This window comes from Lampris incognitus, chromosome 16, assembly GCF_029633865.1.
Source record: "Lampris incognitus isolate fLamInc1 chromosome 16, fLamInc1.hap2, whole genome shotgun sequence".
Classification (NCBI taxonomy): Eukaryota; Metazoa; Chordata; class Actinopteri; order Lampriformes; family Lampridae; genus Lampris; species Lampris incognitus.
The window spans coordinates 17139616-17283794 of NC_079226.1; the positions used below are offsets into that span (position 1 = coordinate 17139616).

Sequence of the window (144179 nt, forward strand, 5' to 3'; positions counted from 1 at the left end):
AACACCAAAAGGCATTCTCACATACTCATACAGACCAAACGGTGTAGTAAATGCAGTCTTAGTCCGATCTCTCTCATGCATAGCTACCTGGTGGTATCCGCTCGCCAGATCTAGGGTCGAAAATAACTTTGCCCCTCTCAGCGCATCAATTCTCGGGAGCGGGAATGCATCACGTCTTGTCTTTGAGTTGAGTTTCCTGTAATTGACACATAGCCTCAGACTACCATCTGCCTTTCTCACTAGTACTATGGGCGAAGCATAAGCACTGGAGCTTTCTTGAATGACCCCTTTTTTTAGCAGCTTGCCAATATGTTCCCTGACTTCACTGTACTGTGTGGGTGGGATTCGTCTGTATGGCTGTTACAGGTATGTCATCTGTCAGATGGATCTCATGTTGTACTTTGTCAGTGTGGCCTAGATCTTCATCTTCTGTTGCAAACACAAAAGAGTACTTCTCCAGTAACAAAGTCAGCTGTGCTTGCTGTTCTGGGCTACCACAAAAATTGAGCTTGCCGAGAATTTCCTGCACACCTGTCAGTGTTTCAGGGTGTTCACTGATACTCACTTGTTCAGTGTCTGCTGAGATTCTCTGGAACTGTACCTCACAAAGCTCATCACTTTTCACACAGTCTGAGTCAAAACCCCTTGCCTAGTCCGTGGCCCTAGCCAGATATCTTCATCAGACATGTTCATGACTCGGACTGGAAAAATGTGATTGCCCGATGAAACCAAAGTAGGCACAACAACCAAACCTCCAGGAACGGGGACACCCACAGACTCCAGCAACAAAAAAGAACTGTCCTCACTCACGGTCCTGAGTCCCCTAGCCATAACTGTAGCAGCAGATGAAGCAGGTATATGGACTACATCCTTACCAGCTACCCTAGCGAAAGAGAGTCTGTCTGTTGCATGTACTGCATGAAGATGATTAAAAGCCTCTCTCCAGTTTGAGTCAAACCTCTCCTGCAGTGTGGTGTCAAACTCGGTGTGTACTAGCTCTCTGCATTTTTTGACAATGTTCATCCCTATTAGACCTGGAACAGAGGAACAGTGTTCAGAATCTTTAACTATCAGAAAACCTTGCTCTGGGATAGTCAGACCCATGGCTTCTACATCAAGCTCCACATAGCCCATATAGGGTATGTCTAATCCATTAGCTGCAGTGATCTTTAACCACTCAAATGCCGGGTGAATGTCTTCGCCTTTCACTGACAGGTGTTCCCTGAAAAAACTCTCAAATTGTACTGACCTGGCTACCAGTGTCAAGTAAGCAGTACACTGTAACACCTCGTAGTTTCACCTCAACAGTTTTACATTCTCCAACTGCACGCTCTAAGATCCTGCTTCTGTCTGGTGTCTCTTTTGGTGAGCCAGCTTCCTCCCCTCGAGTTGTGTGGCTCATGACAACTGAGGGTGCGAGTTTTCCTGCACTACAGAAGAACTAGGTGTTGCGCCCCCTTGACCCCCTCTGGCCTGTGGGCATTTTCTTGCAATGTGACCTATGCCTCTACACTTGAAACAGATAGGCTGACCATCTGGTGTGAACTTTGGCTGGGGTCTAGGTCGTGGCTTGGGCTCTAGGAATGTCTGTTGAGTGCTGCGCTTACTCGGTTCACCTACAGCAAAGGCTAGATCAGCGAGTGTTTTGCCTAACTCTGCTAGCTGTTTTTCCTGATGGGCTACTGCTCTCCGAACATCATTTAATGCAGTACCTTGGTCAGTTTGTTTTAATAGTAGAGCACTGGGTTTCTGGAACCTCTGATGTAACTTGGTTGCTCTTTATGACCCTGGGACGATGAGACCTGCTCTCCTCCATCTCCCACAGGAGGGCCTCGTTCCTCACATCTAGAAGACTGCTCTCTGGTTTGTCCCTAACCATTTTCCTGAGTTCACCCCTGAGTGCTGCTTCTCTTAAACCCTCAATAAACCGGTCTCTGAGCACAGTTTTCTCATTAGGTATTACATCTGTGGACTGTTTCACTACAGAGCTCAAAATCTGGGATAGTGCATGGGAGTAGTCACGGAGGTCTTCTCCATCAGTTTGGTTACGGTTGTAAAAGGTCTGCAAAAGCTGTGTGGAACTGCGCTTTTCCCCAAATGCATTGCTCAGGTAAGAGTATAAATCACTGGGCCCCACTGACTGATCCCTCATGCATAGTCTCACCTCTTCTAATGCAGGGCCACGCGATAGAGATAGTATATAGTCACATTGTTCTTCTGTTGTTTGCTCTCTGTATCTTAAAACCCTTTCAACCTCTTCAATAAACTCTTCGACAGATCTCCTGTCTGTACCACACTCCCCACTAAATGCTTGGATCTGGCGTTCTCTTGGAACGTAGATGTATGAACGTGTGGGTGCACTGTTATCACTTGCTCTCTGAGCCCTTGCTTCACCATTTAACCTGGTGAGCTCATCTCGCAGTCTGGCGAGCTCTTGCATGGTGGTCTGCATTTCTTCTGTAGCACCTTCACCTATACCCGTTATTCCACCTGAGGTGTGGCCATTATCATTACGTGAACTCCCTTCATCACCAGAATCGCTAGACATAATGATATATTAATCTTTACTCAGTCCAGTATAAATGAGGATATTTAGTTCAAGGATACTACAAGGACAGTCTTTAACTTGGAGCCTCGCTGGATCTTGGTCTTTGTAGCTGAAGTTAGCGCTGGAGTCCTCTGCGCTGGTACGGCTGAGTCGTGTGAAACAGGAAGCACCAGAACCTCGTAGAGCCCCTCACGTCGTCTCTCGCTGGTCACCACCTCCACAGCAGGATGGCTTCAGACTCAACACCAACGGACGTCACCAGCAATCTTCACCACTGCCGTATTTTTTTAAGTAAAAATAAGCCACTCTGTTGCCAATTTAAAAAAAAAATGTTTTAGCTACACCCCACTCCTGGTACCAAAATTATGTAGCCCGTGGAATTAGATACCACACAGGACACAATTACTTCCGGGGTTCTTGTAGCTTTAATTTTATTGTTTGAACCTTCGAATGCAGATCGTTTTACTGAGTGCATAAATTCCTGTGTCTTTCGAGCAAACGGCTCATAAATGTTCACAGATGTGGCAAGTTTAACAGAAAATATTTTAAAAGGAAAATAATAAATACAAAATACAGCGCAAAATACGACAGTGGACTATGTATGTTAAACAGGGTTTAACAAAGACATGTGGAACTTCCTGAAGATTGTGCAACTTCTCACTCTGTCGGTTACCTTTAAACAGAATTAAAATGCATATAAAACATCTACATTTCCTTTACTACCCAAATACAATGGCATGGTGTGGCTTTATGCACGCCAACATTACCTTGTCATGCCTGCAATGGCGAACAGTGGTTGATGGCTCGCGCCCAAAATCACCGAACATCAACTCCAGTAGCGTCTAAATCAAACCATCGTGTCAAATTACCGACATACAATATTGTTTGGAATAATGTTACAGGTATATTTCACAAGATATTTACACCTACTTACTACGGAGTCAGAGCACCGTCACACCGCAATCTTCAGGAGCAGAAAGAATACCCAAGATGTACTTGGATAACTTGCAGAAAGAGTACCCAAGATGCACTTGGATAACTTGCACGGAGTTACAATAAAAGTCCGCAACACTGCCACTTACTGGTCAAAACATGCAATGACAACCAAAACTATAAAAATACACACAATCTGCTTCACAATTTAAATACATCAAATGACATTTTACATGGCTTGACAGTGTAACAATTGCATACATTAACAGTTAAACTATACTAAATTTAAGTGGAAAATCACTTAACAGATTTACCACCCGGCTACATACAGGCCAGTGGTCACTCTTTCTTTCACGGATGAGGATGTGCACATCCTTGATAGGGACTAACGTTTGTTCGAACGGGGAGTCAAAGAGGCCATCTACGTGAAGGACCATCCCTGAACCAAGATTGGGGGGGGGGGGGTGCTAAGAGTACATCTGTACTAAGAGTACATCTGTCATCATCTTACAATGCTGTGATTGCAAACATTCCCAATCCTCTGTGAATAGTACACGTGGCCATTGAAACTCAAGTTAATGGTCACACCAATATTTTCATATGAAACTGGTCATTGGTTTCAGTCGTTATGCAGTTGTGTTTATAAGGGTGGGGATACATGCAGTCTGTTTAGACTGAAGAGCTCACTTAGATGAGTGAGGAAATTTATGTTAATGAACATTGTATCCAGATGAACTGAGTCAGCCTTGTTTTGATTTTAACCTGGATTATTGAGCATGCATCAAGATTTTTAAAATGTCGTTTTTGAGATTATAAAGAGGTAGCCAAAATACTTTTCTTTTTTTTGTGCAAAATATTAAATTGTGGTTTGATTTCAGGCTAGGGCGGCTTCAATAACGCAGATGCCTTAACTATCCCACTCTCCCCTTCAATTACAAATACTGCTCCGGACCATTGCTGTAAATATGATCATGCTCACCCTGCTTAAATGAAGTGTTTTGTTTCCGTAGATGTCATGACAGAACTGCTGAACCTAATGACCCATGTGGCTGACCAGAGACCAGGCGCTCATGGCACACATTGGCAACATCCTTCTGACCTGACGCGCAGGTAAATGTTTGCTAATGATTAAAAAAAAATCGATTTAAATGTGATCTTGATTCAGTTGAAAGGGCTCGTTTTCAAGCAAGTGGAAATCGTTTGCTCAGGATGTCTGCTTCTTTTTCAGAAACTACCAGAGAAGGTCTGGAAACATGACGCCTATGTCCTCTCTTTATGAGTGGCAGAACTACAACGGCAGGAATCACCAGCGCTTTGCCACAGTCCCAAAGGTTTTTGAGAGGAATCTTCTACTTTAGAAATATAGATCAATATCACAAAAGAAATGGTTACATGTCATCTCTTATGCCATCTTGACTACTGTCTTTTTCATTTTAGCACTTGTGCTTTTAACTTGGGACTTTTGGTGTGAATTAAAAGCAAGCTTTAGCCTACTTTCCCATCACCCTTGAGTGTTTGCACTGTTAGTTTGCACTGTCATGGTTGTTGGTTTTGTTTTTTTAATGTGGGTGTCTTTTTCAAGTTGTCTTGATGCATGCTCGATCCTTTTCAAGTTGTTCATTGGGTGTGGAATTTGATGTACGCCTTAAATATCTCCTATCATGGCATTTTGGTCCAGTTGATGGCAAGGTTTAAAACTATAAACTGTACCAGAAAAGCATATGGTAAAATTCACAAGCTGCTAATTGGCTAAAACGACACAGTTCTTTTGTGAAATGTTTATGTAGTCGAGAAGTTTTTGTTTGTGATTGCAAGTTACGTTCACCATTTTCAGTACTTCTTTTTTTATACATTACATATCAATGTTAGGCTGATGCATGAGACCCAAACTAGAATTAAAGTCTGTCTTGTCTGTTCTTTATTCCTTGTTTATACTGCTGGGTCTTGCATAACCTTTCATGGGGTCCATATGTCTGAAACTGCTTGTCCAGGACTGTGGTGTTGCACTTGTCACTACAAAAAACAAGCAGTTATTTTTTGATAGTCATGTGTGACCAACTCGACTTAAAAAACGATTTTTTTCGTGCATTTTTCTTTATTGACAAGAATACAAATGATACAGGAACATTGGTTTGATGATGTACAATCAACTATAAACAACCTTACACCTTTACATTTGATGGTCATAACAAAAGCAAATAAAGAAAATGAGTGAACTGTGTTAACAATGATGTTGAACAAAAACAAAGCACTTTTGGCAGCGGCTAACTTTACACTGTACATGAAGGGAAAATTTTACAATGTAAGCAAGCAATATGTTTCGACCAGGCCCGTAGCCAGAAACATATTTTTGGGGGGGGTCGGGCAACACTGCCGAAAGCTACCGGTAAATAAAATTCCCACACTGTATACTATAGCCTAATACCCAACCGTACGGTAAATGTCCACGTATTAATGGCCCATAGATAATCATCAATGCATTAATAAATAAAAGTTGGTCTTACCTTATAAAAGCAGGTCCAATCGTCTTTTTTGTCTGCAAAAGATGTCCAGTACCTCTTCCGGCGTCACCACAATGTCTCTGTGCTCCGAGAGCAATGTCAGTCCATTAAGCCGTCTTTCCGTCATTGTACTGCGCATTTTGTCCTTGATCCTCCCCAGACGGGAAAAACTTCTCTCGACATGGGCACTGGTGACAGGAAGCGTGGTCAAAACGCGGAGAAGCTTGAAGATGCTTGGAAACAACTCACTGTTACAGGCATTTAATGCCTCAATGGCATTTTATGGAACATAAGTTGCATCTTTCCATTTATCCCACCAGGTGTCAATTTCTGACTTTACAACTTCCAGATGCGTTGACACTTCATCAGGATACAGGTTGGAGAGCGCTTGAGCTGGGCTGTCGTTCAGCATGCTGACCTTAGATGGCAGTAAGGAGCAGAGGTTTACAAAACCAACCGTCGGACCTTGTTGAGTATACTAGCCAGCTAAACTGGTCAATCCAATGACGTTGGAAACGTAGTTTACCTCCTAGTTTTGTAGGGAATGTTTGTCCGATATTGGCCGTCCATTCCAGTGAGTATATTTCTCTTCTCTGTTCGTCTGATATTTTCCCACCAATATAATTCACAAAGTCGTGTGAAAACGTTTCCGAGGTAGAGGACGGCGGGCGGGTCTGCTAACTCTGGCTCCGTTTCCGAGGAGGAGGGCAGTGGGTCTGCTAACACTTGCTCCGGAAAACGTTAGTGACCAGATCATCTGTAATGTTCTTTTTTTTTCTTTTTTGAGTCGGGACACGAAACAAAAAAATAACTGATTTTACGAATATTGACTTTACTGCTCTTGCCTGATTTACAGGTAGCTTTCGGCGGCTCCATTGCTTTTGAAAAGCAAACTTTAGATCGACCATTTAGCTAGCATAACCAGGTGGCAGGTTGCTTAGCTTACTCGTCAGACCCCTGAGCCAATCAAAAGCGTGTGATTTTATTTGTTTTACGAAACAGACCAATAAGATACATCATGTTTGGAAACAAATTAACTGACAGGTTGAACGCCTGTCAGTCACGATAGATGCAGTGTATGAGTAGGCTAGAGGGGCGGTGACAAATAATCAAAACGATAACTAAATAATTATTGGTGCCATTTCAGACGGGCCGTGGGGTTTCGGGGGGGGGGGTTCAGACACGAAAACCACCTACCTGGCTACGTGCCTGGTTTCGACTGCTTTTCAGTTTGTGTTTCTGGCAATGGTAGAGGTCCATCCATCCGTTGTCTTAATCGCTTATCCTGCTCTGTGTCGTGGGGATGCTGGAGCCTATTCCAGCAGTCATTGGGCGGCAGGTGGGGAGACACCCTGGACAGGCGACAGGGCCACCACACGTGCACACATCCCCATTCATTCCTAGGGAAAATTTGGTACCACCAATTCACCTGACCTACATGTCTTTCGACTGTGGGAGGAAACCGGAGAAATGGAAAAGGAGACGGGCAGAACTCTGAGGTCCTGGTGCACAGTCCTCAAGGCAAGGTGCTCTGATCCCTTGAAGTTTTAGCTCCTTAGCAGCGGCCGGAAGGAGCATGGTCCGTTCTGATCCGTTGTCTAGTATTGCGTAAGTCTCCATGGCCTGTTCTCCATTATGTAGCACAACCTTGGCCACCTTCAGGAGCACCTGACTGCAACCGGACTTCCTATCCAGGTAAAGCACGTCATTATCGGTACTTACTAGGCATAAGGTGATCTCTGGGTTTGGCTTAGTGTTTAGGTCATGGAGAGCCTCAAGATGGCTGCTGTCACATCTCTTACAGGGGGCCTTCAGTCGCGCTGTGTGGCCTGGTGAGAGTGGCTATAACACCAGCACCGCCTGTTACTCTTGACCCATGCACTCCGCTGCTCAGTGGTAAGCTGGCTGAAATTGGTACACTGGTTCAGGTAGTGCTGGTCATTGGCGCATTATGGGCATGACAGGACGACTTAGTGGACTGTCCTTGGTGAATGAGGACGCTGGGACGGCAGGGCCGCTTGAAGTCCGTTCAGCCCCATGGAGGACTGTGGTTGGCCTACCAGACTTGAGTCCTTCCGTCTCGCCCTCTTCGCCTCAGTGTTCTCTTTGCCCTCTCTATGCCGAGACTCAAAGCCATATTCTTGAATCCTTAGCTCGAACTCCAGCCAGTTAGCAAAGTCAAGCAGAGTAGGAATACGGATGCGGAGGGGGTACAAATACCCCATAAATTCAGCCCACATGTCTTGTGGGAGCTTGGACATCAGCCTAGTGACGTGGGAACCACACTGAAGCTCAATATGGCCTTTCTCTCCCAGCTGGTCGAGCATCCCCACCAAGGCTCTAACTCTTTGGGCAAATGTTTTAAAGGCAGCTGTGTCGTGGCTATGGATGTTCAGTGCCTCCATTAGGTCTGCGATGCACCTTAACGCCAGCTGGTGGGGTTGCCCATAATGCTCTGCTAAAGAGGTCATGGTGTCTGTATAGGGCTGGGTAGAGTTTGTATATGAGTCTGCAATGAGCAGTATGTCTTCAAACTTCAGTTGGTCTACCAGGATCTGATATTTAAACCTCTCCGTTGCATCCCTAGAGAGAAAGTTCTCCAGGGAGATCTTTAGCCTGGCAAATTCATGCGGGTCCCCCCTACTGAAGTCTGGGATGGTGGGTTGAGGGCCCCGATATACCCTCACTGTCTGTCAGCTGGAGTGGAAGTCCTCATTTCTCTGGTCATCAAGGGGGCTTAGCAGTGGGGTTAATGGAGAAGGTGATTTATGTGAGCGGACTGGTGGCTCTGTCAGATAGTGTGACCTCTCCACAAGATCTGATAAAACCGACTCAGGATAAGGTTCACGTTATTCAGGCGTCGGTTGGCTCAGCGGCTTCTCTAGAGTCATCCCCATCCTCCTGAGGCATGCAGTCAGCTCAACCACTAGTTATGTGGGCAATGTGATAGTGGAGGGCTGAGATTTCGTGTCCTCCTCTGCCACGGGGCGGGGGGGGGGGGTAGTCTCCATCCTCCGCTTCTTCTTTGCTGACAGCATGCACAGGGACTGATGAAGAGTGGACGATGGTCTGTGGTGCTGGGCCTGGAGGACTGACAGCAGCGGCGTGCACTCCTGACTGAACGAGTGGGCTGTGCACCATTGGGGTGGGGGGGTGGAGGAAGAAGTGATAGATCTGGCCCTCGACTTGCATTAAGCTGCCTTTGCATCTCAACCATTGTGAGTTGGAGCCTCTGGTTGTCCTCCCTGATCTGTCGCAGTACTTCTGGTATTGCAGGTGAAGCCTCTGGCACCTGTCAGGGAGACAGTGGGACTGGAGTGCTTTTGTGCTGGGGTTCCGAGTACACTGACTCCGGCTGCAAAATGGGGCAAAAGTGACTGCTAGGGGGGGAGAAGAAAAAAGAAAGGAAAGGGGGGGGGGGAAGGAGGAAAAAGAAGGAAAAACATGCAATATATCAATTTCTTCTCTACTCATTTATCTTTTTACCATTGTTTTCAATCACTTCTGCACTTATTGCAAGGGATATCATCACTTTTATTTTCACATCTCTTGCGGGATTCGAACCTATTCTGTGGCAAGATCCTAATGTACCGCCTTGGACACTCCCATAGCCTACTGTAGGTGGCAGCATGCACCAAAGCAATGCATTAACTGTGTAATGAAATCATGAATGATGAAATGAAATGCATTTGATTAGATTATTAAACATGAAGGTAAAGAAGTTACAAAGAGCAACTTAACTTATTAAAATTTTAAAAGTTTCAATATTAGACTTGTGTAAACATTTTCCTGGCCACACTGCTTGCAAATCACTGACAGGTAAAGTTATACAGTATTAGTAAGATAGCCGTATAACTGTGCTTTGAAGTATCTAGCTGCTAGCAAGCTAATGTCTGACTATAGCTAACGCAATCGGTAGAGCCTAGCTAACTGTTAAGTTTACAGACAGCAAAGTATTAAAAAGCAACGTTGATTTAATCGCTTGTCAATAATATAAATAACAGTAGAACTGATGAGGATTATGTCTGTGATGTTCAGTATTAGGGGAATACACCTTTAAGGACACAGGGAGTTTCGCGCCATGCATAATGTGCACATAATCCGACTGACTCTCGTCTACCTTACCGCTCCCGTGGCTGCTCTGTTTACTATCCCATAACGCCCTGTGTCCTTAAAGGTGTATTCCCCTAATACTGAACATCACATCCCTCCAACATTCCCAAGAAACTAAACATTACATTCCTGCTATAGGATAGGGGTTGAAGTTTAAACATCACAATGTCCACAAAAGCAATGCAGTGTCTTTGAAAACAGCAAATATGGCAGAGGTGGGAGATATGCGTCTGTCCAAGTTGCGCTCATTGACGTCTCGTGACAAAGCAAAAAACCTCACGTTAATGCACGAGCGCTCACCAGACACCTTTCATAGTAACCGCCCTAGCAACGCTGCCACTGAAAATTCTAACCCATACCGAACGCTACGGAACAGCTGATTAGAACGCCATTTTCGCGTCATCCGGAACTTTTTCCGCGGCCGGAACGCAGTAAATTTGTTCCGGGCTGTCCTAGTAAATTTGTTCCGGGCTTTTTCGCGGGCATGACGTTGTTTATATCACGTGACTTGTTCGGAGCGCTATTCGGACCTTGGTAGGACTCCGAGGTCCTAACGTCCTAACATCCAGATCCTAACAACAAAGGTCCGAACAGCACTCCGAACCCCACTCCGAACAAGTCACGTGATATAAACAACTCCATGCCCACGAAAAAGCCCGGTTAAGTTATACAGTATTATTTTCCCCGGCCGGGGAAAAAGTTCCGGATGACGCGACAATGACCTTTTCAGTGGCAGCGTTGCTAGGGCGGTTACTATGAAAGGTGGCTGGTGAACGCCCGTGCATTAACGTGAGGTTTTTTGCTTGTCACGACTACAAGAGCGCGGCTTGGACAGACGCATATCACCCACCTCTGGCTATATTTGCTGTTTTCAAAGACTACAGCATTGCTTTTGTGGACATAATCCTCAGTTCTACTGTTATTTATATTATCGACAAGCGATTTAAATCAACGTTGCTTTTTAATACTTTGCTGTCTGTAAACTTAACAGTTAGCTAGTCTCTACCGATCGCGTTAGCTGTAGTCAGACATTAGCTTGCTAGCAGCTAGATACTTCAAAGCATAGTTAGACGGCTATCTTACTAATACTGTATAACTTAACAACCTGTCAGTCATTTGTAACTTGTTAGGATGGTGTTATTCCAGGATATTTTGTTTTATCTTTCCAGAAAGGAGAAGTACAACCCTGGACTCTACGAGTCCTCCAAGAGAGCCATCAGGAAGGCTGCAAAAAACTATTCACTTCAAGGTAATGCTAAGTAACTTAAGTTATATATCAGAGACACCACTTTGTTTTTGCAGGCTTATGTAAACTCGTTTAGTTTGCAAGTTTCCGTAGGTTACCATTGCTGACGTTAAAGTTCACCAAACACTCTGTAACCTTGGCTAATGGTCAACTCACTAGCTAGTGTAAACTACTAATATGAAACGTTAGCCCCTAGCTAACGGGTCTGACCCTTTAGCCGAGCGGTTAGTGATGTCGCCTTGTGGTGCAGTACATCCCGTATCGAATCCCGCACCAGGCAAGAAAATAACCGGTTACATTGGTGGCAGCGGTGGGATCCGGAAGGGTGCAGATCCTCAGAAGTCTCTTCGGAGCGCAGGAATAACAAAGCGCGAGGGCGCGCTTCCGGGGAGGGTGACGACTGTAAACTACTAATAAGACACGTTAGCCCCTAGCTAACGGGTCTCTGACCCTTTAGCCGAGCGGTTAGTGATGTCGCCTTGTGGTGCAGTACACCTCGTGTCGAATCCCGCACCGGGCAAGAAGATCCCCCGCAAAGTTTTAGCTGCCTCCGATGATGGACTGTTTTAATCTGCAGGTAGGAGGTGGTAGGCTACTGCTACACATTAATTAAGTAGGCCTACAATTATAAGAGACGTCTTGAGATGATGTTTCACTCAGACTCACCATTCATTTTTGCGTTTTGAAGCATGGTGTATGTAAGTAAATACAATACCACGTAACGTAGACTGCTAACAATAGGCGATGGGTAGCCTATTCTAACTTCATTAATGGCGGAATTATGTGCATCCATTGGTTTTGCAAGAGCGCTATTGTGGTGACCCACATCTATATATCGAGAGACATTCACCTAAGAGGACGGTGTACCTTTAAGGGAAGAGGCGAGGGGTCAGATAATGCACTTCCGCTTCCGGTTCACAGTCAGTGTCAGTGTCGTTGTCGAACGTATGACATGCAAAGTTGGAGCTAGTAAACTACCTCGACTACGTCTACTCTCACGTCTCCTGTCTCGTTGTTTTCTAACTCCACATTGGTGACCCCGACGTGATCGAACTACTAATACGAGTATGTCTGACAACGACGACGCCGGTGCTAACAACATGGCTATTGCTAACGCTAGCATTTACACCGCTACTGTGAAGCTACCCGACTTTTGGCAGCATAACCCACGGCCGTGGTTTCAACATGTGGAAGCCCAGTTCCAGCTGAGAGGGATAACGCAGGATGCAACGCAGTACTTCTACGTAGTGGCGGCGTTAGACGCATCGACAACGGCGCGAGCAATGACGCTGTTGGAAGCTCCGCCAGCTGCTGGCAAGTACGATGCTATAAAGACATTCCTCCTGAAACTATTTGAACTGTCGGAGCTGGAGAAGGCAGACCGTTTACTGTCCCCGAATGGCCTCGGCGACGGCAAACCGTCTGAGTTAATGGAAAAAATGCTGTCTGTGCTGGGATCGGCTGATCCGGCCTTTCTTTTCACACACATTTTTCTGAGGCAGCTCCCCGCACCTGTACGCACAGCACTGGCCAGTTCTCCTCTCGCCGCCTCCAAGGACTACCGTTCTCTGGCTGCTGAAGCAGACAGGGTTTTCCTGGCCAACCGGCAACAGTTTGTGCATGCCCTGCTACCCCACAAGACCGCCCCACCACCACCTGTGTACGACTATATGGACACCGCGGCTGCGGTGACAGCCCGCCGCCAACCTGACGACGGGCTCTGTTATTACCATGCCAGGTTTGGGGCAAAAGCAAAACGGTGTCGCAAACCCTGCAATTACAGGGTTCAGGGAAACGCCAAGGCCGGCGCTCGTTAACGGCTATGGGCGCCGGCCGTGACTGCAAGCTGTTGTTCATCAGAGACTCCTTGTCGGGCCGACGGCTGCTGGTTGACTCTGGCGCTCAACGCAGCATACTACCAGCACAAGCTGTGGACACGATGACCGACAGTCACGGCCCCCAGATGGATTCCGCCAACGGCACGTCCATTCGGACGTACGGTATCAGACGTGGACGTGTGTTTTGGCGGCCGACGTTTCGGCTGGGACTTTGTGATGGCTGCTGTATCCACCCCGCTCCTAGGTGCGGATTTCCTCTGTGCTTTCAACCTGCTGGTGGATGTTAAAAACTGTCGCGTGATTGATGCCGTCTCTTTTGCGTCATACCCCTGCACGCTTGGGGGCGCTGGAGCGCTGTGCCTCGCTAACACACTCTCCACCGGGGATCCATACCAACGCCTGCTCGCAAATTTCCCCGAGCTCACCACACCCACCTTCTCCTCGGCGGTGGCCAAGCACGGCGTGGAACATCATATCACCACAGTGGGCCCCCCAGTTTACGCCCGGGCCCGACGCCTCGACTCGGTCAAGCTCGCAATAGCCAGGGAGGAGTTTTCGACTATGGAGCGCCTCGGCATTGTCCGCCGTTCTGACAGCCCGTGGGCTTCCCCTCTTCACATGGTTACTAAGGCCGACGGGGGTTGGCGCCCGTGCGGGGACTACCGTCGCCTAAACAATGCCACGACCCCCGACCGGTACCCCATACCGCACATACAAGATTTCTCTACCCACCTGGCGGGCGCTGCCATCTATTCCAAAATCGACTTAGTGCGGGGGTATCACCAAGTGCCGGTCCACCCACTGGATGTCCCAAAAACGGCTGTCATCACACCCTTTGGGCTCTTTGAGTTTTTACGTATGCCTTTCGGCCTTAAAGGGGCGGCGCAGACGTTTCAGCGCCTTATGGATTCTGTGCTCCGCGACATGCCATTTTTGTTTGTGTACTTAGACGACATCCTCGTGGCCAGCGCGTCGGCGGAGGAACACATGACGCACCTCACACAGCTGTTCGACAGGCTCAGCGAACACGGCCTCATCATCAACCCAGCTAAGTGTCAGTTCGGGGAGTCGTCCATCACCTTCCTCGGGCACCACATCACTCCACAGGGGGCCGTTCCCCTCCCTGCCAGGGTTGAGGCTGTCACCATGTTCCCCCGCCCCCGCACTGTACAGTCGCTGCAGGAATTCCTGGGCATGGTGAACTTTTATAACCGTTTCCTGCCCCGTGCCGCCCACATCATGCGTCCCCTGTATGAGGCCCTGCGGGGTAAGAAGTCTAAGGACGAGCTGGACTGGTCTTCGGGAATGGACGAGGCTTTTGCAGCTGCCAAGACCGCGCTGGCCTTGCTGCGCTGCTAGCTCACCCGTCGCCTGCCGCCCCCATAGCCCTTACAACGGATGCCTCCGACTACGCCGTGGGGGCCGTGTGTGAGCAGTGGGTGGAGGGGGGCTGGCAGCCGTTGGCGTTCTTCAGTAAACAACTCCGTGAGAGCGAGCGCACATACAGCACCTTTGATAGGGAACTACTGGGTCTCTTCCTCGCAACCAGACACTTTAGGTTCCTATTGGAGGGCCGACAGTTCACCGCTTTCGTGGACCACAAACCGCTGACGTTCTGTATGGCCAAAACCTCAGAACCGTGGTCTGGGCGTCAGCAGCGCCATCTCGCGGCGGTTTCCGAGTTTACCACGAACATACAACACGTGTCGGGCAAGGATAACTTCGTCGCCGACTGCCTTTCACGGGCAGTTGTTAACGCCGTTCACTTGGGACTCGACTACGCCGCTATGGCAGCGGACCAAGCCAAGGACGCGACCGTTCAAGACTACCGGTCGACCCCTACGGTGCTACGGCTGGAGGAAGTGACTTTCGACGCGGCCAACACCACCCTCCTCTGTGACATCTCCACCGGTCAACCGCGCCCCCTGGTGCCTACTTCCTGGCGGCGCCGAGTTTTCGACACCGTCCATGGCCTTTCCCACTCGGGAGTGAAGGCCTCGACCAAGCTGGTGAGCGTCAAGTTCGTTTGGCCTGGGCTCCGTAAGGATGTTAGAGCCTGGGCCGGCTCGTGTGTGGCGTGCCAACGCGCCAAGGTGCACCGCCATACCAAGGCCCCTTTGGCGCCGTTTGTGGTTCCAGAGAGGCGGTTTGACCACGTCAATGTTGACCTGGTGGGTCCCCTGCCCCCCTCCCGTGGTTATACGTTCCTCCTCACTATTGTGGACAGGGCCACCAGGTGGCCAGAGGCTATTCCCTTGTCCTCCACGACGGCAGCAGAGGTAGCGCGGGCGTTCATCGGCTGCTGGGTGGCCCGTTTCGGCACGCCTGGTGACATCACGAGCGACCGGGGCTCCCAGTTTACCTCAGAGCTCTGGACGGCGGTCGCTGAGCACCTGGGGATGAAGATCCACCGCACTACGGCGTACAACCCGCAGAGCAACGGACTTTGTGAGCGGTTCCATCGGGACATGAAAGCCGCTCTGCGGGCAAGCCTCACTGGCTGCGACTGGATGGACCGGCTCCCGTGGGTCATGCTCGGCCTGCGTTCGGCCCCGAAGGAAGACCTCCAGACCTCCTCCGCTGAGCTGGTGTATGGCCAGCCCCTGCGGGTTCCGGGGGAGTTTCTTCCGGATGCTACGGCTCCCTGGTCGGCCGCCTCTCAACTCAGTGCGTCCCGGAGCGCTGCCGGTGCCTTCGCTCCCGTTCCGATGTCTCAACACTTCCTCCCCCGGTCCTACGTCCCCAAGGATCTGCCATCGGCGAGGTACGTCTTCATTAGGCACGACAGCCATCGGTCCCCGCTGCAGCCCCCATACGACGGGCCCTTCCGCGTCCTGGAGGCGGGGGATAAGAACTTTGTGGTGGACATGGGGGGCAGGCCGGAGCGGGTCGCTATAGACCGTCTCAAGCCCGCTCACTTGGACATTGGGGAGCCAATGCAATTGGCCCTACCCCCGCGGCGGGGGCGCCCTCCTAGGTCGGCCCCGGCACCTGCCTCTGTTCCTGCTTCGGCCCCGCCTATGGCCCGGGTTTCGGCCCCATCTGTTTCCCCTCCTGTGAAGCGCAGCCGTTATGGCCGCAGGGTCCGCCCTCCGACTCGTCACCTGTTTTCCCCGTGACTTTGCACTATGTCATTGACTGTTCTGTTGTAGAGTCTATTTTTATGTTCATGACTTGCACTTTTGCTGTTTTGCATTGTTTTGTTTAGGTGAATTCTGGGGGGGCCTGTGTGGTGACCCACATCTATATATCGAGAGACATTCACCTAAGAGGACGGTGTACCTTTAAGGGAAGAGGCGAGGGGTCAGATAATGCACTTCCGCTTCCGGTTCACAGTCAGTGTCAGTGTCGTTGTCGAACGTATGACATGCAAAGTTGGAGCTAGTAAACTACCTCGACTACGTCTACTCTCACGTCTCCTGTCTCGTTGTTTTCTAACTCCACACTATGACCCTTATTACAGGCTATAACATAACATGGAGTAGATCATCCAAAATATTTAGAAAATACCGTATTTTTAATGTATTCCTAATGTCTTTACTCATTCCAGTGTCCTGTGATAGGGCTGGAATGGTTAAATTATTAAAGTTCCAACAGCTGATTAGAACGCCATTGTCGCGTCATCCGAAACTTTTCCCCCGGCCGGAACAAATTTCGCAGTATATTTGTTCCGGCAGGAAAAAAGTTCCGGTCGCGTCATCTGGAACCTTTTCCGGAAATTTTCCCCTGCCGGAACGATTTTACTGCTCTTTTACTGCACAATGGCGTTCTAATCAGATGTTCGGTAGCGTTCGGTATGGGTTAGAATTTTCAGTGACAGCGTTGCATTTTCGACGGCGGGTAGGGGGACGTCATAGTCAGCGACTCAGGCTGGTGGACTTATCTGACGTCTGGGTCGGATATCATCCGTCTGCGTTGCTTCACTTATGTTGTAGGATAACATCTTCACTCTCCACAACGGTCACTCTATCCGGCTCGAATTGCACTGGAGAGTTAATAGCTTGAACTGTAACTGTCGCTAGTTGGGAGTATGTGACCACTGTGGTGCATCGGCAAGAATGCAAAGATGTTATCTTCAAGCGATGTTTATTGACAAGTAGACACGTGTGTTTGTGTGTGGTTATTTCTCTGGACGTACACGAACACAACAGGTCTTTCGGGAGACAGGAGAAAAATATAACCGAACGCTTAACTTATACGGTAAACCTCATCCTGGTCTTCAGTCCGTCCCTTAAACAGGTCCTACGCTCACGTAGAAGTTAAAGGAAAGTTCCGCCCCACCACGGGAGGCGGTACCAATGGGGATCCACACACACACACACACACACACACACACACACACACACACACACACACACACACACACACACACACACACACCTGGAACCTTTCTTAACACAATTTTCAGAGTTGTCTCCCCGCCTGCCCTCCAATGACTGCTGGGATAGGCCCCAGCACCCCGCGACCCCGGTTGGGATAAGCGGCTTGGACAATGGATGGATGGATGTATCCTATCATCTTTTCCATGGCGTTAAAGCGTGTGTTGATAAGTTGAGAGAGAGCTCTAATAATATCTTGAGTTTGACCAGTAAAAAAGAAAAGAAAAAGAAAGAAAAATATTTATTCAAAAAGATAGAATTTTGGGCGTCTTCCTAACTCGGGCAAACGCCGTAGAAACTGAAATAAAAAAATACGTTTTTATAAAACACGCCCAAGTAATTTATGTGTACAAATATAGCTGGATAAACAACTTAATTACAAATCGTGCGCGCCTTCTGACCAGAAATGTAGGAGCTGTTAACAATATTCCCATATTCAGACAGAAACTCGTTATTAACGGTAAGAGGCCTTTTTTTTCCTATGAATCACGCCCTGCTTCTGAACAACCGCATTTACAGTGCGTGAACTCTCGTGAGAACCCAGTCACATGCCCAAAGTAGCCGTCCCTTCAATGAAATGCAGCTATTTCAACGATAGGTGTCACTATAATGCCTATTCTAACAAATATTTCACACTGAAAGGAAATTGAATATATTCAGATTAAGACGTGTAATAATTTTTTTTTCCTGCGACAGCTACAGTTGGTGTGTGTGTTCCTGTTCTCACAAGAGTGGTAAGACTATTGTGTTTCCTTTAAACTTGATGTAAATTTTATCCACGACGCATTTAGATTACGTCAGTTTAACTGGTTCGCTATCTAAAGCCTATGAGGATACTTAACTCTAATTAGTGTAGCTAAATAGACCAGTTTGCTGGCTACCCGTTTGCTGGCGGCTTTTTCCTTCTTTTTTTTTTTTTTAGTGATTTAGAAATTTATCGAGTTTTAACACAGCTACAAACCAGTTGTCACACGTGGTTACCGTGACGGCTAGCTAAGCTAACGCTAAACCTCTTGGGGTGTGGTCGTCAAATTTATTTTATTATCGTCGCTGTAAATTACTGGATTTTAATTAATGACGTTGTAGAGTTTATCAATTCAATTGCGTTTTCTTAAGGTTGTGTTGATTTTGCGAATGTGCCCATCCATTTAAAATGGATTTGGAATAAGAGTACGTGTTTATCGATCATTTGAAGACGTTGACAAAGGCAGCAACGTTGGTTGCTGGTATGAAGAGGATGGTAAGTAACGTAATTACTAGCTTTACCATCTACATTCGTGAAACGATCTTAATGTGAACAATCTTGCTTCACTGAAAAGGCAAGATTGTAAAGGCCTGTCAAAACAAATTAAGGCTATGCACACGGGGTGATAGTTGACCTTACTGATGGTGATCTGATACCACAGTGATCTGATCACAGTGATCATCTTTAATAGTCAATGTGAAACGCTTTGGGTGTCTAGAAAAGCGCCGTATAAATGTAATTATTATTATTCTCTGCAATAACCGCAAGAGTAAGTACAACTGTGAATGTATCAAATTGTATACTTTATGTCAGGCCACTTGTCTTTAAGAACGAGACAGAATGGAATAAGCACGTCTGGATCAGAACCTAAATAGAGCACAAGGTACATAATTAATATAGGAGCACAAAATTTTAAAACTTGACCTGATGAGATCTGTGAAATTATAAGAGTAACGACAAATTCTCTTTATCTAAAAAATTGCAAAAGTATTTTTTAAGGTTATTTGTTTTCGTTTGAAAGAATTTGACGTATTGATTTTGTAGATAATTAAGGCGTTACATAGTTTGCTATTCATTTATTTTGGAACACTTTTAAGTCTGCTCCTTTACCAAAGAAGGTTGAAGCAGTTTATCTGGATACAACGTTCGGTTTCATCACTAATCTAAGTGACCTCTTCAGTCTAAACTGACTGCAGGTATCCCCAACCTTACAAACAATACAGTTGCATAACGACTGAAACCAACGACCAGTTTCATATGCTCAGTTGCTTTGAACTCCCAAAACACATTGCGCCAGATGATCCACCCCAAGGATTGGGTCCCCCAGCACAAACAGAGCAATATAGTGTACACTGGCCAGGACTCAAGTTAATGGTCACACCCATATTTTCATATGAAACTGGTCATTGGTTTCGGTCGTTATGCAGTTGTGTTGTTTATAAGGGTGGGGATACCTGCAGTCAGTTTAAAGTGAAGAGGTCACTTAGATGAGTGATGAAACGCATCTAAATAAATGTTGTATCCAGATGAACTAATTCAACCTTATTTTATTTTCTTACCTGGATTATTGAGCATGCATAAATATGTTTCATATGCAAATTTGGGCGTGACCATTAACTACAGTTTCAATGGCCTTGTGTACTATTCAGAGGATTTGGGAATGTTTGCAATCACAGCATTGTGTGCTCATTTACATTCATGCGGATTTTGTGTGTTATGTATGTTTTCTGGTTGAGACCATAGTTAACTCATGATTTAACTGTCATTTTCTCTCAGCAGCAATGGAGGAGGCTGACAAGCACAGTATGAGGAAATACAACAGATTCAGTCAGAAGAAATCAGAAACCAACGGAGTTCATATTGAGCACGTACAACCACTCCCTCATTCAAGGAAATTTTTTAATCATTTTGGCAGGTTGAAGATTGAGGTTGTGAATAACATTTGCTCCACAAAAAGGAAATTCAATGGTTCATGTCTTTATGACACTTATGAGACACCCGCTAAAAGGTTCTACAGTCCAAAGACTGTTTCCCCGGACCTAGGATGTGTCATAGATTCATGCAGTCCCCTTCCAAAAGTAAACCTAGTCTCCTCTTCATTTAACTCCCAACCCTTGACATTGGAAGGACAAAGAAGTAATGGTAGCCAAAATAAAGATATGGTATCACCTGTACACTCTCAGGTAGGCTTCAAGCATGTGGAAAGTGGGCCCTCCAAAGAGTCTGATAGTAGTGCGAGGGAGGAGGAGGGGGCTGCAAAAATGTCCAGGAGGATCACATTGAACCTTGCCTCTTCCTTTGACACTAACGTTGGGGACATCTTTGGAAAGGGAGATGAGAATAGAGGAGATGGAGAATGTAAAGATAATGCTGTTCTAGCTGAGGAAGAGGGTGATGGGGGTTACCTCACTCTGGCCTACCAGCAGGTCCTTGAAACGGGTAAGAATCTCTGCCAGTGTGAGTCTGTTTTGCTTCCCTTGACCTCCAGTCCCCTGGTCAGGAAAGGTAAGAGGGAGTTGTTGGAAGGTGAAGATGCTGCCTCGTCTCCCTCTGAGTTTTTCAACTGTAACCAAGCTGCAGCGTGTCAGCCTATTTCTTTCTCAGTGGATGACTGTTCTTTGGAGGGCGCACCAGCAATTCTAGTAGAGAATGCCATAGAAGCTCTGGAGGGTGACGTTGGGGAGGTTTGCAGTTTTGGCGACCCCATATTTGAGTCCACAAATTGTCAGAATGGCACATTGGAACCCACATTGGGTAGTGAGCAAGTTGAATTAGAGGCAGGAGGGACGGAGGGAGGTGTGCTTCTGTCTACCCAGGAGTGCCGGGCCACACTTGACCATGAAGTCACTTTGGACACCATATCTGAAACGACTTTACCTCGCCAAGTACAGCTTTGTGTTTTCAGATGTAGGTCCTAATAATACAGCTGTACTGCCTTTGTTCACGGTTGATGTAAAACATTTTTTTCTCTCTTCTGGCCTTTTTAAAATGTCTAGGTGAAGTCTGTGATGATGTTTCCAAACCATCAGGCTTCTAGCAGTAAATTAATAGTGCCTCCTCAACCTGACCCCCAACCATCAAACCAACTTAAGAACAAAAATCCCCAGGACAGAGCTGCAAAAAGGTATTGAATAAGCCTCTGTCCCCGACGAACCTTTTACACAGAGCAGTATGACCACATCAGGCTTGATATGGAAGTCCTCCACTCTAGCTGATAATGAGATGCATACACATCCATTTTAAAGTTTTGAATACATATGAGTTTTATTGGTGAAAATTGTTGGTAGGACTTGATTTGCGGGAGCAGTCTTTCATTTACCCTTAACTCTTTTCAGCCTATGTTGTAGGCTGAGTCTGTGAGGCAAACACATATGCTGGCTGGTAGTGGTGTTGCGTTTATAATTAAATTGTCTGTTCCAGACCAGTGATTTTTGACAGGGAGGAGGACTGGCAGCGAGAGAAACGGCTCTATGTGCACTCAGTCACCAGCCATATGACTGAGTATCCTGGTGCAGGCCAAGGTATGGGGCTAAATTTTACTGAAATGCTAAAACATTCCACAAACCTCTATTTATCTCATTTTAACGTGACTATGGAGATAAAACTTTGTTCCAAATGTTAAAATATTGAAATGTTATGGCACACACAACATCCAGCTTTTCAATGGCAATGAATAGAGGACTTGGAAAAGCCTTCTCATAGTATGTGTAAGCACATAAGCATATCAAAGAAGGTTGAATCGGTTCATCTGGATGCGTTTATTGACAGATGTTTCATCACTCATCTAAGTGACCTCTTCAGTCTAAACTGACTGCAGGTATCCTCACCTTTATAAACAATACAGTTGCATACCGACCGAAACCAATGACCAGTGTCATATGCAAATATGGGCGTGACCATTAACTACAGTTTCAATGGCCATGTGTACTGTGAAACTATGTAGCTGCATAGCTCAGTTGGTAAGAACATCGGCTTTCCATGCCGGAGATTGGGGGTTTGAATTGCGGTTGGGACATGTATCCAGTGAGAGTCCGTGGCTTAGACTCCTAATGAAAGACAAACCAGCTACCTCAGATATGAGCGAGTAACATCGGTTGTTATGCATCTGTTGCCATCATACAATGCTGCGATTGCAAACATCCCCCAATCCTCTGTGAATGTACACATGGCCACTGTGTTGTTTGGAAAATATGCATCTTAGTTTTTCTGACCCCATCAGGTTGACCAGGGAGGATGTGAAAAATGGCAGGTTAGCCTTCTTAGACTGTGAAATTGCAATTGGTGATGGGGGACATTTCATTGTTGTTTACCGTAAACCAACACATACTGATCAGTACTTAAGGTTTGACGCTTTATTATCCACTGGAGCGAAAACTAGGAGTCATCAGGACGCCGTACCACAGTGCTGACAATGTCCCCATTGACACAGCGGCTGGGGAAGGGGAGAAATCCCACATTAAACAGGCCCTGGTTAAGTGTGGTTATCCTAACTGGGCATTTGTCAAAGCCAGGAAGACACCCAAACAGTGCACCAGCCAGTCGAAGAGAGAAGGACAGCTGCCTAAACATAAACCAGTGGTGATTCCGTATGTGGTGGGAGTGTCAAAAGCTGAGACACGTATTTTCCAAACACCGGGTCTCCGTTGCTTTCAACCCCCAAAACATGCTGCATCAAAACTTGATCCACCACAAGGATCGGATCCCCTGGCACAAACAGAGCAATATAGTGTACGCGGTTAAGTGCCAGGAGGATTGCCGTGACTTATACATTGGGGAAACTGAACAGATGCTGGTCAAGAGGGTGGTACAACACAGGAAAGCTAACACGTCAGGCCAGGACTCCGTACTCTACACCCATCTACAGGCCAGTGGCCACTTTTTCAAGGATGAGGATGTGCACATCCTTGATAGGGAAGAACGCTGGTTTGAACAGGGTGTCAAAGAGGCCACCTATGTGAAGAGGGAACGACCATCCCTGAATGGGAGGGGGGGCTAAGAGTACATCTGTCATCATCTTACAATGCTGTGATTGCAAACATTCCCCAATCCTCTGTGAATAGTACACATGGCCATTGAAACTCAAGTTAATGGTCACACCAATATTTTCATATGAAACTGGTCATTGGTTTCGGTAGTTATGCAACTGTATTGTTTATAATGGTGGGGATACCTGCAGTCAGTTTAGACTGAAGAGGTCACTTAGATGAGTGATGAAACGTATCTCAATAAACATTGTATCCAGATGAACTGATTCAACCTCTGATTTTTTTTAACCTGGATTATTGATTACGCATCAAGATCTTTTAAAATGTTGTTTTCGAGATTATCAAGAGGTAGCCAAAATACAGTTCTTTGTTTTTTTTTGCAAAATATTAAATTGTGGTTTGATTTCAGGCTAGGGCAGTTTCAATAACACAGATGCCTTACAAATACTGCTCCAGACCATTGCTGTAAATGTGATCATGCTCACCCTGCTTAAGAAGCGTATTTGTTTCAGATAGGACTGAACTGCTGAACCTAATGACCCATGTGGCTGACCAGAGATCAGGAACTTGTGGCAAACATTGGCAGCATCCTTCTGACATGATACGCAGGTAAATGTTTTTGTTAATGATTTAAAAAAAGTCTATTTAAATGTGATCTTGATTCAGTTGAAAGGGCTCGTTTTCAAGCAAGTGGAAATCCTTTGCTCAGGATGTCTGCTTCTTTTCAGAAACTACCAGAGAAGGTTTCGAAACATGACGCCTATGTCCTCTCTTTATGAGTGGCAGAACTACAACAGCAGGAATCAACAGCGTTTTGCCACAGTCCCAAAGGTTTTTGAGAGGAATCTTCTACTTTAGAAATATAGATCAATATCACAAAAGAAATTGTTACATGTCATCACTTATGGCCTCTTGTCTACTGTATTTCTTACATTTAGCACTTGCGCTTTTAACTTGGAACTTTTGGCGTGAGTTAAAAGCAAGCTTTAGCCTACTTTACCCTCAAGTGTTTGCACTGTTAGTTTGCACTGTCATGGTTGTTGGTTTTTTTTTTTTAATGTGGGTGTCTTTTTCAAGTTGTCTTGATGCATGCTCGATCTTTTTCCAAGTTGTTCACTGGGTGTGGAATTTGATGTATGCCTTAAATATCTCCTATCATGACTTTTTGGTCCAGTTGATGGCAAGGTTTAAAACTATAAACTGTACCAGAAAAGCATATGGTGAAATTTACAAGCTGCTAATTGGCTAAAACGAAGCAGTACTTTTGTGACATGTTTATGATGTAGTCAAGAAGTTTTTGTTTGTGATTGCAAGTTACGTTCACCATTTTCAGTACTTCTTTTTTTTACATATCAATGTGAGGGTGATGCATGAGACCCAAACTTGAATTAAAGCCTGTCTTGTCCGTTCTTTATGCCTCTGGGTCTTGCATAACCTTCCATGGGGTCCATATGTCCGAAACTGCTTGTCCAGGACTATGGTGTTGCACTTGTCACTACAAAAATCAAGAAGTTATTATTTTATTTTTTGATAGTCACATGTGTGTGACCAACTCTATTTAAAAATGCTCCATTTAAAAAGGTCGAATGTGGGGCGTTTGGCTAGCGTAGTGGTCTATTCCGTTGCCTAACACGGGGGTCGGCGTTTCGAATCCCCCCCCATATTTATCGTCGTCTTCTTAACTTGGGCAAACACCGTGGAAACTGGAATAAAACAATTACGTTTTTATAAACACAAGCCCAAGTAATTTATATGCACAAATATAGCTGGATAAACAACTCAGTTTAAAATTGTGCGCGCCTTCTGACCAGAAATTTAGGAGCTGCCAACAATATTCCAATATTCAGACTGAAACTTGTTATTTAAGCGCTCTTAATCACCCGCAGAGCCGTGGAAAGAGAGAGTTACGTCAATGAGGGGTCAGAACGCGAGAGGGTTACGTGGTTCATGTAGCCGCCGTATAGTTCCAAACGAAGCTTGGCGGGTCATTTAAATGAACTGCTTAGCCGCGATTTCTGGTAACTACTAACCAATATTTTCAGATTTTTACATTTATGTATAGATATAGATATATTCCAACGTGACACATATTCTATGCGCATGTGTAGGAATTGACGAGCTGTCACGCTTTAAATTACATCGTTAATTTAATTCAAACGTGCTTGTAAAATGGTCATCATTAAAATGTCAACTGTAGCTTCTTATCTGTAAATTAACCTTTGATTAATGCGAGAAACATACCTTCGCCATAGAAATCCTATTGCCCCGGGTCGCACTGTTTGGCACTATCCGGGGCTCCCATGATCCGCCATTGCTGTTAAATAATTGGCCCATTGACGTCTACGGAGTTGACGTAACTCTCTCTTTCTAGGGCTCTGATCACCCGTTGCTTCTGAACGTGTATTTCAGTGGGCGAACTCTCGTGAGAACTCGCCACAGTATCTGTCAATTCATAATTTCAGTGATATTTTTCAGTCTGACAGCAGAAGCAATGCAGTATGAATGTTTTTAAAGCATCGTGAGGATCTGTACTTAATGATTTTGATCGTGGTGTGTTTATGGATTTTGTATTATATTATTGTCTGTCCGTTCAATGTAATGCAACTACTTCGACGATAGGCGTCACTATAATGCCATTTTAACAAACATTCACACAAAGGAAATTAAATATATTGTAACGTGCATGGATAAGATACGCTGGCCACTGTTTCGCGGGTCTGACCCTTTAGTCTAGCGGTTAGCGATGTCTCCTGCGGTGCGGGCGATACGGGTTCGCTTCCCGGCCGCGGCAGTTCCTGTGGTTGCGTTGTCCCCCGAATTCGCTACAATATTAATGACAATAATAAGAAATCAATCTTACATGGCACTTTACTAACACTCAGTTGCTTTACAATAAACGGGGGGTGAAACAAGACAACAGATAAACAGCACAAACTAGGATGGATGGGGAGGGGCTACGAGAGGGAGAAGCGGCAGCCATACACGACTTGCTCCCCGACTTAAACAGATAGAAAAGGGCAAGAAAGAAAGAAAAAAACAGCACAGTAGACGTTGATTTTCTGTAGGGGTTTACTCCCGTAGCCTATTCCTCTCCTGAGGTATCCACTAGGCAGTGGCACTATTTAACCCATACCTGGGCGCTGGTTCATGGGCGTAAGGGAATATCCACACACCGGTGGGCCTGCGTACTGCACGTCTAGGGAGGGGCCAGACCTCCTCCGAGTCCCTTGTAGTTCAGCCAGTTACAGTGTCTCCACAAGGAGGCACTACATAGGGCTTGCTGTTGGAGAGGCTATGTACTGGCAGGGAGAGACTTAACGTGCTCAGCTCTCCTGTTCGCATTTCTGCGAGCCAGCGGTGAAGGTTGAGAGTGAGACGTGACAAGGCACAGAACACACCATAGGCCTGGGAGTAACCAGCAGTGCTCCATCTGCAGATCTTGATGGTGGAGAGGGTGTATATCAGGTCAATAAATCAGAAATGTATGTGGGAACGAGACCATTTAAAGCATGGTCACCAACCCTGCTCCTGGAGAGCTACCATCCTGCTGGTTTTCCCCCAACCTATATATATATATATATAAAGTTATTTCTGATTTTCCCCCCTTTCTCCCAATTTAGTGGCCAATCGATCCCTATTTTAGTTCAACACCCACCCTCATACTGCATGCGTTCGCCAACTGCATCTCTCCGGCCGGCAGTCTCGAAGGAGACGCCTCGCCACTTTCGTGACAAGGCGACTCCAGGCCGAACCACTGCTTTTTCCGACACCCACAGAGACGCATTCACGTGACGAACACAAGCCGACTCTGCCCCCTCCCGAAGACATCTGAGTCAATTAATCAAGGTCATGGTGAGTAGGTAATAAGTACAATAAGGTGTGGTAAATTAGGGTTGGAGTGAAACCGGCAGGATGGTAGCTCTCCAGGAGCAGGGTTGGTAACCACTGATTTTAAGCCTTAAAAGTGAGCAATTCAATTTTAAAATCAATTCGAGATATAACAGGGAACCAATGTACAAGGCAAGCACAGGAGTGACGTGGTCATGCCTCTTTGTCCTGGAAACGAGCTGAGCAGCGGCGTTTTGTACCAACTGCAGACGGTGAGAACGTTGAATTAGAGGGAGAAGAGATGGGGGGAGGTGTACTTCAGTCCACCCAGGAGTGTCGGGCCACACTTGACCATGAAGTCACTTTGGACACTGTTCTGATCCGTTATTCCCACCTATATGCTTATTTAGGTGTCATTGATTATAAATGATTAGGCACACCGTTATTACACAATGCCTAACGTGGCTTGCTTTATTCCACCGTATTGCAAGACCGCCCGAATAATATTCCTCGCGCTTCTCCCCACGTCAACAGGTGACGTCACATACATACGGGTGCCCTTACATGCCAAACCGGTACATGACATCCCTCCTTTTCTGGGAAATAAACTTCAGGTTATTTTCAATTAAAAAATATGAACCCATATAATGACAGTATCAAAACATTCCTAACCAAAACACATACCGCATATTCTGTATGCTTTCACCTTAATTAGAACCATGTATTAATTCTCCATTAACACATATTCACTTATGAACAGTCCGTAAACATATAAGACCTTTTAACATGTTAATTTCACATTTGCATCATCAAACAACAATCGTCACTGAACTTGACCCAACAGTTTTTTTTTTCATTTCTCCAGTCTATGTCATGTCATAATCTGCCAGCCTCGATGGCAAGCGTCTCTCTCTTGGAGGCCTGTCTGCCCCCGGCCGGGGTGTCATTGCTGGTGTTGCTCCGCTCTGCGTTTTGAGCACCCAGTGTCTCTCTGTTTGATGTGCAGTCCTCGGCATCCTGTGATGCTTCTGCTCCAGCAGGTGTCTCCTGAGTACTGGTGTATCGCTTCACGAATGTTGTGTTTTGGTGTATCTGGCTCCGGTTGGAGATTCGACAACAACTTGGTTTCCTGATTTGCTCACCACCTTGTGTGGCGTTGTGTTGAATTGTGTTGTCAGTTTATCAGTCTTTTCTTGTCTCACCAGGACCGTGTCACCGACATTGACATCCGAGTACCTGGCGTGACGCCGTTCGTCTGCACAGATCTTTGATTGTCCTTTCTGTTCTGCATCTCTGTCTCTTACCTCCAGATCAGCGTGTGCTGCTGTGATGCTTGGCAGCTTCCCCCTCATCTTTCTTTTGAAGAGCAACTCCGCGGGACTCTTCCCTGTGGTCGCGTGATCGATGCTCCGGTATACTGTCACATACTTTCTAAGTTCTCGCTTCCAATTGAGTCCATCTGAAACAGCGATGCGAATCCTCTTCATCAGCGAGGCGTTTTGACGTTCTACCTCGCCGTTCGCCTGCGCCCATCGTGGCGTTGTTTTCACATGCTTGATTCCGTTGGTGTCACAGTACTCACTGAACTCCTCTGATTTGAACTGAGGACCCTGGTCCGACCTCAGTATGACGGGAAGTCCATGTCGACTGAAGATTGTCTCTAGACTGTCTATCACTTTTGACGTGGTTGTGGACTTTTAACACGTCATACTCATAGTAGCGGCTGTAGTAATCAACTACAACTAGAATCGAGTCACCTGTCGGCAGGGGTCCGAGTAAGTCAATGGCAATATCTTGCCAGGGCCCCTCTGGTAACTCTGTTGGTCTTAACGGTTCCGGTGCGTCTGGCCGAGCAACAACTTGGCATCCGTGGCATGACCTACAATGTCTCTCGGCTGCTCTGTCCATTGTTGGCCACCAGACTTTGCTCCTGAGGTGCTGTTTAGTTCCGACAATTCCTAAGTGTCCTTCGTGTGCTAGTGAGAGAGCGCGTGCCCGCAGTACTTGTGGCAGCACAATACGCGTTCCACGTAGAACCAACTGTCCTATTACACATAACTCACTAGCCACCGCGGCATATGCTGCGCACTTCTCAAAGTGTCCACTCTCAATAGCTTTACGCACCTCGATCAGCTCCTCGTCGTGGGCTGATGCCTCCTCCACCTCGCGGGTTGTCAATGCTCTGGGTGTGGCACTCACTGCAACGAATCTCACGTACTCGTCGGATGTTTCTGTTTCAGTGCGCTGTTCCCCAGCAGACGTGATAGTGGGTCTGCTATGTTCTTTTTGCCTGAGATATGTATTACTTTAAAATCATAAGGCTGTAACCTTAGGACCCATCGCTCTATACGAGCGCATGGTTTCGAGCGTGGGCTGTAGATAGATTCAAGAGGTTTGTGGTCTGTAACCAAGTCAAATCGTCTACCATAGATGTATGGGTGTAACCTTTCACACGCCCATACCAGACCTAAGGCCTCTTTCTCTGTCTGAGAAAACCTGTGTTCACAGTCAGTTAGACCACGACTGACATAGCAAATGGGAACATTTTCTCCATTCTGGGTCTGTACTAACACTGCTCCTAATCCCACTGGACTAGCATCTGCAATGATTTTGGTCGGTGCATCTTTGTTAAAGTAGGCTAGTGTCTCTGCTTTGGCTAAGCCCTCTTTCAGTGCCTCAAACGCTTGTTTCTGTTCTGGACCGAATTCAAACGGAGTGTCTTTTATCTTGGCCTCCACAGGCGCCCGTAGGTTGAAGGGTATACGCCTGAGTGGCTATGCTACTGGTGTCACCTCTGGGTCTATGTGTAGCTTTATCTGTTTTGTTTTCAGCTTCCCTACCCCCTGAAATACAGTCGGGTACTGCTGCTGAAGTGATCGGTTCATGTCTCTGACGGCTGATATGTTGGCACCTATTTTCAGTACACCTAGTTTCATGGCCAACTCTTTTCCTAGTAGTGGTTCTCCATCACCTCTGATTACTATGAATTCTGCTTGTTCACAGTGTTCTCCTGTTTTTACTTTGCATGTGAACGCCCCTTTAATGGGTAGAGGTTGGTTAGATGAATAGGAAAATAGTTTCCTTTCCGGCTTTGGGACATATGAGTGGCACCTAATTTTCTCTGACTTTAAACCCTCCCAGGTCTTTTCGTCTATCACATTGCAAGTAGCCCCGGAGTCGACAAGCATCTTCAAGCTAACTCCTCCCACATTTATGTTGAGCCTATCTGACTTGTTTGTATCACTCAATACAAAGGCATAATCATGTTCTTCTATCTCTATTTTATGCACTTTTTCCTTTCCTGTTGCACCTTTTGTTTTGCATTGCTTTGCGAAATGGTCTCTACCATTGCATTTGCGACACGTTTGGCCGCGCGCGGGACAATTGGGGTCTTTCCCAAAGTGGTCTGAATGTCCACATCTAAAACACGTTTTGTCCATTTTGTCCGTTTTTCCTCTATCCGCGCCCGGTCTCCCTTGTCCTCTCTTCTGACATTTCCCTCCTTTCTGTGAGACACGACTCACAGTCGCCTCTGCTTTCCCCTCCCTCACAGACATCTCCGCCATTTGTTCTTCAATTTGTTCGCACTGTGCCGCCAGCTCGAGAGCGCGAGCAAGCACCAAACCACGCGCCTCCTCGAGGAGTCTACGGCGAACATAACTCGACGTGCATTTGCTTACAATTGCGTCTCTAATCTGATCGTCTGTGTCTCCACCAAAACCGCAGTCTTTTGCCGCACGTCTCAATCGTGTAGCGAATTGTTGTACTGTCTCCCCCTGATTCTGGGAGATTTTCTGAAATGTCCGGCGGGCGAATGCAGCGTTTACCTGAGGCACGAAATATCTGTTCAAAGCTGCAACAGCGGCATCATCATCAGTCACCTCTCCGGTGCCGTCCAAAGTTGAAAAGATGTCCTGTGTGTCTGGACCTGCGTGATGCAAAAGAAGTGCTCTCCGGCGCTGCTTCACTGCATCCTCGGCGTTATCATCGATGATCAGACCTTTCCCATCAGCAAACAGTTCAAATGACATTAGCCATCTTGTCCACCGCGGCCCCAAAGTCGCCGGGTCGGAGTAGCAATCAAACGCCGGTACGCATGCTGTCTTTTCCATGCTGCCGCGCTAGCTAGCTACAACCGTTAGCTACACTTCAGATCTAACTAAACGTTACGAACTTTAGCTCATCACTTAGCTTAGGCTCGGTACATCACTCGTCGCCATTGTTCTGATCCGTTATTCCCACCTATATGCTTATTTAGGTGTCATTGATTATAAATGATTAGGCACACCGTTATTACACAATGCCTAACGTGGCTTGCTTTATTCCACCGTATTGCAAGACCGCTCGAATAATATTCCTCGCGCTTCTCCCCACGTCAACAGGTGACGTCACATACATACGGGTGCCCTTACATGCCAAACCGGTACATGACAGACACCACTTCTGAAACCACTCTACCTCTCCAAGTACAGGTATGTGTTTTCAGATGTAGGTCCTAATAATACAGCTGTAGTACCTTTGTTCACGGTTGATGTAATTTTTTTCCCCTCCCTTCTGGCCTTTTAACTATATATAGGTGAAGTCTGCAATAGTGTTTCCAAACCGTCAGGCTTCCAACAGTGAATTAATAGTGCCTGCTCAGCCGGACCCCCAACCGTCAAACCAACTTACGAACAGAAATCCCCAAGACGGAACTACAAAAAGGTATTGAACGAGCCTCTGACCCCGATGAACCTTTTACACAGAGCAGTATGACCACATCAGGCTTGATATGGAAGTTCTCCACACTAGCTGATAATGAGCTGCATACACATCCATTTTAAAGTTTTGAATACATATGAGTTTTATTGGTGAAAATTGTTGGTAGGACTTGATTTGCGGGAGCAGTCTTTCATTTACCCTTAACTCTTTTCAGCCTATGTTGTAGGCTGAGTCTGTGAGGCAAACACATATGCTGGCTGGTAGTGGTGTTGCGTTTATAATTAAATTGTCTGTTCCAGACCAGTGATTTTTGACAGGGAGGAGGACTGGCAGCAAGACAAACGGCTCTATGTGCACTTAGTCACCAGACACACAACTGAGTATCCTGGTACAGGCCAAGGTATGGGGCTAAATTTTACTGAAATGCTAAAACAGTCCACAAACCTCCATTTATCCAATTTTCAAGTGACCACAGAAATAAAACTTTATGTTCCAAGTGTTAAAATGTTGAAATGTTACGGCACACACAACCTCCAGCTTTTCAATGGCAATGAATAGAGGACTGGTAAAGGGCTTCTCTCATATATGTAAGCACATAAGCATATTAAAGAAGGTTGAATCAGTTCATCTGGATGCGTTTATTGAAAGATGTTTCATCACTCGTCTAAGTGACCTCTTCAGTCTAAACTGACTGCAGGTATCCCCACCTTTTATTAACAACACAGCTGTATAATGACAGAAGCAAATGACCAGTTTCATATGCAAATATGGGCATGACCATTAACTACAGTTTCAATCGCCATGTGCACTGTGAAACTGTATACAGCTGGATAGTTAAGTTGGTAAGAATGTCAGCTTTCCATGCCGAAGATTAGGCGTTCAAACCCTGGTTTGGGCAAGTGTCCAGTGAGAGTTCGTGGCTTAGAGTCCTAATGCTATACAAGCCAGCTACCTCAGATATTAGTGAGGGTAACATCGGTTGTTATGCATCTGTCGCCATCTTACAATGCTGCGATTGCAAACATTCCCTAATCCTCTGTGAATAGTACACAAGGCCACTGAGATGCGGTGTTTGCAAAAATACATGTTTCAGCTTTTCCAACACCATCAAGTTGACCAGGGAGGATGGGAAAAATGACAGGTTAGCCTTCTTAGACTGTGAAATTGCAATTGGTGATGGGGGACATTTGATTGTTGATGTTTGCCATAAACCAACACATACTGATCAGTACTTAAGGTTTGACTCTCATCATCCACTGGAGCACAAACTAGGAGTTATCAGGATGGTGTACCACAGTGCTGGCAATGTCTCCACCGACACGGCGGCCAGGGAAGGGGAGAAATCCCATCTAAAACAAGCCCTGGTTTAGTGTGGTTATCCTAACTGGGCATTTGTCAAAGCCAGGAAGATGCCCAAACAGTGCACCAACCAATCAAAGAGAGGAGAAGGACAACAGCTGCCTAAGCATAAACCACTGGTGATTCTGTATGTGGCGGGAGGGTCAAAAATGCATATTTTCCAAACATCGCGTCTCAGTTGCTTTCAAACCCCAAAACACGCCACCAACGGCCAGTTTCGTATGAAAATATGGGTGTGACCATTAACTAGAGTTTCAATGGCCATGTGTACTGTTTGCAGAGGATTTGAGAATGTTTGCAATCACAGAATTGTAAGATGGCAACAGATGTACTATCAGGCCCACCCCTTGGTTCAGGGATGGTTGTTCCCTCTTAACATAGATGGCCTCTTTGACTCCCTGTTCAAACCAGCGTTCCTCCCTATCAAGGATGTTCACATCCTCATCCTTGAAAGATTGGTCACTGGCCTATAGATGGGTCCAGGCTATGGAGACCGGGCCTGATGTGTTAGCTCTCCTGTGTTGTGCCATTCTCTTGGCCAGCGTCTGTTTAGTTTCCCCAGTGTATAAGTCACGGCAATCCTCCTGGCACTTCACAGCATACACTATATTGCTCTGTTTGTGTCAGAGGACCTGATCCTTGGGGTGGACCAATTTCTGACACAGCATGTTCTGAAGTTTGAAAGCAACTGACAACACACGCTGAACCGGGGGTGGGGTGGGGTGGGGTGGGGTGGGGTGGGGGACTAAGAGTACATCTGTCGCCATCTTACAATGCTGTGATTGTAAACATTCCCAAATCCTCCCTGAGTAGTACACACGGCCATTGAAACTCTAGTTAAGGTCACACCCATAGTTGCATATGAAATTGGTCGTTGGTTTCGGTCGTTATGCAACTGTATTGTTTATAAGGGGTGGGGATAACTGCAGTCAGTTTTGACTGAAGCGGTCACTTAGTTGAGTGATGAAACATATGTCAATAAACACATCTAGATGAACTGATTCAACCTTATTGAGCATGCATCAAGATCTTTTAATTGTAGTCCTTTGTCAAGATTATCAAGTGGATAGCCAAAATACGTTTTTTTTGTGTGCAAAATATTCAGCTGTTCTGCTGGTGTACTTTCATTGGGTTTCTTGGGAATCGCACTTAGTCTGGCCCCTCCCCTGGGACCAATTTTCCTTGGGACACCCTACCAGGCGCTACTGCCCCTGACAACACAGCTCCCAGGATTACCAGGATCACCAGGACACCCAAACACCTCCAACACGTCAAGATGGCGATTCTCAGAGGAGTACACCAGCAGAGCCACAGCACCTCGCCTGGAAAAGGGAAACCAGGGCCCCTTTCTGGAGACAGACCTTGGTAAGGAGCTCACCAGCGAGTGTCTGGTGGCTGGACCTTGGCCCATTGGGCCCGGTTGGGCCCAGCGCGAAAAAACAATATGAAGTGACTACCCCGTAGACCCACCACACTCGGGGATGAGCATTGGGTTAGGATGTAATGCAGACCGGGCGGCAGGCAAAGCCAGGGACCGAGGCGTGCTGACTTCTAACATCGCAGATTGGTCTTCGGGACATGGAATAATAATAATAATAATAATAAATCAGTCTTATATAGCACTTTTCTAACACTCAAAGTCGCTTGAGTCATTCAAAGTCGGAATGTCACCTCTCTGGCAGGGAAGTAGCCTGAGCTGGTGTGTGAGGTGGAGCGGTACCAACTAGATATAGTTGGGCTCACCTCCACACATAGCATGGGCTCTGGTACCAAATTCCTGGAGAGGGGCTGGACTCTTTACTTTCCGGAGTTGGCCAAGATGTCAGGCACCGGGTGGATGTGGGAACACTCACAAGTCCCCAGTTGAGCGCCGTTATGTTGGAGTTCTCCTCGGGCAATGAGAGGGTTGCCTTTACACGACTGCGAGTCGCTGGGGGAAGGCTGTGACTGTTGTGTGTGCTTATGCACTGAATAGCAGTTTGGAGTATGCGGCCTTCTTGGAGTGTCTGTGTAGTGTTCCTGGATAGGGTTCCGCCTGAGGACTCTATAGTTCTGTTGGGGGTCTTCAATGCTCACGTGGGCAACGGCCAACGTTCCTCCCAATCACGCCCCTCTATTTAAAAACCCGAGTGGTGGCTTGTTATTGGACTTCTGTGCGAGTCTTGGATTGGCAATAATGTTTGAACATAAGTAGTTCATAAGTGTACTTGGTACCAGAACACCTTGGGCTGAAGATTGATGATAGATGTTGTGGTCCTATCATCAGATCTGCAGCTGTATGTTTTGGACAGAGAGGAGCAGAGCTGTCAACTGATCACCACCTGGTGGTGAGTTGGATCAGATGGTGGGGAAGGCTGCCAGACAGACATGGCAAACCCAAACATGTAGTGAGGGTGAACTGGGAACGTCTGGCGGAACCCCTGTCTGTGAGGTCTTCAACTCCCATCTCCGGAAGAAGCTCCCGTGTATCTTGAGGGAGGCTGGGGACACGGAGTCTGAGTGGGCCATTTTCAAAGCCTCTATTGCATATGTGGCAGGTTGGAGCTGTGGTCATAAGGTCATCGGTGCCTGTTGAGGTGGCAACCTAAGAACCTGCTGGTGGACACCAGCGGTGAGGGAAGCCATCAGGCTGAAGAAGGAGGCCTTTTGGGATTGGTTGGCCCAGGGGTCTCCTGAAGCAGCAGACAGTTACCAGGAGGCCAGAAGGGCTGCGACTTCGGCAGTCACGGAAGCAAAAACTCGGGTGTGGGAGGAGTTCAGTGAGGCTATGGAGGAGGACTTTCGGTTGGCCTTGAGGAAGTTCTGGCAAACCATCCGGCGACTCAGGAAGGGGAAGCAGGGCCTGACTCAGGCTTTGTTCAGCTTGGGAGAGGAGTTGCTGACCCGGACTGGGGATGTTGTCGGGCGGTGGAAAGAACATTTTGAGGAGCTCCTGAACCCGGCTAACATGTTTAGGAGGTAGAGTCTGAAGACTTGAGGGAAGCCCCATCCATATCCCTGGCAGAGGTCTCTGAGGAAGTTAAGAAGCTCCTCAGTGGCAAGGCACCAGGTGTGGATGAGATTCGCCTTGAGATGCTGAAGGCTCTGGGCATTGTTGGGCTGTCTTGACTGACATGCCTCTTCAGTGTGGCGTGGAGGTCAGGGACAGTACCTGTGGAGTGGCAGACTGGGGTGGTGGTTCCCATATTTAAAAAGGGCTCCAGAGGGTGTACTCCAATTATTGGGGCATCACATTGCTCAGCCTCTCTGGGGAAGTCACTCTAGGGTGCTGGAAAGAAGGCTCCGACCGATTGTCGAACCTCGGATCCAGGAGGAACAATACGGATTCTGTCCTGGCTGTGGAACAACGGACCAACTCTTTACCCTTCTGGAAGTGCTGAGGGAGGCATGGGAGTTTGACCAGCCAGTCTACATGTATTTTGTAGACTTGGAGAAGGCTTATGACCATGTACCTCGGGGCACTCTGTGGGGGGTACTGTGGGAGTATGGGGTACTGGGGCAGCTGTTACAAGCCATCTGGTCCTTGTATAACCAACGTGAGAGCTGTGTCCATATTTTTGGCACAAAGTCAAACACGTTTTTGTCTGTGATTCTGTTTGTGATATTCATGGATAGGATCTCAAGGAACACCCAAGGTGAGGAGTGTGTATTTATTGGGAACCTTAGAATTGCATCTCTGCTCTTCGCAGATGATGTTTTTTTTTTTGGCTTCATCAGAATGTGACCTCCAGTGTACACTGGGGCAGTTTGCAGCTGAGTGTGAAATGGCCGGGATGAGAGTCAGCACCTCCTATTCTGAGGTCATGGTTCTCTACCGGAAAATGGTGGATTGCTTCCTCCAGGTTTGGGATGAGTTGTTGCCTCAAGTGAAGGAGTTCAAGAATCTTGGGGTCTTGTTCACGAGTGAGGGTAGGATGGAGCGGGAGATTGACAGGCGGATTGGTGCAGCAGCCATAGTAATGCAGACATTGTACCGGACCGTTGTGGTGAAGAGGGGGCTGAGCTGGAAGGCAAAGCTCTCAATTTACCAGTCAATCTTTGTTCCAATCCTCACCTATCGCCATGAGCTTTGGGTAGTGACTGAAAGGTTGAGATCGCGGATACAAGCAGCTGAAATGAGTTTCCTCCGTAGGGTGTCTGGGCTTAGCCTTAGAAATAGGGCGAGGAACTCAGACATCTGTAGGGAGCTCGGAGTAGAGCCACTGTTTCTTCACGTCGAAAGGAGCCAGTTGAGGTGGTTCGGGCATCTGATTAGGATACCCCCTGGCTGCTTTCGTTTGAAGGTTTTCCAGGCATGTCCAACTGGGAGGAGACCCCGGGGTAGACGCAGAACTCGCTGGAGGGACTACATGTCCAATCTGGCCTGGGAATACCTTGGGATCCCCCAGGAGGAGCTGAAGGGCGTTGCTGGGGAAAGGATGTCTAGAGTGCTCTACTTAGCTTGCTGCCACCGCGACCTGACCCCGGAGGAGCGGCTGTTGATGAGATGAGATATTCAGCTGTGGTTTGATTTCAGGCTAGGGCCGCTTCAATAATACAGATGCTTTAACTCTGTGTCCCACCCTCCCTTCGATTACAAATACTGCTCTGGACCATTGCTGTAAATATGATCATGCTCACCCTGCTTAAGAAGTGTATTTGTTTCTGAAGATGTCATGACTGAACTGCTGAAACTAATCACCCATGTGGCTGACCAGAGACCAGGCACTCATGGCACACATTGGCAGCATCCTTCTGACCTGACATGCAGGTAAATGTTTTTATTAATGATTTTAAAAACATCGCTTTGAAAGGGCTTGTTTTCAAGCAAGTGAAAATCCTTTGCTCAGGATGTCTGCTTCTTTTCAGAAGCTACCAGAGAAGGTTGGGAAACATGATGCCTATGTTTTCTCTTCATGGATGGCAGAATTACAACAGCAGGAATCACCAGCGCTTTGCCAAAGTCCCAAAGGTTTTTGAGAAGAGTCCTCTACCTTGGTAATCAGAATCAGAAATACTTTATTAACACCCGAGGGGAAATTGGATAAGTATATAATATTTAATATCTACTGCTACTACTATTACTACTACTACTTTTGGCTGCTGCCGTTAGGGGTCGCCACAGCGGATCATCCCTTTCCATTTATTCCTATCCTCTGCATCTTCCTCTGTCACACCAGCCACCTTCATGTCATCCCTCACCACATCCATAAACCTCCTCTTTGGCCTTCCTCTTTTCCTCTTCCCTGGCAGCTCCATATTCAGCATTTTTCTCCCAATATACCCAGCATCTCTCCTCCACACATGTCCAAGCCATCTTAATCTTGCCTCTCTTGCTTTGTCTCTAAACCGTCCAACCTGAGGTCCGTCTAATATAATCATTCCTAATCCTGTACTCCTTTGTCACTCCCAATGAAAATCTTAGCATCTTCAACTCTACTACCTCCAGCTCTGCCTCCTGTCTTTTTATCAGTGCCACTGTCTCCAAACCATATAACATAGCTGGTCTCACAACCATCTTGTAAACCTTCCGTTTAACTCTTGCTGGTACCCTTCTGTCACAAATCACTCCTGACACTCTTGCTAGATTCTGCTAGATTCTCTAGCGGTGATCAGCCCTGATAATATTTTTTTCATACAGTATATCATAAATATACCATTTGTACCCAGTACATCTCTTTTGACCTAGTCAACTGAACGATTACTTGCCCTAGTAACTCGTCAGTTATACAAAGTTGAACACAATGTAAGAATCTTTATTCTCTTATTAGGTTCCCAAAACCTTGTGCACTCTTTTTAAATTTAAAAAAAAAATATTTTCTGTAAAAGAATTATCTTACCAGAAAGACAGATCGTAGTTCACCACCTTGTTTTTTGTTTTTTTTGATCACAGTGGTGAGTCAGGTCCTCAGGTGTCAGGCCCCCACTTCTCTACCCTCTTTGATGGGGAGGTTGAGGCTGAAGTCCCAGAAGCCCCCTCACACGAGTGATCCTGCCAACAAACACCGAGTTTGTGGTGGCAAACTTTATTATAAAAATAAAATAAAATCTTGAGTCAGTATTGTCTTTCTGAGTAAGTTTAATTCAGTGTTTGCAGATGGGCTGTCCCCATATGAGTAGGAAGAAGAGAGAGAGAGAGAGAGAGAGAGGGAGAGAGAGACCCGAACAGGAGGAGTACAAAGTTTTTATAGAAGTACAAGGGTATGTGTTGTCTCAGCTGCCCAACTGTTATCAGCCAGCTGCAACCCTATCTATCTGCAGAGATATAAGGATGACATCTGTGGAAGGGTCAGTTGTAGGCAAAACATAAGTTGAAGGCAAAACGTGAGCAGTACATGACGTCTAACTAGGAACAAGTGGTTCTGTATTTTTCTACTACAGCACTTGCGCTTTTTACTTGAAACTTTTAGCATGAGTTAAAGCAAGCTTTAGCCTACTTTGCCATTCCCCTCAAGTGTTTGTACTATTTGTTTTTGCAGTGTCATGGTTGGTTTTTTTATGTGGGTGTGGAATTTGACGTATGAGTCAAATGTCTTATATTGTGGCATTTAGGTCCAGTTGATGGCAAGATTTAAAAGTATAAACTGAACCAGAAAAGCATTTAGTAAAATGTAGAAGCTGCCGATTGGCTGAAGCTATGCAGTAATTTTGTGACATGTTTCTGTAGTCAAGAAGATTTTGTTTTCTGTTGTGTGATTGCAAGTTACTGTCAACATTTTCAGCACTTTTTTTTGAAAATTACATAAATATCGATGTGAGACTGATGCATGAGACCCAAACTTGAATTAATGCCTGTCTTGTCCCTGCTTTATCCCTTTTACTTGTTTATGCTGCAGGGTCTTGCATAACCTTTCATGGGGTCCATTATGTCTAAAACTGCTTATCCAGGTCTGTGGTGTTGCACTTGTCACTGCAAAGAACAAGAACAGTTCTTTTTTGATAGACGCATGTGTGTGTGACTAACTCTATTTAAAAATGCTGTCATCTGTTTTGCTCAGCCAAGCAGACAGGGATCGGTTGTGTTATCGGACTTGATGCTGGAAAGATGCATGTAAACATATTCCATTTTAATCATTATGAACCCAAACATGTTTCCTTATTGATGACTTTAAATGCCGTTGCCTGAAAGCCCGTTTAAGTGAATTTTTCATGAGGATTGTTGTCTCGTTCAGTCAATTTCATAACCACCCCAATAACCAGAGGGATATTGAATGGACTTGTTTATGTGACAGCTGAAGTCTGTGATAAGTATGTAATTCCTAACCAAGGGGAAACCCCATTTTCCTAGTAAATCTCAGCCCAAGCGTTAAGACTCACTCATTCATTCAAAGAAGTTTTCATTTCATGCAAACCAACTGCGAACCATCGAATCTGAACTTTTCAACGATGGTCATTTGTTTTAGATTCACCTGTTCATTGTGTTTTTCAACTCATGGTCATACTTGATTTAGAAAAAAATACAATGGATGTTTGTGGAAAATATTAGATATTTTATTGGGTTTAAGCATACACAAGTAAGCATACACTATATTCTTCAGAAATGAAGTTGTGTAACCTTGTGCATAATAGTTTAACCATGCTAGCCCTCTTAAAGCAATGTATGTGGCATACTTTATACGATGAATATAAACTCGACACTGATAAAGCAGTTCATGTATTCTCAACCATGCTTCCTAGTAAATAAAATTGCCATTTAAAAAAAAAAAAGATCCTTAACCTCTCTCTGCGTTCTAGTACCATTGAAGTGAATTTCCAGGCATGTTGGTTTTGTATATTTTGAAATATCAATAAATGATGCTCTTGTATTATGAGGCCCAGTGCTAGCTGAATGTCGTCATCGCCCAAAACAAACGAGAAACCAAACACACAGCTTGCCACCAAGAAACTCTCCCAAGCGTTGCACGATACCGGAGCATTAGAAGATGTCTGCAGCCTCTGATTTGAACAAATTGAAATTGTCAAAGTGAGGTTGTCACAGAAGGGCTTAAGCGGAACGTCAGGTTGTTCCAGTCATCCCCATATGTCTAGCAACATGAGGGAAAACCAATTCCCCAGTGTGAGAAGCCTGTGGTTGACAGGCTTACACATAGCCTGTCAGACCTGAAACCAAAATAGGTGGAAATCCTTGGCCTCGCGTTGAAAGGATTAATCGATATTTATCAGTTGCGGTACTAGGTCTCTGCAATATGCATGGCTGACAGAGTGAATTTTACTGTCATTATTCATGCTAATTCACTTCTACCAATCCAACCCTCGGTCTGTGACAGCACTTGGCTTTTGTTAGCTAGGGTGGTAGAACAACCTCTTTCCATGTTAATTCAAATGGCATCCGTCACCAGTCATGTTCACCACCAAACCGAGGCATCTGGTCTCTGTGAAGGAGGTGTCAGACAGACTTAATGCCTTGATGCAAAAAAAAAAAAAAAAAAAATCCTTTCTTGCTTAAAAGCCAAGTTCTACAGTAGTAATGATTAGTTATGTGCCACAGATGCAACCCAACACTACTTCTTTCAGCCTGTTCCCTGTTTCCCGGGGGTTGCCACAGCGGATTTGATAGTTTCCATTGGTACCCTGTGAGGGCACAGCACCAATGGTGGTCTTGTCAATCCGCACAATGATTTGGCAAAATTTTATGTTGGACGCCCTTCCTGACACAACCACTACCTGTGCCCCCGTCCACAGGGTTAAAGTGCCGAATGCCATCCCAGTATTCATGGATTTGCACTCAGTTGCAACCCAACACCAAACAGCTTATTTCACCTGTTTGCCACACCTTCCACCAAACGGGAGGCCTAGCTAGATGGCTGAGCTAACATCAGATAACATGGGGACATTAAATGTGATCCAGTGTGTCATATATACAATGGCAACAAAACAGCATATCAAAATTTGTGCAATACTCAAGAATGGCATTTCACTTAATTTAAATGATGCCTTCTGTAATTTCTTTTTAGAGATTTGTGATAGATAATTTTCAAAAGTTGTTTAACAAGTTGCCAAGTTTGAAATAGAAATGCCTGATTTTAGCAGATGTTTACGAAATTGGGTAAATGGGGAAAAAAAGGTCCAGAGGGACTGCCACCGAGCGATACATTGCATACCTAAGAAGTGGCCCCAATTCAAAGACATCACCCGGTGTGAGGCAAACGTCATTATCTGTTAATGTGTGGACGAATGCCTTTTTATAGGATAGCAAGCTTGCTTAGAAAAACAAAAAAAAAAAAATGAGTTTGACCTTCACGGTTTAAGTTTGTCAGAGGTTGCAGTGCACTTTGGGTAATGCAGCGGGACACCGTTCAGAGATGCCAAGTTTGTCTCCTGAGCGTTCATGCGTGTCCGTAAAATCAGACAGGAGGCTGCAAGCTGCGTTCTCCCTCACTGTCCTACTTCCAAGCTTTCCCTTTCGTCTGCACTTTAAACCCACATGTTTCTGACATGAATCGGTGCTCAGTGGAGAAATGGATTCTCGAGTTTGTCCACTCTCGCTCATTAAGAGTGGGGAGTACAGAAAGCAAGGCAGAGAGGGAGGATATGATGAAAGCTTTCCAGTGCTTTAGTCATCATTCTGCCCAGAGCCTTCTCTCATCCCCCTACCCCTCACTGCCTCCCCCTCCTCACCCAGGGTCATTCATTCGCATGGAGCCGGTATCAGCTTGGGTTTGCACATGTGCATAAGGAGCGACAGCACGAGCCGGTCGAGCACAGGATCAAATGGGGGGCCCGTGCAAAACTAGAATAACTAATGTACAACTCCTACCTCAAATCAACAGATTTCCACCAGCTGCAAGACTCTTAGCTGTTAAATATTTTTATGGATATGAATTACATGAAAACGCCACTGTCCGTTCCTCCCTTTCTCATTGCACGTAAACAACACAGCTACACAATGACAGAAATAGTAGAGCAGTGCTATGAAAACATTTGAAGGTCTCATATGTGATAGCAGGACTTTTTATAGTGCCCTGAAACAAACACGTTCACCCGGACCCCTCAGCTACAGCGGTGCCGTCACACGTTAGGCGGAAGGGTCAAGCGCACCTCTCCTTTTGTCATATTTCGCCAACGGCTTTCTAAATGGACACCACAGAACAAAAATGACATATAAAATGTATTTACACGTTGAAATGTCATGCCCCTAGAGCTTTTCTTTTCTTTCCAATAAAGCAATTTCATTTAAGCATTTCCCTCCTTACACGTGGAGACTTACCTCAGCTCAGCCTGCTTGTCTTAATTCTGCAACGCTCTCTTTCACTTCGCAAACGCTCAAGTATTAGCCATAAAGGTAAAGAATACGATGAACAGGTCAGACAACTGAGCCTCCTTTGATTCTCCATCCCATCAAACAACATGGAAGATTTACACATTTTTAAGGCAGTACTATTGTGTTTTAGTCAGCCCTCAAAAAAACAAAACGAAAAAAACACACAACAAAACACATTTTTCTTCATTGATTTCACTCTATCCAGACCCACCACTGGCGGTGGGAAGGGAAGAGCTGTTTGGCCCATTGGAAAGCTGTACAGTATAAGTTCTCTTACAATAAACAGTGCACAGTAGTGAATGGCAACATGTTATGTCTTCGAGATATCTTTTGCCTCCAGAGCAACGAGTTTCAACGCGACATGTCTCTGAGTTGAAAATAAGTCTTGGTAGAAAGCCCTTCTTCTGTCTGGGTGACATCTGCTTGAAGATGTCGAGAGGGATTTCGAGAGCCGGGCCCCACGGAGCCCCATCCTGCCTCCTCTCACAAAATTAGGACATCATCCTCCGCGAGTTCAATAATTTGCCTAATGTTGACAATCTGGGAGGTGTAATTTTGGAGTAAGAGGCCATCCGGCATCCTTCACTTCCCTTTTTCTGATGCTTAAGACCTTACTTTCTTCTGAGGTCTGTTATGGCTGACGTGTGGGGCCTTCGTAGCCCTTTCACAGAGGCTATTCACCTTCTTATTAACATGCGTCCAACCCCTTTTAAGAGTCCCTTATCTAATAAACGTGTGCTGAATGGGGGCAGTTCTTTTGTCTTCTAAAAAGCTAGAAAAATTCATCACTACAAAGAGAGAAACACGGGGGGGGGGGGTAAATAAAGTGGGTGTTTTTGTTTCTCCTCCCCTTCCTATAATCATGGAATGTAAAGTTACAGAGAGAGGCCTGTGACAATCGTGTGAGAAAAGTTGGGAGGATTTATCAAAATCATGAATGAGAAATATGGTTTCCCAACATTGATCCCTGGGTTGTTGTAGGGATGTGTTAAGATCAGCGTTGTCCTCTGATATCCGCTGTCAGAATTGACGAGCTTCGACTTTTCCAGGAAAAGCAATTCAAACGATGTCAACCTCGGTACGCTAAGTGTTTGGATCGACCCCTTTGACAATGTTCCGGCCTCCGTCCGGGCGAGAGGTGACTCTGAAATCAACCCGGGGTCTGGATTTCCCTGAGGAGGGGAAAATGAGCTCCGAGTATGAAAACATTTCCCAGAGGATGTCCAAAAAAAAAAAAGTTTCCTAAAAGCAACACAGCGTAACCAAAAACAGTGGCGGGTATTGTGCCGCTCATGTCGTTACACGGCGTATATGTTTACGGCGTACAACAAATGACAACAGCAGGATGTTTGGAAGAAAATGGCTGAGATTAAGAAGTACAAGAAGTACAGCACAAGGGAGCTGATTTCTTACAAAATCGGGCTGTTGGCTTGATAACACAATGACAGAGAGGGGGGGAGAGAGAGAGAGAGAGAGAGAGAGACACACACATTAAAGAACAAAACAAAAACAAAACAAAAACAGAAATGGGTCTCTGGCTCTGTTTATCAGCCTTGGTCCCCCGGGGGTTTGTTTATCTGCTGTCTCTCCACAGCAGAAGCCATTTGGCCCTTATCTCTGTCTCCCCGTGATCGCGATCAGGCCAGGCGGAGGCGCTGAACCCTCGCCGCACAGTCTCCGCCGCAGGCTCCTCACTCAGCCCAGCGACGGCCGGGTCACGCTCAGTCAGTCCCACGAGTCCCGCAGCGTCGCTCTGGCGCCAGGAGAACGAGCGCCGCCGAGGGGCCACGCCCAAAGTCCCGGCCTCATCCCGGCGAGCAGATGGGCATTAAAGGGGCCTGTTCGTTTGCGAGAACACAAGTCTTTCAGAGAAAAAAGAGAAGGCGTCCTGGTGGTCACACCTCAATGATGTTGACAGATGGCGTCCTATTGTTGTTGTTGTTATTCTTGGGAAACTGTGGAAGGGAAGAAGGAGACTTATGAAGAGGTGATCATAGGACCAATGAATTAAAACAAGTTGACGTTTTTTTTCAATGGACATGAGGATGGTTTTATTCTTTGGTTGTTTTAAAGGGAAAATTCACAGATTTTCAACTTGTATCTCTATCTGCGAAAGAGGTAGCACATAAAAAACACCCGCAGTTGTTCCCAATCGTTTCTGCACCTCCGGGGTGGCAGCGTTTTGTTTTTTTCCCCCGTCCGTAGGTGACGTGTCTTGACGTCATTTGGCGGCCGGAAAAACTAGAGCCTAGCAGGGTTTCTAATCCTCTAATGTACTCTAAACACACTTTTTAAGGGGGGGGAGATCCTCATCATCTCGTCTAAACTAAATTTCAGATGGTGGAAATGACGTTCAAAAGCACTAGAGCAGAGGATTTATGAATGACGATACAGAGGCTCGCGCGCAGCAAAGCATTCTGGTATATGTAGGCACTGTGGGAAAGACTGAATAGGAGAACGCCGATTTCTCCGTCATTAAAGTACACAGTGAGGACTTTATTGCTTCATTTGACTACACTACTTATCAGTACTGCTGACTGCACATACATAAAGCCATCGGTGAAATTTCCCTTTAATGACGGTTGGTGACAAGAGAGTCAGAGAGTAAGAGACAGTTTTTAAAACTCCTCAGAGTTTTTCTTTTCTTTTCATAGACTTGATCTGAGCTGATGAAAAGCATAAACCCAAGATTACCTGACTGGCTCTGTATTTAATCAGGCCAAATGGATATGCGATGAGGCAACGGAAGATATAATGTTTGTGCGCTGAATTTAAAGGTACTATCAGTACATGTTTTCCTCCAGTGACTGCTATTGGTGACCAGCAGGAATTACAACAATGATGGCGAACGTAATCTGTCACAACTCCCTGCTCCCCGATGCACTGTTCCATCGCTAATTGTGTGATTTGCAGACCACCATTGCTCAATGATGGCCTGCAAATCACACAGTTAACGCTAGTAACGTCTTACAATTTCACATGCTAGATAACACAGATTTCCAGCAGAAGTGAAGAGTTAATCATCTTGTAAAATGCTGTACAATAGTTCTAACTTATAACACATTACATATGTCATGACAATGCTGCTAACCTGTCCAACAGTACCATGGTCAGCCCCTCTGTCAGGTTTCACCCTTTCTTTTTTAAAAGTTCTTTTGAATTAAGGAAGACACAAAAATGAAATGTACTATAAAGAAAAACACAACATAGATGCTAATGACACAAAGACTAAGACACATGTCAGACTACAAGACATTTGCCATGATACACTACAAAAACCTGTACATATATGCCCATAAACTATGGAAAACCCAAGTGAGAAACACATTTTTGCTACTTCTCAAATGCAATGCCTATGTTCTACTTTTGGAGGGGCAGATATCATGTAATTTCTTTGATTTTTTTAGGGTTGTTGAATTGTAATGCTGGCCCCTCCATATTGGGTTGGCCCTGTGATGATCTGGCGGCCTGTCCAGGGTGTCTCCCCACCTTCCACCCAATGACTGCTGGGATAGGCTCCAGTATCCCTGAGAGCAGGATACGTGGTTTGGATAATGGATGGATGGATGGAAACACGCAGTGAGATGTATGTGTGAGGAACCGTAGTTTTGTGGGAGAACTTTTGATTTCTGAAGGGCGAGGGGGGGGGGGACTCAACTGGTTTATTTACTAAAATAAAGATTCTAGGCCAGCATGCAGGTTTTGAAAGTCTGAAATCTCAGTACCTGGCAAAGCTATTGTTTTGCTAATGGCATAGCTTGACAACCCTTTCCAATCCCCCTCGATACATTATGGTCATCCTTTTTTTTCTATAATAGAGTCAGAATTTTACTGATAGTAACTTTAAGAGATGTTATGATAAGCAATGACCTGAGCTTTTCCCCTGTTCCATACACACTATGACAACCATGTACTGACACGTTCTCGCATTCTTCATGAAGTGGATGACGCCATGCGTGCATATGAGTTTGTCAGTGGAGATAATCTAGAAGTGGCCGGGACCATTCACCTGCCCGGTGCCGCTGTGGGAAGGACCCGGGGTGGGGAGGAGGAGGGATGGGGGGAGTTGGTTATACCTTACTGCGTAACAGCCCCCCCGTTGGGTGCTCAGGAGTGCTGCACTCTGAGGAATTTTTGGCTTTGTCCTTGTTGTTGTTGGGCTCATTGTCTTTGATGATGTCGTACTGACGGCAGAAGAGAGCGATCACACCTGGGAAGCAGCAGGAAGAGAGAGGGCAGGGAGAAGGGAAGAGAGGAAGACGGGAGGGATGAGCGACGGAAACGGATTTCTAATTAACCCACTCAGTCACCATGACACACCTAAGGGTAATGATGGCTTACCTCATCTGACAAATGACTAACCACCATACACCCTCTCTTGAATAAAGATAGAGCAGAATATTATGTTGAAAAGTTTAGAAACACTGGTACTGTGTCTGTCGCCGGCTGTCTGATGTGTTTTTGTGGACCATTTCGAAGCCTCACCTGCCCACATGATAAGTACCACCACGATGATAATCAGCTCCCCCGCCCTCAGCTGGGTGGTCTGACCCACCTCCTCCATGGTTACTTCGTCTGATAGGAACAAGAACAGAGCAACAAATTTGCTAAGTAACATTTTGCTGAAGTTACAATCCTGAAGATTTGCATGTAAGGGAACATCCCTTTTAATGCCTTCTATAGCTGTTGTTTTTGAGACAATGAACAGCCAAATTGTGAATGCTTTTGCAGTTGCTTGTTTTAATGCTTTAATAGGTTCACAGTCAGCCTTACTTTGGATACTTTGGAAGATGCGTGCACACCTGACACCCCTTATTGTGGAGAATGATCTCTCTATTCCCCTCAAATCCCTGCATGGGACTGGCTGTCAGATAGCACCTCCTCACTGTAGGTTTGCTAGTCTCAGCTATTATACAAAGAGACACACAAAGCTAAGGAGCCATACTTTGCATGAACCCAATTAGACTCAACTCTGTGAGTGCAGGGAAAAGATTATAAAGAGGCAGAACATGAAGAGAATAATTAGGGCTGCCACTCAGCCACTTGGGATGCCTCCAGAAAAGATAGGGAGGAGAGAACGAGAGAGTTAATCACAGAAGTCGGGATGGATTCAGCCCAGCTCTGACAGAGCTCAATAATCATCATTATTGTCCAATGGACATCAGCATCTCTACTGTGTAGTGTTTATATGGCTGTATATACAGTGGATACAAAAAGTCTAAACACCCCTGTAAAAATGGCAGGCTTTGCAATGTAAAAAAATGAAACTAAGATGAATCATGTCAGAACTTTTTCCACCTTCAATGTGAAATTGCACCCAATATGGCACAACAGTGACATTATGAACAACAAGACGTCTCTCCACAGTTGACGAGAAGACAAGGAGAAAATTGGTCAGGGAGGATGCCAAGAGGCCTGAAGCAACATTAAAGGAGCTGCAGGATTTTCTGGCAAGTACTGGTTGCTCCCTACATGTGACAACAATCTCCTGTATTCCCCATATGTCTGGGCTATGGGATAGGGTGTTTCGCCTTTTCAGACGAAAAAAAAAATCCATTCAGGCCTGGCTAAGTTTTGCAAAAAGATACATCCAGCCTCCCAAAACCATGTGGAAAAATGTGCTTTGGTTTGATGAGACCAAGGTTGAACTTTCTGGCCATAATTCCAAAAGGTATGTTTGGCTCTGTCCTCTTAAGCAGCACAGTCATTCAAAGTCCTACAGGTCACCCATAGAGGTCACCGATGGAGAGGAGTATGATCTTTCAAGTCGACAAGGGCCAGAGAGAAGAACATCACATGCTGTGAGCTGTGTCTGATGGACTTGATGTTGTGTGGATGTGGATGGACAGGATGTTGTGTTGCTGTTAAGCCCACTGAGGCAAATTTGTAATTTGTGATATTGGGCTATACAAATAAAATTGATTTGATTTGATTTGATTTGAGTTTGACTTGGATCATGACGAGTATTACGCCCCCAAAAAAAAGACGCCTTCGAGATATGAGTGCTTCACTGAGTCCCACTGTTAGAGACCCCTGCTGATAGGGAGGGAGAACTACAAAATGCAGCCTGGTGCATTTTGTATTGAAGATACAGGAATCCCAGTAATGAAAACCCACCTGTGATGGACTGGCGGCCTGTCCAGGGTGTCTCCCTGCCTGCCCCCCAATGACTGCTGGGATAGGCTCCACGACCCTGACAGCAGGATAAGCAGTTTGGAAAATGGATGGATGGATGTTTGGCACAAAAACAACACTGCACACCACCAAAACAACAACTATATCCATGGTGGAGCACGGTGGTGGCAGCATCGTGCTTTGGGGCTGCTTTTCTTCAGCCGGAACTGAAGCTTTAATCAAGGTGGAGGGAATCGTGAGTAGCTCTAATATCAATCAATTTTAGAGCAAAACCTTCAGGTGTCTGCTAGAAAGCTGAAGATGAAAAGAAATGTCACTTTTCGGCACAACGACCCAAAGCATACATCCAAATCAACAAAGGAACAGCTCCACCAAAAGCAGATCAATGTTTTGGAATGGTCCAGCCAGGCCCAGACCTGAATCAAAGTGAAAATCTGTGGGGTGAACTGAAGCGTGCTGTGCACTGGGAATGCATTTGCAATTTGATGGATCTAGAACATTTTTGCAAGGAAGAGAAGGAAATAAGTCAAGATGTGCCAAGCTGATAGACTTACCTAAACAGACTGAGTGATTAAAAGGTGTTTCAACAAAGTATTAGTTCAGGGATTTGTACACTTATGCAACCAGGTTATTGTAAGTTTTTGTTTTGTTTTTTCCCCCCTAAAAAATGTCACTTGAATTTTATAGGTTGCAATTTCACATTAAAGGTGGGAAAAGTTCTAACATGATTTATCTTGGTCTCATTTTTTTACATCACAAAAACCTGCCATTTTAACAGGGGTGTGTTTATATCCACTGGGAGTGTTTTTATGTTGCTCATCACATAAGGAATATGCTCATGGCAGCACATGTTTACTGTGATTCATCACGCAAAACTATTTTTTGACAGCAGCTTTTTCTTAAACTACACTGTGGAAGTCAGTGGCAGTATCTAACATCAACATTAACACATTCGCATTTCAACACATTAACATTAACACTAGCACATTTAATTTAAAGGTGCTTTATGGATTTTCAGAAAATCCTTCTTATTAATGACACCGGTGGCCATTGACAGAACTGCAGTCAGCATCCTGTTACTCACGCTTGTGCGCGTGCTCGTGCTCCGTAGGTGCTAGGGAACATCCTGAGCATTGGTCAAAATGGTGACATGACATACAAAAGACTGAACTTGATTCACCGACATCGTGTTGATAGATGAGGAAACTAAAGTTACACTATTATTAAAGCTTGACTAGCATTATGTTTTTTTGAAATTGGATTTACAAAGCGTAATATTGTAATCAGCTTGCTAACAAGCACAATTTAGGTTAGTGACATTGAACTAACCCATTCTCGTTGCATGATACATTGACTGCATTTATATGATACGTTGGCGTTAGCTAGCTAGCCAGCTTTATCAATCGCTTTGTCTAGCTTTCACCAGGAGGCTCAGCAATGTCAGCATAGCTAAATTTGCTAGATGGTAATGCTAACGGTTAGTGAACTAGATGGAATATTATAATTAAGATGTGTTGCCACACTTCGTTGTTGATGTGATCGTTTCCATCACCACTCTCATTTTGCTGAATCGGTAAACTAATGTTTCAGCATAATATACCTTTTTTTTTAAATGTATTGTCAAGTAACGTTGCTGTACTGAATGGTTCTGACAGTGGGTTGAGACAACAATAATTCTAAAATAATGTCAGTTGTAAACAGATGATAGGGGTGGGACGAGTAACATAAGACTGGAGATAATGCACATAAAATGTACAAAGTAACAGGTTCTAAAGAACAGAAGTTTTTGGCATTATCCTGGAGTATAGTCTATGTATTCATTATTTCCTTTATCATTGTAGTTTACCTTGCTGTATAATTACAGCTGTTATTGTCAATCAGCATGTATCACAATAAAACTAGCCATGCTATACATTTTCAGCTGGAGGGCCCATAAAAAACTTTGTCTCGAAGAGGGAATCCTGCGTTTGGCTCGAGAGACATGGAACGACATTGTTGCACTCAATGACTACCAGGGCCCAGGGAATGACAACAGAGAGTATCGGTATTCTCTATACCATCAGTTCAACATCTGGCATCATGGACATCTGGGAACAGGGAACTGCGTGGTGATACCGAGCTGCTGTGTGTGTGGCAGATTAAAGACAAATACCCTGGCCCCTTTAGTAACTGGCAACAAGGAAGCACCATTTGGTGAGATTAAAAACTGTGTTCAGTGTTTCTGTGTGTGAGTTCATTACCTCAAAGAAAAACCAATTTAACGTTTAATGTTACCATTGACATCAGCACATTAACATCAGTATAAGAACATAAAAGTAACATTAAGACCACCTTTATCCTTTTACTAGAGGCAGGCAGCGGCCGACATTTTCAAGGCCACGTGTGACAGACACCTCATGCTCCAGCAGTTTTTAGCAACAAGCAATTCGGGCAATCGATTGGCCTCTGTGGCCTAGCGTTCAAACAAATCAAAGTGCTGCAGCATAAGGACCCTTATACCGTTGCCGGCCAGCGTCCAAAACGTTGACTGGTCAACCATAATGTCACGGATGCCTGCCGATACCTGGATGAGTTTGGTTCCACAAGCTGGAAGAGGTGAGACGTAATGAACCTCAAATTTTGTAGGCATTAAGATTTAAATTTTCCTTTATGATTTCAGGCAGAGAAATATTTGCAGGTTGGCATGTTCTGACATCAACCTTGCTCAGAGGCAGAATAAATATGGTCGGAAAGTTTGAATTAAGGCGGGCTTAGGAGTTGACCATGGATGTCAGCAACTTACTGTATAATTTGCGTTTACACCTTATTTATAATTATGAATATATGCACAGTACGATGGTGGTTGTTGTCATGTATCTGCCACATGTAAAAAACTGAATGCCACAGATTATGGTAAAAGTATCTGCTGCACAGATGACTGAGCACAAAAAACAACACGTCTGTCACTTTCAGCAATTACACACCAGCAACATGGGCTAGAACCATTTTTTTGTTGTTGATTTGTTTCCACCTTTTTCTCCCCAATTGTATTATTATGTCAATTACCCCGCTCTTTCAGAGCTGTTCCACCCCCTCTGCTGATCCGGGGGGGTGGGGGGTTGGCTGCAGACTACAACATGCCTCCTCCGATACATGTGGAGTCACCAGCCGCTTCTTTTCACCTGATAGTGAAGACTTTCGCCAGGAGGACGTAGCCCGTGGGAGGATCACGCTATTCCCCCCAGTTCCCCCCTCCCCCCTGAACAGGTGCCCCAACCGACCAGACGACGATCCCCGTATTGGTAAGCAATGGAATAGACCAGGGGCGTGGCCACGTGGGGGCCGGGGGGGCCACGGCCCCCATTGGTCAGAGCACAGCCCCCCCGCTGCCCCCCGCCCCCTTCCCTTGTCCCGAGTGGTTAAAAAAAACTCCCGCACAGAAACAGTCAAATGGAAGCTGAAATACATGCATTATTATTATTAGCCTATTATTGTTAAGTCTTGTCCTTTGCCACTAAAGTTATGAGCCCAATGGGCTATTTTTAAGGGACCACCCACTGAGCCGCACGGAATGTTCAGTGTATCAACAGCTTGGGACACAGCGCGACACTCAAGCGCAGGCACTCTGACAAGCACTTGGAAGCTAGGATACTAAATAGTAGTTTTGACAAATGCCACCCTAATTAAATGGCTGGCCCCAGTAAAAAAGTCCTGGCTACGCCCCTGGAATAGACCGCTACACTACGTGGACGCCCAGAAACGTATTTCTTTCGAAAATATTGATTTCAGTGATTCAGGAGCTTCTTTGAAATTCACAACTGCTAAAGTCATGGAACCCTCTCCTATTCTTCATCATCGGAGAGTTTAGCGCAAAACCCCAAAATATTTTAATGTGGTGTGGTCCTCTTTTGAGATTCCAGAGAGACAGCTGAGGAGCTAAACAAGACAAGATCCAAAATGGATGTTTAGTCTATCATGGCTTTTAAACATTTACCTATTGGCTCAAGTAGAAAAAAAAAGAGCATTGGTATGGCCATAGTGCCGTGTGACTGTACTTTTCCCTCTTCGGGTAATGCCCCGCCTCCCGGGGAGCTGCTGGTTAAGCCCAGGTGATAGAGAGAGAGAGAGAGAGAGAGAGAGAGAGAGAGAGAGAGAGAGAGAGAGAGAGAGAGAGAGAGAGAGAGAGAGAGAGAGAGAGAGAGAGAGAGAGAGAGAGAGAGAGAGAGAGAGAGAGAGAGAGAGAGAGAGAGAGAGAAAGAAGAGCCAGCATCTTCAGTTTCCTTTTGTATATATTGACTTCGGGTTAGTTTTTGTTTTTACACTTGGTTCCACCTCCCATCTTTCTTATTTCCCCCGGACACTTTTATTTTCTTTGCTACTTCCCCTCATCCCCTGGACCTTTAACGGGGAACGTAACGACCATTCTTCACTGACAGTCAGTAAACCACTGAGCCTTGTTAACTGCATATTTGCATTGTTTTGATGTCTTTGTGTGTGGACCTGGTTCAAATGATTTGCACTGGAACTGAATAATGACTGCATATGTGTCTGTGTGATATTGTTTGTGTAATGTGCTTTCTGGTCCAGGAGCAAGTCTGTCAGTTTGGCAGTGGAGAATAACTGTTTTCTGTTTTGAACTCTGACAGCATTTCTCATTTTGCCTTATCACTGCTTCTTCTCTGAGTTTTTCCTTTTTTTCCCTTCCTGTCAGTCAGCCCCCCCCCCTCTGATCCATTGTCTCATGTTTTGTGCGTGATGTTCGCTGTATTTTCCATCGCACCCACTCCCTTTGATCTTTTACAGTCAAATCCTGTCATGGAAGAAGAGAAGAAGAGAAGAAGAGGCAAATGCTGCTATATTTCAGACACCTCTTGTCTTCTGCCCTCCAGAGATCAGTTTGATATGACAGAGCAGAAGGCCTAAAACAGTGAGAGAACCCCTTTATTGGCTCCCAGGGCAAACACGATGCTTGTAATTTTTAAAACAATGGGCTAAACCAGTCAAAAGTTACAGGTGCATCATCCATAGTCTTTGTCTATGTGGTTTTACACCTATTAATCCTGCTTTTTGTATTCTGGGATGACAGGATGGCCCAGGAGGGGGTTTCCCCCTCCCCCCCAATTGTACCCAGTCAATTACCCCACTCTTCTGAGCCATCCCGGTCACTGCTCCACCCCCTCTGCTGATCTGCAGACTACCACATGCCTCCTCCGATACATGTGCAGTTGCCAGCCACCTCTTTTCACCTGACAGTGAGGAGTTTCACCAGAGGGACATAACGCATGTAAAACGACATTTACCATCATATTTTACAATGGTACCTACATGGGCTCATTGTCCCCCTCATAGACTTCTCAATTGGTGTGACCCTGCACGTTGACCTCCTTGAGTGTCTCTCCATTTGTATGTCTTACTGGTAACGTGAAAACTGATAAATTGATTTTGTTATGTGTTAGTAAGTAGAAAGAAAGAAAGGAAGCCACTTTATTTTTTCATTGTAATCTTACAACAGATTTGTTCGCTGCATTTAACACATCCTATTCTATAGGAACAGTGGGCAGCTGCAGCACCCGGGGACCAACTCCAGTTCTTCTTTCCATTGCCTTGGTCAGGGGTACAGGCAAGAGTATTAACCCTAACACGCATGTCTTTTTTGATGGTTGGAGGAAACCGGAGCACCCGGAGGAAACCCATGCAGACACGGGGAGAACATACATTTACACAGAAAGGACCTGGGGTTCGAACCCAGGACCTGCTTGCTGTGAGGCAACAGTGCTTACCACTGGGCCGCTGTACCACTGTAATTGTACCCGTGTAACTATGTCTGAGTATATGGATGTATATACATATATCTATTAACATATATAAAGGTAAACTTCTATTGTAATGTACAGACTGTGGCCACAAATTGCATCAAGAAGCATAATAAAGAATCTATTTATCTAGCTCCGGGCCCAAGCACTGCTGAGAGGGAGGGGTGGCACTGGGAAATTTCTCCCTGGACACACTAGAATGCTGGACTAGGGTGGTCAGGAAAGAGCTGGCACATCTGCTAAGACATAGACTGCTGAGATGCCTTCTTCTGCTTTGCCAGCTTGACTGGGCGCCGGGGCTGGCAAACTAGTTTGAGTGGAGGGGTGGTTGAGAGCTTTTTAGGCCATGTAGCTTTGGTGTCAGAAGATCTGACAGGCGCTGCAACTGGTACCTGAGCCTTGGGTCGCTTAGGATGCGGAACGCAGGGGGGCCACTTCTGGAGGCCACCTGGGCAAAAGTCTGCCTGGGGGGTGGCTGCACCGTGCCTTGCGTTTTCCGTGGGAGACGGACCCTGTAAGGCTTCGTCCTCCTTTTTCTTACTCTCAGACATCTTTTGCATAGATGTGAGGGGGGAGCCAAATATGCCCTCAGGAATAACTGGGATGTCCAAGATGTCCTTCTTCTCTTTATCTTACAAGTCAGTCAGATTGAGCCATCATGCCCTCTCCTGCAGCACCAACATTGCCTTACACTTCCACGCAGCCTAGACGGCACAGTGCTGGACATGCAGACAGATATCTGTGATCGTGGTCATCTAATCCCACACAGTGGTGTCAGATACGCCGGCCATGTCATCAATAGCTCCCCTTGGTATGCTGACAACGTGGAGGTGACGTTGAGCACTCCACCAGCGATGTCTCCTGCGGTGCGGACGATACAGGTTCGCTTCCCGGCCGCGGCAGTTCCTGTGGTTGCGCTGTCCCCCGACTTCGCTACAATATGTTGTGCATGTCAATGCTGGGCTTTGGCTCTGGAGCCTCACCCTCACACTTAGCAGCAGACAGGCATGGAGAACCGAGAGTCTGTACCAGGGGACCCAAAGAAGTATTATCTTTGTCATCCTCATGTGACACCAGAAAATCTTTGATGGCTGACTCTTCCTCATTGCCATAATCCAACGCGAGGGGTCGCTCAGCTAGCTGGTTCAGCATGTCTAGCATCGAGCGCCAGCGTTGAGTCTCCGGTTTGGGAATATCCTCCTCGACCACACTGAGCTGGGGTTCCTCGGGGGGTCAAACTGGTGAGAACAGGGTCCCTATCCAAGAGGCTGGCCTGGCGAGCCAATCTTCGGCTGAGATTCTTCGCTGCGAAGCAAGCACAGCGAGTGCACGAGCCGGGGTGGTTGATAGCTAGGTCTGCTCCGCGTGTCTTGGCCATGTTCGAGCCCGAGATATGCGGAGCAGACCTGGTGTGTATACTTGCTTGACATTTTGTTTCCACAGGTGCACAAGAAGGCGGAATCACCTTGCTCCAAGGTGGGAAGCAGCTTGGCAGCCGTATCCATTTAGCTGGTGTGCTAAAGGGAGGAAAATAATTATCTGGAGTGATGAAAGAAAAAAAAGTCACTTTATTTGACATTGTATTCTTGCAATTGTTAACTACTAATATCACCCACTGGCCGATCGATAAGGAGGTCTAACCCTTTAGTCGAGCGGTTAGTGACGTCGCCTTGTGGTGCAGTACACTCCGTATCGAATCCCGCACCGGGCAAAAAAATAACCGGTTACGCAATGATTTTTTTCTCTGCATTTAACCCATCCTATTGTATAGAAGTAGTGGGCAGCTGCAGCACATGGAGACCAACTCCACTTCTTCTTGCCATTGCCTTGGTCAGGGGCACAGACAGGAGTATTAACCCTAACATGCATGTCTTTTCGATGGTGGGATGAAACCGGAGCACCCGGAGGAAACCCGCACAGACATGGGGAAAACATGCAAACCACACACAGAAAGGACTCAGGATGGCCTGCGGTTTGAACCCAAGACCAGTTTGCTATGACACAACAGTGCTAACCACTGGGCCATCGTGCCACCCAATGGTATGTAGTTGTACCTGTGTAACAACGTCTGGGTATATGGATGTATATATGTATATCTCTCAACATGTATAAAGGTAAACTTGTAATGTACAGGCTGTGACCACAAACTCCATCAAGAAGTGTAATAAAGCATCTATCTTATCTATCTATCTATCTATCTATCTATCTATCTATCTATCTATCTATCTATCTATCTATCTATCTATCTATCTATCTATCTATCTATCTATCTATCTATCTATCTATCTATCTATCTATCTATCTATCTATCTATCTATCTATCTATCTATCTATCTATCTATCTATCTATCTATCTATCTATCTATCTATCTGTGTGAAAATGGCTCATGCGGTTCTTTTTCGCTGTATGAGCTTTTGAAACTGTTGTTTCATTGGATACAATAAGTACATGGAAGCTGGGGGGGGGGTCCATGGATGGGTTATTGTTTATATACAGATTACAGAATTGTCTGACAACTGAGATTTTTGCGAACCATCAAACTGGAAGGGATCCTATGATCAGCACTGAGTAATTTCATTGTTAATTTGATTTCTCACATGGCGCGAAAGAGTACTTTTCAACAGCCAAATCTCTGGTGATTGCAGTAATATAGAATTGCAGTAATATAGAATTTTTATGTAGGATAATATGGATTTAGTATGGAAGATATTCGTCTTCTTCGATCCTGCTTTTTTTAAATTCTATAGATTATATTGATGGAGTTTATATAATCAGTAGACGTAAAATGGACATTTCAGGAAAGACGTTAGGGTTCGATGTCGGTGTTATGGCAAACGCTGTGCCCCCTGTAGAATATGCACCCTTTGCATTCGCATAACGCGAATGGCTTTAGTAGTTGTTTCATGGATTGTTGAACGTTTTTGGACTTTGCAGTCATGGTATACAAGCATAATTATTACTCGTCCGTTTAGAATGGGCCATATTCAATACTCATCGCAAGCAAAAGCCATTTCCCCGATGGCCTATTTTACAAGTGTTGTCAGTACGCCCGTCTGTCACGCTGTTATGATGGGCCATCCAAGTTTACGTGATCCGCAGCACGTATCTGCTCCCAAACAAAATTCTTCCGCTTTAAAAATTAGGTAACCTCGGGGATTAGTATTCTACAAGGGGTGTGAAATTTGGCTCTACACGTGTGTTCAGTTTCGTTTCTCGGGAAATAACACAGCCCGCCTCGCAACAAGAGCTCCTGTTTGCCGACTGCCAATAAACAACAAATATAAGCGGACTAAGGAGATCCCCTCAGAGATGGCCATGGGTCTCCGTGAGTACACTTGTATTCCTTTGATAGTGACAAATAACGCAGGGTATTAACAGACACTTACATATACATACAGGCATATTTAACTTTTCTACACATCATAGAAATAAAATACTGCAGTGCTGTTTCTTAATGCGCCTTTTTGCCTCTTCTTCATCTTCTTCGCAGCCTATATCTTTGATAGACGACGTGTTATGCTGATTAATTCGATGCAGCTTTTTATTAATTCAATTTTGGATTTACTTTTATGTTTCAGTGACGGGAGTCGTGCTCGGCGTCGCTGGCGCAGGTAACAAAAAACAAAGAAGGGGTTCATTTTTTTATGTCCCCTCAATTAACAATAATGATAATAGCGACATTTTTATTTATATAGCATATTTCACACATGAAATGCAGCGCAGTGTTAAACCTCAGACAAAAAAAATCTGTTGAAAAGTGCTTTGGAACAGAGAATTGAAAATTTAAGTGAACTGTAGGAGCCAAATGTCTCTTAATGGTTAATGATTGTTTTAATCAGTTATTTGGATAATTAGTTTAAATACTTAATTTTTTACACATCGTATACTTTAGGTAACTGCTTTATGTAAGTATGTAACTGCTTTATGTAAGTATGAAGTTTGCTGCGTAGTCTTAGATAGGTGCATGTCACTTTAAGAACTGGAGAAGGGTGTTCCTGGGTTAACGCGCCCCGGAAGAGGAAGTAAGCGGAAGAGCGAGTTGCCTAGAATGCCCCCGCATTTATCAGGGTAGCTATAGCAGCCCTTACATGAACTTCTGTAATGATCTTGACCTGCTTTAATGTGGAAATTTAAAAAACGTTGTTTTTTGTGTGTCAAACTCTGGTTACAGATTTATTCCAGAAAGCGGGTTTGGGGAAAACATGTCAGGGTTAACAAACACAATGTTTTGTCCAAACCCTCTTTCTGGAATTCACCCCAGTGACAAGTCTCAAATGATGTTTGGTTTTTCCTGTTTGTTTCGAGGTGGCGCCATCGCCTTGACCCCAGTTGTACTGGGAACCATAGGTTTCACATCAGTTGGCATCGCAGCTGGCTCCATTGCATCGGGCATGATGTCAACAGCCGCGATTGCCAATGGAGGCGGAGTTGCAGCGGGGTCCTTGGTGGCTGTACTGCAAACAGCTGGTAAACACATTAGCCGGAGTTTTACAGATTATCTTTCTATAGTGTTTACCCAGTCCTCAAGTAACACCCGTCCTGCAGGTTTTCATTGTAACCCCGAATGGCTTGTACTTTCTCGACCAATCAAAACATAATTATGCCACATTCAACACACCTGACACAATTAAGTGTGATAATACGAATGGTTGAGTAAGTAAGTGCAGTTCTACCTATTCAGGGTTACAAAGAAAACCTGCATAACAAGGGCAACTTCAGGACAGGTTAGGGAAAGAACGTGTTTTCCAGTTGTGTCTTAACTCTTGATACGTGAAAAGATATTTCATTGTAAACGGGTGATGATGATCTTGATTAAGCAGCTGACAGTCAAAACAATGCTTTGACTCGTTCTTTTCGTCAGTTGTAGGTGACAATGTCCTTCAGTAATGCAGGAAAATTGCTCACATTATTTTAACATTTAGCCTCATTAGGGCCCCAGTTAGCCCTGGCAGCCTCTGTTTACACGCTGATGACGGTTTTTGATGTCTAACATGTAATCCCGTTCTAGGTATGGCAGGCTTGTCAGGGGCGGCTACTGCAGCTGTTGGCAGTGCCGGAGCAGCTGCAGCAGGATTGCTGGCAGTACTCTTCTAAAGATGAGGATAAAGTGCCCAATATGAAAAAATGACCCGGAGAGGAATAATGCACCATTTGTACGCCATGTGAAGTGAACAACACAATTATGAAAGACACTTTAGTTAGCACAGCCACAGTTTCTGTGCTGTAAATAGTTTTAGGAATGGCCTTGTTTTGCTAAATCTTAAGAAACAGAAATATATTTTGCCATCACATTTTCCCTGAACATTTGCCCTAAAGTGAATTCAATGAATGGTTTTTTCTTACTGGAAAAATGTAGTCAGTTTGCCAAGTTTCATCATGTGAATCTTCCATATCCAAGCCTTCCAACTCAACATGTTTCTTTGTAAATGCGATTAACCCTGCTATAATTTTTGGTATGCAGATTGGCCCCTAAAGGATCCTGATATTTGCATCCTACACTGCAGATTAAATTGAAATGACATTTTGTTAATATAATATGTCCTTTTGAATTAAAATGTTTCCTGGGTCATGTAATACTTAAAATATTATTGAAACCATAAACCATATATATCAAACGATGGTGGGTTAACTAAATGTCATTATGTGAATTATATTACTTGCTACATGTAGATAGTAATGCTTGTGTAACCAAGGCCAGTGAGAGGAGGTAAGAAGTCTGGAACAGAGAGACCCTCGAGGTAGACACGACATGTCAACACAGGATGAACTCTCTCTACCTGTAATGAATGAAAGGTCACGTGTTTAACTTGACCTACTCACGGGTGTACGTGCAGTGCGTGTGACGTATACAGAAAGTTAGAAGCGCATGTTATGAAGGTTGTATGTCGGATGAACGCTAGTAAAAGCTACACAGTTAAGAACCTACGAAGTCGGCTCGTTCTTGAATTATTCTTATGTCAGTAAGACAAGGCGTCTACGGACATTACATGGTGTCAGAATAGTCTGTGTATCTGAACACGAGCGGTCATGCCGAAGTTTAATCCGCCGAGTGAATTCAAGTTTGACTGCCCCGTTGAATGGCCGGAGTGGAGACAACGGTTTTCGCGCTTCAGGCTCGCGACAAAGCTGGATAAAGACGACGGGGAGATTCAAGTGAGTTCGCTGATTTATGCAATGGGCAGCGAGGCTGAAAAGATATTCAGCTCGTTTGACTTCGCGGCGGAGGGTGATAAAGTGGACTATGATATCGTACTGAAAAAGTTCGACGGCTACTTTATTCCCCGCCGTAACATCATACATGAGAGGGCGTGCTTCTATCAACGTAGCCAGCAGCCAGGAGAGACAGCGGAGATGTACATCCGGACATTGTATGAGTTGTCTTACACTACCCAAAAGGGGGATAGCTAACAGAGAGGGGGGTTATGCAGGCAGAAGGGATATTGTAGAGAAGTAAAACAAGTCGGTAAGAAAACTCAAGGCCATGTGTGACGCATGAACAAGGGAGGTTTAGCATATAAAGAAGTTCACACACAAAGAAAGACAGACACATAGGGAGGATTGGCTGTTTGTGTCTCTAGATATGTCAAAATAACAAACTGCGGAATTATCTCCAGAAACGTCTCGACTGTCTTTTCTTCACATTAACGGACTCGGATGAGGGGATAGCAGACGATACCCCGACAGTCAAAAAAGTTGTTTTTCTATGTGAGCTTACACACCTGGCAGATCGGAGGACTTACTTGTGAAAATTATTCAACTGCTCATTCAAGTTGTATGAAAAATACTTATAGACGAACATGAATACACACAAACACATTTCAGTTCCTCAAAAACAGCCTGTCTATATTTTTACTATTCTGCATTGACACTTTAGGGCACATAACCACAAACGGCAGTCCATTCCTCTTTGGTTTTAGTGTTTACCGTTTACAATTGTTTTTTTTAGAATATTAAAATATTTACATTGCAGTTATGGTTCATTTTATTAAGATACTTTTGCAGTAGATCCACATTTTTTTTATTAAAACAATCAATATTTTTCATGGTCCACTATAATATACATCAAAACTTGAACTAAACTCAAGATAGTGAACAAGGTTGCTTTTTCCACACTTTGTTTTGTTTTTAAAATAGCAGGTGTGGTTGGCTAATGGCTGGTTGGGCTTGTTTAATGAGCGAAGGGGCATTCTCAACGCAGAAGTCAGTGGCCAATGTCGTCCGAAATGGATCATTTCTTGGTCTCCAAACGGCCACGTTTTGTGGATGATCAACCCACAACAGTTGACCGTGAGTCTCCTGAAACAAGTTTAGAGACGGGAGATCATCTAGAGCAGGAGGAGAGTCAGTTTGACGATGCTACGTGTAGCGCTATCTATCTCTTTTAACTGTCAAGGACAACGCTCCTGAGTTCTCTATACAACTCGGTATCCAATAAACTATTGAAGTATGTTAACTTCGCTTCTTATGTGTTTAAAGTATGTTCTAAAGGCTCCCCGCGCGATCACTATGGGTGATGCGTAGGGGCTTCGGGACCCCTTGATAATGCCTGCCGCTATCAGCTCTTGAATATGTCGTCTCACGTCATCAATGTCGGCTGGGGCGAGGCGTCTGGACCGCTCACGTAAGGGTCGCTCATCCGACATCCTGATACTGTGCTCCACGCCTTTGGCCAAGCCAACATCCCATTCGTGTAGGGAGAAGACATCCGCACGTTGTGTGAGCTTCGTGCGGAGTCGCTCCTTCCACTCCTGAGGTAGTGGCGAGTCACCGAAGTCAATCTCGCTGGCATCCCACTCCACTGAATTTGGTTCTTTTTTGTGGGTGGAGGTAACGACATCTGCGGCGTACACATGACCCAGTACCGCTCCAGCAGGTATGATGGCTTCTTTGAGTGACTCATTCCGCAGCAGGACTGTGAACTGGTTGGGGTCAACGGCATAGCTGGGCACTACTATTGACGTCAGTAGCACGCCGGCAGGGAGGGGTTTGGTAGGAGAGTCATCCATCATCAGGATCTCTTTCTCCACTGGCTGGGTGAACTCTACTTTGCAGCTGGCCGCACGGCTGGCCCCAGGCGGTAGAATGAGCGAGCCTGGACCTAGCCACTTCACATATCCCACTCCCTCGTCTCCATCTTCTGTATCGTGTAGCGGGAGGTTTGGTGCGGTCTTTGTCCCAGCATCCATCCCCTTGACTCCAACGGTTTGGGCGAGGTGCACACCCACCATTTCTCCATACAGACGTGCGAGACGCTTAGGTAGATTGGCCTTGGCGTTGGTCCCCACAATGACTGGTGTTTGCTCTGGGCCTCTCGGTGTCGGGCAGATCAGGGCGAGCACGGGGATCGTCTCAGGGGCACCAGTGACTTTCTGGGGGAATTCCATCTCCACCACAACGTATCCTCTGTAGGGGTAGCTGGACTCACTCAAACCCCAGATGTCTAGGCCGTCTACTGGGTAGATGGGTACATCAGGTATGTACTTCTTGTACCAGCCTTCGAAGATTATGGTGACCTGAGAGCCACTGTCTAGTAGGGCAGTAGACAGATGTCCGTTCACTTTCACTGGCTTGAAGGATGGGGCTCCGATTAAGCCTGTTGGCAGGTTTGGGCCTCGCTGTACGTCAACAGCACTTTTCTTGGACGTGACAGTCACATTACCAGTAGAACTATCACTGGGAGGCTTCTGGCTCATGACTTGGCCTCTCTTCCGTGACTGGATCAGCTTCTGAATCACCTTGCTCTGGTTCTCAGCGTTTTGACATTTAACAGCGAAGTGGCCGCTTTCACCACACTGGTAACAGAAGTGTTCATCGGAGCCACTGCGAGGCCCTTGGGGCCTGTGACGTACAGGGCGTGTCGTCTCCACTGTCATAACTGCTGCTTGGTTCTCTAGGGGACTGACTTGTCAATGTGAGAGTTTATGCTGCAGCTGCTTGACTTGCTTCTTTAGGGCTGACACTTCAGGGTCCTGCCAGTGTTCCTGTTTGGGTCTGGTGACTTTAACCTCTTCAGCGACAGAGGGGCTCTTTGTTGACATGGTAGCGAACATTGACCTCAGCTCCTTGATCTCGGCTTTCAGGTTCTGGATCTCGGCCTGCTTGCTATCATCATGTTTGGCGTGGATAGTCTGCACTGAGGGGTTCAGTTTACTCCGAGAGGCTTCATACTCTTCCTCACTGTGGATTTTGCTGAGCAGATCCACGAAATTGGGAGGCTTGTCCGTCGTTTCTCTCAGTCTGAGCCGGATGAGCATCAGATCAGCCTCGATCCCACCTCGAAGTAGCTGCTCTACACGGGCATGGTCAGCCTGGTTGGCTGGAAGTCCACCCTTCTGCACTACTTTGGTGAGGGAACTCTCCAGGCGTCTCAGGAACTTCCCCTGACTCTGCTGTTCCGAACAGTATCAAAAATACTCTCGCAGCAGGGAACCCTCTGGACATTGAAGGTATTCAGTGAATACCCAAGAAAAAAATATTGAAAGAATTTTTGTACTCCTAATATTTTTAATTATTTTTATTCACTGAAATAATAGTAATAATTTCTAGATCATCATTATAAACTTGGACTAATATGTCTTGGCAAACAGTGGGTTAATATAATGGAACGGGAAATGGACCAATCACAATTTTTCATCTTGGGGTATCTTGGTGAATCGGCGGTTCCCCCGTGCCAGGACCTTCAGTAACTGTAACCGAATGCCTGTGTACCCATCCATCCATTATCCAAACCACTTATTCTGCTCTCAGGGTCGCGGGGATGCATGCTGGAGCCTATCCCAGCAGTCACAGAATGCCTGTGTAGTTCAAGTCAACGTGGGCATGAATTTAATTTTGACAGTTGTCTTAGCCAATCATATTTTGTTGAGTTGTGGGCGGGACAATATTCCGACATCTTCCGGGTATTTGCGGATTTGATAAGCGACCAGCGAAGGTAGTCAGAGAGTGAGCAAGAGGAAAAAGAGACGACAGAATGACAATAAAGGATTTAGAGAGCAGCGAAATGGCGGGCACCATTGAGAGGGAGAAGGTGAGCTTCCATGCTATCTATGAGGAAACAGTTGGTGAGACTGGGGTACACAGAAGGTGGTAGGTTGGAGCGCAGTATGACGTGCGCACTCATAACTAACAACTACACAGTGGGATAATGGACAACCTGCACAGGTAAAGGACAGGTCCAAAGACCACGAGAGACTCTTGTTTCTTGCACTACTAGACCAGCAGCAGTTTACTGCATATAGGCAGAGCTTCCCCAACACGGCTCTCTGCAGTCTGGAGGAAAGTTATAGGTGCCACTTCGACATATACCGTTTTAAGACTGAGCTATGTGTAATGTACGCTATGTCAGACTTCGAAGGACAGAGACCTTCTGATCTCCTCCACTTTCTCCAGCAAAAGGGACTGACCGAAAGTATGCGCCAACCTCACCTTCTCACTTGCCTGGTCTTAACCATCCCTGCGTCCACAGCTTCCATGGAGAGAACATACTCGGCACTGAAAACGATAAAAACGTACACAAGAAACAGCACTGGAAAGGCTCGTCTGTCAGTCTTGACTTTAATCTCAGTTGAAAATGAATTTATTATGGAGTTGAAGTCAAAGGACAAACTGTACGACCCAGCAATTGCACACTTTGTTAAAAAGGATCGCAGGATGGACTTTTGTTTTCAAGTAATCTTCATTTGGTGAGTACGCAGCTTTTTTTCAAGAATCGGCTGGTTTTCTCGATTTTTATTCTATCTTGAAATCATGCAACTTTTGCTGACTTCTGTTCCAATCTGTAAATTATTTAAAAAAAGTTTATTGGCATTTACAATTTTAGCATATTAAACAAGTCATATATTGAGTCATTTAACACAATAAACCCCTGACCTCCCCCCACCGGACATTCACAGATCCTCAAGTAGAAATACAGATTAAATAAATAATGAAATTACATACAACTACATCGAAGACAAAAAACTAAACTAAAAAAAAAAAAAGTTCAAGAAAAATAAATAATCAGCATGGTTCACCTATGCCCTTGGAGCCTATCCCAGCAGTCACAGAAAAAAATCTCTCGGTTTACAGTCTATACTAGTTGGGCCGTTCCTGACTCGAGTCAAGAGGAATCCCAGTCTGATATACTGGTTAAAGTGTCAAAAAGTAACTCAGAAAAGGTATCCAGACTTTCTTGAACTTGTCCCTGTTACCCCTTAAGGTAAATTTGATCTTTTCCAACTTAAGATAATATATAATATCCCTGAACCATCTGACATGGGATGGGGGTCTTGAGCTCTTCCAATTTAAGAGTATTAGGCGCCGAGCTAGTAATGTAGTAGAGGCCACCAATTTATACATGTTAGATGGCCAGTCACAGTCTTCCGGTCTCACACCAAGTATGTCAATTAAAGGATGCGGATCAACAGTTATACTAAAAACTTCACTTAATTATTTAAATATTGCTGACCAAAATGTAGATCAGGGCATGTCCAGAACATATGCAACAAGATAGCTGGTGCATGTTTACATCTGTCACAAGTGGGGTCAATGTTGGGGTAAATTTTGGCCAATTTAACTTTGGTAAGGTGGACACGGTGAACAATCTTAAATTGAATGAGCCCAAATCTCCTGCATGAAGAGGAAGAGTGTACCTGATCCAAAACTGCATTCCACAGATCATCAGGGAGAGGAGTGCCAAAATCCTGCTCTCAGAGGTTTCTAAGGCTAGCCATTGGCTGAGGATTTATAGTGGCTAGTTTATTATAGATCCTTGTGATGGCGCCCTTGAGACTAGCCTCTGTGGCTAAAAGTGTATTGATTGATGTTGTCGGAGTTATCTCAAGGAAAGGATGGAAACCCTTCTGAACAAAATGCCTAATCTGTAAATAGTGGTAGAAGTGGGTGTGGGGTAGGTTAAATTTTCTACCAATTGTTTGAATGACGCAAATAAAAATAAATCCTTTGTAAATCGAATTCCATTCCCATGCCATGCTCGAAATGCCATATCTAACTTAGCAGGGGTAAAGAGGTAGTTTGACATAATGGGTGTCATTAAGGAGGCTTTTTGCAGGCCAAATGTTTTTCTAACTTGAGTCCATATTCTGTTTGTATGAGCTGTAACCGGATTTTTGTGTGGTGTGCCAATTGGGGAAGTGACTAAGGAATTAATAGGAAGATCATGGGATTCTATCTTTGCCCACTCAGGTGTGTGCTCAAGCGAACTGCTTTGAATGTGCATGGCAACCTTCTGGATATTACTAGACCAATAGTAATAAAGAAGATTAGGCATAGCCATCCCTCTCAGTGCTTTGGGACGTTGTAGGAAGTCCTTGCGTATCCGGGGCTGTCTGCCATCCCAGATAAAGCTAGAGAACATCATGTCAATAAAGCTAAACTGTTTTTTCGGAATGAATATAGGAATGTTCTGAAAAAGATACAGGAACTTAGGGACAATATTCTTTTTAAGCAAGCTAATGCACCCAGCCATTGATAATGATAATGTGCGCCAGCACTCCATATCTTGTTTGCATTTGTCAATTAAAGGGGAGAAGTTTAGTTTGTGTAAAAGCTGAAAGGAGTGAGGAACCGTAATCCCTAAATATTTGAAATTTGACGTCACTCTCCTGAAGTGGAACAGAGGCAGGGATACCAAGGGCCGTACGGTTCAAAGGGAAAACTTTGCTTTTTTGCAGGTTCAACTTGTATCAGGAGAGATTCCCAAATTGTTCCAGTTTAGATAGGATAGAGGGAAGATACAGTGCAGGGTTGGTGATATATAAGAGAAGGTCATCAGCGTACAATGACACCTTGTGTACCCTACCACCTCAGATTGTCCCTTCAAAGGAGCCACACTGTCTAAGGAAGCCGCAAATGGCTCGATCACGAAATGAAAAAGCAATGCGGTGAGTGGACAACCCTATCTTGTTCCCCTATACAGAGGGAAATATCTTGATTGTACCTTGTTAGTTCGAACCGATGCTAAGGGGTCGTTATATAATAATTTAACCCAAGAAATAAAGTTGGGTCCAAAGTCGAATCTTGAAAGTGCGTCAAAAAGGAAACCCCATTCCACCCAATCAAAAGCCTTCTTTGCATCTAAGGCAACTACAACTTCAGGTGAAGCAGATTTCGACTGGGCGTATATTATATCAAAAAGCCTACTAGCATTATCAAAGGAGTGCCTACCATGAGTAAATCCTGATTGATCGGGTGAAATAAGGGCTGGGAGAACCCCTTCAAGGCGCTTGGCTAAACATTTAGCAAGAATTTTAAAATAGGCTGATTGGACGATAGGATTCACAGTGCAGAGGCCCTTTATCTTTTTTTGGGGGATGAGACATATTAAGGCTTGCCTCAGTGTTTGTGGTAGCTGACCATCTGAGAGGGATTGATTACACATTTTCAGGCGTTATTATACATTTTCAGGTGTTCATTTGAGAACTTCTTAAAAAATTCCAGTGGGAACCTGTGTTTTCCCCAACTGCATACAGGCTTCCCGAACCTCTTCCACCATCAAATGGCTTCCCGAACCTCTTCCACCGTCAAACTGCTATCAAGGTTGGACTTCTCTGCATCTCTAAGTGTAGGTAAATTCAATCCTTGAAAAAAGGAATCTGACTCATCAGGACCGTTATTACACTCGGATGTATATTGTTTACCATAATACTCAGCAAATGTATCATTAATTTGTTTATGGTCTGTGACTGTGGAACCTGAAGTGGTCTGTATTTGTGTAATTTGACACAACAAGTATGCCTGGCATGCCTGGTGAGCCAAGAGTCTGCCTGTTTTGTCCACAAATTCATAAGTAGTGTATTTAGCCCTTGAAAGAAGATGTTTAGCCTTAGCTGTTGAAGCTAAGTCAAATTCTGTCTGAGGACAGATCCTCTTTTGGTAACATTCTGGGGTAGGTGAAGTAGCATATTGTGCATCCAATTGGGCTATGTTATCACTGAGGTCCTTTAGTTTCGATATATTTTCTTTTTTATAATGTGAGGTGAAATTAATAATTTGGTAGGCTTTCAGAGTTTTCCAGAGAGTTCCATGGGAGATATCTGGTGTAGCATTTGTTTCAATAAAAACGTAATCTGGGTGCTCAAGTACCTAAAAAATTTAGAGTCTGAGAGTAGAAGAGAGTTCAGGCACCATGCTCTGCATGGCATGGGTTGTTCAGGGAAAGGCATTTCAAAGGAAAGGGAGTGGGGGCATGATCAGAAATGATCCAACAGTCCAACGGTTTAAGAACAACGTTTCTCAATGTACAATTGCAAGGAATTTAGGGATTTCATCATCTACCATCCATAATATCATCGAAAGATTCAGAGAATCCGGAGAAATCTCTGCACGTAAGCGACAAGGCCGAAAACCAACATTGAATGCCCGTAACCTTCGATCCCTCAGGCGGCACTGCATTAAAAACCGACATCATTCTGTCAAGAATATTACCACGTGGGCTCAGGAACACTTTGGAAAACCATTGTCAGTTAACACAGTTCGTCGCTACATCTACAAGTGCAAGTTAAAACTCTACCATGCAAAGTGAAGGCCATATATAAAAAACACCCAGAAACGCCGCCGGCTTCTCTGGGCCCGAGCTCATTTGAGATGGACTGACGCAAAGTGGAAAAGTGTGCTGGGGTCTGATGAGTCCACATTTCAAATTGTTTTTGGAAATCATGGACGTCGTGTCCTCCGGGCTAAAGAGGAAGAGGACCATCCAGATTGTTATCAGCGCAAAGTTCAAAAGCCAGCATCTGTGATGGTATGGGGGTGTGTTAGTGTCCATGGCATGGGTAACTTGCACATCTGTGAAGGCACCATTAATGCTGAAAGGGACATACAGGTTTTGGAGCAACATATGCTGTCATCCAAGTGAGGTCTTTTTCAGGGACATCCCTGCTTATTTCAGCAAGACAATGCCAAGCCACATTCTGCACGTGTTACAACAGCGTGGCTTTGTAGTGAAAGAGTGTGGGTACTAGACTGGCCTGCCTGCAGTTCAGACCTGTCTCCAATTGAAAATGTGTGGCGCATTATGAAGCGCAAAATACGACAACAGAGACCCCGGACTGTTGAGCAACTGAAGTCGTACATCAAGCAAGAACGGGAAAGAATTCCGCCTACAAAGCTTCAACAATTGGTGTCCTCAGTTCCCAAATGCTTATTGAGTGTTGTTAAAAGGAAAGGTGACGTAACACAGTGGTAAACATGCCCCTGTCCCAGCTTTTTTGGAACGTGTTGCAGGCATCAAAGTCAAAATGAGTGAATATTTGCAAAAAAAAAACAAACAAAGTTTATCAGTTTGAACATTAACTATCTTGTCTTTGTAGTGTATTCAATTGAACATAGGTCAAAAAGGATTTGCAAATCATTGTATTCTGTTTTTATTTACGTTTTACACAACGTCCCAACTTCATTGGAATTGGGGTTTTTATGATGGCAAAATATACTTCTGTTTCATAAGATTTGTGAAGCCAATTAGGACAAATAAACCTTTAATATGCTGAACTACCATGTGACAGGGCTCTGGCTATTATTTGTATGGCTATGTTGGATTTTTTTTGCCACATGCGCAGGGTCCAAGGCTACGGTTCACCACTGATACTTACTATCTTGAGTTAGGTTCAAGTTCTGAAGTATATTATAGTGGACCATGAAAAATATGAAGATTGTTTAAAAAAAATTGATCTATTGCAAAAATAGCTGAATAAAATGAACCATAACTGCAATGTAAATATTTCAATATTCTAAAAAAAGACAAAACAGAATTGTAAGCCGTAAACACTGAAACCAAAAAGGAATGGACTGCCGTTTGTAGTCAAATGTGCCCTAAAGTATCAATGTAGAATAGTAAAACTATAGACAGGCTGTTTTTAAGAAATGAACTATGTGTTTGTGTGTATTCTTGTTCATCTAAAAGTATTTTTAATACAACTTAAGTGAGCAGTTGAATAATTACTGTACTTTTCATAAATAAGTCCTCCGATCGACCAGGTGAGTAAGCTCACAAAGAAAAAAACCAAAACTTTTTTGACCCAGGAAATGCTTTTAATTGAAAAGGACATTGTTGGCAAAATGCCATTTTAATAGTGTATGATTCAAATATTTGAATCCTTTAGGGGCCAATCTGTATACCAAAAATTCTATGAGGGTTTTGCACATTTACAAAGAAACATGTTGAGTGGGAAGGCTTGGATATGGAAGATTCACATTGTAGTGGTTATGGGGCTACATAATTCCCCTTATTGAGATAGTAGGAACGTTAGTTTACAAATGCTGCTTACTTGGTTCGGGTTTACAGTGACACACTTCCGCTGCGTGGGTTTTTTGTTGTTGTTGTAATGGTGGAAGGAATAAATGGTGCACGTTGTGTAGCCGAAAGAGAAAGTTGTCACGACTCCTGCTTGAGCTCCTCTACACTGGTGACCCCGACGTTTTTCTCTTGGTAGTTATCAGAGACAATCTTTCGAACGAACATGGTTGACGAAATCAACGCAGTTTCTCGCAAATTGCCAGAGTTCTGGGAGTCATCGGCAACGACATGGTTCGCCCAGGCGGAAGCGCAGTTTGCTATCCGCAAAATAACGGATGATGCTACTAAATACTACTACGTGGTATCGGCACTCGGATGTTCGACTGCAACTAGAGTGGTGAGTCTCCTTACAAATCCTCCGGCGGCAGACAAATACAAGGGGCTCAAAGACCACCTCTTGAAGATTTTTGAACTTACCGACGCCGAGAGGGCCCACCGTCTCTTTTCTCCGCAAGGCTTGGGTGACAGCAAGCCATCCGAGCTCATGGACAAAATGCTGAATCTGCTGGGACCGGCACACACACCTGATTTCCTCTTTGTACAACTATTTCTGTGACAACTGCCTGCTCAGGTGCCGGCCGCTTTGGTTAACACCAACATTACCCATTGCCGCAAGCTAGCTGAAGAAGCTGACAAGTTCTTCCTGGCCAGCCAACAGCAGCACTGCGCGTCCGCGCTCAACCCTGCCCACCCCTGCCCACCCCCACACGCCACCACCTGGTGACTCCATGGTGGTCACCGCGGCAACCCCCGGTCGGCGACAGGAGCCCGGCCTGTGCTTTTACCATGCAAAGTTCGGGGCCAAGGCGAAAAAGTGCACCTCCCCGTGCAATTTCAGCTTGTCGGGAAACGCCGAGGCCGGTGCTCACTAGTGGCCATGGGCGTCGGCGTGGAGGACAACAGGCTACTTTTCCTGCGAGACTCCATCTCGGTGCGGCGTTTCCTATGCGACACTGGGGCGCAGAGGAGTGTCGTACCTGCATCGAGTGTGGACGCCCTGTCGGGCACTCACGGCCCTCCCATGGAAGCTGCTAACGGCAGCTCTATCCGTACGTACGGCACGAGGCACATTGACATGTGTTTTAATGGACAGCGGTTCAGCTGGGATTTTGTCACCGCCGACGTGGCATTTCCCCTCCTCGGTGCAGATTTTCTTTGTGCTCATGGGCTGCTGGTGGACGTAAGGAATCGACGCCTGATTGACGCCGTCACCTTCGCTTCACACGCGTGTGCACTCAGCGATACAGGCTCCGTCAGGCTGTCCAGCATGCTCTCCAATGAGGACGTGTTTCTCCATCTTCTCTCCGAGTTCCCTGACCTCACTCAGCCCACATTCTCGTCATCTACGACCAAACATGGGGTTGAGCACCACATCGTCACCACCGGCCCGCCGGTGCATGCCCGAGCTCGGCGCCTCGACCCGACCAAGCTCTCTGTCGCCAAGGCGGAGTTTGAGAACATGGAGCGCCTCGGCATCATCCGTCACTCCAGCAGCCCGTGGGCTTCACCCCTCCACATAGTGCCTAAGCCTGGTGGTGGGTGGCGTCCATGTGGTGACTACCGTCAGCTCAATGACGCAACAACACCGGACCGCTACTCGGTCCCTCACATCCAAGATTTCTCCGCCCACCTGGCTGGGAAAGTGATCTTTTCCAAGGTGGACCTCGTCCGTGGATACCACCAGGTGCCCGTCCATCCCGCTGATGTCCCCAAAACGGCTGTGACAACTCCGTTCGGACTGTTCCATCTAAGGTGGAGGCCGTCGCAGACTTTCCACGCCCACACACGGCCCAGTCGCTCCAGGAGTTCATTGGCATGGTGTCCTTCTACCACCGGTTTATCCCCCGGGCTGCCGATCTCCTCCGCCCCCTATATGAGGCTCTGAAGGGCACAGCCCCCAAACACGCTGTGGACTGGTCTGCAGAGAGGGACACGGCTTTTAAGGATGTGAAGGCCGCCCTGGCTGACACGGCGATGCTGGCACACCCTGTGTCTGGAGCGCCCATTGCCATCACGACGGATGCTTCGGACTACGCTTTCGGCGCGGTTTATGAGCAGTGGGTGAGCGGTGCGTGGCAGCCGCTTGCCTTCTTCAGCCGGCAGTTGAACCTGAGAGAGCGCAAATACAGCACCTTTGATCGTGAGCTGCTTGGCATTTTCCTCGCTGTTAGGCATTTTTGTTTCCTACTGGAGGGCCGTCAGTTCACAGCTTTCGTCGATCACAAACCGCTGGTGTTCGCGAAGGCCAAGGTGGCCGAGCCGTGGTCAGCCCGCCAGCAGCGACAGTTGGCCTACATCTCAGAGTTTACCATCAACGTGAGGTATGTCGCTGGGAAGTCCAACCCGGTCGCTGACTGTCTCTCCCGGGCCATCGCTGGTGCCGCCCATTTGGGACTCGACTACAGCCAGATGGCGGCTGACCAGGCCGCCGACCCAGGAGTGCAGGCATGCAGGACCGCCGACACAGGGCTGTAGTTGGAGGATGTGGCTTTCGACGATGCCGGCGCCACGCTCCTGTGCGACGTCTCTACGGGTCAGCCCCGACCAGTCGTTCCGACTGCTTGGAGGCGACGGGTCTTCGACGCAGTCCATGGGCTGTCTCACCCTGGCAGAAAGCCTTCACAGAGGTTGGTGGCGGCAAAGTTTGTCTGGCATGGACTCAAAAAGGATGTGAGCGACTGGGCTGACACCTGTGTGGAGTGCCAATGCTCCAAAGTGCTCCGGCACGTCAAAGCGCCCCTGATACCTTGCACGGTACCTGAGAGGAGGTTCGACCACGTGAATGTGGACCTGGTAGGCCCCCTACCCCCCTCCCGTGGTTTCACATACCTGCTCACCATGGTCGACAGGACCACGCGATGGCCAGAGGCCGTCCCGCTTTCGTCCACGACAGCGCCTGAGGTTGCCCGAGTGTTCATCGGAACCTGGGTCGCTCGCTTTGGCACCCCATCTGACCTCTCCTCGGACAGAGGGCCGCAATTCACGTCAGCGCTCTGGGACGAGATCGCCATGGGTTTAGGGGTGAGGCTCGATCGCACCACAGCATATCACCCTCAGGCGAATGGATTGGTCGAGAGGTTCCATCTCTCGATTAAGGCCGCATTGCGGGCTACCCTCAAGGACGACCGCTGGGTCGACAAACTGCCTTGGGTCATGCTTGGGCTCAGGATGGCTCCCAAGGAGGACCTCCAGTCCTCATCCGCCGAACTGGTCTACGGACAGCCACTTCGGGTCCCAGGGGATTTCCTTCCCACCGCCACAGCTCCCTGGTCCGCCAGATGCCAACGGACTGCGCTGCAGGAGGAAGCCAGGGCTTTTTGCACCGGTCCCCACTTCTCAGCATGGCGGCTCTCAGTCCTATATCCCCACGGAGCTGCGGTCGGCGGAGTATGTTTTCATCCGTCACGACGCGCACCGCGGTCCCCTGCAGCCACCCTACGACGGCCCATTTCGGGTACGGGACACTGGAGATAAGCACTTTGAGGTGGAGGTTGGCAGCAGGCTGGAGCGGGTTTCTGTGGACCGCCTAAAGCTTGCTCACCTGGACTTAGACTGCCCTGTTGGTCTTGCCCTGCCCCCTCGGCGGGGGTGCCCCCGGCTCTGCTCCCCTCCCCTGGCGAGCCGTCCCCTGCTTCCCCAGCCCCTCCCTTTCCCCGGTCCAGCTGTGAGGACTCTGCTGCTTTGCCTGCGGTTAACCAGCCCCGAGCTCCTGTTCAGCGGAGCCGTTGGGGCAGAGAGATCCGCCCCCCTCGCCACACTGACTTTTCGTATTAAGGCGAATTTTGGGGGGACGTGTGTAGTGGTTATGGGGCTACATAATTCCCCTTATTGAGCTAGTAGGAATGTTAGTTTACAGCTGCTGTTTCCTCGGTTCGGGTTTACAGTGACACACTTCCACTGCGCGGGTTTTTTGTTGTTGTTGTAATGGTGGAAGGAATAAATGGTGCACGTTGTGTAGCCGAAAAAGAAAGTTGTCACGACTCCTGCTTGAGCTCCTCTACAACATGATGAAACTTGGCAAACTGACTACATTTTTCCAGTAAGAAAAAAATAATAACTGAATTCACTTTAGGACAAATGTTTAGATAAAATATGATGCCAAAATATACTTCTGTTCCTTAAGATTTATCAAAACAACGTAATTTATAAAACTATTTACAGCCTAGAAACTGCGGCTGTGCTAACTAAAGTATCTTTTATGCAGGTTTTCTTTGTAACCCTGAATAGGTAGAACTGTCCTTACTTACTCAACCATTCATATTATCACATTTAATTGTGTCAGGTGTGTTGAATGTGGCATACTTATGTGCTTATTGGTTGAGTAATACAAGCAGACCCACCCATTCAGGGTTACAATGAAAATCTGCAGGACGGGTGTTACTTGAGGACTGGGTAAACACTATAGAAAGATAATCTGTAAAACTCCGGCTAATGTGTTTGACAGCTGGTTGCAGCACAGCCACCAAGGACCCCGCTGCAACTCCGCCTCCATTGGCAATCGCGGCTGATGACACCATGACGGATGCAATGGAGCCAGCTGCGATGCCAACTGATGCAAAGCCTATGGTTCCCAGTACAACTGGGGTCAAGGCAACGGCGCCAACTCAAAAATCATTTCACATTAAAGCAGGTCAAGATCATTAGAGGAGTTAACTAAAATTTTCAGTTCTCTGTTCCAAAGCACTTTTGAACAGATTTTTTGTCTGAGGTTTTACCCTGAGCTGCATTTCCTGTGTGGAATATGCTATATAAATAAAATGTATCTATTATAATTATTATTTTTTGAGGTGACATAAAAAATGAACCCCTTCTTTGTTTTTTATTACCTGCACCGGCAGCGCCGAGCACGACTCCCGTCACTAAAACATAAAAAGTAAATCAAAAACTGAATTAATAAAAAACTTCATCAAATTAATCAACACATCATTTATCAAAAATATAGGCCGCGATAAACTTGAAAAAGAGGCAAAAAGTACAACGAGAAACATAACACTGAAGTATTAATTTCTATGATGTTTAGAAATGTTAACTAGGCCTATAAATATGTATACGCAAGTGTCTGTGAATACATTGCATTATTTGTCACTATCAAAGGAATATAAGTGTACTCACAGAGTCCCATTTCACGTCCTGAGGAGATCTTGCGAGGCGGTCTTTTATATCATCAGCGCTGTGTTATTTGCGGGGAAACAAAACCGAAACACACCAAGCTATTTCGATTTGGGGTGTAAATCCAAATTTTGTACCCTTTGTGTGAATGGATCCCTTAGACTACCTAATTTTTAACATGGAAGAATTTTGTTTGGGAGTAGACACTCTCTCTGCAGTGAATTCATGTAAACTTGGATAGCCCATCATAACAGTGTGAGAGATGGACGTCCTGACACATTTGTAGAACAGGGCATCGGGGAAATGGATTTTGCTTGCGATGAGTACTGAGTATGGCCCATTTTAAACGGATGTGTAATAATTATGCCTGTATACCATGATTGAAAATTCCAAAAAAGTTCAACAGTCCATGAAACAACTACTATAGCCATCCGTGTTATGTGAATGCAGAGGGTACATATTCTACAGGGGACACAAAATTTGACTTAACAGCAACATCGAAACCTAAGGTTGTCTATCCTCAAATGTCCATTTTCCATCTACTGATTATATAAACTCCATCAACGTAATCTAGGGAATTAAAAAAGCAGGATCGAAGAGCATAAATATGTTCCATACTAAGTCCATACTATCCTATATAAAAATGTTGTAATCACCAGAGATTTGGCTGTTGAAAAGTATTGTTTTGGGTGTCGAGTGACCACAATACATTTTACAAAAGGATATAGGAAGTTTTCCTCAATAATAGAGTAAAACATTGGTCGGAAACAGGGCAGTCACGTTGCTTTATATAAGCAACAGCACTAAAGACTGAATGTCTTGATGCATGGTCAGTAATCCAGGTAAGGAAATCACAGACACAATGTTTATTGAGAGAAATGTTTCATCACTCATCTAAGTGACCTCTTCAGTCTCAACTGATTGCAGGTATCCCCACGCTTATAAACAAAACAGTGGCATAACAACTGAAAACAGTGATTGGTTTCATATGCAAATTGCCGTGACCGTTAACTAGAGTTACAGTGGCCATGTGTATTATTCACAGAGAATCGTGAATAGTTGCAATCATGGCACTGTAAGATGGCAACAGATGGACATCTGCATCAGGGCCCTGCACCTTATACACTCACTGGCCACTTTATTAGGTACACCTTGCTAGTACCGGGTTGGTCCCCCTTTTGCCTTCAGAACTGCCTTAATCCTTCGTGGCATAGATTCAACAAGGTACTGGAAACATTCCTCAGAGAGTTTGGTCCATATTGACATGATAGCATGTCATGATTGCTGCAGATTTGTCGGCTGCACATCCATGATGGGAATCTCCCGGTCCACCACATCCCAAAGGTGCTCTATTGGATTGAGATCTGGTGACTGTGGAGGCCATTTGAGTACAGTGAACTCATTGTCATGTTCAAGAAACCAGTCTGAGATGATTCGAGCTTTATGACGTGACGCGTTATCCTGCTGGAAGTAGCCATCAGAAGATGGGAACACTGTGGTCATAAAGGGATGGACATGGTCAGCAACAATACTCAGGTAGGCTGTGGCGTTGACACGATGCTCAATTGGTACTAAGGGGCCCAAAGTGTGCCAAGAAAATATCCCCCACACCATTACACCACCACCACCAGCCTGAACCGTTGATACAAGGCAGGATGGATCCATGCTTTCATGTTGTTGACGCCAAATTCTGACCCTACCATCCGAATGTCGCAGCAGAAATAGTGACTCATCAGACCAGGCAACGTTTTTCCAATCTTCTATTGTCCAATTTTGGTGAGCCTGTGCGAATTGTAGCCTCAGTTTCCTGTTCTTAGCTGACAGGCGTGGCACCCGGTGTGGTCTTCTGCTGCTGTAGCCCATCTGCCTCAAGGTTCGACGTGTTGTGCGTTCAGAGATGCTCTTCTGCATACCTCGGTTGTAATGAGTGGTTATTTGAGTTACTGTTGCCTTTCTATCAGCTCGAACCAGTCTGGCCATTCTCCTCCGACCTCTGGCATCAACAAGGCATTTTCGCCCACAGAACTGCCGCTCACTGGATATTTTCTCTTTTTCAGACCATTCTCTGTAAACCCTAGAGATGGTTGTGCGTGAAAATCCCAGTAGATCAGCAGTTTCTGAAATACTCAGACCAGCCCGTCTGGCACCATCAACCATGCCACGTTCAAAGTCACTTAAATCACCTTTCTTCCCCATTCTGATGCTCGGTTTGAACTGCAGCAGATCGTTTTGACCATGTCTACATGCCTAAATGCATTGAGTTGCTGCCATGTGATTGGCTGATTAGAAATTTGCGTTAACGAGCAGTTGGACATGTGTGCCTAATAAAGTGGCCAGTGAGTGTATATATGACTGATGCAGTGTCACTTGTCATTCAAAACAAGCACACCTATTCTCACTTCACCCCAGCGGTAAGAAGGGCTGGCTGGTGAGACAACTCACTCATGCCACTCAGAGAACCAGGTTTACGGAAGTAACATAAAGTTCTCTTTCATAGCATTCATTTCGATGTCTCACTAGGGATATGGAGACTTCTGTATTGCCAGACAAGCTTGTCTCGATGACTGACTGCCACCTCCCCTCATGCAGAAGTGTGAGGATGAGGCAGGTCCACTGAGGAGCCCATGCTCAGAACAGCATGAGCAAGGCTTAGGGATGCGATATCCAACCTGTAAAGCCTTGAAAATGTGAGGGGCGATGACCATAGCTGCAGATCCTGGATAGAGACCCCTTTATAGGGCCCAAGAGGTCGTAGTGGTAGAATGTGCCTGCAACCCAGCCTGGTAGAATGTGCCTGCAACACAGCTGGAACCTGAAGGCCTGAGCTGGAGTAGGCCAGTGTGATAGGGTCCACTATCCAGTGAGAATGTCTTTGTTTAGTGATGGGCTTGCCCCTGCGGGGTTTAGCCCAGGACACAAACAACCAATCCCCTTTCCCCAAGGCCCTTGTTCTTTCCATATAAGTATGCAAAGCACATACTGAGCACAACATATGCAGCCACCACTGCTCCGTAGAGCCACGAGGAGGCAGCTGAAAAGCTGTAGGTCCACTGTTGAGCATGGATTGACCACTTTAGGGATGAAAGATTAGGCTTCAAGGTAACCAAAGATTTCCAGGGGTGAACCGTATACAAGCAGAATGCGCAGCCAGAGCAGGAATATTACTCACACATTTAGCCATAGCTAAGCCAACAACAAAGCCAGCATAAGACACAACATTTTTAATGTCTTTGTCTTCCAGTGGCTCAAAAGGATGACTGGTGAGGGCCTCCAGAACTACAATCAAATCCCATGAGAATTACATAGGCCTGGAGCTGGCTAAGTCTCAGTGTACCTTTCATAAACTGACAAACAAGGGGATGCTGGCCTGCTTGTTTACTATCAAAACTGACATGGCAAGCAGAAATAGCAGCCAAGTAAACCTTGACAGTAGAACATGCCTCCTTTTTGTCAATTAGGTCCCGTGGAAAGGACACATTTGCACTAACTTAACACTGAAAGGGAACTTCCTGAGCCCTAGCACACCATTCCTCAAATGCTCTCCACTTACAGTCATAAAGGGCCCTGGTGGATGATGCATTGGCATTCTGAATTGTACTAACAACCCTTTGTGATGGTCCATTATGTCTCAAATTAAACCACTCACAGGCCAGCCCCATAGGGCAAGCGGCTCCGGGTGGGGGTGAAATATCTGCCTGCTTGCCTGAGAAAGGAGGTTCATGCGCAATGGGAGGGGCCATGGGCAACTGCATAGGAGCTGCTTCACTTCACTGTCGGCAGTCACTCAGGGTCGAGTATGATCATCCTCCCTCTGGGTCCCTGTGTGTCCTCAGGTGGTCGTAGAGGCCGATCCTGGAGCCAGATAATGGGAGGATAGCTGCACGTGACAGTTTTTTACGTGGAGTGGCTGATACACCTGCAGCCACCACACTGTCCTTGGTTAGGGGGTGGCCAGAGTCCAATGGTATGGAGAATCAAGACGATTGGGGACCACCCTCTGTTGCAGCCTTCATCTGCCTTGACTGCCATTGTGACCTGAAGACATCCTCCACCAGTTCCACCATTGAGGTCTTTGTTGGATCGCACTTCGTCTGGAACCACCCCCTTGACCTATCCTTGGGATCATTGGTACACACAAGCTTTTCCACCACGGCAATGTGGCGATCCAGGAGAAGACCATCAGTCCTCACAGCCTGAGACACAGACCATGTGTGACCCATTTCCCTATGACAAAACGTGCCAGAGTGGATCTGAATGTGTCCACTCTCTTGGGTGACAGGCAGGTCGTGTAGGTGAGTGAATTCAACATCAGACCCAGAAAGGCTATGTCCTGTCTTGGTGTCGACACATTCTTTTCCCTGTTAACCACAAAACCCAGACAGTCAGGTGTGTCAACACAATGTCCATGTGCATCACATTCTCCTCCACCAAGTGTCCCAGCAGCAGCCAGTCATCCAGATCAGTGGCCAGGTGGATGCCTCGCTCCCTGAGGGGGGCTATAGCTGCTTTGACACATTTCACAAACGCTCTCGGGCTAAGCAACAGGCCAAATGGAGCACTAGGTACTCGTACACTATGTCCTGAAATGCGAACCTTAAGTATTTCCTGTGTGGGGCTAGGATAAATGAGCATGTGAAAATATGCATCCTTCAGGTCGATCGATGTAAACCAATCGACTAGGCGCACCAAGTGTATCAAGGCTGAATGTATGAACATGGGAAACTTGGATCTCCTAAGATACATATTTAAAACATATAGGTCCAGGATGGGATGTAGACTGTTTTCCCCTTTCTTCAGGGCCAGGAAATATGTCGAATAGAAACCCTCTAGCCTCTGCTTGTTTGGCACTAAGGCAGATATTTCCTCCTGTAACACCCAGGCTGACTCTCCCTGAGCAAGGGAAGCAATGAGACCATTGAAATGAGGAGGCGCTGTGGCAAATTGAAGTCTATAGCCTCTGGTTATTGTCCTCAACACCCATTTTGACGGCGCGCATATTTCCCAATCTCTACCTAAAGAAAGAAGAGAGTGAAGCTCTGCCCGATCCCCTTCTCTGGGAATCTCTTTTAGCTGTGCAACACTTCCCTCTAGCAGCTGACAATGGTTGGTACACTCAGATATTGCTATGTATGCGCGCACTGATGGACTTGGGAGAACCGGACTGGGTCATTTCACCCCAGGGAGGGCGTTGGTCCCCTCTGGTGGTGTTATAGGGGAAAACACCATGTTTTGGAACTGTGTTTATCTTTTTTTCTTTTGAAAAACTGCAATACTGCTTGGATGTGTCAGTAAATGAAAAAAATTTTCAGTGTGTGTGTGTGTATGAGTGCTTGTGAGACTTAAATATGGCATTGAGCAATCCCACAGCTTGAACTGAGTCTCTTCTCCTCTTGGCTGGAATACACGGACTGAGCTCCGGGCCCACACACTGCTGAGAGGGAGGGGTGGCACTGGGGAATTTCTCCCCGGACACACTGGAATGCTGGACTAGGGTGGTCAGGGAACAGGGAAGAGCTGGCACATCCGCTAAGATGTGGACTGCTAAGATGCCTTCTTCTTCCACCTTGCCAGCTGACTAGGGGCCGGGGCTGGCTGACTAGTTTGAGTGGAGGGGTGGTTGAAGGGCTTTTTAGGCCAAGTAGCTTTGGCATCAGAAGGCCTGACAGGTGCTGAAACCGGTACCTGAGCCTTGGGTCACTTAGGGATGTGGAACGCAGGAGGGCCACTTCCGGAGGCCACCTGGGCAAAAGTTTGCTTGGGGGGTGGCTGCACCATGGCTTGTGATTTCCGTGGGAGACAGACCTGTAAGGCTTCATCCTCCTTTTTCTTACTCTCAAACATCTTTTGCATGGATGTGAGGGGGGAGCCAAATATGCCTCAGGAACAATTGGGATGTCCAAGATGGCCTCCTTCTCTTTATCTGACAAGTTGGTCAGATTGAGCCATCATGCCCTTTCCTGCAGCACCAACATTGCCATATACTTCCATGCAGCCTGGACAGCGCAGTTTTGGAGATGCAGAGAGATATCCACGATCATGGTAATCTTATCCCACACAGAGGTGTCGGGTATGTTGGCCATGCCATCAAAAAGTTCACCTTGGTATGCTGACAACGTGGAGGTGACATTGAGCGGTCTCACCATCAAGGCTGCTACCTTGTAATAGTGTTGTAGTCGAGTCACTAAACCTCGAGTTCGAGTTGAGTCTCGAGTCCCCAGTGTTCGAGTCTGAGTCCAAGTCCGAGTCCCCTAAGAAGAGTCCGAGTTGAGTCTGAGTCAAGTCCCCATTACCTGAGTCTGAGTCCGAGTCATCAAGGTTGAGTCTGAGTTGAGTTCCAAGATGGGCTCCAGTGCACCGTAAAAAAGCTGACATACAAATAAAAAAGGTCTACATTAAACAAAAATGACACAGCTGTCACCATTTCAAAGGGAGTTTATTTACTTTGTGACACAATAGCCAAACAAATGCACTCACAAGCATGTGCACACACACCAGTGTTGTAGACGAGTCTCTAAACCTTGATTCCGAGTTGAGTCTCAAGTCCCCAATGTTTGAGCCCAAGTCCAAGTCTTCAGTGCTCAAGTCCAAGTCGAGTCACGAGTCCTGGACTCGAGTACTACAGTACTGCCTTGAAAGCTCTCTCAATCATGGCAGACTGGAAGTGGTCAGCTTTGGAGGAGAATGGGTGGTCTAGATGATGCAGCTGACATTAGTGGGTGGAGGTGGGCTACCACCAGCGGCTCCATGGGCAGCATGCAGGCCATGGTATGCTTATCTATCCCCTCAAAATCCAGGAAGACGCCTCTTGAACAGGGGTCTTGCTGGAGTATGAGTTTTCTTTCCAGGAGACGGTGACTTCTTCCACGAGCTCGGGGAACACCAGGAAAAGCTGCCTCGCAGCCCGCTTGGCTTGGGGTAATCTCTTCCTGTCATAGTGGGACTAGGGAGCCTCTGCCATGACAGTGGGCCATGGGATTTTAAGTCTCTCCACGGTGCATTTTCATATGTCATGCATGTTGACGCTGGGGTTAGGCTGTGGAGCCTCACCCTCACACTTAGTAGCAGATAGGCGTGGAGAACTGAGAGTCTGTACCAGGGGAACAAAGGAAGAATTTTCTTTGTCATCCTCATGCGACACCAGAAAATCTTCGCCTGCTGACTCTTCCTCCTCACCATAATCCAATGTGAGGGGTAGTTCAGCTAGCTGGTTCAGCATGTCTAATGTGGAGCCCCAGCATGAGTCTCCAGTTTGGGAAAATCCTCATTGACCACACCGAGCTGGGGTTCCTCAGGGGTCCAACTGGTGAGAACAGGGTCTCTATCTGAGAGAGTGGCCTGGTGAGCCAATCTTCGGCAGAGGCTCTTCACCATGATGCAAGTGCAGCGAGTGCACAAGCCGGGGCTGTTGATAACCAGTTCCGCGCCGTGTGACTCAGGTTTGTTTCAGCCTGACACACAAAGCAGACCTGGTGTGTGTCCTTGCTCAACATTTTGTTTCCGCAGGTGCACAAGTGGGTGGAATCACCTTGCTCCAAGGTGGGAAACAGCTTGGCAGCTGTATCCATTTAGCTGGTGTGCTAAAGGGAGGAAAATAATTTTTTTTTTTTTTTTTTTTAAATTTATTTCTGATTTTTCTGATTTTTCCTTTTTTTCTCCCAATTTAGTGGCCAATTGATCCCTATTTTAATTCAAACACCCACCCTCGTATTGCATGCGCTCGCCAACTGCATCTCTCCGGCCGGCAGTCTCGAAGGAAAGCGCCTCCCCACTTTCGTGACAAGGCGAATCCAAGCCGAACCACTGTTTTTCCGACACACACAGAGACGCATTCACATGACGAACACAAGCCGACTCCGCCCCCCTCCCGAAGACAGCGTTGCCAATGATCGCTGCTTCATCGAGTCCGGCCATAGTCGGATCTGACGAGACCGGGGCGCGAACCCCAGTCCCCAGTGGGCAACTGCATCGACACCAAGCCGATGCTTAGACCGCTACACCACCGCGGACCCAAGGGAGGAAAATAATTATCTGGAGTGGTGAAAGAATGAAAGCCACTTTATTTGACATTGTATTCTTACATGAATTTGTTCTCTGCATTTAACCCATCCTATTGCATAGGAGCAGTGGGCAGCTGCAGCACCTGGGGACCAACTCTAGCTCTTCTTTCCATTGCTTTGGTCAAGGGCACAAGCAGGAGTATTAACCCTAACATGCATGTCTTTTTGATGGTGGGAGGAAACCGGAGCACCTGGAGGAAACCCACGCAGACACGGGGAGAACATACAAACTCCACACAGAAAGGACCTGGGACGGCCTGGGGTTCGAACCAAGGACGTTCTTGGTGTGATGCAACAGTGCTAACCACAGGGCCACTGTGCCACCCATTCACCCAGCCACTCCATTAATCCCCGTTAGCTAGCTCCAACAGTGGACAAGCAGTGAGGTGGCCGCAGGATCCTGGTGTCTGAGTTTGGTTACTCCGAGCAAGTTAGCAGTAGCCAAGTTAACGTGCTAGCTAGTTTGAAGAAGCAGAAATACTCCGCTGTTTAGAGACAGGCGAGAGTAAGGAGAAACCTACCTATGGTGAAGGAAATCGGACCGGCATCTTTATCAACTCCGGTCTGAGGGCAGTTAAGCTAGTAAGCATAGACACAGGTAGAGAGTAGCTTGTTTCTGAAGTGAGAAGAGGTGACTGAATGACGAGTGATGCTGCATTAATTATACATAAGGTGCAGAGCCCTGATGCAGACGTCATGACTGCTAGCCAGTCAGGGCTGGTGTAGTGGTATAAGTGCTTCTGTGAAATGAATACGTGAGGGGGCGTATCCCATAGTGAGACATTGAAAAAAATGTTTTGAGAGAGGACTAGTCTTTTATCCACTGTATTAGGAAAGCATGTTTTCAGAAACATCTGGTCATCCTTCTAGTTGTCATCAAAGGGCTTTAAAGTAGCTGAGACATCCTTTAGCAGGCAGAGCAAACAAAAAAGAAAGATGTAGTTTGGTGTTAAACTAAGCCGTGGATTTATTAGATTTGAGTAGAAGATAATAATATCCGCTCTCCATAGAGATATTTTGGGAAAGGTGCAAAGTGAGAAATATCTTGCGAAATACAAAGATGTTTCCTGCTTTGCGCTGGCAAGCTAATGAACTGCTTTGTGTGTGTACGTGTGTGTGTGTGCGTGCATGCATGCTTGCATGTTGAATGTTTTTATGCTCATTTACGAGCAACTACCCTGTTTATCTGACTGTGTTGACGCATTAGACTTTTCAGGGAGAGAACAGGTGAAGTGAGTGCTGCCAAGGCCTCGGGGAAGCAGAATGCTGTGGTGTTTGTGAAGCCGATGTTTCCTCCGATGGTCTCTGCTATCTCATCGACATTCAGTGAGGCGTAAACTGCCTTTGGATCGATGACGTCACTTAGAAGGTGGCGGCTTGCTCACTGGTGCAGTTTTGACAATGCTGTTAAATTGTTAATAATCTAGGGAGTGGATCACAAGATTTTGTTGGGACACTACTATTACTGTTCAAAATTACCCTCTCACTTTGTTTTTTTGTTTTTTTTGTTTTCTCTAATGTGTGTACGTGTGTGTGTGTGTGTGTGTGTGTGTGTGTGTGTGTGTGTGTGTGTGTGTGTGTGTGTGTGTGTGTGTGTGTGTGTGTGTCTTCAAGCGTATAGAGACATGTTTTATTTTATAGGTACTTAGATACTACTTGAAGAAAGGTGGGAGCTGGAGACAGTACAGTGAGAGATAAAGCGATGGAAAGGCAGCCTTATTTATTTGTCTGCAGTGACTCATGCTTGAAATCAGCAGCCATTTATCCCAAAGAGACAAACACACACACACACACACACACACACACACACACACACACACACACACACACACACACACACACACACACACACACAAACCCCTCCTATCTGATCTCCGCATAGCTATTGATTTCTGTAAAACACATTCCCTTCAAACAGAAAAAACACAACTTTTTTTATGCTAACTCTGTCTCTAAACCGAGTACAGTTTCAAGGCAAAGATCATATCTTAAAAAATATTATCACTTCACTTTTCTTTTAAACTCGGACCTAATTTAAAACATTGTCGGCTATCACTCTGAATTGTACATGAATTGATCGCATGATTGAACTGATCGCGTCAGTACTGAGAATCTTATTTTGCTGAATCTTCTTGCTGGGCTTCAACACAGTCCAATGGAGCGATCATTTAGGCCTTCAAAAACCATGATATATCTGCTTTTAGAAAACAACAAGCTCACAGTAGACAGTCGGTCACACTCAGACATGGCATAATACACAGATCAGCTGAAACTTTAAAATCACCAGCTTAATATCGTGTAGGTCCCCCCTCATACTGCCAAAACAGCTCTGACCCATCGAAGCATGGACTCCACAAGACCTCTGAAGGTGTCCTCTGGTATCTGGCAAAAACACATTAGTAGCAGATCCTTTAAGTCCTATAAGTTGCAAAGTCAGGCCTCCATGGATCAGACTTGTTTTTCCAGCACATCCTACAGATGCTTGATTGGACTTAGATCTGGGCAATTCGGAGGCCAAGGCAACACCTTGAATTCTTTGTCATGTTCCTCAAGCCATTCCTGAACAATTTTTGCACTGTGGCAGGCCGCATTATCCTGTTGAAAGAGGCCACTGCCATCAGGGAATACTGTTGCCATGAAGGGGTGTACCTGATGTGCAACAATGTTTAGGTAGGTGGTATATGTCAGAGTAACATCCACCTGAATGCCAGGACCTAAGGTTTGGAGAACATTGCCCAGAGCATCACAGTGCCTCTGCCGGCTTGTCTTCTGGTACCATCTCTTCCTCAGGTAAATGATGCACATGTACCTGGCCGTCCACATGATGCAAAAGAAAACATGATTCATCAACCAGGCCACCTTCTTCCATTGCTCCATGGTCCAGTTCTGATGCTCATGTGCACATTGTAGGCACTCTCAGTGGTGGACAGGGGTCATCATGGGCACTATGATCGGTCTGTGGCTATGTAGCCCCATACGCAGCAAGCTGTGATGCAATGTGTCCTGACACCTGTCTATTATAGCCAGCATTAACTTTTTCAACAATTTGAGCTACAGTAGCTGTTCTGTAGGATCTGACCAGATGAGCTAGCTTCTGCACCCCATGTACATCAATGAGCCTTTTGCGCCCATGACCCTGTCACCAATTCAGCGGTTGTTCTTCGTTGAACCACTTTTGGTAGGTACCGACCACTACATACCAGGAACACCCACAAGACCTGGAGATGCTCTGACCCAGTTGTCTAGCCATTACAGTTTGGCCCTTGTCAAAGTCACTCAGATCTTCACACTTACCCATTTTTCCTGCTTCCAACACATCAACTTCAAGAACTGGCTGTTCACTCGCTGCCTCATATATCCCACCCCTTGACAGGTGCCATTGTAACGAGATAATCAATGTTATTCACTTACCTGTCAGTGGTTTTAATGTTTTGGTTGATTGGTGTATGTTTCACCAGGTCTGTTTTCAAAAAAAGTGAACGTATCAGTTAAGTGCGCCCCATGGATTTTGTTAAAATTGATTTTTCACCTGGCCCAGTGAGGGATTGGAGTAAGCAATGGCTCACATTGGAGATGACCATAAATGAGACAAATAGTGCAAGGCTCCGGCCAAAAGCAAATTGATTCACCTCCCTTCACACGCTTGCATACTTGTACTGTTCCTGACAAATGCCTCCCCTCAGATTTTGGTTTACCGTGGCGATATCACAGGGCTGACTTGGGGGCATGCAGGGTGAGCCCCACGACACACATCACTACACACTGAGGTGTACATCCCTCCAGCCATTTTATTTCTCTGTTGTGGTTGGGGGGGGGGGCAAACTCCGGCAGCAGACCGTTAGGTGAAATTTCATTTCACGCTTTATATGCCTATTGATTTATGTCGGCCTTTCGACGAAATCCGTCAAGAAATTTTCAACAGGCCAACCCCCTTCTGTACTCACTGCTGAAAAGTACAGGAGAAGAGTGATGGACTGTGACTTTTCTTCACTGCCTGTCATTACTTCGAATGAGAGGTTGAACAGCTTGAGCACATGCAAGAAATAGTCATGCTTGACTATGCATCTACTGTATTTCTGTTCATTTTGAATCATGTTGTTGTATTCAATTGTTATTCTTCACTCTGTTTCATTAAGGTTTAATTCATAGAGATATGTTTTAATATTTATCTTGCTTAGTTACTCTGTTTTCTTCTACTCCCTCACCTTTTTTTCATCCATGCACTTTTCATTAAATTTAAAGTGCATTGCATTACATTTGAATGTCTTCATGCATGCTCAATAATTCAGGTAAGAAAATCAAAGGTGGAATCAGTTCATCTGATTAACTAGAGTTTCAATGGCCATGTGTACTATTCACAGAGGATTTGGGAATGTTTGCAATCACAGCATTGCTGTCATTTTTCACATCTTCCCTGGTGAACTTGATGTGGTTGTCCACAGAGTTAATGTGGTCAGTGAAATCTGGTATGTCCTGAGATTTAACTTTAACCCAGGTGTCGTCCACCACCAGACCTGTTCAGATTGCAAGCATTCCCAAATCCTCTGTGAATTGTACACATGGGCATTGAAACTCTAGTTAATGGTCACGGCAATTTGCATATGAAACTGATCCTTTTTTCAGTCGTTATGCCACTGTATTGTTTGACTGATCGATTAAGTAATTGAATTGTGTTTGTATTAGGTTTGTGTTAGCGTCTTTACCTTTACTCTTGGAGGCCTGAGTCTCGGCTTCCTTCGGTGTTCGGAAGCGCAGAGGTTCGCTGAGTTGGCTCGGCCCGGACATACTGATGGACTGGACATGAACGATGTAGTCTGTCTCCTCGTCCAAGTCCCATAGTGCACAGGAACGTGTGGTGGTGTTAACTTCCTGGATGAAGCGCAGCATGCGCACGTCCTTCTTCTGTTGGAGCATACAGTAATACCGGAGAGGTTGGTGACTATTGTTTACGCTGGGAGGACAAATATGTTGTTTGTTGTGGCACATACTACACAGCTAAAAAGCATATACCTTAGACGTATTGTTGGGCAGTGAGTCACAAACACAGATAGCAGGGCATTGAACCTCACTGTGTTGTCCAACCTAAACTCATGAAAATGTAGTCACATATAATTCAGATGTAGTGCAGGGGTAACAAAAGTGAGGCCAACAGCCTGACTGTTGGTACTGCATACCAGGTAGATGATGGCAGGAAATCCTTTCTGACTTCATTCCACAGCTCATTTAGCGCTGTCTTAATACAAACCAGTCATGCTATCAAGTACCACATTAACAATGACTCTTGAATTGTAAAATGTACCACAGGTATCAAATAGACACCTTACACTGCCTTCTGAGATTTTCCATTGGTGCTGTTAGCTGCTGTGCATTTACTGCTGCTACTACCTGTGACTTTTTGAAAGGTTGATCATCAACTTCATTTATTTGGGGGGAAGTTCTTCCTTTTTTCCCCTAATTTTTTTTTTGATTTTGAGATACTTTATTGATATCCATGGGGAAATTAGGGCAGCCGCCATGCAGCACCCGGGGACCAACTCCAGTTCGTCTTGCCATGCCTCAGTCAGGGGCACAGACAGGAGCATTAACCCTAACATGCATGTCTTTTTGATGGTGGTGGAAACCGGAGCACCCGGAGAAAACCCACCGCAGACACAGGCAGAACATGCAAACTCCACACAGAGGACGACCTGGGATGACCCTCAAGGTTGGACAACCCCGGGGTTCAAACCCAGGACCTTCTTGCTGTGAGGCGACAGCGGTAACCACTGGGTCACTGTGCTGCCCATTTGCCAATTTGGTAAATCCAGTGTCTTGTTCTCATCGTCACTGCAGGACCCCTACGGTGGATGGGGAGGACATAGCGTTTCACATACTATGTCCTCTGAACACAAGGAAATCTGTGCAGAGGCCCAGGCTTGATCCACCCACTGCTGTACAGACACCCCACCAACTGTAGGGGTCGCTAATTGCAACGGCATGACATTAATTCTGCAGAGCCCCCCCCCTCCCTAAACCAGGATCATTGCCAACTGTATTCCTTGTGACACCTGACCTAGCCAGAGGCAATGCCAGGGGTTTGAACTGTATTAGTCCACTGCGTCATTTGAGTTTTTCTTAAACGTTTGCTTCCATTAACTACAGCTAGCTGTCTAATAACTTCAAACACCAACGGGACATTTCCACAGTCTGTAATGTTTTTTTTCTGCACACAACTTATGTGGATGTGAGAAGCTGACCCAAATTGTTCCTACCCTTATCCAAATCAAGTCATTGTGAACCAGTGTGTGTGTGTGTGTGTGTGTGTGTGTGTGTGTGTGTGTGTGTGTGTGTGTGTGTGTGTGTGTGTGTGTGCGTGCGTGCGTGTGCGTGTGCGTGTGCACGCGCGTGCAAATATGTGAAATCCAAGGACAGTTGTTAGTACTGCTCAAAGTAACTTGGCAGTGAGGACACATGTCTGACAGTGGGGGTTGAGTGATGGGTTGTGCGTGCTGGTGAGCATGTGTACGTGTAAGTCCTGTATGTTCGCTTCATGAGTTTGTGTGCCTGCTTGTATATGACAACTGGAAATGATATCACTTTGCCCCCTTGACAGAGCTGTCTCAGTCCACTGTTGTCAGAGAGCAGACAGGCAGTCCAATGGGATCACTCTGGGAACACACCGTCCCATGTTAACATCCCATAATGCAAGTTGACTCACAACGAGAAATGGACTCAATAAAGAGAGCCAGAGGTTGAATGAAACCACTGATGACAGCAGCTTATTAATTTCACTGGTGTCAGTGTTTTAATATTTCTGAGTGGATAATTGTGTGTGTGTGTGTGTGTGTGTGTGTGTGTGTGTGCAGTAAATTTGCACATCTGAAATTTGCATGGCTAAATAGGGACATGGAAAAAAAGACAAAGAGATGGACTGAATTTATTTGACGCGTGTTTGATGTGTTAATGCATGCATTCCCTACATTTCTACATCTGTGTAAATCTGAAAACCCTTTGCCTATGCACTTGAGCCATTATACATATGGACATATTAATACATATTCTACGCATAGTAGATATAAAAAAGCACAAGTGTTTGCGTGTGTTTGATTTAAGGGTATCCCACCTGCTGTGTGATGGCGAAGCCAATGACGGTGTCCCCCTCAGGGATGTCCCATGTCACCACAGCAGAATTAGCCTTCAGGGCCCTGATGGTCACATTGACAGGCGCCACCAAGCTATCTGGAAACAGAGGGAGAGAGGGCAAGGAGACAGAAGATAGTTTAATCGTCTGTGGTAGGAAGTAAATGAGAAAGTCTTAGTGCTCGCAATCTCACTTGAAGTAAAGGAAGTGTCCATCAGCATGGCGGCAAGAAGCCGGTGCTTTACTCAGTCACATCAGCCCAACCAAATTCATTACGTAAGGCCGAATTGATGATGGGTTACAGGGGAAAACACCCCGCATTTAGTGTTTCAGGCTCATTACCGGGGGCTCAGCAGATACGCATAACACAAATAGAGAGATGATCTTCACAACTATACAGTAATATGGTATCATAAATCTCTCCTCTCTTTTCTCTCTTTCTTCCTGTGTTCACATGCCGGAGAGTTAAGAATAGCAGCTCCAAATCCAGTTTTCTCTCTCTCCCTCTGTCTGTCTGTCTGTCTGTCTGTCTGTCTGTCTGTCTGTGTCTGGCTGAAATGGCTGCAGTACGTTCATAGCCGGACACGATGAAAGATTAATGACCAACCAACGGAAGTCACCATTCAGCTTTCCCTGTAGGTGTGCTGTGACCAGCCGTGCCAATGTACTTAAAGATGGCAAGCTGAGTAGATGCACTACGGTCAGCAGACGCAAACGTTCATGGAATTTGATTTTATTCCGATATTTACCCAACAAAACTTTACTAAAATACATCTAAGGACTAGTTACCAACTTTCTGTTCTGCTTTGAAATACTATGGTGTCGAAGTCACCACAGAAACAAGCTGAAGGAATAAAACGACCGATGACTTCTACGCCTATAACTCCTAACAAAAAACGAAACTTCCAAAAGAATGAAGACAGCTGAGATGGAGCCCGACCAGATATCTAATGCCACCCTGCTAAATGCCATTCAGCCCCTGACTGGTCGATTTGACAAACAAGATCAGAAAACTGGGAGAAATAATGGCCAAGATAAAAGAAAACTGTGACAGCATTGCGTTCCAGAATGGAGATTGTCAACGGCAAGAAATCAGTAGAAGAAGAGATGACCAAAGCGCTGTCACAGGAGAACGAGGTACTGAGAGAGAGAACCCAAGAGCTCGAGAGGTATAAAAAAGCTCGAGAGGTATAAAAGACATTGGAATCTGCGAATCAACGGATTCAAAGAGAGGAACGGGGAAAACATAAGAGAGAATATCATCCACCTTCTCTGTCGTGCAGTACCACACCTGGTTCCAAAAATGGAGGACGTTGTCAACACTGCTTCACAGGCTTGGCCGGAGATTGGAGAACCAAACACGTCAAGTAATCTTGCAGTTCACCAAACGCATTCAACTGCGGCCTGTGCAGGGTGTCTTCCTGCCTGCCGCCCAATGACTGCTGGGATAGGCTCCAGCATCCCCATGACCCTGAGAGCAGGATAAGCAGTTTGGATAATGGATGGACATCTGGTGAGCATCGTTCAAACACAAGGTGTGTGAGGAGCTGCAGATCCACTTCGTGGAAGATTTGACCAAAGGGGACAAACTCGGCCGAGACGCACTGTGGCCCATCATAGAAAAGGCTATGAAAGCAGGGAAAAAGGCCAGCTTCAGGGGTCCGTAGATGGCAAAAGAGGTTATGCAACTACAGGAGAAGGTTGAAAGAAGAAAATGACTCTTTACAATGGGTACATGCTCGAAACTGAAAGACTGTTAAAAATCTGTTTGCTGTTTTGCTAACCGTTAAAACCAACTTGTTTACAGTCCAGTATATAGCCCTCTAGTTAAGCTATATTTCTACACAGCTAAAATGTTCAGTTCTATTTTTAGGTTTTAATTGGTTCTAAATGTATAAAAAGACAACTTTTATTCATTTCGTTTAATGCACATGGTCTTCAGGATAGGGTCAAGAGAAAAGCAGTTTTTCTATATTGCAAGGGTCAGAAAGCTAATATTAACTTTCTTCAAGAAACACATTCAACTACTACTGATGGAAAGTTTTGGATTAACCAGTGGGGTGACAAAATTTATTACAGTCATGGTAGGTCAAGATCACCTGGGGTGGCTGTCTTAATGAATAACTGCTCAGGGTCAGTTTTTACAGTCAGATCTGATGAGGTTGGTCACTGGGTAGTCATGGTCATAAATATTGACAGCTCTTTTGTAATCTTAGATAACATCCGTCCATCCATTATCTCAACCGCTTATCCTGCTCTCAGGGATGTTGGAGCCTATTCCGGTAGTCATTGGGTGGCAGGTGGGGAGACACCCTGGATAGGCCGCCACACACACACACACACACACACACACACACACACACACACACACACACACACACACACACACACACACACACACACACACACACACACTCCTAGGGACAATTTAGTGCAGCCAATTCGCCTGACCTATATGTCTTTGGACTGTGGGAGGAAACCGGAGCCCCCGGAGGAAACCCATGCAGCCATGGGGAGAACATGCAAACTCCACACAGAGGACCCGGGATGACCCACCAAGGTTGGACTACCCGGGCTCGAACCCAGAACCTTCTTGCTGTGAGGCGAACGCGCTAACCACTGCGCCACCGTGCCTCTTAGATAACATATATGGTTATAATAAATTTACTCAGAATAAGGAATTACTTTCAAACATCATAAATTAGATTAGATCTTAAATGACTTTACCCGACAGAGAACATTGCAACAGGTGGTTATTTTAATATTACACCAGACAATTGGTCGGATCGATTCCCAAGTAAATAGTATGACCATCACTATAATGATATTATCCTGGCTTTTTGTAGTGAACTTAAGTTAGAAGATGTTTGGAGAGAAACGAATGGAAACATACAACAATTTTCTTGTTTAAGTCAAATGGTTATTCAAAAATCTAGAATCAGTTTCTGGCTAATTAGCAACAGCATTTCCACCAGTGTATCAAAAGTGTCCATTGATAAAGCCCCTTTGACTGACCATGCCCTTTATACCCTTAGAGCTAAAAACACCAGACAGACAAATAAGGATATTGGAAATTCAACGCAACTCCTTTACTCCATGATTACAGTTAAATCTATAATAGATCAAATAAAAAAGGACAATAATCTCCTTTTGTTTTCTTCCAAATGGGAATTTTTAAAATATAAAGTAAGACAATACTCAATTACATTCAGCAAAAAAAAAGGCTAATGAAAAAAAGAAAGAAGAAAACAAACCAATTAAATATTTAAATATCTATTGTAACAAAACAAACCCATCAAAGAAGAAAAGCAGAAAATAATAGAGTTACATGATAAATTAGACTGCATCTTCCAGGCTAAAGCAAAAGGAGCTTTTATTAGATCAAAAGCCACATGGATAGAAGAAGAGAGAGAGGGGGGGGGACTCCTCTTACTTCTGTAAATTAGAAAAAAGAAGACAAGAGAAGAATGAAAGCACAGCACTGCTCACCAACAGCACAGAATGCCCGGAACCTGGTACAATAACCAAGGACATACTTTCCTTTCATAAGAGTTTGTATACACCCTGGTTTTCATCAGTCGACTGTTCAGAATTCTTTAATATAGTAGAACGTAGTATTCCAAAGGTTGCTAATGAAGCAATCAACTAAATTTTAATTTTATTTGGAATAACAAAACTCACTATCTTAACAAAAAAAAGATCTGTCTTGGTTAAAAACTATGAAAAAGGTGGTTTGAAAGCAACTGATTTTGCATGTATGAATGGAACAATAACATTGAAATGGCTTAAATCCTATTTAAAATCCCCAGATAGATTATGGCACATTTTTCCAGACAATTTATTCAATGTTATTGGAGTCTGTGAATGTTCTCATTCATCCAGGTCACGGTTATCCAAAGGAGCTGAATCAAGTGCAACTGGACTTGGTATATATCCTTGAAGACGTTTCGCCTCTTGGATGAGAGGCGAAAGGTCGCTGCTCCACCCCCTCTGCCGATCCGGGGAGGGCTGCAGACTACCACATGCCTCCTCCGATACATGTGGAGTCGCCAGCTGCTTCTTTTCACCTGACAGTGAGGAGTTTCGCCAGGGGGACGTAGCGCGTGTGAGGCTCAAGCTACCCCCCCCCCGGAACAGGTGCCCCGACTGACCAGAGGAGGCGCTAGTGCAGCGACCAGGACACATACCCACATACGGTGTGTAGGGACGCCCGACCAAGCCAGAGGCAACACGGGGATTCGAACTTTCGATCCCCATGCTGGTAGGCAATGGAATAGACCGCTACGCTACCTGGGCGCCAAACTGTTGAACTTTAAAAATATTTCACTTTTACTTCGGTACAACCAGAAAGACCCTGGCTCCAGAATGCATGCACAATGGAGTCAGTTAGCCTTGTGTGTGTGTGTGTGTGTGTGTGTGTGTGTGTGTGTGTGTGTGTGTTTGTGTTTTCATGGTACTTTGGGGGCCTAAGCTACTGCCTTAAAAGATTCCATAGTAATCTATTCATTGGTCCCTCACTCTGCACCTTGGGCTGTGATTAGAAGATCAACGTGCACACGCAAGCATGCACGCACGCACGCACGCACGCACGCACACACACACACACACGTCTGATTGGGAAGATCAAACCCAGTCAAGTTAATTAACCTGCGGTGCATTATGGATGAGCATGGAGAACCGGGTCAGGAAGCTGAGCTGGTACTGTGATTTGCGACTTTGTGTCGCGGCACTGCATGTGTACATGTGTGTTTGATTTGTGCGCGAGACGCATCTTGACGCTTGATCCTAAGTAAGCATAATTACAAACCGACATGAATCAGAGGACGGATCAAAGAGGGCGATCAAAGGGACGGAATGGGAAGGAGAGGGAGGACACGTTAAGCCCCAGCGGACGGGTTCGAACACATGTTTCAGAATCGCCTCAACTCATTCAGGATAAACAAGCCATAGAACAAACTTTCCCCATTTTATCTGAGCTTTGTCTTCATTTTTGCTTGAAGTGCAAGTGATTTTAGCCAGAGTGGCCTGAGTATTGGTCAGACTGACCACAACCGACATTAACTGATTTACCCCAATATGGTCACATCTATTCTCGTCCACTGCTGTAGCATGACTAATCAATAAAGACGTTTTGGTATTGACGCGTCTTTGCAATGAGACACAGATGAGACAGAAAGGAATAAATGGGGGAAGGGGTAGATTTGAACACCCACGATGATTTCGCTCTTCAAGCGATGTCCAGTAAATCCATTTTGCCGGCCGGATGAGTTATTGAATAGGCCGACCCTCCGGCCAGTACACATGACAGAGCCAGTCATTATTAGCATGATTTACCGGCCTGAGAAATGCTATCATGCTTGTTTACACACAGACACACATGCATTCGTGCATGTGTGCATATCAAACAGCATATCAATCTCGGTCAGGCCTGGAGTACGTAGGTAAGCACACACACACACACACACACACACACACACACACACACGCACACACACACACTGTCTGCTGTTGACAGCTTGATGGATGGCCCAACTAACGGTAAATGACAAGAGGGAAAGCTGCTGAAACTCTTCATCACCATATCAGTCGCATCCTTTGCACAGGTGGGACTGTGATGTTTGAGGCACCTCTTTGATTGTTTGCCTTTGTTTACTGTTTGCCTGACGTTTCCCAAGGAGCAGCAGGGAAGGACATTTTGGGCGGAGGGGACCAGACAAACCCGGGAGACAAATCAAACTCATTATCTCTGTGTTAGTCATTCTCTCTCTCTCTCTGCCTCTCCAGAGAGGCTGGTGCTGATGCTAGTCGCTAGTTGTGGACCCTTAACAAAACACACAATGACAGCTAGTGTGTTTTTTCAGTACTGTATAGGGGATGTATTGATTTCTGTGTTTGTGCGGCAGCGCACTCGTGCACGCGTACGTGCACACACACATGTGCACTTGCATGTTCACTCACAGAGGAACCCAAACACACACATACCAAGGCTTTCAGTTTTCTCATGGAAGAGCAACTGACTTTGACTTGGGTAAAGGAGCCGAATTCGATTTTCATTCAAAATCCGATCATAGAAGTCATGTAACATAAATTGTTGTGCCTTTCACCAGCTATAATGTGTAGCTCCGCAACAGGCAAAAAATTAGCAGACATTCGATTGTGCTTTATTCATGAAACAAAATCACAGACAAGGCCTGTTTTTACAAAATCAGGCAAAAGTCAAGAAAAAGGCACAATTAGGAACAGAATCTGAATGAGAGCGAAATGGAGGATGCTCAGACAATGAACCATTCCCTCGAACAGTTATTTCAACACGGCAAGCAAATGTCTTCTTCACGACACAACACATAACAGATGAATAAACTTTTTAGAAAAATCAAATAAAGCGTGTGCATTGTTATGATAGTTTGGGGAGTAAGGGAAAAGGCCCTCGATGAGGCAGGGTAGAAATAGCTTGCTGTGTGTGCCTGTTCAAATATCAACATGCATATGGGGCATCTGGGTAGCATGGCAGCCTATTCTGTTGCCTACCAACACAGGGATCGGCGGTTCAAATCCCCACGTTACCTCTGGCTTGGTCGGGTGTCCCTACAGACACAGTTGGCCGTGTCTGTGGGTGGGAAGCCAGATGTGGGTATGTGTCCTAGTCACTGCACTAGCGCCTCCTCTGATCAGTCAGGGCATGGGGAGGGGGAGGGGTAGCGTGATAGGAATAGCGTCGGAGGAGACGTGGTAGTCTGCAGCCCTCCCTGGATCGGCAGAGGGGGTGGAGCAATGACCAGGAAGGCTCAGAAGAGTGGGGTAATTGGCCGGATACAATTGGGGAGAAAAAAGGGGGAAAATCCATCCATTCATTACTCAAACTGATTATCCTGCTCTCGCGGTCATGGGGATGCTGGAGCATATCCCAGGAGTCATTGGGCGACAGGCCGGGAGACACCCTGGACAGGCTGCAATTTATTAAAAAAACATTTAAACGTCACATTTGGATAAATATTGAGACTGTTTACTCAGTACTTGGCTGAAGCACCTTTGACAGCGATTACAACCTCAGGTTTTCTTGAGTATGGCGCTGCAAGCTTGGCACGCCTGGATTTGAGGATCTTCTGCCATTCTTCTCTGCAGAACTTCTAAAGCTTTGTCAGATTGGATGGCGAGTGTCGCTGTATTGCTGTTTTCACATCTCTCCAGAGTTCAGTTGGGTTCAAGTCCAAGTTTCTGATGGAGACCACTCAAGCACATTCACAGACTTGTCCCAAATCCACTCCTGCATTGTCTTGGCCTTGTGATTAGGGTTTGGAAGGCGAACCTTCGCCCCACCCTGAGGTCCTGAGCATACTTGAGCAGGAAAAAAACAAACAAAAAAAAAATCAACATGCATACTCTGTTTCTACAGAAGCTCTGCAACATGCGCTGAGTGTGTGCACTGTGGGTCCTCAGTTTTCTCGGTGGAGAGGAACTTAAATCGCTCTTTGCAAAGTGTGCCGACCTTCCTTTTGCCCGCTCTCACAGGTTAATAACGAGAACCCAAAAAACTTATAGACTTTTTTTTTCAATTTCCCCCCCTTTTCTCCCCAATTGTATCTGGTCAATTACCCCAGCCGTCCTGGTCGTCCACCCCCTCTCGTCCACCCCCTGGTCGGCCACCCCCTCTCTGCCGATCCGGGGAGCGCCCCGACCGACCAGAGGAGGCGCTAGTGCAGCGACGTGGATAAATACCCACATCCGACTTCCCACCCGCGCGGGATTACGTCAGGGCGTCAGCTGGAGGCAAAACGAAGCCGGAAGCGGTAACGTTAAATGCGAATCACGTCCTCTGGCAAGCGTACGTCAACTAGCTAACGTTAGCGAACATGTCTTCATGCGGTGTTTTTGGGCGCCAGAATCGAAGAAGTAATAAACTAAACTTGAAGTTTTATCGCACACCAGCTGCCGTGCCCAGTCAAAAAGATCGGAGACAGCTGTGGTTAAACGCGATAAGACGAAAGGACTGGACTGAGGAGGTCGCCAAAAACGATCGTGTTTGTAGCGCACACTTCGCATCAGGTAAGTAAGGTAACGTTAAACTATACTTTTGTCTGTTGTAGGTATGGATATTTGCCTCCAGCTAAGCTCCGCCCACAAAAACCGTCACTATGTTTACTAACAGAAAAGGGGTCTATAAATGTTGCTTCGTAAAAGGTTGAAAGTGGTGACCTCCCCACCAGGTCAGGAAACAAAAGGCAGGGAAGGGAGTGTCTGGAGGTGGGGAGCGTGACGGCCAGTACAGGAAGAGCCGGTGGTCCGTGCATCCAGTCCAATGAAATGACTTTTAAATTAACGCAGTTGAGTTTGGCAATCGCACTCGCAAACATTTATGCAAATTTGGCTCAAAGTCAAAATTTTGAAAAATGTTCCGATCTGATAAGCCTTAACATGCAGTGCACACACGCCCCCACACCAAAATGATGCATGCTTAAACATTGGAACGTGGGGGCGTCCGGGTGGTGTGGCGGTCTATTCCGTTGCCTACCGACACGGAGATCTGCAGTTCGAATCCCCCGTATTACCTATGGCGTGGCTGGGCATCCCTACAGACACAATTGGCTGTGTCTGGGTGTGGGTATTTGTCCTGGTCTCTGCACTAGCGCCCCCTCTGGTCGGTTGGGGCGCCTTTTCGTGATGGGGGAACTGGGGGTAATAGCGTGATCCTCCCACGTGCTGCGCCCCCCTGGTGAAACTCCCCACTGTCAGGTGAAAAGAAGCGGATGGCGACTCCACATGTATCGGAGGAGGCATGTGGTGGTCTGCAGCCCTCCTCAGATCGGCAGAGGGGATGGAGCAGAGATCAGGACGGCTCGGAAGAGTGGGGTAATTGACCAATACAATTGGGGTGAAAAAGTGTGTGGTGGGGGGGATCCAAAAATAAAATAAAATTGTAAGGTGTCTTTCTTTCTTTTTGGCCTGGGATGAAATAACAACCACCAAAATGAAAATGAGTGAATTTTACAGAGCAAAGAAAGAGACGGAAACCGACTCGGACTTGAAACATGGCTTCACTATAAACTCTGTTGACTCTGCGAGTCGTCTGAAAGGACCCCGAATTCAATTGTGACAATGGCATAAATCTAGTGTCATTCTGGCACTCACTCATTCTTCTCAGTGACAGTCTCCAGTATTACCGGTGGACTGAGAGCGATGCAGGCTGAGTAGGAAGGGAAGGTACAGCAGGGACAGACCTAATTCTTTACAAAGCCTCGTGTAACAAATGCCCTGCTGTCTCTTCCCAGCTCTCTGACAAACCCCTTTGTCTCTATGCAGTGTCCTGATGCCCAGAACTTCTCTTCACTTGTCCTTTATTCTGTCTTTGTCTCTCTGCCTCTGTGCTCTGCTGGGGGACTAAGGGACGGTGGGCGGTGACCACGGGCCTTTAAATAGCCTCCTGACACAGGAGCCGGCGCTAGTGAAACACCAGACAGATGTCTTCATAAACTCTCTGTCTACTACTCTCACCACGGGCCGCCACACCGTGAGAGATGAGGGTGACTTTGAGCCATGTCGTATGTCCCTGGTGTGTGTGTGTGTGTGTGTGTGTGTGTGTGTGTGTGTGTGTGTGTGTGTGTGTCTGTCTTTGTTAGCACGGTGATCAGAATGACAGCTTGTTGTCTGGCCCCATGCTGAGTGGTGTCATTGGTGACAGCTCCCTAATATCTCCTGTCATTGCAGAACTTATTTTGTGTGTGTGTGTGTGTGTGTGTGTGTGTGTGTGTGTGTGTGTGTGTGTGTGTGTGTGTGTGTGTGTGTGTGTGTGTGTGTGTGTGTGTGTGTGTGTTTGGGTATGTAAAAGTGTGCATGAGCACGTGCATACTTTCGTTTAGGTGTCACGCTTCATGTTCCACGTAAGCATAATTTTTAATTAGGGTTACGGGCTGCAAGAATCAGGAGTAATGATTTAGTTCGCACTGTGTAATGAAATGTGTGTGCGTGTATTTGTTTGCGTGCACTCCTGCTCATGTGTACTTTGGGGGGGGGGCCACAGCTGCTGCCTTAACAACCAAAAGCTCTGGCCTCAGGAGGTTGAAAGATTACCTAATAATCTATTCATTAGTGCCCCCGCGGCATGTGCATGCCCATGTGTGTGTGTCTGTGCAAGTGTAGAAGAGGAGGCCATGTTGCACAATCATCCCATAGAGGAGCATTTAAAATTCACACGAACAAAAACATACTCGGCCCTTCCAGTTACCCTCGGTGAGTACAGTCCCATCATTATTTAAGGACGCTCTCTATGTCTCTATGTTTCCGTCTCTTGTTCTCCTTCTTCTTGCACATTGATGCGTAGTCTAGATGATGGCGAGCATCTGCCCTCTTATCCCAGAGAGACTGGATCACTGCTTCCTCTCCTCCTTCGGACCGAGCGCAATCATTCTCTCTTGACCCCTCCTGTCTGTCGATTCTCCTCCGTCTGGATCTCATTTCGTTTTGTTATCGCTCAGCACATTTTCAGAGACAGTTTGCAATTTTTCCCTCCTTTCTTATTGCTGTTAATGATGCGAAGGCAAACTTGTAGTTGGCAGGTTTGGAGAAGAGTGGGCTATAAGGGATGAAATTATAATGAAAAGTTGATGGGTTCAATTAACAATGGTAGTACATGTATTTTGAAAATAACTCGAACTTGATGTAAGCTCTTGAGAATTTAAAAAATGCCAGCATTAGGATGCTACCAAAGGTCATTAATTTGCAAAAAAATAGAAAAAGGGGTTGATATAGTGAGATATGTAAATGATGGGGCGGCACGGTGGCGCAGTGGTTAGCGCGGTCGCCTCACAGCAAGAAGGTCCTGGGTTCGAGCCCCGGGGTAGGCCAACCTTGGGGGTCATCCCAGGTCTTCCTCTGTGTGGAGTTTGTATGTTCTCCCCGTGTCTCCATGGGTTTCCTCCGGGTGCTCCGGTTTCCTCCCACAGTCCAAAGACATGTAGGTCAGGTGAATCGGCCTTACTAAATTGTCCCTAGGTATGAATGTGTGTGTGTGTGTGTGTGTGTGTGTGTGGGCCCTGTAATTGCCTGGCGGCCTGTCCAGGGTGACTCCCCGCCTGCTGCCCAATGACTGCTGGGATAGGCTCCAGCATCCCCACGACCCTGAGAGCAGGATTAACAGTTTGGATAATGGATGGATGGATGTAAACGATGCTCTTTTAAAATTATATTTTCTAGCTAGCTGGATATCAACGAGTGAACCACCTCATTTTAGCTCTGTAATACTCAGGGCTACATTTCTCAGAGTCGTCGGGCCCTTGGGCCAGTACAGATCCTAGGGATTTTAATGAGAAGGCCACGGACTTGTGAACTAGCATAAGAGTTGACCATTATCTTGCATAATAAGGAGCCACTATGTGGTGATCAAGAAGTGAACAGTGGTCCGATGGTTTTTCTTAGCTCCTATCCCCCCCCCCCCCCGAGTTTTCTTATGAAGCTCTTCGCAGCCAGTAATCCATGTTCAGCAAGTGAGGCCACTTCAGCTCATGTTACCGATAAATTAAGCAGAGTCACTTTGTATGCAAGTGGTAATAACGAGCAGGCGGGGCTGAAAATCAAAGCGGTCATATAATATTCTTCCTCTGAACTGTTTTTGCATGCAGTCGTGTGTAGTTTTTGTGCACATGTATTCCAACACAAACTAGCGGCTCTCTGTTTTGTGTGTGTTTACGCAGAGGGCGTTAAGAATGAAAGGGCACTTTGGTAGGGAAATGAAATTAAAGTTGGTGCGGCCGCCATCACTGCGAGCTAGCATGAGGCCGCGGAGGAGAAAGTGGCTATAAATTCGCACGTGTTCATTAACACTGCCCTGTCTGGTGCTAAAGCTACCGATGGTGCCGGGGGAATTACGGCGCCGCTTGTTTCGTTTTTTTTCTAGCACGTTATTGAGCCGTTGAGCTCTCTGAAGTGCTGTGCTGCTTTGCTCTTGGGTTTACCTCCCCGCGCCATTACATACAGTTGGCGGGCACATTTGCTCCCCTCATTCCTAATTAATGTGCCATGATAGAGCCATCAGGATTTTGTGCTGATCCGCAGTTTGCCCCCCCCCCCCCCCCGCATGTGAGGAAGGAGACCTTGGCACGTGTTCTTGCCCTTGTGGATGCAAACTCCCAATACCTACACATGCTTTTATACACATGTGGGCGCGCATGTGCAGTTACACACACACACACACACACACACACACACACACACACGGGCACACACACGGGCACACACAGCAGTTCCAGGGGGCAAGAGTGAAGTTTCCTGAGAGAAATTCGATGAGGGGAGTTAATGTGATTATTTGATGCTCACAGCAACCTTTGAATAATTAACACCAGCCGGTATGTGTATATATGTAAGAGTCATTCTGTGTTACGGAATCATTCTTAACGGCCTATTTACTGCCTGCTCACCAGGTTTATGAGACAGGCGGTAAATATTTGAGAGACCCCATTTTATACCTTCTGTTTACTCTGCCATCGCTCTCTCCCTTTCATGCTCTCTTCTCATATGTTTGACAAAGGTGCCTTTATCCCACGTATCTACTATCACTACTACTACTGCTACTGCTACTGTTGGCTGCTCTCATTAGGGGGCGCCACAGCGATCATCCGTTTCCATCTCTTCCTGTCCTCTGCATCCTTCCTCTGTCATGCCAGCCCCCTGCACGTCCTCCCTCACCACATCCATAAACCTTCTCTTTGGCCTTCCTCTTCTCCTCTTCCCTGACAGCTCCATATTCAGCATCCTTCTCCCAGTATTCCCAGCATCTCTCCTCCACACATGTCCAAACCATCTCAATCTCGCCTCTCTCGATCCGTCTCCAAACCTTTATCCCATGTATAAGTATCCTTTTTCACTCTTCTGCCATTTGTATTCAGCAGCCACTAAAGCCTTTATACACACCTCCACTACTTACTGGCCAGCGGAAATCTGCCTTATGCTTTTCTCTTCTTTTCTTTCTTTTTTTCTAAGCTTGTTTTCAACATCTTACGTTAAGAGGCATGTGGCTTTAATGCTCCTTCTGTCTCTCTTGCTTCATCTCTGTCTCTCTGACTCTGTATATCTATGTGCTGCTACTATGCAAAGGCCTTTTTTGGCTGCTCCTCCATAGCCTGGTGTGCAGGGCCCACTCCCTGTTTCTAACACCCGCTCCATGTGTGTTCCACCTCACCCAGTGAGAGAGAAGGAAGGTCTACAAGGAAGAGGTCTTGGGTAACTTCTCGACAGTGCTGAATGGGCAATAAGCTTCATGCTATCGGCTGGCTAAGCAGATATGCCGCCCGTGGACCAGCTCTGCACTGAGTAGCTGTGAGCCCATTAAGGACTAGTGTGGAGGACGGTTGCCCTTCCCTCTTTTAGATTGCAATTTAAGATTTAGACCGCAACCTTGGAGGGGTTCCACTTCTCCATCTTTTTACGGACATTAAGGGCCCCCAGTTTGGGAGAGCCTGCATGTGTGCATATATGTGCATGCAGACGGTGTGTGTGTCTGTGTGCGTTTCTGGGGCGTACATATAGAGTTGTCCATATGCTATGGTCCATTCTCTCTTTGTAAACAGTAGCTCGCCACCAGCCAGAATCATCAAATAAACACACCTAAGGGTCATTTCCTCCCTTTGTAGAGAAATAAGTTATTTACTCTTAGGAAATGAATTTTTCAACCCCGCTGGCCAAGGGGACTAGAAAAGCGTGGAGGTGCAAAATAGCATCTCTCTCTCTCCTCCATCTCTCTCTGCCTCTCCTTTATGCCAAACACGCACACACCACGCACACACGCACACTCTTCTCTAATTAAATGTCAAAAGGCAGGGTATGAAAATCAATGCAGTGTTGTATAGACTTATGATGTTGGCTAGCTAACACAAAAAAGGAGAACGAGTGCCGAGAGGCTGATTATTTGACAAGCCCGTTGTTAATGAAATCTCACCCAAATCACCCCCTCTTTGGCTGGGGAGCAGCACTGTTATTCGTGGAAGGGGATAGATAATGTAAAGGAGCTTAGAGTTTGATACAGGGTTATGAATGTGATATTGCTGCCTGATAGTACACCAATTTAAATTCCCGTAGTTCACTTCACGCTAAGCTTTTTTTCTGTTGTTCTCTCTTCCGCTCCTCTTTTAGTTCTCTCCTGTCTCTCACTCCTTCTCCATGTCCATCTCTGTGGACTCTGCTGAGGACATGGACGAAGCTGGTTAAGTAAAGCATCACTTCCTGGGTGGACAGCTGTGCAAAAGAGACAGGCGGCGGGGGAGAGGATTTCATCTCTGTGATTCTCTTGTACTCCCTTTGTTTCTTTCTCGCTTTCGTTTCACGTCCCTTTCTCTCCCTGGGTCTCTCTTCCTCTCGTTATAGACTCTATAGTTCGATCTCTGGTGCCCTTTTACTCTGTTTCCGTTTCCCCTCCTCTGACCCCCCCCACCCCCCCATGCTCTTTGCCCTCTCTCCTTCTCACATACACACACACACACACACACACTCTCTCTCTCTGTGTCTCTTTGTCTCTCTCTCTGGTTAGCCAGGAGACGGCACCGTGGTGGAAGGGGGTGTAGTAGTGCCTTGTGACTGACCGACCCCTGGGGCTGGGGTTCGACGCCAGCAGCTGCAGGCCTGCAGCTTTCAGCACAGAGTATGGCGAGGAGGTGTACTGACATACACAGACAGACAGGCACAATCACAGTTATCGCATACACACATACATGTGCTTCCACTTCTTTTCCTCTTTGGTAATCTCCATCTTCTTACAGAGACGAGACAACACACACACACGCACACACACACACTTAAAGACGTAATGATGATGGATGTGGGAAATGAAATGTGTGAAAAATTAGGGATTATAAAGGGAAGTGAATTAAAGCAATAGAGACCAAAAAGAAAGTGTGTCTGAGGGGTTTGGAGACGCGGGAATGGTAGAGCTACAGGTAAACTCAGAGAGGCCCACCTGTGTGTGTGTCTGTGTCCCCTGCTGCCGCCTGCTCTAGTGTAATAGAAACCATCTGGGCTGCTCCCCTCAGGACTTTACTGCCCAGTGACAAATAAAAACACAATTTTTTTGCTTGGCTGGGCTGCTGAGGGGAACTGGAGAAAGAGGAGAAACTGAGAACCTGTTGAAAGACCAGTTACGAGCACACAGACAGATAAGACAGACAGACAGACACACACACACACACACAAGTACAAACACAAAGAAGATCCCGATGCAATCTAAGCCGTCAAGCACATTTTCATGCGTTCCATTTATTCCAAATGGCAGCTTATACACCCCCTCCCCGAATAAGAGCTTAAGCCCCCCACCAGGCCATACACATCTAAATCAATGCGACAGACTCCAGACTGCGTCAGAAAAGTGCCATTGCCACATCAGCATGTTAAGGGTTAAGGTTATGTCGCCCCCTGTTGGTGTTGCATGCTCCTGAAGGCACATTCACTGTGTAGCGTCTTTTTGCATTTTCATATGGGCGGAGATATTGACTAGGCATTAATCACAATGGTTACGCCCAAGCTCCTAGCTTTAAGCGTATTTGCTCTCACTGTCAACCAGGGCTGGCACTTTATCCAAAAATCAAGCTAGAGAATGAAATTTGAAATGACACGCAAATCGTTTCAATGAATTCGATTTCGCGCCCCCGCCATTCATAATACATGCAGTATCATAATACATGCAGTATCATAATACATGCAGTACCATAATGCAGTCTGGTCTTTATGCGCGGTTCCAACAGGTAAAAACAAAAACAAAAAAACAACTACATAGAACTGTGTAAAAAAACAAAACAAGTACAATCAGATTAAAAATGATTAAAATAAATGCCTCATTGTACCAGAGGCAATGCGACACAGCAGTGCAACCGTGTGGGTTTGTTGTTGTTGTTTACATTATACTTTTTGACATTATACTGTCGTCTGAATGAATGACGACAACATCAAAGGTAAAATGGAGGACACTAGCGACAACGTAACATCAGTAGCTTAGTTTACTGATAGGTTAAAAAAAGTTTACTGATAGATCAATAGGGCACGCAGTAGGTCAAGCTTATGGTGAAATGTTCACCATAATTTTTCACCAGGCAAACTACTTCAAACAGTTTTGAATTCGAACAGGTTATTGTAGTTCGAATATTAAAAAATTTTCCCGCTACGTTCGGAGGAGTGTTAGAATTTTGGGCAAAAAAATTACAGCCCTTTTGTCAACTACAAGGCCGACTGTCTTCATCTCTGCCAGAAAGAGAGTGTGAATGAGGCTTCTTGGAAATAAAAGGGTGACGCGATACCAAAGGAAAGCGCAACAGCAGAAGCAGAAGGGTAAAAAAGAAGAAGAAGAAGCAGAAGGGTATTTATAGCAAGACTCAGTAGAGGCACTGCTAGATGGTAGACTATGAATTACATTTTTGGAAAGGTTTTGATTCAACCCTGTTCATTTCAACCAATTTACTATGGGGCAATTAATGCACAAAAGTTAATTGTTATATCTGCTGTCTGTAATTTGGGGATGATTTCTTTTGACCCTATAATTTCTCTTTTGGTGGCCGAATAACCAGAATTGTACGTGTTTTCTTCAGCTGAGGAACATCGCTTAAATTAGGTCCTTCATAACGTCTACAGACCTCGAAAAGCTCATCCATGTATTTATTTCTTCATGTTTAGATTACCGTAACTCACTATACTCAAGGCTGAGCCAGAAAGCCGCTTCCTGCCGCCGGCTGGTACAAAACGCTGCCAGACTTTTAACTAGGAGACGAGGCCATATTACACCCATCCTTGCCTGTCTTCACTGGTTGCCTGTAGTATTTAGAGTTGATTTTGAAGATTTTACCTAATAAATTTTAAAGCTTTACAAGGCCGCGCTCCGAGTTACACTGCAGACCTGTTAGTCCCCTGTGGGCCTGAGATCCTTGGCTACCTGAATCATCATCTGAATTACAGCATATTTGCATTCAGCGGAAGTGTTTTAAAACATTAAAATGACTTCTCACACCCGGCCGATCCCCCCTATTCAATCATCTCCTATCGCGTAAAACACTCTGCAGTATCAAGACCAGCACATCTTGCTTCCACAATAGCACTTACCCTGCAGCAATCTGCATCCTAAATGCTTCACTCATTGCGCAAGTGTAGTCTCCTTAAACACATGCACTTCTGGTTGTCACTCTAAGGGCATGGGCCACATGGCTGCATTAACTGAATTATGTTTCTGTGCACACTCATTGTATGTAGTATTGCTGAATTCCACATTAACTGCAGAGCTAATATGGCAATGAATTATTGAATCTTGAATCGTGCTCCTAACACACGCCTTATCACCAGCGGTGTCCGGGCCCCTCGGCTGTGGGACTTCCTGCCTGTGAATCTCAGATGAGGAAATTCATTGACTTCTATTAAGTCTCTTATAAAAACTCTCTTTTACGTAAAAGCTTTTGCCTAGTGGTTTTATTTTATGTTATATATTTTTTTTGCATTTGCTTCTGTTAACAAATTGCTCCCTTCCCTTTCGCTCATATTCTATGGCGTTATTTTTTAGTGCTTTGTATTTTATTCTCTTACAATGTCCTTTGCATGTCCTCTTTAACCCTGTTTTATTCTGTTCTGTGAAGCACTTTGTACCCTGTTTTGAAAAAGCGCCACACAAATAAAGTTCGGCACTATTATAAAAGGGCAAATTACACGTTTAGTCTTTTCGTCTGGGCTGGTTTGTGTACAGACAGACAGGCTGGAGAAGGGCAGGATCTTCTCCAGCTCTTCACCCAACAGCTTCGATTCTTAATGTTCCAAAAATACACCGACTCTGTTAAGTAAGTCCAGCTGGAAAGACTTCATCCCTGTTTTGTAGGGCTCAGGCTCAGCGACTAGAGATGCATGCAGCTTGCATACACACACACACACACACCATGCCACCCTATACTTGTGGGGACCCCTCATTGACTACATTCATTCCTAACCCTTACCCCTAACCTTAACCATCATAACTACATGCCTAACCTTAATCCTTACCCCAACCTTAACCTAATCCTACTTCTAACCTTATCCCTAAACCCAAGTCCTAACCCTAAACTAGACCCTTTTCCTCACAGGGACCCATAAAATGTCTCCACAAGGTAGGTGGTTTCGGGTTTTTCTATCCTTATGGGTAGGATAGAAAAACCTGGTACACACACACACACACACACACACACACACACACACACACACACACACACACACACACAAGTTTGCACAGCAAATATACACATGACCACAGAAAACAAATATTAATGCACTACAACACACAAAAAGACTCATTATGGAGCCGGAGCTGGTGTTTTCTCTTGTTTGTTTTTGTGTGTGTGTGTAATGACAAAGACCCCCCTCATTAACTTTGCTTTGTTTCATTAAAAGGTGGTCACAGAGCTCCTATGGGGGTGAATATGTTACTTCTGCAGCTTAAAACCTTATTTTACCGTAGCAGTTACTTTCCAGTTTTATTGTTATTGCCCTCTTGTAATAACACAGTAGACGCTGCATTACCAGAATCCAAATTGTACTAATTGAAGGCACACAATCTAAAAACGATTCAGAAGAATACGTCTGATAAACAATTTGTTAAACAAATCTGTGATGAGCAGCAGGCAAGGGATGAAACAATGAGCCATTAGTACGTCAGCGTGTCAGTAGATTGTATAATGTCTTTTTGAACTCGTAGCTCGACTGTGTATGCATGGATGCTTACAGGCATACAAACACAGGAAAGGTGCATACATGCAAAAACATAGGCATGTGCACACATACACACATACGCACGCACGCACGCACGCACACACCCACACGCACGCACGATCTCTTCTTCCCTATCAATAATCCCTTCAGGGGAGACAGTGCTGATGACGCTGCTGATCTCAAGGCTGGTCTAGATCACCAGTAGGCCTGGGGTCAAATCAGGAGACCAAGACTACATTCAGACACCGACAACCATGCGTCACAAAATACTCGCTTGTTCCGATAGCCCCCCGATGCACGTTGTCGCACGTGCACGCGTTGAAGCCGGTGATAGCGGCGTTTGCGTCCCGGGGTCGAGCCTGCTACATGAATACGAGCTGTCCACGTTGACGTGTAACGCTTAGACGCAGTTGATCAGACAGAGGGCTTTGTATGCACATGGTGAGGAGCGCACTGGAGGATTTTCTCGGGGAGAAGGGAAAATTTGGTAAGCGCATCACCCCCCCGGCTTCTTCCGCATATCTACAACTGTAAAAGGCGATGATTTCCTGACGGGAGGAAACATCACAGATATAAGCCAATTTCTGGCGCGATAGCGGCTCAGTGTGAGAGAGGAGATGACGGGTGGTTTTTAAAATCTTGGCTTCCGAAGCTGAGGCCTATAACTCCTTGGTATTGGCAGTAGATGGCTTGGCATTTGACACGTAATATACTGAAGTCACCGATAATTTGTGGCCGGATTAGGAAGTTGCCAGATTTTCTTTTCTTTTTCTTTTTTTTGGAATTTCCCCCGTTTTCTCCCTAATTGTATCCGCCCAATTACCCCCCCCCTTCTGAGCCGTCCCGGTTGCTGTTCCCCCCCTTCTGCCGCTCTGGGGAGGGCTTCAGACTACCACATGCATCCTCCGATACATGTGGAATCGCCATCTGCTTCTTTTCACCTGACAGTGAGGAGTTTCGCCAGGGGGACGTAGCGCGTGGGAGGATCACGCTGTTCCCCCCCAGTCCCCCCCACCCGAACAAGTGCCTCGACCAACCAACCAGAGGAGGCGGTAGTGCAGCGACCAGGGCATCGCCGTGTATAGAGAGAGAGTCTGGCCAACCGGCTACACGGGCGCCACATTGCTTACCAACCTCATGCATGCTGTTCAAAATCGCACCCACTTCATGATCTCTCAAGCTGCACTTTCAAAGAAATGAGGGAAAACAGAGATGTGGTGCCGGGTGACGGTCTCAGGCAAGGTGGGCGTGGCTATGGTGCGGTAGGCATGACAATCGCAGTGGCGGGCATGATGGAAAGGATGCGTCAAGCGGGGACATTTCGAGCATTGTGAGTGAAGTTGAAGTCAGCGTGAGTGAACTGGACGGTACTGGTTAAACCTATAACATGCGCGGATCCAGGGGGCCCCACCCGGGCTGTGAATCTTTTCCCCCAAATGACATAACAATGGAGAACGCATTGGCCTAGAGGCTTCTGATTGGTTCTGACCAGGATGCAGGTTGGTATACGTCATCAGCAGGAGAGCAACAGGGCAATACCCCAGCAAACATGCCTCTTTGGGGCCCATGTGGGACCACTGCGGGCAGGAACAGAGGGCTCACTGTGGGCAGCCCACTGTGGGCCCCGTTACCGGCATGAAATGCGGGGCACATGTGGGCTGCCCAGACTAATCAGAGTGGGCCCTCAGTGGGACCCATTGTGGGCCCGCAGCATGCCCATAGTATGCCCACACTTTGGGCTGGGAGCAGTGGTCCTACACGGGCCCGTAGTGCCCCATGTGTACCTGGTATGCTAGTGACATTTATTGACAGCCAGCTCAAACAAAAAAATGAAGAAAATATAAATTATACGAAGAAAGAATTTATTGAAAATTGGAAACAATTGGAATTGAAAAACAAAACTATATACCAAATTAAATGCTTTTATAAAACAGAACAACAAACATAGAACCCCATTTGAACACCATAAGAACATTAAATCTAAAAAAAACCCCAAACATTAAATGTATTTATTTTTTGCTCCTTCTGCTCCTTCCTCCGTCTCTATCCCTGGCATTTCTGAGCCACATTTTGATGGCAGCTTCCACCTCGGATGCTGTGACCCGGCTGCTTTTTGTCACACATCCATAGACCTCACTATGTACAGGTTTCACTGGAACTAATATGTACAGATGGATTATGGATGGATTAACAGATGTTCATTGCTGTGAGTATCACAAATGAAATTCCATTCACCTGTTGGGGTAGAGGCAAATCTCGAACCAGAGATATCTCGAAACCTGGGCAAGTAAAGCCAAAATTATCTGTATGTTGTGGGAGTGCAGTAATGAGGAGACGGAGAGATCGAGTCGAGTCAATTCCGTTTACTCCCAAATCCAACCCAAATCCAACTTCTTGGAGTATTTAAAGTAATGAGGATTGGCACCACCTCGTGACCAAGCCCAAACTGAACCAGGGCTATAGGCTATATTTACTTGTGTACTGCTAGAGTGATGGAGTGTGTCAAGTTTATTACTGCACACATGCACAACATGTCAGATGTATTGCAGACTATATGAGACTACAATAAGTTGCTGTGTGTGTATGTTCACTAAATCTCTGATGGTTCAAAATTATTAAAATTGTAAAGTTATGAGTAATAGTTACTTTGTAATTAAGTTGGTTAAAAAATAGCATGAGCTGCTCTATGGGAAAATTTAAGGGACAAAAAATTAACAAAAAAACTAGTGTTCTTTCTCTTAACTATATTATGAAACAGCTGCGACAAACCAGAAAGTTGAGACGGTACTTGTCTTGTTGGATGGGCAGTTTTAGTTAAGTATAGGATGGACCAGTTATACCTTGGACAACTTGTTTACAGTTTACTGTCATTTTTGCAGAGGTCTGACTATATGCAGCATTGGGCATGGGCGGTAAATAAAAAGTTTGAGTACCGCTTACCCTAAAGCAGTTGTTGTAATCTTAAAACATTTTAACTGTACTGGGGGTTGACCTCAAAGGTCAAAACTGCTGTGGGCCCCGCATGGGCTGACCCACAGGGGGCCCATGTGGGCTTACTGTGGGCAAGACCACAGTGGGTTGCCCACAGAAAGCCCTCATGGGGTCCTCAAAGGGCAAAACTGCTGTGGGCCCCGCATGGGCTGACCCACAGGGGGCCCATATGGGCTTACTGTGGGCAGGGGCACAGTTGGGCTTGCCCACAATAAGTCCACATAGGGGCCTCAAAGGGCAAAACTACTGTGGGCCCCACATTGTCCAACCACATGGGGCCCATGTGGGATTAGTGCAGGTTTGCCCCTGCCCACATTGCCTCACAGTAAACCCACACGTACTCACAGTGGGCCCACACGGGCATGTTTGCTGGGACGTTACATTCGCCCACATGTATTTGTTTACACTTTGCTTTTGCCCGACTACTGTTGATGCCGTATAGAGATCGATACTCCGAGCGTTTGGGTTTGGGCTTGCTTTCTGGTCTTCCTAAAGTCGTGTACAGTAAAAGGTCTCTAAATTTAAGGCAAAGTTAATGATTTTTGAGATTTCTTATGGGTAGGGCATGAGTTGTCCACAATTAGCAGTTAGCCAGCAGTAAGTGCACATTTGCGTGAATATTAGGTATGATGCACAGATATAGAAGAGGAAGCAATAGGTGTGATGCACAGATATAGAAGAGGAAACAATAGGTGTGATGCACAGATATAGAAGAGGAAACAATAGCTGTGATGCACAGATATAGAAAGTTTGACAGCTGGAGCGTGTTATTTCTAAAAATAAAAGGCGTATTACATTTAATGTTACAAGCTGGCTTCATTGATAATGTGATTGCTGGACTCCTGTCACAAAATGCAAGGTCGTCCAAAACTGCCCAGATTTCCCCTCAAAAATTTATGGCAGGGAGAATTCTGAAAGCCCCCCGTCCCCCCAAACACACACACACAGAGTTTTAGGCCTGTGGCAGAAGCTCTGAAGTAATGTAATATTCCAGCGGTCATAACACAGTCGCAGGCACTGAGCAGGGGCCTCTGCTGCATCCATGTAGATTTCACCCCAAAGAATTTACTCCAGAGACTTTAGTTTTTATCTACTACACTACTGGTGTGGTGGGTAAATTGGTGATCAGTACCAGTATTACATATTTTGAAACGTTCAGTAGGCTACTAGTGAATGATGATGAGCAATAATATCAGGGACACTTGAGGAATATTAGGCCTACCTATTTTGAGGTTTAGCCAGTACAGCGTCAGTTCTGTACAGGGGCTCTTGTCTAGTTTATCTCAACACTATCCACACACTGCCTCGGCTCAAGCTCAGGCCTGTCACTCAATCCATCCCATATGACAATCTGACACTGTTTACATTTGCCTGATTTCTGTCAACGGTTACACATGGCTTGGATGTGCTACACAACTGATTTCCACACATTAGTACCTTACAGACTCTTGGATTGCTCTCGGGAAGTTGGTTTATCGAAAAATCGTAAACACTGAAATGAACTCACCGAGCACAAGTAGGGATAAGCTGAGGGGGACCAGCGCAGCCTGCGAATCTTCCCGGTCCAAACTGCCCTCCTTTGTGCATCCCGTGGAAATCGATGCATCATAAGGCCTTGTCCTGGCCGAACAGAACATCCCCAAGCCGCACAACACACCGTTTCCCCTTCAACTGCTACAAATCGGCGGGAAATGGGCCGAAAACGCAGGAAAAATCATGAAACGTCATGATGACAGAGCCAGACGTTGGTAGGCAACATGGCGCCCGTCAGGCACGTGACAGGCGCTCAGCCAATTACAGCGCGTGTTGCAAAGATCAATGGATGGCCAGACTCTTTCTATACACGGCGTTGGACCAGGACACATAACCCACATCGGGCTTCCCACCCGCAGACACGGCCAATTGTGTCTGTAGGGACGCCTGACCAGAGGTTGCCAGGTTTTCCATGGCTGGTTGGTTCACAGCATTAAAATACTGGGGTCTAGAAGGCAATATAAGATGAGATTAATGTTTTCCTCTTAACTTCTGTATCAACGAGTCTTGCCCTGATCCTGTGTACCAATGGCATCAGTGTTAAATTTATTGACCGATTCAATGATTTTCTCTTTCAAAGGCAGAGCTGTCGGGGATGGAGGACTTGGCAGCGAGAATTTATGACCTCGTTAAGATCAGCGTTTGAGCCTCTGTTTACATTTTAAGTGGAAAACATTACCTGTCCCTTCCCAACGGATGACCACTTACGGTTTATGAGTCACTGCGAACACAGACGCCGTACAAATGTCCCCCGCACTGTGAAGTTTATAGTGCCGCGGTGCAGTCCCACACCCCTCCGTCACTCCACCTCTCCCCCCTCCATCGATGTTGAGGTCTCTAGCTATCGCTTCATCACGATGAATTGTCACACAGCAGAGCGAAAAAGAAACACTATGCATTCCCAAGACAGGCAACACCTGTCCCGCCTGATCTGTGGTTTCATTTCTTCTCTCTTTGATTTGGGACCCCCCCCCCCCAATTCGCTGCTCCACTTCCTCTGCCGATCCGGGGAAGGCCGCAACTACCACATGCCTCCTCCAATAAATGTGGCGTCGCCAGCCGCTTCTTTTCACCTGACAGTGAGGAGTTTCGCCAGGAGGATGTAGCACGTGGGAGGATCGCGCTATTCTTCCCAGTCCCCCCCCCCAGACCCCCGAAAAGGCATCCCGACCGACCAGAGGAGGTGCTAGTGTAGCGACCAGGACACATACCCACATCCGGCTTCCCACCCGCAGACACGGCCAATTGTGTCTGTAGGGACGCCCGACCAATAGACCGCCACGCTCCGTGGTTTCATTTCAATCTGTAAATTTGAATTACCTGATTAAAAAGAAAGAAAAAAAGCAACGCTGGCATGATGTCTGTCACCATCCCACTTCATTGTGCACCAGAAAATGTTTCAGGACGTGATGTCTTTGTTGTTTTTGAAAAGAACCTTTATCTTTGCCATGGCGAATGAGGAACAGTGGGCAATTTCAGCTCTTTTTTTGGAGGGGGGGGGGCTCTGTTCAGTGCGTGACGTTTCCTAAAAGTTGTGTGCTTTATCTACTATATACAGGTGTACTGTGTTGAACCATCTCTCTACTTTCATGTCATGCTGTATCGTTCTGTAAGCATATGGTCTCCTGAAGGGCTTTGGCATGCATGCAGGCTGTATTGACTTGACTGATACAATCAGAATGTAGCTGTGAGACCCAGTTTTCATTATAGGCATGCCATTTTCTGCCCGTCGAGCTGTGCTGTGTTCATATCGAGCGAGGTTCTCCTCATAGGCTTGTGTGTGTGTGTGTTTTCCTGTATGCTTCTGTTTGTGTTGGGGGGGGGGGTGCGTTAGCCGGAGGAGAAAGATGGAAAGAGAGAGTATGTGCATATGTGCGCTCAGCAAATTCTGTGTCATTAAAGTGTAAATGAAATAGTGTACACGTGTGAGTGCTGGAATGTGCACTATGAGGAGAGATGCAAGCTTGGCATGTAAAAGGAGGGCACAGGGGCGCTATAATCCATTACCGGTGGAAAGATTGTGCAACTGGAGGGTGCCGAGCAGGCCAGAAATGCATTCTGATTGCAAGAGTGTGTCAGTGTGATTTGTGGTGCTTGTTCACAGTGAAAGTGGTGAAATTCCCACTGTGTACATGTACATATGTATGTGTGTGTCTGTATGTATGTATGTGTGTGTGTGTGTCTGGGGGGGGGGGTGCAGCTCAAGACTACGTTTTCCCAAACACTTGCAAACCACGCGGGGTATGCATCGCTGGCGTTTCCATGGAACTATCTGACTGGAACACTTTTAAAAATCAATCTTGTAGCTCAAATACCATGCAATGTGCCATTGGCATGGCACAGTCTAATACAGTCTAATACAGTATACAGTATTACACTGTATACTGTATTAGACTGTGCCATGCAATGTGCCATTTGCATGGCACAGTCTAATACAGTCTAATACAGTATACTGTATTACACTGTATACTGTATTAGACTGTGCCATGCCAATGGCACATTGCATGGCACAGTCTAATACAGTATACCGTCAGGAGCAATGACCAAGTGTATGCTAGGAGTAATGAAGTGTACACTACACGTCTTTGTGAAAGATGCAGTTGTACATCCAGTGTTGATCTTATTTGGACATTTTAAGAATAAACTTGCATTTAAAAGTGTGCTCCACATTGCTCTTGAAAAATAGTGCGAAGACCGACAGGTTTCTATTGTGTTCAGTCAGTGGTGGTGCTAAAAAATATTTTTTGGTGGGTGGGTGGGGGGGCGCGCAATGAAGGACAATGTATCTTCTTAATAACTCTGTGACTGTGTGGTCATTAAAGCAGCTGTCAGGTGTGCTGCGCCAAGGTAAATTGCGCCCCCCCCCCAAAAAAAAGAAACGTTAGCACCAACCACCACTGGTTCAGTGGTACGTAGTGCAGCGTGTGGCTGAAATCAAATTCAAAGGTCAGCCTGGCTCTGGTGAAACCTGCACAGGCGACCGTAAACACGCAGACGAGATTTGTACACGCGCACGCGCACGCAGTCGCCCGGGTGCACAGTCAGTCGAGTAGTTTGTGATAGGTCAGCTCATCCTCACTTATCTTCATCGTCGTGTGTGTCTGCGTGTAATCAAACCCCGGGGACAGCCGTTTGAAGCCGCCGTCCTTCTCCGTGGATTCCCGGGTTACGTGCACACGCAGGGAGGCCTCAATCTGATTAAAAACGGATCTAGTTCATTAACCGAGCGATGTCGCGTGACCCTTGATATTCGTCTCGTTAGATGACAACGCGGATGTGTCACCAGTGCGCTACGAACAGTCAGCCACGAAGACAACGGGCTGCGTGGCGTCACGCATGCAGACGACGCACGAATTCAGACCAGTGGCATACATAAAACCCATCCACTTAACCAATTATTATTTTGCATAGGTGCCGATGCAACCCCCCTCCCCACCCCCACCCCCGTTTTGCGCGTTTGAAGGGGGCAGCTGAATCATCTCTTTTCTCTGCAAGGCTCCGACGCATGTTGCTGTGTGGAGAGACACACACGGCAACCTCCTGTAATTGCACATAAACATAAACTTACCCGCTGTGACCCGTGAGACGCCGAGGCAGCTGAGGATGAGCAGCGGTGCGGCGGGAAGGAAAAATCTCTCCATCTTTCCGACACTCGGAGGATGCGCGATCCCATTTACTCTGACCGGGGCTCTTGTTAACCACCCAGGTGTTGCTCGGCATTCGCGTCAGTTCATGCGTATTGTCTCGGCTGAGACAAAAAAAGGCGACAAGCTTAGCAGAGCTGCGGGACTCTCGACCTCAGAGCTGTTGTTGCAGATGTAGCCATCCTAACATCGCGCCAGGCACACCCCCCCACCCCCACCCCCCCACCGGCACCCGGGACAGCGCTTCACAGGCGCCGATCGACGCTCAACAGTGGGTACGTGAGACGAGCGTCGCTTTACACGCGAAGCCCCCCGCGGAGCCGTTTCAGCCGGAATTCAGACGCGCGAGCGTTATAACACACGACGGCTGGTCTCTACGCCGGTCTTGCTGATGATTCGGCCGGTCCGCGGTGGAAAGTCGAGCCGCAGCCACCAACTAGATGCATGCCCATCATCACCCGTGCCACCGTGGGCTATACTACCCGGAGGTGGTGCTCTCCGGCGACTCTCCAAACTGCTGCAGACGCGACGAGACGTGCTCCGGCTTTGTGTACGACCGCCTATTGACTCAAGCTTGAAATAAAAAGAAGAAGAAGAAGAAGAAGAAAAATCCTGCAAAACTGTCCGTTCACACACAGCCTTCGTGGTTCAAAACCCCCTAAATGACCCGCAGAAGAGTACAATTCTTTATAAAATCCGAGGCACGGAAGCGTGAGGGATGCTCATCTCGCCTCCGTACAAGATCGCCAAGAATTTCGTCGTTTCATATGAAACAAAACGCAGGAGGTTTGCTCCCAACAGTTCCACGTAGCCAATTTCGATGCACAAATGCAACTTTTCTACACAGTTTATCTCGAAAAGCCATGAAACGATGGGCAATACTGGTGCTATATATTGACTTGTAGCCTTGGTTGTCCAGACGAGAGGCAGAACGGCGTCGGATGAGCGCAGTGAAGTCAAGTTTTTGCAGGTTGTAGTCCAGGATGACCTAGCCCCTCTTTTGATGAAGTCCCCCAACCACTCTCATCTCTTTGCCTCACTTGGTCAGCCAGCTTTTACAATTATTGCTGCCCACTCGTCGATTAAATATGCATACGGTATAGCCCACGCAAAGAGAGAGAGAGAGAGGAGAGAGAGAAAAAGAAAGTCACCAGAGGAAAGATCCTCCTCATAAATAATGTCAACCTTCCCAGTTTAGAAACTGGGGTCCCCCCCATCCCACCCCATCTAAAAAGCCAACACGTGTCTCTTGACTCCACCACTCAGTTGACCCTACACTTACGACTCACACTGCTTTACAATTCAACAGCCGGTTTTGTGGCCCAGCATTACCAACTGATAGCTAAATAACAAGGTGGGTGGGGAGGGAGGGGGGGCTGGGGGTGAGATAAAGCACTTCTTACCTGCGTTTGGGGTCGTTGCTGCTCTCTGTGTAGATACCTGGTGTTCGCTGCCGCTGGACACTTTGCGGTGGCAGGGAGCGGCGGTCCTTGTTCAGGATGCTAGCGAAGCCCCCTTGTTGCTTCCCCATGAATTGTTTTGTGCACCACCTCTCTGTGCTCCTCACCTCATGGCAGTGCTGCTCTGACGTGCACAGGGACAGAGTGTGTCGGGGGGGGGGGGTTGTAGTTTAACGGTGATGGGGGATTTTGCATGCTGTTAATTCTGCATAATTTTTCAAATTCAGTTTTTATGTTTATGTATTTTATAAACAAATTTTGCCTATTCTGTTTTTGTTTTCCCCTCGTAAAAAACTAGTTAAGGGTGGAGGAAGGGGGTTTGTGCAAGCCAACACAACGTTTGCCCTCCTGTACAGCATGCTCCTCACTCCTTCCTTGAGTGGCAGGGGCTCTGGGATGGTCGGCAACATAACAAAGCCGCTGGAGTCGCAAACCTCATCTTTTGACGCCATCTGTGTCTTAACAACAACAACCGATGCTAAGAGACGTGAACGAGGGAAGACTTGGAGAAGGCCCCTTGCCAGAAATGTCCTCTCGTAGGTCTGATAGAAACTATTGGTCATGTTTATTTCCGTCTCGCCACCTATACAGCTTGCATACCTGCACATTTGCTGCATTTAGTAACTCACAGAAGCAACAATACAGGCAACCCCCCCCCCAAAAAAAACTTGCATAATTTTCTAAATGATAATGATTAAAAGTAAACCTGTGTCATCTGACTCTGCAACAGAGACTGTTGACGCTGTGTTTCCCCTTCATTTTAAGCACAGACAGCACAAAAGGGAACCCAGTTTGTTGACTGTGTCCAAACGGGGGAACTGGAAGAGATCGCTCAGAGTCCTGGGCCAACAGAATATTAATGATCTTAAAATCCGGCACTCAGCAAACACATAAAGGACTCAGCCCAAGCGAGTAATTTGCTTTCAAAAATTGGCCTCACAGATACCTTACAGTCATCCACATTAAATGCAAATCAAGCGGGAAATCGATAATAAATCCGACAGCTTTATGAACATCCTGTTGTATCCATCATCCCGTGAGCTTCGTCCCAGTAACAAAGGAAAGCACATCTAGCCACTCGCCCGTGTGTGTTTGTGCATGTGTGCATACGTGCATGTGTGTGTGTGTGGGGGGGTGCACTTCCTGGATCCGAGAGAGCAAAGGAATCGGTATTGTAAAAAGAGAGAGGTGAGGGGCCGTGAAGTGGAACATTAGCTTAAAGTTATAAAGGTTACGCTATTGCTTATCCAAGCCTTTGAAATTTCACTCCAGTGCCGCAGACCCCAGGCTGTCCCCCCGTCTGTGTGGCTTGCTGCTCCAATGGGCCCTGATTTTCACACACAATGAGTGGCCTATATAGGTCACACATACATGAGATTAACAATGCATTAAGAGAAACCGGAAGCAGGAGCAGAAGCGGCAGATTGACGGACACTGAATCGGTGACTTCGTCCTTCCCCTGTGTCGACAGTGGCTGGTGAGCGTTTGGATCAGGAATCAGGAACACTTTGTCATTTCCCTTCATGCACTTGCGGACATGAAATGAAACGAAATGCCGTTTCCCCAGCCCATAGCAGTACAACACAAAGACGAAATCACACCCAAAAACTACGAGAACACACACATCCAAACTAACACATATATCAAAACTAAAAAAAATAAGAATAAAATCACAGTCCAAGGGAGCAAACGCCAGCCAGGATGAATGTCGGAACTGCCGGTCTGCATGGGCTAGCAGTTAGCTTAGCCCAACCCGCTTCCACATCCTGTGAGACTGCCCTCGGCGTTTCCTCCTCGGGTGCAGCTCCAGGCAGGGGCCGTGGTCCCTGGGCCCACCGGACGAAGCAGACCAAGCTCTCCCAGCCGATCCAGCGCCAACTCTCCCAGCCAGACATCCTCAACACACCTCCCCGGACTCCTCACGACGACATCAAAAACACCAGTAGACGCCAGGTGAGGCCATTGCCAGACCGCCCTCGGGGTTTTCGGAACTGCCGGTCTGCATGGGCTAGCAGTTAGCTTAGCCTGCCCCGCTCTCCCAGCCGATCCCACTCTCCCAGCCATCAAGCGAAGACAAAACTTAGACGTGGACAAAGACACTGCATGGATGGTACTGGGTGAGGCCACCGCAAATGTGAATTCGCGCCGCCATCTTTCGACACCGGCACTGGGTGAGGCCGCTGCAACCGTGAATTCGCACAAACGTTATGTAGCAAATTGAGGGGGAAGCGAACCCGGGTCACCCACACCACGCTAACCAGTCAACTATCATTGCATAAGCTTTTATGTTTTCAGCAGGGGTGTTGCTATGTAAAAGCTGAAACTTTATAGTGTATGGCACTACTTTGTTCACGCAGGCTAAAAGTGTAGCTGATGTTTATTTTGCTGGATTCGAGAAGTATTTTCCTGCTCAGGCAGATCGAATGAGGTCATGACACACAACTGAATTGCGCTGCAGAGGTATGAAATGCTTGTTGACATTTGCAGTGATGATGGAGAGAACCGAAAGTTATGCAGACATTATTTTCCATCGGCAAACCCTTCCAGTCCTACCGATCAGGAAGTGATGTTGTGCAACCAATTTTATGTTAAGAACTTGAGGATGCAGAGGTTTTAATGCCTGGCAGAGACAGATAATTTAGACATTTTGTGCCATTTCCACTATGGTGATTTGCTGAGGCATGCACGTCCCACTATCAGTTGCGGACACAAAGAAGGAAGCTGTCCTTGCACCACATCTAACAAGGATTACGAAAAAGTAAAAGACTTGACAAACATTTATCAGCATCGTTAATCTCATTTGGCTTTTTTCTAATTTCACAAAAGAGGAAAATGCAAGCAAGACACTCCTCGCGAGAATGTTTCACCTGCACCAGAAAATGCCTGACGTGTTACTGGGGCTTACCAGGACTTTCAAATTGAGTTTGGATTATGAGCTCTGGTGGGTCGCAGAGAGGCGATGGCTGGGGCCAGGAGGTTCTGGAGAGATTGCTGTGGCCTGGAGGTGGGTGGAGGAGCGGATAAAGAGGTTGGGGATGGAGGGACTGAGGTCTTTGTTCCCCCTGTCTCAGCTTGACAGAATTGGGACCCCGGCCCAAGGAGAGCTGATGTTAGACCTGAGCTGGAGCAGGAGGAGAAGGTCTGATAAGACCCGGGATGGAAGAGGAGAGGAGAGGAACGACGAGAGGAGGAGAGTGGAAAGTAAAGGGAACAGAGTAGCGATAAGAAGGGAAGAGAGGGGGAGAAAAAGAGGGCAGGTGAAAGGAGGGTGAGGGTCCTCGGAGCTGTAGCAGAGAGAGCGAGAGAGAGATGATGGCAATGTCAGTGATGGTGGCAGTGATGATGATGATGATGACCAACAGGATCATTCGAACCTGTGTACTTGGTCAAAGTAAACTTTTCGGTAACTCCTTCATATTCCTTTGGAAAACGTGGATGGGCGCTCCTCATGGCCTCATGTTGACCTGATTTGCAGCTGACCCAGACGCCGGTGCAGCAGAGGCCAATACGCTGGGTTCTGCTCACACTCGGAGCTAGCTAGCTGCTGCTCATAATCCCATTACTGCTCCCCGGATTCAGAGTTCATTTGCGGCTTTGTGCTGAGAAATGCTCCTATCTGAAAATGGAAAAATCTGAACTGGCAGGGGGGCAAAACGCCTGAAAGCTTCTTATGGCACAACACAAGAGATGAAGTCATTTCAGTGACTGAAATTAAACTAAATGAATTAGAACGGTGGCAGTAAAACCGTTTGCACCGCTGCAACCTGATCGGCAGGCGAAAGAAAACGAAATCCAGATTTTTTCCCCCTTTCGACTTTTTCTCTCTTTGGGGTCTTCGGCTTTGTTTATTGTTCCTTTTTTATTTGGGGGTGGGGGGGTGCATCTGTCGACAGGGCTTAGTCAAAGAAGCAGAAAATTACAATCCTGTTGGATTATATAAAAGCAAAAGCTGGCAATATCTTTTGCAGTGTAGTCCCAAGTATTTTTTGGTTTTTGGCCTTCATCGTTATGTTCTCCTGTGTAGCTCAGTTTAATTGACTGCATCAGCTGCGTGTCAACATGACCGACTGCCCTGACCGTGGTGTGTGTGTGTGTGTGTGTGTGTGTGTGTGTGTGTGTGTGTGTGTGTGTGTGTGTGTGCGTGGACCTGTATGTGTACCTGGACATGTGCATGTACGTGTGTGTGTGTGTGTGTGTGTGTGACCATATACACACTTGTAAATGCTATTTATCAGCTGTGTTTGTGTGTGTGGACACATATCCGTCCCATTGTGCGTAGGTTGCCCTCGCCAGCTGCTATGCGAGCGGGGGCAGAGGCTAAATGACCTCAAATCGGCGAAGTCAGGAAGCAGACACGACCCGTTTCTAATACAGGGGAGCACGTTCCTCCCACTAGGGCAGATAAAATAAATTAGGCCGAGAATAGAATTACAGTCATCTGTTTCCTCCGTCCCTCCCGCCGTCCCTTTCTCTGCCCCCCCCCCCCGTCTCCGCCATCACTCTGTTTCCCGTCTCCCCGGCCCCTAAATCCTCTGTAACTGATTGACTTTGAAGAATTGCCGGTTCATTAATGAAATTTAATCTCTTCCCACTCGCTCCTTGACCACAGGACAGGGCATTCAGCGGCTTGACTCTCCCCCTGCTTTGGATTGGTCTGCCCATGGTCATCTGTCAATTCTCTCTCTCTCTCTCTCTCTCTCTCTCTCTCTCTCTCTCTCTCTCTCTCTCTCTCTCTCTCTCTCCCCCCCCCCTCTCTCTTTCCTTGTCATCTACTTTTCAGGGCTTTCTGAAGCTGTCCTTTTTGTGTCCGGGTGCTTGTGAGACACTCGGGCCATGCAGCCCGCTCATGCATCCAGGCAGCCAGGCAGGCAGGCAGGCAGGCAGTCCAACCCAAATAACGACCGTCATGAATCAGACTGAATTCAGCACCACGGTCAGCACTTCTCTCTTTAACCGGCTCCACCCGTGTGTGTTTCTCCGCTCAGGGGGGAGATAAAGCCGTGGCAAATACCATTTGCTCCGAAATGAGTGTCAAAGGCACACGCTCTCAGGCTCATCTGTGCTGAACGAGTTGATTTGGTTGTATAGTTGCAGTGGAGGTGGAGGAGGAGGTGGTGGAGCAGGTGGGTGGGGGGGCTCCCTTCCTCATAGTGTAGAAGTCAGTCTAATTGGCCGTGCTTCACACCGCAGAGCACGATTGCACGGTTGTTTTTACGAGAGTCTGTTGCAGCTCTCATTATAGTAAAACTTGCTGACTGCTTTAGGAGCCCCATCAATCTGGAGCGCGGCCTGCGCTGCGACGGGGAGGAGGTCATGTTTACTTAGCAATTTGATAAGTGGCGAAGCAGCAACCTGCCTTTTGTGCATCAGGGGGTAAAAATCACCACGACGAGACGTTCCTCTTGTATGTCGGTGGTGCATATCTAAATGTCCCAGCGCTTTGAGAGTACACTTTTCCCTGTGTCTACCTGCACCATGCTGTGTGCTCAGGGAAATGCAAATGTCCTCCTTATACATAGAGTGGGCACGATGGCCCAGTGGTTGGCGCTGTCGCCTCACAGCAAGAAGGTCCTAGGTTTGAACCCCAGGGTTGTCCAAACTTGGGGGGGTCATCCCAGGTCGTCCTCTGTGTGGAGTTTGCATGTTCTCCCTGTGTCCGCAGTGGGTTTTCTACTCCACCATCAAAAGAAACATGCATGTTAGGGTTTATACTCCTGTCTCTGCTCCCGAGCAAGGCGATGGAAGGAAGAACCGGAGTTGGTCCCCGGGCGCTGCATCAAGGCGGCACCCCACTGCTCCTAGCTACACAGATCACAGCTAGGATGGGTTAATTTACAGTAACTGGGATGGATGGATGGATGGATGGGTGGATGGATGAATTTCCCCAAGGGGGTTAATAAAGGAAATTTAACAATAACTTATTTCCTCCTTTCTTTTTTGTTTATCGCCAGTACTTCGTTATGCGTATAACAATCAAATTACAGCGATGCAGAACTGCTTTGTGACGGGCACAGCAATCAAATTACGATGACGTAAAACCATCAAGTGTCCCTAATTAGAATGAATTAAGTTGACCGTCCATCTTCAGTAATGCTCCACAGGTAAACGTCTGGTAAAGTTGTAGATTCATACCAAGTTAAATCTCTTCTTCTTTTTCTTCTTAGCGGGCTTTAGGTGCAGTGCACTGCCTACACTTAGTGCGAATAAGAGTACATCTTAGATTCAAACACAAACGGGCATTTTCAGATTCCCCCTCGCAGCCTTGATAAAAGCGAGGCGTAGCGCTGCCTCTTGTAAAGCCTTGGCGTGTGCACAGATCGTCTGAGATGAAACAGCGGAGACGGATTCAGAAGAATCCCCACAGCGGCTTCTGCCGTCTGCCATTCGCTTGATCTGGGACGCCATTGAAGTTGCACTCCTCCCAGAAAATTAGAAAAAAAAAAACCACTCAAAAAAAAAAAGAAAGAAAAAACCTACTTTGGTGGCTGAGAAAAAAGTCTGACATCGCTTAGCCCCCCCCCCCCAGATGTAATGAATATTCACGAGCTGGTTGTATTGGTGATGATGGCGGTCGGGACCTCGTTGTTGGACATGATGTCTTGATGGTGTGCGGGCGTCATATCCTCTCTACGGCGGCGATGTCGAGTATCCTCTCCTTTGTTATTCAGCAGGAGGTGCAGTTCTGTGTGTTGTGTGAACACGCGTGCGTGTGCGCGTACCTTTTGGTGCATGGGCGGGGGAGCATGTGTGTGTTTGTGTGTGTGAGGGCAAGAATGGGGGGAAAAATGTGCAGGCTCTTTTTGTGTTCATGCATGTGTGTGCATGTGTGCATGTGTGTGTGCATGTGTGCGTGCATGTCTGTGTGTGCATTTGTGTGTGCATGTGTGTGTGTCTGTGTGAGGAGGAAGAGGCCGATATGATAAAAGAGGAGATAAAGTGCACATCTGTCAACTCTTTTGGTGTCTCGGCACAGTGAGAGAGGTCACAGTCTCCTACTTTTATCACTGAAGAGGGGACTATCAAACACACATCGGCTGATGTCACCTGTCGTCCCCCTGGACCCCAGCAGGCTAGCAAGACTCACACACACACACGCACACACACAATGATCCTGCACATTTTTTCGTTCCCATTCCTGCCCTCCCTGTTGTGTTTTAAAAACACACTCATATGCCAGATACATGTGGCTAAATGAGACCCACACATGCAGTGGTCCTGCTGGTGCACGTACGGGTGGAGGCGCTCGCATTTGGATGAATGCAAAACGAGCTTGTGCGAACATGGAGGTACAAAAGCACTCTGAATGCGGTGCACTAAATGGCGGTCTAGCTGTGCTTGTGTGGGAGTACTCATTGGCTTGAGGAACAGACTTATTAACATACCACAGCGCTTGTTTGGCTGCTGAAACACTACGTTTGTTTTCGCATTCGGTGTGCCTCTCGCAGTCTGGCCTGTCTTCCTGCTATGCTTATGGACTCGGAGCAGCACAACAGTGTGAATGTGAATTGTGCGTGTGTGTGTGGGGGCGGGGGCGGGGGGGTCTGTGTTGTAAGCACAAGGATGCTCTCAAGGCCTTTTTTGTTCTTCTGGCCTTCACAGAGAGACACAACACACACACACACACACACACACACACACATACTCGCAAATCTATACTTATGAGTACCCCTCATTGACTACATTCATTTCCTAGCCCTTAACTCTAACCTTAACCACACAAACTACATGCCTAACCCTTACCCTAACCTTAACCTGACCCTAACCCTAACCCTTACCCTAACCCCTAACCTTAACCACACAAACTACATGCCTAACCCTAACCCTTACCCTAACCCTAATCCTAACCCTAACCCTAACCCTTACCCTAACCTTAACCCCTAACCTTAACCACGCAAAATACATGCCTAACCCTAACCCTTACCCTAACCTTAACCTGACCCTAATTCTAACCTTACCCCTAAAACCAACTGCTAACCCTAAAATACACCCTTTTATTTGTGGGGCCCCATAAAATGGCCCCACAGGGTAGGTGGTTTCTGGTTTTTCTATCCTAATGGGGACATTTGGGCCCCATTAGGATAGAATAACATGGTATACACACACACACACACACACACACACACACACACACACACACACACACACACACACACACACACACACACACACACACACAGACGGAGTCAGCTAGATGTTCAAAACAATCATCTTCTGGTTGTAATGATACGCTGGGATGCACAAACATGCATTTGACATGATTGGGTACCGAAGTAAAAAGCCATACACATTTACACATTAACAGTTGTCAAGACTCTTGGAATGGAAGATGTAATGGCAAATAAAAATGGAAAATGGAAACGATATCTAAATTTCCTCACCAACAGGCTTCGACGTTGGCCTAGAATTGCAGCATGTACGTTTCAAATCAAAGGTATTCCCCTTTAAAAGGTTACTGAAAATTGCCATGGGAAATTCCCTTTTAGAAAGCGATAACGCAAACCCCTCACACAGCTCTTCACCAGAACGGGCACTAATGGACATTAATGGACATTAACTCCCAAATGCTGTCATCCAACACCTTCCTTCACCTCTCCCTAGGTAACTATAGATAATTAATTAACAATATGCTGTATAGATAGTGGGCGGCACAGCGGCACAATGGTTAGCATGGTCGCCTCACAACAAGAAGGTCCTGGGTTCGAACCCCGGGGTTGTCCAACCTTGGGGGTCGTCCTGGGTCATCCTTTTTGTGGCGTTTGCATGTTCTCCCTGTGTCTGCGTGGGTTTCCTCCCACAGTCCGAAGACATGTAGGTCAGGTGAATCGGCCGTACTAAATTGTCCCTAGGTGTGAAAGTGAGTGAGTGTGTGGACCCTGTGATGGCCTGGCAGCCTGTCCAAGGTGTCTCTCCACCTGCCACCCAATGACTGCTGGGATAGGCTCCAGCATCCCCGCGACCCTGAGAGCAGGATAAGCGGTTTGGATAACAGGCGGATGGATATATATATATAGTATTTAGGTCAAACTCAAATACATATTTGTATATATACAAATATATACAAGAATACAGATGTTCCTTTGAAGTACACACTACACAGTAGCATCCTTCACAGATCTGTATGTGGTTTGTTTAATGTGTTCTCTCTTGAGCGCAACATTATTTGTAACAATGTTCCCATCTGTAGAGACCGACTACAGTACATACAGATTTGATATCGCAATGTTTTTTTTTATATCTTGCCTTGCTTGCAAAGGTGCTTGCTAATTCTTAAATCCCTTTACTAACTTGTCCATTCCTAACTTGTCTATACAAAAAAGGAAAACGTCTTTTTTTTTTTTTTTTACATCTCATCAAGTTGAGTTCCTTGCTTGAGCAAACTGACTCTTGGTAACAATCGACTTGACTTAGATACATTGAAATTATTATCATTTTTTGTACGAAACACGTGACTATTGTGATAAAAATTCACTCCACATAGGAGTGAAAGCTGGAGAGGAAGTCTACTTGTTTGCAATTTCATCTCTCTCTCTCAGCCTTCTCTCTCGCTCTCTCTCTCTCCCAGCCTACATTGCAGCTGTGACAGGTCAGTAAATTGAGCGCATCTACGCAAAGCAGGATCCCTGCACATCCACCTCGCCCTGGCAGCAGCCTCCCCATCATCCTTTTCACCTGTCACTCAGCGTTTCTCTCAATTAAATGGACCACTAAGCACAACAGTTCATATCCAGGGAAAGATTTTTTCTCAAGGCAGAGAGACTGTGGGCCCGCAGCACAGGGCTGAGCTGCTCGGCAGACAGCAGCTTGCTCCTCTCCTACAGTAAATACACTTTGTTCTTGGGGAGCATGGAAACGAATGGGCTTCTGAGAGGCTGGCAAGATGTGCTGCCAACTAACTGCCACGTTCATATGTGGTTGGTGCATAGAGAATGAGTTGCAAGTTTGTCTAAGGCTGCACTCAAGTGCAGATCTGGTTTGCAACCCTTTGTGATGTTGAACATTTCATGGCTGTCTACCCAGAGAAAGATGTGATGCTCTGAGGGTTCAACCATGTCAGCGAGGCATGAAAAAAAATTACCAGAGCTTTTAACATACTTTTTGTGCTCACACAAATTCAGCAAAAGAGTTGACTGCCACATATGGTGCAGAACTGTCAGAAAATTTCACATGTTCTGTTGCCTCGCGTGGTTTTTCTTCAAATTTGTTGTCGTGCATTGCAGAGAGCACAGGACTGTAGTGGTGAAATTTACATGACTTTTCTCTTGCTGTTACACTATCGGTCTTTCATTCCCCTTTCCTCTTTCTGCCCCTTCATCTCTTGCAGTCGCCTCTTGCTGATGCAGGTGTCTGTATAGGTGTGTGATAGCGTGAGCAAAAGGCAAAGAAAGGACATAAAGAGAAAGCGGGATCAAGAGTGGTAGTGTGAGACAGAGAGAGAGCGAGAGAAAGAGAGACAGTCGGGCATTTCAGGGAGCCAACCCACTAGGGAGCTGCAGCGGGCAAAGCACCAATGCTTGTTTCAAAGTGTGAGTTGAACGCTGACCCCTGATCGAAAGGCTTGCTCCCTCCACACGCCCCCTCAGTCCCAGCGCTGATGTAACAAGTCATTTTCACACACCCACGCTCTTTTACACCCCTGTTGTTTCTCCCTCACTCACCCCAGTTGCTCACAGTAGCGCGTCGACGTTTGCCTACTTTCATTATGAGTGACACACGGGGACAAAAATAACTGTCAGTCCGGGATTATAATAATTGTAATATTCCCTGTTCAAGACCGTTTCTGTATGCTGACAACGTAGTCAGAAACACTGGGAAAAAAAACTTGAGTTGACAAAATTGTGTGTGTGTGTGTGTGTGTGCATCCACTACCCTCCTTCCTTTTTCCACTATACTCTCTCTCACACATGCATACATTCTTCTCTTACATATACATATATTTTCTTCAGACATACATACATTTCCTTCTTACATACATATATACTTTTTTATTTTTTTAGGAGTTGGCGGGTATTGGGCCAGATGTCCTACTCTTCTCTCGCTTCCTGGTGTAGTGAGCGCCGCGAGTCCATCACTTAGCTTGCTAAGTAGGACCTTATGTTGTCCTCACTACAGTGTAGGAAGTGCAGCTACGTATACAACTAGCTAAACTCTTTCTTGCCAAATGATGACTTGAGTCATGGCAAGCTTTACTTGCTGGTTACCGTGGCTCTTCCCACCATCTTACACAGACAGAGTGAAAACTGAAACCAAAACAATAGAAACAATCACCATTTTGTTGGTAGCATGTCTAAAGTTTTGGATAAGTTTGCCAGCTACATCAGACCGAGGAAAATAAGCGAATAGCCAGGCATCGTTTCAAACGAAGGAAACGAGGACCAAGTGGAGGTTTTGATAACTTTGTTAAGGATTTGAGACTCATACTCATGGATTGTGAGTACGCTGACCCAGATGACTCCATGTTAACTGATAACGGCCATTTAATTGACTGATAACATATCACTTTGCTCGCACCTTATGTTGATAAACTTTTTTTTTTAAACAAGAGTTGAACCTTTTTAAATACCTCTAGCGAGACATTAAAGCATTTGCAACAGGCATATGCAGGATCTTTAAGTGTTGGAAACCTTGCTATTTAAATAACATGTTGAAACATAGCTTAACGACGTTATTGCGTCGGAACAGTATGGAAATATGTAATTATATGTCGTGTTCTTCCCCTCTACTTTCAGTTAGTCAGGTAAATAATGTGTTTTAAAAAAAAAAAGATTATACAATTACCAAAGCGAAGACAAAATTGGAAGGGAGGTGACTGTTAGGTCTATGCAATCGTTGTCTTTCAACTCCCGTCGAAATACAGTCCATTGCTCTCGTAGCCTATTTTGAAAAAGAGTTCAGTAATAATCTGATGAATAAAGACAAATACATGACTAAATCGTTAAAAGGAATACTGATGAAGATAAACGCACCAGTGGCGGCCCCAGAAAATTTTCATAGGGGTGGCCAAATGCGGCCACTGAAAATCTTGGGGTGGCACACCAAAACCAAAAGCCATTTCAGGAATTCTCTTATGCTGTTGTAGTATACTGTATAGGCTAGTTGAAAACGGGCAATATGAGAGTTAAGGAATAGCATACTGAAATACTTTGGTTTCTTATTCTTTTACAGTTAATGTTACTAAATATGTGCATAGACTAATACCGGTACAGTTAACATTTTGAGTTCCACAACAATTCTGTTTTAATGTGTTATGTATCTGTATATATTGTAACGTGTTAGACGATTCATTGTTATGTTGTATATGTGTGACGCAGTGACGGACGACCAAAAGCGGCTGGCTGCCTGGCTATGCATGTTATTTTCTTTGACATGAATTATTATGAAAAATATAGATTATTGATTTAAATGAACAGCACCTAATGTAAAATATCAGATAGACGCATATTATGCATAATCAGAAGCATATTCTGCACATGCGACTCGTGGCTGGGCAGGGCTAGTATCACGGTGGCCGTGGCCCCCCCCCCTTGGGGGCGCCACTGAAACGCACAACTTATCCTGAGTGCAGTTAGTCAGCTATTTGGTAATTGGTAGAAGAAGAAGAAACTAAGCAGAAGAAGACAAAAAAAAGTCAGCCATAAATGACACAATAATAACAACAGGAGCGTATGCCAGTTCACTTGCTTATGGAGTTGTGTTCAAACCTTCGACGAACTTTGCAGCCTCTGAGGTGGACAGGAGCCATGTCTTCTTCCCGTTAGGTAGGGTAATGCTCAGCTTGGCTGGGTAGAGAAGAGCCGGCTTATATCCGCGCTTATACAGCTCAGTCATGGAGCTTTTGCACTCAGCGCGCTGCATTAACACGTCCGGGCTGTAGTCGTCATAAAAGCGGATTTTATGGCCGTTGTAGGTCAGAACACCTCGTCTCTTAACTCCCGGAGCAGGTTTGGGTGCAAGGCTCCGGTGCGCCCGGTCTAACTCGGGGTGTAGCGAGGATTTCCGTACAGAAGAAGTCAACGAGAAATTGGGAGAAAAACTCTGATGGGCGAGAACCTTCTATCGATTCAGGTAGACCTACACTCCGGATGTTTTGGCGTCTACTGCGTCCCTCTAGGTCTGCTAATTTAGCTGTGAGTGATTCGTTCTCTCCCTGCAAAGCGGAGCATAAGTTGCCAAGTTGTTGGAGACATTGGTCGACCTCATTAGCATTGTCTTCCAAAGACCTGATACTCTGCCCATGGTCTGCAACAACGGAATGCAAGCAGTCCAGTTTGGATGCCAGAGACTCCATAGATGATTTGAAATCAGCCGCGATAGCTGCTCTATGTTCTTCCGGTAGCAAGCTAATCTCAGCCGTAGTTATGCGTGGGTTTCCTCCCACAGTCCGAAGACATGTAGGTCAGGTGAATCGGCCGTACTAAATTGTCCCTAGGTGTGAATGTGAGTGAGTGAGTGAGTCTGCTAGCGTAGTTATGGCAGATGAGGATTCCTTGTCTTTTTCCGACCGTTTCCCCCTTACTTTGGACATGGTTGTGTAGTCCTTATCATTAGTACAGACTCATAAACCTGTTGCACACAGTTTGTATTGAAAACGACGAGTTTTAAAAGGTAAATAAAACTATAATAGCGGGAGTAAGCTGTACATGCGTCTACTCAGCATGCCTCATACCGGAAGTCCCCTACATACATATATTATTAATATTAAATGTATACATTTAGTCCATGGGCCAGAGCCCAAAATTTCCTATTTCGGTACACTCAAGGTGGCAAAACTTACTTATAATTTTTGAAAGGATCCATGTCTGTAGAGGATATTTTGGTATGATAACCATTCCTGAGTGGCAGCTGTATCACAGTTATCAGCTCATGAAGTTAACCACCCGCTAAACTAAATTGCATTTTAGACGCTGGTGCATATCCTGGTTTAGCCTCATGGTCAGGACATTTTTCAATGTTCTATAGTATTGTCTTTGGTATCATTTTAAAGGGGACCTTCTTAGCTTTCATTCAAGCCCTGTTGTGGATATTTCTCACAAATATAGAGGTCACTTGAGCTCTTCAACCCGTCAATAACACACATCTTTCTGCAATTTTCGCCTAAACTATATACTTTCTTTTAGCCCTGTGGCATCTAGGAATATCAGGGACACAAAACACAAAAACTGGAATACTCACAGGACTGTAAAGATTCAGGAAATGTATAATATACCCATACTATTTCATTGTGTGAGGTGATTGTGAACCTTAAATTAGAAGGGCATTATTACTAAGAAACTAACTAGACCAAAGCCAGTTAGTCCATGGGTCAGACCAGATATCGATATCACCCAAGGTGACACAACTTCACTGGTGCCATTTTATTTGGTACACTAACAGAAGTAAAATAATACATGATAACCTTTCCAAATGAGCAGCTATTTCATTTTTCTTTCAGGAAACCTGTTTCTGTGCCTCTCACGATTGTGTATTTGCCCAGATTTTTACAAATATAGCATTTCAACACCCCTGGTACTGATTAGCCTAGCTTAAACTCTGGGACAGTTCTTAGTTGGCCAACAACCAAGGATAACCAGTACTGTGTACTTCCATTCATTGTGCTAAGCTAGGCTAACGTGCAGCCAGATAGCTTTCTACTAAACACATATAGAGGAAACTGTTATCTATCTTCTTGTCTCACTCTGGAGAAGATTGTAAGCTAATTTCCCATAATGTTAGCATGTTCTTTTAATGTATATGTTAATATGATTAGTTAAAGTGGCTACGAGGAACTTTCATCTTGTGTTGATTTTAGCGGCCTCATGTGGACAAAATACAGCTGTTGCATAGCAACTAGGTAATGTATCTATTTGTGGCTATGTAAGATAAATAATGGTAATATGACGCTGGTGAAGCAAAGTAAACTTTGTTTTAGTAGTGTTCATACACCTAAGTTACAAGTATTTGTTTGTATGTGGCAGGTGAAAACTGACTGAATATGGCCACTGGTGAACAAGCAAGTTTTTACCCAATACCAAAGCGCCCACGGGTGGAGTGCATTATCCACTGTTCTGATGATACAGATAAGCTGGTTTCACTACAAAGTGTCGACTCATGGAGAACTCTGCTCAGGGCAGCTCAGATACGAAATCATGCACCAGTTTTGAAACTGGCAAAAGACATTCCTGAGGGACAGATTCCAGCAATCTACTACCACAGAAAGTGTCGCAGTATCTTCACTATGAAGCAAATTCTTGATGGCCTCCTTGCAAAAGAAAATAAAAGTTGTGTCTCTGCTGAAGAGAAACAATCTAAGAGAGTAGCTTGACATACTCCAAGTACATCTAGGACTTATGATGCAGAGTGCATATTTTGTCAGAAAAACAGCAAATATTCCAAGAGACAGAATACGAGAGAAGTACTGGTGCAGTGTCGAGAACTGCGAGCTGATGCAAAGATCAGGAGTGCAGCCACAAAGAAAAGGGACAGCAGAATCCTTGCCATTGTGAGTAGAGACCTTGTAGCAGCTGAAGGGCACTACCACAGGTCATGCTATAGACTTTACACCAAAGAAGAGGTTTCCAAAGGAGAGGTTGCCAGCAATGAAGATGATGATGCTGCAGCCCAGTATGAAGCTGCTGTGAATAAGGCATACAATGAGCTGTTCCTCTTCATCAGGATGGAGCTTTTTGGCAATCCTCAAGTGATGACAATGACTGATCTCTCTTCTAGACTGGTAGCTTCAATGAACTCCCAAGGCATTGCCCAAGTCAAGGAATCAACCAAGAAGCACATAAGGCGAAACCTGGAGAGTGAGTTTGCTGGAGCCTTGCAGATATTCCCTGATGAGAAAGGAAAATTCCTCCTCTATCCCGATAACTTGTCCATGAGGGAACTTGCCAAAGAAAATCAGTCTCTCAAAAGGGAGCTGCAGACCCTGAAAAGTGTCAGTGCACAAGATGTTATAGCCAAAGCAGCCATCAAATTGAGAGCAGACATTAAAAGTCAAGATGTTCCTCAAACCTGGCCGCCTGAAGTCAAACCAGAAGCAGAATGTCCTACCATTCCAGAGTCGCTCATTATCTTCCTGTACTCTCTACTCACAGGCTCAAATGATCCTGATCATGCATCCCAGAGAGTGCAGTGCCTTCTGCAGTCATTTGGCCATGACATAGTATATGCAGTGACATGTGGAAATACCAAGCCTTCCAAGCACATTGTTCTGCCATTCAGTGTCAAATCGTTGACAGGAAATGTAGAGTTGATAAACATCCTCAACCGACTTGGTCACAGTGTGTCCTATTCACAGATGGAAGAGATCAACACTGCCCTGTGTCTCCAGAAACTCTCATCATCAGGGAGTGGCATTGCCCTTCCAGCTAACATCACTCCTGGCATATTCACAACTTTAGCCAGGGACAATATCGACCGTCTTGAAGAAACTGTCAGTGGTGAGGGAACATCTCACAGAGTCAATGGGATTGCTGTGCAAGCAAAGCCAGTCAACCCACTTCCTGTCCAACCCATGCCCACTGTTCCCAAAACAAAGAAGAGAAGCATTGATGGACCCCCACCAATGTTACCAACTTACAATGTTGGACAACGGGTAGGGCCACCACAAAGCAAAAAGTCAGATGCCGATACTGCAGCCAATACTAAGCTTGCCAGAGAGAAAAACCTTCTTTGGGTCCTAGCACGCATGTCACAACAAGAAGAACAGTCAGTCAGCAGCTGGACAGGCTTCAACATCCTGACTCGAGGAGAGATGACGGTCATCCCCGACAATATAGGCTATCTGCCTACCATCGATGCTCCAGCGACACAAATATCTACTGTCAACGAGGTGCTTAACCAGTCACTGAGCATCATGCAGTGCTTAGGCCTGAGGAAGATTGTCTGTGTCTTTGACCAAGCCCTGTATGCGAAGGCTGTCGAGATCACATGGAAACACCATGACAAGTTCCATGATATCATCGTTAGGCTTGGGGTATTCCACACCATCTGCACACTGCTGGCAATAATAGGAAAGCGTTTCCAAGATGCTGGACTCAAAGACCTCTGCATTGAGTCTGGCATGATTGCAGAAGGCTCAATTGCTGGTGTTATGGATGGCCGCAAGTACAACAGGGCAGTGCGACTACACAAGCTCCTGTATGAGGCTCTCATGCGACTGACCTTGAATGGTTTCCTGTCCTGGTTGGAAGAAACTCACAGGAATGACATGGTTCACCTGAATGAGACACTGAAGACCATTGACAGCCTTGGGAAAGAAGTCTAACAACATGCTTTGAAGGAGGTCCTCGAGAACAGCTCTTGTACACGCATCATGGATCTATTTGAAGTCTACCGTGAGTTCCTTAGAGGTGGAAACGGCAGCCTCTCGAACTTCTGGATGTCCTATTTGGACATGGTTGAAATCTTGTTGGGGCTCATCCGAGCATCCAGAGAGGGAGACTGGATGCTACACTTGGCTAGCATTCGAGCAATGATCCCATGGTGCTTTGCTTATGACAGGAGGAATTATGCACGCTACCTCCCCTACTACTACGCCCAGATGTCTGAGCTGCCCATCACACACCCAGATGTGTATACAGAATTCATGGAAGGAGGCTTCTCAGTCCAACTGGGCTCCACCAATCCCTTTGGCCGAATCCCTGTTGACCAAGCTATAGAAGAAACGGTGAACAAAGACACCCAAACAGCTGGAGGGACAAAGGGATTCAGCTTGAAGCCAGGAGCTGTGACCAAATATTATCTCACAGCTGAGTATAGAAGCATGTACCTCAGACAGCTGAGAGACCTGACAGGTCAAGGCAGGTGCAAATGGTCTCATCCAGATCTACAGAGTCCAAGGATCAAGAGAGATGAAGCAGATGTCCAGTCTCTCATGGCCCTTATGGAGAATAACTGGCTCAATCCTATGTCCCCTGATGAGATTGATTTGGTTAGCCTCTCCACTGGCAACATGGCTCCACCTGATGTGACCATAGATCTCTTGAGAGCTCTTGAGAAAGGAGAAGAGGCCTACCAAGCATTCCAGCAAACAAGGTTAGATGCAGACCCACCACCTGTGAAATTCCACGACAAGATGACCAAGCAAAGTCTGAAAACATTCTCCAATGTCAGCACAAAACAAGCTCATGGAAAGAAAGCACAGGATGTGGTTCTGAAGGCAGATAGAAACCTTTTCAGTCACATGATCCTGGTGGCTGAAAGCAGGAAGGTGAATCTGAAGGATGTCCTTGCCTACCCATTGGGCCCACTACCATGGGCACTGGCAAATGCTGATGGGTCCTTACGAAAAACAAACAAGGCTGCACTTGCCAGAGAGCTTGAAAAGAATGTATCTCCTGCAGAAGACATCCCAATCCCATCTACTTCCATCATTGATGGGATGAGCCTGGTCCAAAAAATGAATGGCAACAACAAAACCTTTGCACAGGTGGCAGAGTCAGCCTTGACCCAGGTCCTCCATGAGGGAGCACAGAGTGGGAGGATTGATGTTGTTTTTGATGTCTATCACCAGACTTCGATCAAAGATGCTGAACGACTGAACCGGGGTGGAGACATCACTCTCCAGTACAATAATCTTGCAGGGGGACACCACGTCCAGCAGTGGAGAAAATTTCTGTGCAGTTCCTCCAACAAGACCAGTCTCATCAAGTTTCTGGTGGAAGAGTGGAAGCTCCCACGATACAGAGCTATGCTGCATGGCAAGGTGTTGTACATGACCTGTGAGGAAACCTGCTACAAGTTGACAGAAGATGGGTGTGAGGAAGCAGCAGAACTGCACTCCACACATGAAGAAGCTGACACCCGTCTGCTCCTGCATGCATTGCATGCAGCAAATGCGGGCTCAAAGTCAGTTATCATCACAGCTGAGGACACTGATGTCATGGTGCTTTGTCTTGGCTTCCAGAAGGACATCACCTGTCCCATCTACCAGAAGTGTGGGACTCAGAACCGCACACGGTTTGTCGACATCACCAAACTGGCAAGTTCACTTGGAGACAGCATCTGTGACAGCCTAATTGGCTTACATGCCTTCACAGGCTGCGACACTGTCAGTGCATTCGCTGGTCGAGGGAAGCTGAATGCCCTGAAGATAGTGAGAAAGCACACTTCCTGCCAAGAGACTTTTAGTCAACTGGGACAGACATGGAATGTGAGTGATGAGCTGTTCCAGAAAATTGAGCAGTTCACCTGTCGGATGTATGTTGCTAATAGCAGCACTGCTGAGGTGAACAAACTGCGTTACCAGCTCTTCTGCACCAAAAGGGGAGAGGTTGAGTCCACCATGTAGAGACTGTCTCTTTATGCATGTTCAACGAGCCAACTATCAGGCAGCAATATGGAAGTGCTGTCTGCAGGCTAACCCTGTGGTGCCAGTCAATGGGATTGCTGTGCAAGCAAAGCCAGTCAACCCACTTCCTGTCCAACCCATGCCCACTGTTCCCAAAACAAAGAAGAGAAGCATTGATGGACCCCCACCAATGTTACCAACTTACAATGTTGGACAACGGGTAGGGCCACCACAAAGCAAAAAGTCAGATGCCGATACTGCAGCCAATACTAAGCTTGCCAGAGAGAAAAACCTTCTTTGGGTCCTAGCACGCATGTCACAACAAGAAGAACAGTCAGTCAGCAGCTGGACAGGCTTCAATGTTTGTCGACATCACCAAACTGGCAAGTTCACTTGGAGACAGCATCTGTGACAGCCTAATTGGCTTACATGCCTTCACAGGCTGCGACACTGTCAGTGCATTCGCTGGTCGAGGGAAGCTGAATGCCCTGAAGATAGTGAGAAAGCACACTTCCTGCCAAGAGACTTTTAGTCAACTGGGACAGACATGGAATGTGAGTGATGAGCTGTTCCAGAAAATTGAGCAGTTCACCTGTCGGATGTATGTTGCTAATAGCAGCACTGCTGAGGTGAACAAACTGCGTTACCAGCTCTTCTGCACCAAAAGGGGAGAGGTTGAGTCCACCATGTAGAGACTGTCTCTTTATGCATGTTCAACGAGCCAACTATCAGGCAGCAATATGGAAGTGCTGTCTGCAGGCTAACCCTGTGGTGCCAGTCAATGGGATTGCTGTGCAAGCAAAGCCAGTCAACCCACTTCCTGTCCAACCCATGCCCACTGTTCCCAAAACAAAGAAGAGAAGCATTGATGGACCCCCACCAATGTTACCAACTTACAATGTTGGTGGTGTTGTGGTGCCAAGCCCTACTGAGTATGGATGGACAGATGATGAAGGCAAGCTGGCCATTTAATGGATGCGCTCCCCACCTGCACCAGATGTGGTCTTGGAAATGCTAACATGCAAGTGTGTGCATTCATGCAAAATGCCAAGCTGCATGTGCCTGTCAAATGGACTTCCATGCACAGACATGTGCAGGTTACAGACCTGCAGTAACCAAAAACAGCAGGATGGTCCAGAACTGGACTTTGAACTTGGGGAGTCAGATGATGAGAGAAACGAGCAGTTTGATGAATGACAGTGTGATGATTCTGATGGTATTACTGTGGTAGTAGTCTATTGATGCACAGGATGTTGATTCTGGACTTGGTTACCCAGAGCTTGATAACAATAATGTAACCATATTCACATATACCCATTACCCTACCCATTACCATTACATATACCCACTAATGATATGGGATTACATGTATCATTGACTAAGTATATGTAAATGTCAATGTTGTTTAAAATATTAAAATAGTTCATTACCTCACTATGGTATTCCTTTTTATCATGTATTTTGATTGTGTATTTAAACAAATGTAGAGACCAGTTTGTGACCTAACTGGCTTTGGTCTAGTTCTCATTTAAGGCTCACAATCACCTCACACAATGAAATAGTGTGGGTATATTATACATTTCCTGAATCTTTACAGTCCTGTGAGTATTCCAGTTTTTGTGTTTTGTGTCCCTGATATTCCTAGATGCCACAGGGCTAAAAGAAAGTATATAGTTTAGGCGAAAATTGCAGAAAGATGTGTGTTATTGACGGGTTGAAGAGCTCAAGTGACCTCTATATTTGTGAGAAATATCCACAACAGGGCTTGAATGAAAGCTAAGAAGGTCCCCTTTAAAATGATACCAAAGACAATATTATAGAACATTGAAAAATGTCCTGACCATGAGGCTAAACCAGGATATGCACCAGCGTCTAAAATGCAGTTTAGTTTAGCGGGTGGTTAACTTCATGAGCTGATAACTGTGATACAGCTGCCACTCAGGAATGGTTATCATACCAAAATATCCTCTACAGACATGGATCCTTTCAAAAATTATAAGTAAGTTTTGCCACCTTCAGTGTACCGAAATATCGTCTGGCCCATGGACTAATTGACTGCATGTGCATGAGAGCAAAATGTGTGAATGTGTGTGTTAAAATATACATGACTATGAACGCAAATGTATGAATGTGTGAGTGAAAATATATTGAATGTGTGAGTTAAAATATGTAAATATGAGAATAAACATATGTGGGTGCAAGAGTGAAAATATATGTATGTGAAAGGAGAATGTACGTTTGTGAGAGGGCCAGAGGGAATAATGGCTTGTACGGCCCCTCATATTTGTGTGTGTGTGTGTGTGTGTGTGTGTGTGTGTGTGTACATGAGCGAGAGAGGCTGAAAGAAGGATAACCATTGCAGGGATTATGAAATACAAGACACATCCCCATTAGATTGGAATTGTCTCTGTGCTTGAATAGGATCGGCTGCATTACTGTGAAATAGGATAAAATGATCACCCAGACCATAATATCTGTCAGCAAGTTCTATGGTCAGCAGAGAGATATTGCCTTTATCGTAATGACTAATGAGATTATGCCCCGCTGCATCTGTTATTTAGGTATTTTAATTAACAGGAAACGTTTACAGTCCACTATTTCATTGGTGATCACAGAATAAGCTACCTCATTTTAGCATCTCCTGTTCTCTCTGGATCTGTGTCCGTCTCCCGACACACCAGCCCCTCCTCTGCACGATTGCATTATTGGTTTCTCTGCACAGCAAAACGATCTACTTGCAACCACTCCATTGTGATTCTACAGTTTATGCCAGCTTTACTACTATGAAATATCAAGTAGGTAAAGCTTGTGATTACGTCCCAATACTCAGTGACCTGGCTCAGTATGGACACATGGACGAAACATTTAGAAAACATCTTCAGATTTCATGACCTGATGCAAGTCTGCATTGTAAACCTCCCAGCTTGATTTCTGACTCTCTGTTCCTGTCTTTCTGTCTGTCTGTTTGTCTGTCTGTCTGTCTCCCTCCCTCCCTTTTGTCTGTCTGTCCTTTTCTTGCTCTCATTCTCTTCATCTATTCCACTTGGATGCAAGTTACTCGTATTAGCCATTATTCAGCATGGGGCTGACAAAGCCTGCCTGCTGCATGCTGATACAGCCACAGAGCACTGTTCACAGGGCTTGCTTCACCCTCGCCTCTGATACAATGCCACACATGCACACACGCACATACACACACACACATACTGTTCTATTCATGAGGATAATTTAGTGAGAGAGAGAGAGAGAGAGAGAGAAGAGCGAGAGAAGAGAGAGCACAGAAACACATGAATTTTCATTGCTTGGCCTGAGAACAAAGAAATAAAAGCGTTCCAATGGACAGTAGAGCAAACAGGCAGGTTGTTGTTCTCTAAAAGAAGGATAGCACACATTCAGAGGCAGACGAAGGGCTGTGGACAGTGATGGATGCACACAAACAGTGGGCGACAATGAAAGATGATAGGAAGGGAATTGCTCTCAGGGTGACACATACTAAGGAGCTGCGGAGCGAGGGATGAGAGGAAAGAGGAGTGTATGTAAGGACCCAGAGTTGTGGGGGTCAATGGATGTTTGAGTTTATCCTGTGTGTGTGTGTGTGTGTGTCTGTGTGTGTGTGTGTGTGTGTGTGCATATTTGTCTGTGTGCGCATTGCTGCAAATGTCTGTGTTAACTGCCAGGACCCTCCTGCCTCGAACGGCTTCATCAGTCCTCCAGTCCTCCTGCTTTAAACGAATTGACGCCCCATTATGAGGCTAGATAATGAGGGACCACCACCAATCTATAATAAACTCTGGATTGATAATGTAATAATAGAATGCCCACCAAAATTGAAGCCAATGGAAGTTCCTCGGCAGCCGTATTTGTATTTCTTAAAAACTCAGTGGTGTCTGGGATTTCCGCCGGCCTGTCACTGGATGTGCCGCATACGGTTGCAAGACTACGTTTTCAAAGAGATGCCACGACTATACGCAGAAGAAGAAGAAAGAGGAAAGCCACTTTATCTTGTCATTGTACAGGTTACAATGAATGTGTTCCCTGCATTTACGCCATCCTATTGTATAGGAGCAGTGGGCAATTGTAGCACCTGGGGACCCACTCCAGTTCTTCTTTCCATTGCCTTGCTCAGGGGCAAAGACAGGAGTATTAACCCTAACATGCATGCATTTTTAATGGTGGGAGGAAACCGTTGCACCCGGAGGAAACCCATGCAGACACGGGGAGAACATGCAAACTCTACACAGAAAGGACCTGGGACGACCTGGGGTTCGAACACAGGAGCTTCTTGCTGTGAGGCAACAGTGCTAACCACTGGGCCACTGTGATAGCAATGTTAGAGGAAATAATAATTTGTCATATGTTTATGGTAGTAAAGTTGTTTTTTTAATGTTAGCAGTTGTTAACTGCATATTTTGAGATCTAATGGTATTAATGGAATATGGTATTAAGCACATTCATAATCATAATTCACAACAAACAATACTATGGGTGGCATAAATGCTTACCAACCATGAAACAAGGTGCTGCTGACGTCCATCTCCATATCTGTGTGCTCTACTAACTGCAACACGGATGTAGAGAATACCAAGATGGTGTCGTGGTGGCTTCACAGAATGTATGTCATTGTCAGTCCAGAGTTTATTATAGATCAGTTGGGATCACGTGCAATGGGA

At 46.0% G+C, this 144179-nt stretch overlaps 1 protein-coding gene across 1 annotated transcript; it reads right to left on the reverse strand.

The window, feature by feature from the left end:
• Positions 1-45311: 45311 nt before the first annotated feature.
• fndc5a (fibronectin type III domain containing 5a) lies at positions 45312-120307 on the reverse strand. The gene is made up of 7 exons (XM_056295359.1): positions 120180-120307; positions 93527-93609; positions 91904-92019; positions 89505-89703; positions 47902-47991; positions 47493-47626; positions 45312-45371 (listed from the first exon to the last, which is right to left on the reverse strand). The coding sequence occupies exons 1-7, from the start codon at positions 120305-120307 to the stop codon at positions 45312-45314; spliced, it is 810 nt and encodes a 269-aa protein (XP_056151334.1).
• Positions 120308-144179: the final 23872 nt, after the last annotated feature.

Bases quoted from the DNA above. Each gene is read 5' to 3' on its own strand.
- fndc5a (XM_056295359.1), bottom strand. From the start codon at position 120,307: ATGGGGAAGCAACAAGGGGGCTTCGCTAGCATCCTGAACAAGGACCGC. The intron at 93,610-120,179 runs GTAAGAAGTGCT...CTTCTCCTGTAG, and splicing joins AGCAACGACCCCAAACGCAG to TTGCATAACCTCTTTTGCCA. The intron at 92,020-93,526 runs GTGCGTCTCGGC...CTCTGTTTCCAG, and splicing joins CTTTTCTATGATGGGCCACA to ATAGCTTGGTGGCGCCTGTC.